The sequence below is a fragment of the Styela clava genome, chromosome 6, assembly GCF_964204865.1.
Source record: "Styela clava chromosome 6, kaStyClav1.hap1.2, whole genome shotgun sequence".
In the NCBI taxonomy this organism is placed as follows: domain Eukaryota; kingdom Metazoa; phylum Chordata; class Ascidiacea; order Stolidobranchia; family Styelidae; genus Styela; species Styela clava.
The window spans coordinates 7,510,416-7,654,594 of NC_135255.1; the positions used below are offsets into that span (position 1 = coordinate 7,510,416).

General features: G+C 34.1%; 9 protein-coding genes and 1 non-coding gene across 10 annotated transcripts; 7 read left to right on the top strand and 3 right to left on the bottom strand.

Moving 5' to 3' along the window:
- The first annotated feature begins 3,917 nt into the window (after window positions 1-3,917).
- LOC120331631 (P-selectin-like) lies at window positions 3,918-11,312 on the top strand. Its single transcript, XM_039398740.2, has 5 exons — window positions 3,918-4,641; window positions 5,232-5,317; window positions 6,377-6,463; window positions 6,927-7,041; window positions 7,630-11,312. The coding sequence occupies exons 1-5, from the start codon at window positions 4,587-4,589 to the stop codon at window positions 9,498-9,500; spliced, it is 2,214 nt and encodes a 737-aa protein (XP_039254674.2). The 5' UTR covers window positions 3,918-4,586; the 3' UTR covers window positions 9,501-11,312.
- A 3,853-nt stretch (window positions 11,313-15,165) lies between these two features.
- On the top strand, window positions 15,166-16,604 carry LOC120331820 (arylamine N-acetyltransferase, pineal gland isozyme NAT-3-like). The gene has a single exon (XM_078113622.1). The coding sequence runs from the start codon at window positions 15,689-15,691 to the stop codon at window positions 16,595-16,597; it is 909 nt and encodes a 302-aa protein (XP_077969748.1). The 5' UTR covers window positions 15,166-15,688; the 3' UTR covers window positions 16,598-16,604.
- Window positions 16,605-19,238: 2,634 nt separating this feature from the next.
- Window positions 19,239-21,887, top strand: LOC120331822 (large ribosomal subunit protein eL30). The gene is made up of 5 exons (XM_039398981.2): window positions 19,239-19,312; window positions 19,402-19,449; window positions 19,618-19,763; window positions 21,273-21,403; window positions 21,801-21,887. Exons 2-5 carry the CDS (start codon window positions 19,429-19,431, stop codon window positions 21,848-21,850), a joined length of 348 nt encoding a protein of 115 aa, XP_039254915.1. The 5' UTR covers window positions 19,239-19,312; window positions 19,402-19,428; the 3' UTR covers window positions 21,851-21,887.
- Window positions 21,888-23,212: 1,325 nt separating this feature from the next.
- LOC120331818 (protein disulfide-isomerase A6-like) lies at window positions 23,213-29,807 on the bottom strand. Its single transcript, XM_039398974.2, has 11 exons — window positions 29,628-29,807; window positions 28,803-28,999; window positions 27,007-27,133; window positions 26,587-26,687; window positions 26,372-26,505; window positions 26,030-26,144; window positions 25,595-25,732; window positions 25,348-25,441; window positions 24,914-25,059; window positions 24,424-24,612; window positions 23,213-23,751 (listed from the first exon to the last, which is right to left on the bottom strand). The coding sequence occupies exons 1-11, from the start codon at window positions 29,641-29,643 to the stop codon at window positions 23,695-23,697; spliced, it is 1,314 nt and encodes a 437-aa protein (XP_039254908.2). The 5' UTR covers window positions 29,644-29,807; the 3' UTR covers window positions 23,213-23,694.
- Window positions 29,808-34,111: 4,304 nt separating this feature from the next.
- LOC120331819 (gamma-butyrobetaine dioxygenase-like) lies at window positions 34,112-40,177 on the top strand. Its single transcript, XM_039398976.2, has 11 exons — window positions 34,112-34,954; window positions 35,391-35,472; window positions 36,236-36,357; window positions 36,605-36,818; window positions 37,431-37,506; window positions 37,590-37,634; window positions 38,080-38,204; window positions 38,409-38,610; window positions 39,320-39,442; window positions 39,678-39,785; window positions 39,930-40,177. The coding sequence occupies exons 1-11, from the start codon at window positions 34,858-34,860 to the stop codon at window positions 40,035-40,037; spliced, it is 1,302 nt and encodes a 433-aa protein (XP_039254910.2). The 5' UTR covers window positions 34,112-34,857; the 3' UTR covers window positions 40,038-40,177.
- LOC120331821 (calcyphosin-like protein) lies at window positions 40,146-43,066 on the bottom strand. The gene is made up of 4 exons (XM_039398980.2): window positions 42,848-43,066; window positions 42,422-42,614; window positions 41,496-41,613; window positions 40,146-41,333 (listed from the first exon to the last, which is right to left on the bottom strand). The coding sequence occupies exons 1-4, from the start codon at window positions 43,005-43,007 to the stop codon at window positions 41,178-41,180; spliced, it is 627 nt and encodes a 208-aa protein (XP_039254914.1). The 5' UTR covers window positions 43,008-43,066; the 3' UTR covers window positions 40,146-41,177.
- A 1,868-nt stretch (window positions 43,067-44,934) lies between these two features.
- On the top strand, window positions 44,935-45,049 carry LOC120332092 (U5 spliceosomal RNA). The gene has a single exon (XR_005568049.2). It is a non-coding gene; the product is annotated as a U5 spliceosomal RNA (small nuclear RNA).
- Window positions 45,050-46,393: 1,344 nt separating this feature from the next.
- LOC120330724 (out at first protein homolog) lies at window positions 46,394-58,583 on the top strand. Its single transcript, XM_039397627.2, has 6 exons — window positions 46,394-46,791; window positions 47,046-47,150; window positions 47,344-47,478; window positions 49,763-49,946; window positions 54,278-54,463; window positions 55,590-58,583. Exons 1-6 carry the CDS (start codon window positions 46,648-46,650, stop codon window positions 55,691-55,693), a joined length of 858 nt encoding a protein of 285 aa, XP_039253561.2. The 5' UTR covers window positions 46,394-46,647; the 3' UTR covers window positions 55,694-58,583.
- Window positions 58,584-68,295: 9,712 nt separating this feature from the next.
- On the top strand, window positions 68,296-70,909 carry LOC120331969 (uncharacterized). Its single transcript, XM_078114036.1, has 4 exons — window positions 68,296-68,387; window positions 68,462-68,698; window positions 68,775-69,026; window positions 69,767-70,909. The coding sequence occupies exons 1-4, from the start codon at window positions 68,325-68,327 to the stop codon at window positions 70,694-70,696; spliced, it is 1,482 nt and encodes a 493-aa protein (XP_077970162.1). The 5' UTR covers window positions 68,296-68,324; the 3' UTR covers window positions 70,697-70,909.
- Window positions 70,910-80,256: 9,347 nt separating this feature from the next.
- Window positions 80,257-94,580, bottom strand: LOC120331103 (A disintegrin and metalloproteinase with thrombospondin motifs 4-like). Its single transcript, XM_039398135.2, has 13 exons — window positions 93,729-94,580; window positions 93,391-93,648; window positions 93,108-93,282; window positions 88,981-89,075; window positions 88,633-88,842; window positions 87,477-87,610; window positions 87,205-87,360; window positions 86,786-87,124; window positions 86,563-86,702; window positions 83,920-84,120; window positions 83,638-83,834; window positions 83,355-83,530; window positions 80,257-80,691 (listed from the first exon to the last, which is right to left on the bottom strand). The coding sequence occupies exons 1-13, from the start codon at window positions 94,419-94,421 to the stop codon at window positions 80,328-80,330; spliced, it is 3,138 nt and encodes a 1,045-aa protein (XP_039254069.2). The 5' UTR covers window positions 94,422-94,580; the 3' UTR covers window positions 80,257-80,327.
- Window positions 94,581-144,179: the final 49,599 nt, after the last annotated feature.

The following is a 144,179-nucleotide window of genomic DNA, read 5'->3' on the forward strand; positions in this document are numbered from 1 at the left end:
AGTTACACGAAAGGACTATTTTTTCAAGGAGGAATTACTTTCACAGGTAGTTAGTGCAGGTTTGCTTCGTTATTGTAGGAGGCAGTTCGAACTTTTTAAAACTCTTTTATCTGGAATACTTTATTGTAATTTACTAGGGTTGTAAAATTCAGAATATCGAGTCGAAGCGATTCGAATCAACATCAATTCGAATTGATTCGAAGCAATTTCAGAAAAAAAAGCTTAATTGTGTTTGACTGCTTAAAATCTTAAGAAGTTTTACAAATATGTCAACATATAAACAACATCATTACATCATTCTTTAAAAACATAGCTCTGTGATGTTTCCCTGGTAATCATTGCTCTTTTTGGCGACAACGGTACTTCCGTTTGATATATAGATAAATTCTGAAGGACAATTTTAGAAGAAAATGATAACCATACTTCCGGTATTGTTGGCAAACGAAAATTTATGTAATGAAAAATTAATATGTAACTAAGTGTATCCAGTGGTGGGATCCAAATTTTTTGTCAGCCGGTTCCTTCACAAAAGTTATATATATTTTTTAGTTGGTTCTGTTACAAGCAGAGCATTGACAGTAACTAGTAATTCTAACTGGTTCGCTGATCTCATAAAATTCCGTGAGACGGTTCTATAGAACCGGTGCGAACCGGCTGAATCCCACCAGTGAGTGTATCTCTATGTAAAAAAAATTCAATTTTCTCAGACTGAATAGATCGGGTATTTGTTGCATACATAGAATGAATTTCATCTACTAGCTCATTCATTCTTTAGTTCATAAATATTATTTAATCTCAGTTATCCTGTGGTTATTCTAAATTTGGGTAAAGTTAATGATAATATGATATTATACTAAATAGAATCAGATCCGGAAATACTTGAATTCTGATTCGAAAACTAAATATTCAAAACTTACAACCCCGATTGTGAGTTCTAAGCTAACCTCCATCGTTACCATTATTCAATAATTTGCCAAGTGCCTCGAATGCACTGCAGCCATGAGCAATAAAAAATTGTTGTGATTGTTTATGATAGAATTACAATTTTATCGCAATGGAGAGGAAAGCCGAGCGCACTGTACATTACCACGATGACGAATATCAGTGATATAAAACACTTTTTCATCGTGATTTACTCTTGCAGTATATCATTCAATAGTATTTTATGAAGTAAAAGTTATTCAAACAATATGCCCATACGAATTTATACTCCATTTCTCATTTAGCATGATAGTCACTACGTCACTGAGAAGTTAATATTTTGGAACTTCTTGGGAAGTCGGGAACTATTAATAAAGTTTGTAGATTATGAGGACACATTTTTTCTCTTTGTGACGATAAAAATTTCAACAATTTGAAACTTTACGTTATCTCAAGTCTCTGTAAAAATATTCTCTAGTTTGTGAGAAGGTTAGTCAACAGTTTCAGTCACGACTCTAACGTTACGTTGGCAAATTCACTATTTCCAGACATTGTCATTCTGCGAGTTTTTTGTAGTATTGTCGTGACCAAGTTTGAATCGGTATAAAATCAAGTTATATCGTGATAGATCAGATGTACACTAGAAATTACCATTTGTACATACTACCTTTCTATAGTTCAGTAACCTACTGTTGACTCTAATTAGCTGAACATATAAATATTTTTTCAAATGTTTTAAACTTTTCATTCAATGTTTGTTAAATTATGGTTTAAACTGGTTAGCTATTCAGTTTTTGTTGCTTGCTGAAACATGAAATCAAAAGCTTAGGTAGGATTTATATTATTTCGATATTGATGTAAGATTTTTATTTACTGGGCCTTAGATTATTTATGAGTAATAATAATTTCGATTTGGCCATGTCTGGCGTTTCAGGTAATAAAATACGATATGTACAGCATGGAATTGATACTGAACAATATTGGTATGGTAGGATATTTTTGATATATTGTTAGCAGACTCCTTGGGTATATTTAGCAAATATTCTCTTAGAATGGAATTTGTTAACTTCTTGATCAAGATCAAAGTTGCTATATTTGATCTATAGTGGAGTTTGGCTTCCGGTCGCTGTCGCTCAGACACGCACGGTTAACGTTTGATCGATCGACCACGGATTGACCACCTGAACTTTGCTAAAACATTATTCCTTGATGACGATGTTGAAAGAAACATTTCAACGCCATTTTAAAAATATTTTAGTTTGGTCCATGTATTGCTTCTAGACCTTTCTTATAATTTAAGTGATACGTTTTTTATCAAATTGTTACAAAATTGAATAAAACATGAACTGATTTGATCAGAATTTAATTGAATTGTTGTAAAACAAATTGGATATCCGTTTGTACTTTTATTGAATCAGAAATCGAAAGTTTGAATTCACTAGTAATCGAAAATACACAAATCAACTTGGCATGCCTCGATTTCTCAGTGTGATAGAAATTTTATTTTAACTTTCTATCACAACTCCTGTCAGGTCAACAAGTCGAAAAATTTCGTGATCTTTAATTTTTGATATGATTTGTGATCCGACTCATTAGAATCATGAAATAAAGCAAATTGATCAATTCAGTGTTACTTTGTGTCTACCGGTAACTCAACCAATGTGCAAGTTAATTCCATATCGACCCTTTATAATGAGTTAAAAGTGAAAGGTGAAAACATTAGATTGCCAATATCTGCCAACAATGATACATATACTTTCATTTACGGAACAGAAGTATATTTCACATACTCATTCATTGATAATTTATTTTCATTTGTATTTTACTAACTCATCGTTTATAGTGCCTGCAGAATTACTACGCGGTACTCCCGTGTGTACCAGGTTAGGGTTAGGCCACGATTTTAATTCAATTTTCCTTATTTTAGTTCTATTACGAGTTCGAGGACTGTTTGTGTTAGCCAAGTGAATATACCCCCTGCTCAAATGCTTCCGTCCCTTTACACAACTTGATGTAAAGTAGGCGAACAAAATTGGTTACCTCCATATTGGTACGCATACTTCTGGAGCGCCTACTAAGCCAAATTCAGAGATCCATCGTTTTATTTATTTTTTATTTCGCAATATTTATTCAAATGGCTGCAGGCCAACTGACACCACCTGTCATCATATGTTCGAATGACCCGGATATTTAAAGATATAATTCATGGTATAAACATTTCTTGTCGTAATTAATCTTCAAAATTATTGCAAGTCCATTCCAAGTTCATATGTAATTAAAAATTCCTAATCAATGTGACAGATTATGTACGTCAATACCAAATTGTAATTTCACTCTCGAGCGGAAATATAGCATCCATACGAACTACCATCCATTAATTGTAAGTGATTGATTGGCTTTCATTGGAAAATCAAAGTACGCGTAGGTTTCTTATTTTTTAATCCTTTAGTAGCTTTTTTGTGCGAATTTCAACATCGCGAACTTGTTGTTAGCATTGTGAATAGTTCGTACCAATTTTCAAGTGAAAGATAATCTAATTGTATATAGCGCTATAATCAAACGCTGCTATTTATTCAAAATATACACAGGTATACCAACGAAACTCTAGGGGAGAAGAGACTAAAAATAAATTATTTTTGGTATCGAAGATTTTTCAATTCGGCATAGCAGTTTATTTAGCGAAAATATTAATATTACATTCAACTATTTTTTTAAATTATTTTAGCTTATTAAACATTTGACTCCTACCACAAAATTTTCATCATGATTCAGCATTGCCAGAATAATGAGTCAATTGTTGTTTATTCAAATCATCAAAAATTGACGGAGATGAAAATAATTGAACTTTAATGCTACCTCAACAAAATTGACTCTCGAATAATACAACGTACTTTAATAGGTTTAAATTAAACTTGGTATATTTATCTTGCACGAATTTAAATTTTCGTTTTATAGACCTAATTAATTTTGTTTAATTCGAGTAGTAAGCCGAAGGCTGATGGACATTTTAGAATAAATGACTAGACCGACTTAAATAGAATTTTACGAAAAACTGGTTTTCCAGCAATGTTGTCCATTTGTGGGAATATTTCGCGTAATGGAAATGTTTGAAAAGTGAACCTTGTCGTATATTTCAATTTTTTTTAAACTTTTAGTGAGAAGTGTTTTCATTTGGACCTGGTAAGCATGGCAAGAGAAGGTAATATATTCTAAAAAATGTTTCACGAGCAGTGGCATTTGAAATATTTTGTTACATTTTAAAAACTATATATTTGGTTGAGCAGTAATTTTAGCCAGTTCGCAAAAGAAGTTAATAGAACCTTGACATTTAGTGTGTTTCTCATATATTTTTATTATGATTGGATAACCGTGACTTTCGTGAACAGTAGATAGACTGTAAGCTTTCAAAACCTTTATTGTTTACGATACCGTGGATGATTATACTTGATGTAGCATCGAATACATGAGAGAGAATTAGACGGATTTTGAGGCTAAGAACTAACGAAGAAGAAATTCTTTTGTAACAATCAAAGTTGTAACTGTCATGTAGATGTAGATGAAACATGATATGCATTTTCAAAATATTTTTATAGAGGTTTTGTGGGATTATATGAATATCTTATTTTTTCATTCTAATATTATAGAATATAAGTGGATAGTAGAGCATGTATGTTTATATATTGTTTCTCGGATTACTCTTGAGTGTTGGACAGACGTTTGGTAAGAGAATGTTTATTTTACGCATGAGAAAACTCTTTTGCATCAAATAAACTCAAAGATTATCAGAAAATTGTCTTTTGTGGTTTATTTTATTTTGATAAGTTTGGGAAATTTTTGCTCGTCAATTTATTATGTAAATTGCTAAAGAATATGAATAGTTTTTTTTTGACCTCCTGAAGTATGCGCACCAAGATGGCGCACAACCTGAACTCAGGTTGTATACCAGGTTAGGGTTCAGGTTATGCGACATCTTGGTGCGCATACTTCAGGAGTACCGTTTTTTTTTTAAATTAACGTATTATGTGAGTTCGAAAATTTGTTTAGTTTTTCCCGTTGTAAATGATATTTTATTTCATCGTTTAAACAAGTTTCTTGCTCGGTTCACCTATTCGTTTCAACAAATTTCGTCTACTGAGTCTTAATTATTACTCAATATACCAAAATATTGGTGAGTGCTATGAGTCATTCTCATGTAATTTACGACATTTAAATTGAGGTTATTTAAAAACCTTCACATTTTTTCGTAAAAACTCCAAACCGCAGTATTGTACTGAAGTAATAAACAAATAAACACTTCTGATTATTTTCAGGTTTGAAATGTTGGACATGCGTGAACGCAAAATCGAATCGACAATGCAATAAGATAGGATATTGGAGAACATGCGATGCACAAGAGGTATGAACGAAGTTGAGTTCAGGTTTACTTTATTTGACCAGGAATGAATAGCAAAATTGTCCCGATTAGGAATAGTTTTCTATATTTGACAGTCAAACGTTTTGTATTTTCTGTTTCTAATATTACCAGATAGGTCAATTTAGCAATAAAAATATTCTTGTAATTAATGTGTAATTAAAACTGAAGAACGGATGACTAAATGAGTGAATTCAAAACGTGGGAATAATGATATTGCAATAAATTTTGCACCCGCCGTGCATGATGATGAAATTCATTTCATATAAAAATAACTTTAATATTAATCGCAACATCGCCCCGGGGCCGGCAATTGAGAACACGTCAAGCTGGTCGCTGTCGGATATAAATGTCGTGAAAAAAATGTAAAATATATGATGATTTTGACAAAATTTCGTGTTGCGTGTAGTTTTGTATGGGCAAATCGATGAATATGATATTGAATGACATGGAAATATAAACTATACTACGTGTTTGATTAATATGAGAAAAATGCTGCGACATGTTTGACAACTTTTGATATTTGTATCCAATGATATTCTTTTCTTCAAAATTGATTTATACCACCTGATTGAATTTTCCGGGAAATCGAACTTTGGTCGTTTCAACTGTCACGCATTAATTTGGATAAATATCTTTATTTTCAAAAGAGCACGCGAAGAGCCACCGACGATTAAAGCCATCAATCATGTTAATGCTTGGCTCTTTGTGGTAGCTATGTGATTTTGTAGAAAAAAAATAATGAACAAACATTTACTCACGGCAAAAGCTTAATACGTTCTGTTTGCTCAAAATCAGGTATCGGAACGAATGAATTGATTCAAATTGAATCACGCCTGCAAACTCAAAATCAAACTGCGCAAGTTTTTTTTTGAAGCAGGTGGCAACGTCCGTTCGCCTTTTTTTATTTTGAAAAAATACAAAGAGTAACTATGATAATCATTTACATGACATCGCTGTCTTGACTTATTGCCCTATTTATCAATTTATCATTTAAAACCGTTCATATTCAACATATTGAGATCATTGAATAACTTTATTCAGATATATTGTCACAATGAAGTTCAAGTAAGAAATGGAGTCAGAGGACGTGTCACGAAAAGATGTGCGCAGGGCCCAGCATGCAACCAGGTACCTTGGGAAATAAGTTAACTATTGTATAAATTTATGTTTATTCTGAAAAATCTTCTAGGAATAGACATATTTATATATATCAATTAACCGCTTGTAATTTAATTCATGGCATGTTAGTCGTTCTTTGATGGTTTTGGCAAACAGGATGATACGTGACAGACTACCCATTTTTTTATCTTTTAAACAGAAAACAACGTTGAAACATTCCTAAAAAGTGCATAAAAAGTCCTGGGTAATTTGGTATTCTTCAAAAAAAAAATTATCACCATTGTTCGAATTGATATTGGACATAACAGGAAAAGAAATACTGGAAGACATACAGATACTATTAATTTCATTCATATGAAAATTATATATCATGGCGAATGGACTACTGAAAAAAATCATATTGATATTTTAGTAATTATTTTTCTTATATTTGAAAATTTATTATATATATGAACAAACTTTCAATCATCAGAATGCTGAAAATGCAACAGAAACAAGGTGTAATGGGAACCCTAGAAAATCGGCAGCTTGTAGTTGTTGCTGTAATCAAGATAATTGCAATGCACCACTGTTTAGATGCGGTGGGGGTGAGTTTGCAATTTTCTTATAAGCCTAGTTTGTTGGCCTGGTACATAGCCCAGTTGAGTATTCTGCCACACTAGCTTCGTGAATTTGTAATCCTGCTTATAGAAACCACGGCCATATTTGAACCACACATTAATCTCGTGTGTTCGAATTAAATCTTTGTCTTTATTGTATGAATATTCAATCAAGTTGAATCGTGTACCACATGGCAAAATAATGATATTTTTATAAAGCCTTTTAGCCAAATACGAATCCTAAACGTATTAAAATTTTGTCGATATGTATAATCTATGATTCTATGTATATTATTTGGTTACGGATAACTAAAAAGATATAGATATTTATACCAAATTCTTCACACAACTTCAAGATCAGTCATACAATAGTTTTACAGTGTTTAACTTAATCAAACGTCGTGAGACGTGGCTCAGCATCCGTTTGTGTCCATCATGATGGTTTAGCTTACATACGAAAATTCATATATCAAAATATTCAACTATAAGATCCCCACCGATTTTCCACAAGGCCAAAATATTTCATACTGTAGAAGCTAAAGTAAAATAATTTACTGTATTCAAAAAACTTTTCAGTTGAAATGTGCAAAAAGCCTCGTTATATTCAAAACGGAGAAATATCGTGTCCGAAGAAGATTAATATAGGAACCGTATGCAAGTTGAGATGTCAAAGAGGATTCATTCCAAACAGAAATAATGTTATAAAATGCCAACATACTCCAGGAAATAAACCAGAAAGAGCGTTTACAAATCTATTGGGCTTGAAATGTATACGTAAACAACCACGATGCCCCTCGCTGAAAAACACAATTGTGCCGAGAGGCACTTTTAGTTGTAAAAACGTTCGACCACATATTAGGAAATTTATGAAAAATTTTCAAGGTACAACTTGTACTTTTAAATGCAATAGCAATGCATTTATGTCTGGAAATCCTAGTCTTGTTTGTAATGCTGGACATTGGAGTCATGGAATTCCTAGATGTATTGTAGGGAGATGTCCAGCTCCACAAAAGGAAGAACTCACCTTCAGACAATGCACCGCTGGAAACAAATTTGGAAGTATGTGTAGCTATACATGCGCAATCGGACTAAAAATAATAGGCGATTCAATTTCAGTATGTGGACCAACTACCAATGATCCTTCGAGAGGAGAATGGGACAATGGGATTCCAAAATGTAAGATTGTACAATGCCCATCTCACGTATCAGTGAGCAATGGAGAAGCGCTACTGACAAATGACAACTTTGAAGGTAGTGTTTGTATCTTCTCTTGTAAACCTGGATTTGATTTAGTAGGAACTCCATTCATTGAACTTGAAAGCGTATGTGAAGACGACGGAACAGGTGTTGGAAAATGGAGTGAGCCAGCACCTACATGTTCCCAAATTACTTGTGATCCGGTTTTCAAAGCCCCAGAAAATGGAGCTGTGTTTTGTACTGATGACAACAAGTGGGGGAGCGCTTGTACATTCAGATGCAACTCTGGGTATGATTTGGGTGACACGTACTCTAACAGCATAAGATGCTTTTGTGAAGAAGGTAGAAATAGAGATAGCATTGGAGAATGGAGTCGAAAACCTCCAACCTGTACTGCCATCAAATGCCCGTCTGTAAGAAAGGCCCCTATCAACGGTTATGTTACTTGCACAAACGCAAATTTTGCAGAAAGTGTCTGTACTTTCAGGTGCAAACCAGGCTTCGACTTGGATATGACACCAAAAAAGACTTTTACAAATCGTTGTGTTGACAGGGGATACGGAACAGCCACTGGCGAATGGGACAATTTTGAGCCTGGCTGTAGACGTAGAATATCTTGTTTACAAAAACACGAGTTTTTAGCAAATGGAAACGTGGAATGCACAAATGGTAATTTGGTGGGTAGCGCATGCAAATTTACTTGTTATAAAGGTTATCGATTGGTAGGTAGAGTATATTCAAATTGTGTCGAACTTTTGGCTGATGGAGATGATATTGCAGAGTGGACTAGCAAACCACCACGATGTGAGGCCAGTCACTGTCCATTTCAATGGTACGACAAAGATCTTGTGATGGAAGATTGCGTTGGCAGAAAGACTAATCGTAAATCGTTTCACCTTCTTGGAACAAAGTGTCATTATACTTGCAAACGTCCGGGATATTATCCAGCCATGGCTAGCAATAAATTTGTGCAAGCTAGAACTACTGTGGCCACTTGTCTCAGTTCTTTAAGTTGGAGTACAAGACCTCCGAGATGTTTTGTGAAAAAGTGCCCTCATATTCCAACACCGAAACATGGCTATGTACCGGACTGTTCAAATGCAAACAACTTCGGCTCAAGATGTGAATTTTGGTGCAAATATCCGCATAAAATATCTCATAAATCTAAATTATTATGTGTCAGCAAAGGCAGAAATGGAAGGCTGGGCAGATGGAATAAACCACCGCCAACATGCGATTCTGTGAAATAAGATTCAAGATTATTTATAGCGCATAAAGCATGGTATTTTCAAATAGGAAAAATCAGTTCCAGTCGATGGAGTAACGCGAAATCATAATTGACTAAACAGAGTGTTATCCATACACACCTGTTGGCGTAAAAAACACTGTATTAGATGGCAAATTTATGACTTTTTGTCAAAATACACTTCATTTACTTACAATTCAGACAAAGAATCACTTTGTAACAAATTTTAACCTTTTTTAACGACGAGAACTATATATAAAAGAACTTTGAAAAAAGAAAGAAAATTTCAGGTTCAGCCTTTAAACATTGGCACGTTCATATAAAGGCATGCCATAATTTTTGTGTTTGAAAACGAATTTGCAAAAAGGATACTTTATTGAGCATGATATATTTAAAGATAAATATAATATTCTTCATTGATATGCATCTACTATCTGAAAGTCTGACGACTATAATACTGAAGAGTGACTGAGAATTGAGCAATAGGCATACATGATCTCAAGGGGAGTTTCTCCAGAAAACAAACACAATGGTGATTTTTTTCTACTCAGATGCGTGGCAGTCGTTTAGTTTCCACTTACACTGGAAAGAGTAAAACGACAATCATTCAAATAGAGTTGGATCATTTGTAATTGATGTAATTAATTACAGTTTTTCATGTAATTGAGGCATTTTCATTCTGTGTAATTGTAAATGTAATTTGCTAAAATTTTTGCTCACTTACACTTTCAATTAGACCAGGAATCACCAAACCACGGTATCCTTTCATCTGGCCCGCAATAACACGAAAAAGGGCGATATATTTTTTCAAGGGGCGTTTTCCGGGAATCGCCTTCCTTTTTTATTTCGTAACATTAGCCAATCAGCAGGACGCGAAAAATTGACCTAACAATATGCCTTTCCGCATCCGTTAGGACACTCAGACAGATTTTCAGTCGTGGTTGTAAACAATACCTCATTTTGCGATTTCGAATGCTATTCGTTAGATTGCATTTTGACAAAAACCCATTTAATGTATTGGAAGAAGAAATCATAAGAATTTCCCAGGCTTGCTTCTTTAGCCAAGCATTATTTGGGACTAACAGCAACATCAGCCCCGTCAGATAGAGTTCTTTCAATTGTGGGTAACTTTTATACGGCAAGAGTAAATTTATTGGGGTCAGAAACTTTTCGTAGCCTAATTTTACATCAAGTGCAATCAAACAGTTTTTGAGCAAGAGAAACTGTGAATATGAACCAAAATGTTGTGGACAGGTTAGTGGACACAATGATCGTTTTGACCAAAACTTTTGGTATTTTGTGTTGTTGTCCTTTGACATAGTTATTATTGAAAAGTCGCATTTATCTTCGATTACTGGACCTGATGCTCTGAAATTTTCAGTGGTTGAAGATGGAATTTGTTTCTAGAAGGCTATTACTTTTATTTCTAAATTTCGTATGAAATCTGATATTTCGTCCAAGATTTCGCTGTATTATTTTATCCATAGGAACACTGGCTGTCTGGTTTGATTCTTGCTACGCTAAACTCGGAATTTTTTTGATGGTATCGGTAGCGTCAAGGGTAAGGACTGCTTCGCTCTGTGTAACGTGTTCATATATTTGAGCATTGCTTTGTTGTAATTGTAATTTTATATTTTTTGCACGGAGTAATTGTAATGTAATTGAAAAATTTAAGGGAATAATTGTAATTGAACTGAATTAATGCAATTGATCCAACTCTGCATTCAAAACATATATATATACTATTATAAGTGGGCAACTTAATTCATCAAACTCATAACTCTACCAAAGTTGCATAGAATCAGTGTGTATGACAACATGTGAGTAACACTTATGCAACATCTAGTATCAGCTACTAGTGCGTATGTTTCATTCATGTGTTTTTTGAACGGATAAACTTGCTGGCCAAGTTGGTAGGAGTACACCACCAAGTTTAATGTTTATATTTTGATAGAATATTTTCTAGAATTCGCTTCTCAATAATAAATAGTCTTCCGATTGTGTTCTAGTATTTTGCAAATGAAATCGTAATGCTACAGCTTCTCAGTTGAATCAAAAATACAAAATTTATTTACGTTTATGTTAGGTTCACTGCTTTTGACATGTTAGGTAGATCATAATACGCAATGTTGGAGAAATCCATAATAACCCAGATTCTCTGTATTATTTCTTATGGCTTGAGATATAGAAATATCGATTGAAGTAAATACTCTACTGAGAAGAAAATATTTCCTTTTCCTTCTCAATCGAGCTGTTCAAATATCTTGGAATTGTTTAACTTTACTTTTTGATACTAAAATGAAACCACTTGGTGGACAAATACGCCTTTATTTTAAAGATTCTATTTTTAAATGTTTACCCGATGCAGCCACTAGCACTAACAATAGCCTAGCAAGAACATATTCGGAAAAAAGTTGACGAGTCCAGATTTGAGAAACTGGACTTATTCGAGATTCAAATTCAAAAACGAATTTTCGGAAAGAATGTAGGCTACATTTATTTGGAGAAAGTTAGAATCAGTAGGCCTACTTGTGTCATAGTCTGATGATGTTGCTACCGTGGTTGTAGATGAATCAGAAGACTCAAAGATTCCGGATTGGTGGTTTATTGAACAGCAACTCACAATTTATAACTTAAAACAGCATAACAGATTACATCACTAAAGAACTGAAAACACGTCCGGCCGCCGGCCCAGCGACCGGAGAAAAGGGATCGAAAAACAGTTTTTTTCTCATGTGTAGTGAGTGGTCGGAGTCCAAATCCAACAAATCAGCATTAAACAAGGGTCAGCATAACTGTCAATGAATATAAATATATATACATATACACAAAATATGAACACGGACACTTTAGTCCGCGACACTTGGTATTAGGCCGCGAGCAGAGGCCCTGAAAAACGCCTAGAAAGTGAGTTTCGTAGCGCACATCAGGTAACTACCTGAAAATGATTTTAAAATGTTCCTTAAAAATTTAGTAACAAATATTGCCTTGTTCCCACTTCCAAAAGTTGCACGTTTCACGGAAAAGACGCTTTTACTACAAGAAATATGTGCTACGATCTGTCCTATATTCTCGGCAATGAACAATGACTTCTTCATGACGTAACAATTGAATCGAATCAGCTGTCAGCGAGCGGATGAATATTAGTTATTACTGCTCGACCTTGCGTTGAGTTGGGCAGCCTTTCCATAGCCCTGTTTATTAGTTAAGTTATGCTAAGACGTTGTTGAAAAATGTATAAGTAAGTTATTAAACACTTGTAGATCCCTACCACGGATATGGGCCGTGAGACGAAGCCTTGAAAACGCTCAGAAAGTGAGTTTCGTAGCGCACATCTGGTAACTAAATAAATTCTTCAGTTTTGTGTGAAAATGAACATACTGAACGCATTGGGCTACAGCTTGTTCCACAATTCTGATGCGAAATTGAATATAAGAGGTTCCCGGAAATTCAATAACCATAAGTCTACAACACATACATAAGAACTAGGCAATTCGAGAGCCCTACAGCACACTAACACAAATGTATTCCTGTAATGTTTGGCCTGACCAAAATCGGACTTCCTCAGTCAATCATAATTTATTAGGTAGGTTACGAAAAATATGGCATACATGTAACCAATAACAAAAAATACTTTAATTGTGTGACAGGAGTCGCGAGTGACCTCGAAAGCAGCGACACCAACAACGCTGATTCACATTAGCGAATAAATTTTATATAATAACCACAAGCAGTTTACAACATGAACAGCATAAAACACTACATCCATTTTATAGAAGCTATCAAACGTATTTATTTTAAAGCAATGAGGTCACAAATCAACATCGTGAGCACGAAAACACAAATAAATCAGTTATTTCTCACTTAGAAATTTACCGGAAAAGTCAAGAAAATTAAATGAATGTACAATATGTACATAACATAGTGAACAGAAATATTACAATTAGTTTTTTTTTAGTTTATGTGGTTATGTATTTGAACAAAGACAATATTATTTCTAGAAACAGGACTACGACACTAACAAATGTCCGAAAAACAAAACAAATAAATGATACTTATTAAATCAACTGCAATATCTAATTCACTTTCTTCTGAATTGTTTTCGAAATCTACTATCTCGAAAATCGACTTTTCCTCTATAAGTGTACTGTGATTTTTGCAGTCAATACAAAAACAAAAATCTGTGCAATTTAGGTTGATTTTGGCACACTTGCATAAATTATTTTTGACTATTTTTCTTACACTTGCAGTTTGCCAACTCAAGAACTGATTTGAGGGCCACATGCTTCTTCAGTGAATCATTGTTGGGTAGAAAGAGTATAATCCTTATGTTTGCCAGTGTTAAATAGACGTGCCCTGGTATCATTTACAATCTTCATATCCTCTTCATACAGTGAACAAACAAATTCCTCAGCTTTATTCATTAATGCCTCGTTAACCGCAAAAGATCTTCATAGTTGAGAAAAAATGAATTGAAAACCTCAATGAAGTCTCCAACATGAGTTTGATGGGCAGTTCCAATTGCAGGAATGTGCTAAAGTATTTCGATATGAATAGCTCATCTAAGCTGTTTGCAACTATTATAATTCTCATATACCTTCACGCTTCAAGACTTCTTGTTTAATCCATTTTATAGCACTAATAGCTGCAGGGATTAGAGCCTGCGTTAGGATTAACGCACATATTTATTGTAGTAAAAGCGTCTTTTCTGTAAAACGTGCAACTTTTGAAAGTGGGAACAAGGCAATATTTGTTACTAAATTTCTAAGAAACATTTTAAAATCATTTTCAGGTAGTTACCTTATGTGCGCTACGAAACTGAAAGATAAATGGCCTCGGCTCGCGGCCTATAAGTGTTCTACTCGAAACCACTTTTTCCGCAAAACTAGCATTTGTACAATTGCTCGCTTTTACAAACTTAATCGCCAAAATATCAAAATAGTTGGTGTTCCCAATAATTCATTCTGGCCAAATTTGGTTCTCGCAAAACTAAATCCCGACGTTAACCCGCTGCGGTTGCTGCAGAGACGTATTCCTCCAAACAATCTATTTAGATTTCATACAATAAAATACTCCTGCAGTACGAGCGCGGCAGCTCATAGTTGTGATCAGTCGCATCAACGAGTTTGGGGCAGTGGCGGAACAGCATTTTTGTTCTGTTGTATGATTAGCTAATGCTAGTATAAAAAAGTTCATGACTCAGCTTGAAGCAGGTAAAACGAATCCATTTCTCGCAAAAATGACAAAAAATACAACTATCGTAATCTGCGATAGTAGCAAACTTGACATTTTTAAAAAGTTTGATTTTGAATATATAAGTTAGGATAAAAGGATCAAGCGACAGAAGCGACTAAGGCGAATTAATGCAATGCTGAGAGATCAATGAGCATTGGACTGAGTGTCACACCGCAAATGATGTACGCCAAGTGAAGTGTATCCATAAAGACGTGCAGATGCGGTTCATTAACCAATGTTCACCCACTCAATCGGTAAATAGCCACTGGCAACATCTGACTGAAAACGCGGGCTGGCTGCGAGGATAGGTTGCGATGAAGTTCTCTCCATAATAATTAGGAGCCCCCAATTAATCAATCTCAATAAAAAGGAAATGCTAGTACAATGTTTCCGCCACATACCGGTATAAACGCAATAAAACTTAACTGTCTAACGTACTACCTAAACCAGGCGTGGTATCGGTCAGTTAAGTTGTATTAGGCCTTTGTTAGAAGTAGGCAGTTTTTAGTAGTTGGTTTCTTATTTTACTTTAATGTTTGATACAAAACGAGGCCAGACTCGAAATAGAGGTACAGTGGTGGCTAAGTATGCTTACTATGAAATTAAACGAGTGTTATATTTGCAAAAAGTTAGGGAAGGAAACCGAGCGAATGGTCACGGATTACATGCTCACTTATGCGTGATAAAGTAGCAACTGATCAAAAGGATGCGCCGGCGATAACAAAACGCGAACCGTCAATCTGCAAATGCTCTATTGACCCAGTTTTAAACGTTGATGCAATGTAAAACGTTACAGTAGTAAAAAGCAGCATGCGAGGATTCGAGACCTCGGTTGGACTAGAAATCTTTGAAACATATTTAATCTTGTATTGATAAATATTTTTAAATTACCAGACAATAGTTTATCAAGTGTCTCATTTATTCAATTGACTGGTGTTTCCAGTTTAAGAACTTAAAATGGAGGTAGAAAAACTATTTAAACGGATGAATTATTGCGGACCGATTGACCACACTAGTATTGATATTCTAAATGAGCTTTGTCTGTCATTTGTATCAACAATACCGTATGAAACCTTGGATAATTTTGCGGAGAAGAAACGAGCAACACGACCCTATGATTTGAAAGTAACTTTCAATAGAATTGTTAATGAACACAGGGGAGGTAATTGTCTTGAACTGAATATGATTTTGGAGTGGATGCTGGAGAAGCTTGGTTATAATGTCAGTAGATATATGGGCTATGGTTACGATGTTGAAAATGATTGCTTTGGACATGACCGTCATCATGTCATTTTATTAGTAACATTTGAAGATGGAATGACCTGGTTGACAGATGTAGGTTGGAACGGTGCTTCCTTTGTGTTGCCGTTGCTGATGCATGTACCTACTTTAGAGCAATCTCAACCTAGTGGCATTTACAAAGTTGCCAAGCACGACGATGGCTATTATGTAGTCGAAAAAAGATGGCAAAATCAAGTGGACGAGGAAAAACAGATTATCAAACACAATCAAAAAGCTAATGAAGCTTTGAGTCGATACCAAACCAGCAAGGATTGGATGGTAATATACGGGTTTAAATTGGAAACAAAGCCAATGGAAGAATTCGAAAAGGCCTTTGTTTTGTCACAAGAAAAGCACCCATTCACGACTTCCAACTGCCTTGCTATACTACAGGACAGATATCATAGGAGATTTATAAATGGGTATACCTATGTCAAAAAGAAATACGTTAATAGCATGATGATTCAAGTTGAGAAACGAAAATGTGAAAATAGTGAATTAATTGAAATTCTAAGGTCAGAATTCGGTATAAACCTGGGTTACAAACTCCAACCTAAAACCGATTTGCCACTCAATGTCGCATAATTAAAAATAGAAACTCTTTAAATCACATTTCACGTTCATGAATTTGGTATTAATGTTTGCGTATGTTTTTCGAACAAGCTACTGCATTAAAAGGTATCACCTCATTTTATTTTGTTAATCGTTCAAATATGTTATATATATATCGTAAACTTATCTGGGTTCTGAGAGCAGTTTGAAATACATTATTAAAAAAAAAACGCGGTAATAAATATGCTAAATCTTTCCAAGTCCAGAAGATGATACATTAAGATCCAGAAGTACTGTTTTTGCAAATGGGATTGATAAATCAACTTTTTTATCATTGGTAGTGATGAAACAATTTTTAATTAAAACAAATAAGATTTTATTAAAATAGTGCACATATAGATGCGTATTAGAAGGTATTTCCACGAGGCAATGCAGCGGATACATTCAACGAGGAAAGCATATTAATGTTTTTGTTGCCGTCGTCTATCACGCCAATTTTCATTAATATATAATTTTGATTTCACAAAACAATTGATTTCGTCTCAATTAGCTGCATAAATAGCTTCGGGTGGAGTCAGCCATATCCCGAGAAATATTTTTGTAATAAATTTAAATAAATCATTCAGTATTTGTTGTTTTGTGTTTGTATCTACAATTTTCTATAGACAAAACCATGGCTACAGGCTATATGCTTACAAGACGCCATTATTTACGCGTGTCATTAAATATTCAACGATAATGTTAATATCGAATTCTTCAGAAAACTTATTAAGTTCTAAACAGGTAACATAAACATTGAGTCAAGCATGTTCAGTGAAGTGAATCCTTCACAAAAAGTGGCTTAACTTGAAAATGAAAGATCCCCCCAGTCGCAATGGTAATTGCCAAGCGTTAGCAACAGATGAGTCTGCTATACCAATAAAGTTCTGGCGTTTTTTATTTTTTATTTTACATTCTGCCTACCGACTATATCCTACCTATATTGATTAATCTCAGAATGATGGGTGTTAGGAATCACATGATACGTCGTAATCCATGTTATTAGATTCCACAGCGCCGGAATAGCAGATACCAGGCTCTGCGGTGTGGTGCATCGTGATAAACCTTAGGAATACGCTTAAGTACGAATCCCGCGGGGATAATTATGTGCGAGAGAATTGCCGGACTCTTCGTGGTTCACGTAACCCGCTAGTCGGTTATGGCTTCCTCCAGCATCAAGTTCATGCATCTAAAAGAAATACCTGGCTAACAAATCCCATACCCAAAATATACTGGTAAACGGACCAGAGGCTTAAGGCGTATCATCGACTTTCCTTTCCTCCGGGATAAATATGTGAACGAAGAGGTAACTTTTTTGTTATGTCTTCACATAGGTCTATGGACGTGGACCTTTCTCTGAGCATCGACTTCCTTGTTTACTTCGTGGCATTGGCCAATCAGAAAGATGCAAAAAGTGACGTAACAAGGCTCCCTTTTCGCATCCGCTCAGGCAAACGAGGTAATGTTTACGACCTCGCTTGAAAATCTGTCTGAGTGAGAAAAGTGTCTGAGCGAATGCCAAAAGGGAGCATTGTTACGTCACTTTTTTCATCTTGTTGATTGGCCAATATCACGAAGTAAACAAGTAAGTCGTTGCTCGGGGAAAGGTCCATTAGTGTAGAAATAGCTGTGATAGACTAGGCTGAAACTCTTTAGCGGTACTTTTATTACAGATTGTTGTATGCGATGAATCATATTGATGGTTTGAAACATACCCCATTTTACAGACGCCAACTCGCAAAAACACTCTTAAAATAGCCCCGAAAATTTTGCAATGGTGAAGTATATGGAGAATTTTTTGGGGGTCAAAGGTCGGGGAAAGGTCCATAGCTCTCCAAATATAATATTTTTTTAAACCTACCTATCATATCAAATTATGGCTTTCGTAAATTGTCGTTCATAAATAAACATTTTGATCAGTATTTATATACATCAACGGTATCTCTGACATTTTTTAGGTAAAATAGAATGCAGAATGACTTTAATGCGCTACTTGACTACGTCTGAATTTCCATTCGGGGGAAGGGGGATTCTTCCACAAAAAGGAATTTTGCTGTTTTCGGAAGAAATTACAAAAATATTACCTATAAGAGTCTTATAAGAGCAAGACTCTTGTGAATCACTTAAGATAGTTATCTTTACTTTTGCTACAGCACCCTTGCATTATGTTCACACGGATCCGCCGGCACAAAAGCATAGAAGAGGTAGTTAGTCTCGCATAAACAAAATCATTAATACTTATAAGTTGAGTTGTTCCTTATCTTTCTTTAAATTAAATGGAAAAAAATTGGGAAATAACTTGACCCAACTTAATCTAATATGAGCAGAATCAAAAGAAACTTATCAGAAAATCAGTAGGGTAGCAATATCTTTTTTCAATTCTTTCCTTGAAAATATCTGGGAAAGGCGTATAAAATATGTCCATACCATACACACTAATAATCTTAACATAAATGAACGAATTCTCTATACTGCGCAGGCAGATGCTATTTTTACTGTAGTTTCCTCCACTAAAATTAATATATTTAAAACTAACACGACTTTGTTACAAGCAAATTTAACAAAAAAAAATTACGATACCAAAAATCAAATCCATCGAAATCCGTTTTGTTATCATAACGGAACCACAGTCAGCGTAACCTTTAACCCATGAATTTCGTGGTTCATTCTTTTCGTTGCGATTTCCTCGCGTGGTTTATTCAGTATTTAGTGAGTTCGTATTTTCCTTTTTTAACGTATTTTTCTATCATTGGTTTTATTTTATATTTCATAATTAATCATTATTACCACTATTTTAGGTGCCAGAACCACCTTGAGCTCGCAAGATGGTGGCGTCAAAGAAACAGGTACGTTCTTTATGGTTCTTCAATGACCAGCTTATGAGTTTAAATGTCTGACTGTACGGCTTAGCTTATTTCAGTATTTTGAGTTTATTGTAGACTGTTGTCCATAATATGGACAGTCTTCATTAATCACTAGTGATGCGAATCCATATCTTAAGTTCTTTTATACAGAAAAAGGCGTTGGAAAATATAAATTCAAGACTGCAACTTGTTATGAAGAGTGGAAAGTACAATCTTGGGTATAGACAGACTCTTAAAAATTTAAGACAAGGCAAAGCAAAACTAGTAATTCTTGCTTCGAACTGTCCTGCCTTAAGGTATGATATTAAGATCTTTTTTTGTAGTTGTGTATACTTCACCGGCTCCTAGACCTGTCAGTAGGGCACAGTTCTCAGATTCCAAATATTCTCAGGAATAGCGAATATATTCCTAAAATAAACTAGTTTACGACAGAAATAAGAAAAAATCGTATTAAGAATAATTTTTTACTGATTTGCCAGCTACATCCATTTGACTGGGCCATGATTCCTTTTGGTTCGTTCAGGACTAACAAATTGTTAATTTTCTAAAATCTCATCGCCCAAGGATATGCTTAAATACTAACGGCATGTAGTACTTTATGACCAAAATTGAATGAATAATATAAAAACTTAAATATTTTGTATAACGTGTATTTCCCCAGTAATTACTTTAAGTGCGAGTGTTAGCCATGAGTGAATTTTTAGAATCGTTGTGTCAGTGTGGTTTTACTGCAAAATAAATATTATCAAGTTTTCACGCAATGATACATCCCACACATGTAATTACTATTATTAAGCAACACTTCAATACCAAATCAAATTTGAAATAAACAAATCTTACTATAAAATAGAATTCGAAACTTTTAGGTTTTTGTTGAAAAATCAAGCTGAGTAAATATTCAGGCGACCCGTAGGTTGGGAAACACTGATTCAATCGATATATATTATGAAACCTCACAGAATAAGGCCAGTCTGGTTGCTTTTGTACCATGCTGGTAAAAAGTTAGAGGGAAATAAACAACTGATGATTCATAAATGTATATTATTTATTTATATAATACAGTTGGATCGCAGTGATACAAGGTTTTGACTTCACTTCTGTTGAAAGATTTGATTTGTAAATTGTTCATTAGATCAGTGGTTCTCCAACCTTTTTTTCGGTTGTTGCAAAAAATTTCTGCGGCCCATTAACTTTTCCATGCCAGGGTAAAACTATAAAAAAAAATCTTTCTCGCAATTTATACACTTTCACTTTAATAATTAGATGAGAATTACCACTCTTGCAGCGAATAAGAGCAGCAGTATTTATTGCTACTGCAATCAAAATATAGGGATATAAATGAAAATAAATTCATCAATAACTCTTGCAATTTTCAGTAGGTTTGTGGCCCACCAGAAAATGTGCCTGTGGCCCAGCAGTTAATCATGGCCCTCTGGTTGAGAGGGCAATAGATGAATAATGATAATAACATATTCCAAAGATATTTCGATTCATGCTTGTTTATGGAGAATCACACCAAGAGATGTGATTGAAAAGACACGTTGCACCAGATGTTTATACAACACTAATAATATACCTGTATATATTCGTGCCTTCGTGGTACAGACATTGTAACAAAGGCACGGTTCTTGAGTCTAGAAAAAAAAATTTCACGTGCTTATAAACTTATTACATGCCTACTTAGATGTCTAATCGTCTTCATAAAGTCGGGGCTACTTCTGAGTATACTGCTCAACCCTATTTACTTGCTGTAACCGCGTTTCATGTCAGTTATTCAGCATGACGTTCCATTCGTTTTTTTGCAGGAAATCTGAAATTGAATATTATGCTATGCTGGCCAAAACTGGAGTCCACCATTATTCAGGCAATAATATTGAGTTAGGAACAGCTTGTGGAAAATACTTCCGTGTCTGCACACTGACCATCACAGATCCAGGTATTATGGGAAATAGTGTAAAACATTGGTTAACAATTAGTTCAGCTATGCCTGTTTCATTTAATAATGTAGTAACTAGCAATTGTGCCTAATATCACTCAGAAATGTATGTCTGTGTAGAACTTTCTCATTTTGTATCCACTTCCAATATTTAAGATTTATTTTATGCTCTTCTGCTACATGTGGGTCATTCTTGATCATTGTTTGATTCATGTATATGATAGAGCAATATCAATTGCAAGGCAAGACTTCTTTTCACGTTATTAATAAATATGTGACCAGTTTTAATACTTGCATACAAATATTATTTTTTAATCTTTAAATGCAATAATGAGGCTAAGCCCATTTGATTAGGCATGTTTAGATATTCAATTCTCAAGTTTCATATTTTTTGCAGGTGACAGTGATATCATCAGAAGTATGCCGTCTGCAACTGCGGATCATTGATGTGATAAGAACTAATAAATATTATATGGTCCATAAATTTGTCTATTTCTCAGTATTTGGGCCAGGCATGAACAGAGCTTGTGACTTGATTGATGTATTCTGTTTGTGGATATATCATTTCAAACATTCTATCACATCGTAATTAGCAGTTGAGCATATTAGGTCCTTCCTTTTGGGTGCAAGTTGATCAGAATACGGGTATCAAGAATGCCTTGTGCTGCCACTACAGTTTAATGTGACCGGGAAAAAAGAACCGAAATCCAGTTAATCTTCAGTCGTTGAAATATCATTATTACAAATCACATCTCTATATGTTTCTTTTTGTACATTGATCGATGCCATCGTTTTGTATGAAATGTACTGAGCTTTTTCAGTGTTTAAAATTTACTGAGACTTAGTTGGCCAGTACTAATGTGTGTTGTGCTGAGTATCTTTTCCGCAAGATTGACAATAGATAGCTCGCCCGAAAAAATAATCAAAGAGTTTCTAGTCTCCAACTCTTCCGTTGTGGGAGTTCACCGACTTGCAACTGGCTGAGATTTAGTTTATATAAGCTGCTCCTCAAAAATTTTAGTTTCTTCCAGACCGCACGGCGACTAACCTCCCTCCTCGGCAAACTGATTAATTCTGCGCCCCCAGTTGGGGAAAGTGATGGTGGCTAAGATATATCATGCGATAAGAACGTTAGTAGATAGCTGTTGATGCATTGCCGTGATTGAGTTAAGTGATTTCTGTCATCCAAATGACTTACTCAATTATCTGCCAAGAGAGACTAAAAAAAAGGAGCAGATTCTCCACGCCGCTGCCAGATTCACATTGTAATGAGGAAGTATGAAATTCTTTAGCTTGTATAATGAATCTGTCACCAACAACCAGTTGCGTAGTGAGCGCTGTGGTGACGGGTTTTGCACTCTTTCGTACATGCCCCTATGTGCAGAATTTGGTGAACAGGCAGCAATCCGAGATGTAAAACGCGTTTACAGTGCCCAAAAGTTAGCTCCAACACAGGGACTGGTGCAATTTAAACAAATCTACATAACTTTGAAAAAAACGCCGAAAAGTTCCAGTGTTAAAGTTCTGGGGGACTTACCCAGTGCTGTTAAAACTGACCAGGAAGCAACAAATCTCACGACAATTTCTATCCTCAGCCCTCGCACAACCCATTCAGTCTGCCAGCAATCAAATGCTATATTGGGAATTCCAATGATTAGGCTATTCGAAATTCCAACCATAATTTAAATGCAATAGACTCATATCAGCAGAACCAACACAGAACATGGCATTAAGCGGCATAATATATCTATTTGTTGAAAACACAATCTTCACTTTGATGCGCAGTAGAAGACCAAGGTTCACCAGAACTCCTCCACAGTTGAGCTTTATTAAGGAGTGGAGAAACATCAAAAGTTCAACTGCATTTGTCACCTAATCATTAACTATCAATATATAACACAAATATAATGAACGAAAGTAGATTTTAAATGAATCCATGGTTGAGTAGAGCAAATGGTCCTAAAAGATCAGAACGAAATAACTAATTGCATGAAAAATGAGTTTTCAGTTTCACACATTGAAAAGCTTCAAGTTCAGCTTCCATTAAAAAAACCCAATATTAGGTATGGTAAAATACAAGTTTCCATTTTCATTAAGTTCCACCATTTATATGCTCTTAAGACAATTTAAAAAATAATGCTTCCATAGGCACCAAGGCACATTAATCTCAAAATTGAGGTTCCAGAATTGTTAAGGGTTCATTAAATATATTTCTGGTGCTAGGACGATATTTGGTCTGGTCAAATTTTTGTTCTCGTTAGACATGACCTACAGAAAAATATACGACTGCATCACAATTCATCATCCCATTTGAAATCACTAAGATCAACTTCTTCTTCTTGAGGTAACTGTAGAAAAAATCAAAACATAGTATGAACGAGAGAAGAAAATGCATCACTGAAATTACAGAGAATAAATACATATTTCTGATTTGTAACTCTGTTCAGTTCTGTTGGAAAATATATATACCGGTAAAATGACTAGAATTTTTACATTTTCGGGTCGGGACCTTTTTTTCCCAACGTATCCTTCACAAATGAAAAACACTCTTGGCAAAAAGTAAGATTAGGATTTACATATTTATCCTATGAAGGGGAAAGCTGATAAGATGGTATAATCGTATGGCAAATCACTGCCTCTCGTCCAGTTATACTGTACCAGTACATGTCGGGTATGGGATTAGTTAGTCAGTTATGTTTCAGATGCATGGCCTTGACGGTGCAGAAGCCGTAACCGACCAGCGGTTAATTGAACCGCCCTACGAAGGTGAGGAGTCCAGCAATACTCTCAAACATAATTACCCCACACAGCATTCGAACCGGCGAACCAAAGCAGGGTAAGGGTAATCAAAGGTGCAGTGGCAAGCGTATTCCTGATGTTTAGCATGATGCGGCACACCCCACAATCCTTGATCAAACATCCAAAATTACCTAGGGCTTATGCATCCCCCCCTGTAGCTTGTCAAGCCAACATAAATGAACCAACTCGCTTTAGAATCAGTGATCAGCTTTGATATATACCTGTCCATCTTTTCCGTCCCAAGGTGAACAATCCACAACGTTTGGAAGTTGAGAATCAGGTAGAGCGTGAGAATTTCTACCTGCCCTACCGTATGAAATTCCATTCAAGAAAGATTCAATGCCATCATTGTTAAAAGGTCCAGTAAGAACAGTGTAGAATTTTTTCTTGTCTACAATGACCGCCATTGCCTGTGAGAAATAAATGAAATATAACCTACACCTAATTATTATTTCACGAAAATAATTTTCTATTCAGATAAGGTGATTAGTTAAATGTTCTGGCTGATAAGACAATTCAGTATTTTTATGCCACAACAAAGCATGAATAATTGATAGTATCAGATTTGTTATTTTTTGCTGTTTTTTCAGTGTTTGGAGTCATTAAGTTGCATTAACAATGGCGCAAATGAATTTCCCTCTCTAAGCCCATATTGGATGGCAGAAACACAGTGCTGTGCTTTGAATGATTGAAAAATCTTATCATACATACAGGGAAACCAGATCCACCGATGTTCAAAGCTTTTTCCAAATCTTTTTGTTTTCCAGCTTCAGTCCACACCCATCCCCATTGCTTCTTCTTGAATTTTTCTCCCATAGTAGTCAACAATTCCAATGCTTCGTTTCTACCTTTAGCACCTAATGGAGAACATTTAACTTTTGTTTATAGTATTCCATGTCAAGAAGAATTAAATATCACATTTGCAACTGCAAGAATCCATCAAAGTCGGAATAAATTAGTTTCCCTTATCGTTTCTTAAAGCTAGCTATCGGGCAGAAAGTTAGTTGCACAGAAATAGTTTAATATCATTCACAAGTCATTTGACATAAAACAGAATACAAAAATTGGTTAAGATTAAGAAATATATTATTTTCATTATCATGAATAAAATACTTGTGCATAAAACACAACTGAATTCTACTTACCAGTATCAAGAATGTCTGCAAGAAAAGAGATAACACAAAGTTGTTTTCCAATGCAGTTATCTTCTTGCACCTTTGCGGAGATAAGTTCATCAATCTGAAATAAAATATAAATAAAGTCATTTAATACCGTCCTTTGAACAGAGAAAACATTCAATTTACTACTATAACATGGCTAATTCAAGCATGATGGAGCATGAATTGGTATTCCATATAAAAACTATTCTCCCTAAACGAGAAAAAAACTTACAGTTGGTGGCTCAACATTTTCTTCATAGAGTTCCATAGCTGCACTGAATATAGAAGAACTATCCCTTCCACCTTGAAAATCTTCAGGACTCTCTTTAGCCCCCTTACGAAACACTTTTATAGTTGGGTAGCCACGAACCTGAACATCAGAATTAAATAAACTCAAACTAAAAATGAGTAGTTTTACAAGATAGGATAGAATATAGCCATGGAGACATGTGTTTTGGACAATTGAAAAAAGGCCCCAAAAACATTTTGAAAACATGATTTTTTTATATAATAATATTGTAAATTATTTTCTATTTATTCCGCACATTGAGTAATTTTCAAATACATGATTTTAAGAAAAAAAGACTTGTAAAAAATTCATGTAAAGTTGACGCCCTGACATATGGAAGTAAACAAAAATATTGTTTATCAATATATTGGTACACACCCCATATTTATTCCCAAGTGATTGACTAACAGTAGCATCAACTGCACCCATTCGAACTGCATCTCCAACTTCATTTTTCAGTTTGTTAGCAGCAGCTTTCCACTCTGGTTCTAATCTACAGAATAATCAAGCAGTTCGAATATATGAGCATTTTCATAAATTTATCAATAGGATGTTAAAATTTGTTTATAGAATGCATATGTTAACTAAAGGCGCGGCCCCGCAGTTTCTACCAGTTATTTGTATCTGGCCATCTTGTATTAAAGTTGGAAAACCCCTGCTTCACTGTTCAGATGAGTCTCTTCTAGGAGAAGACAATAAAATAATAGAGTTTATTTTTACCGTTTGCAGTGACCACACCATGGTGCATAAAATTCAACAAGCCAAGGTTCATCACTGTCCAAAACAAGTTCTTTGAAATTATTATCATTAAGCGTGACAACTGCATTTCCACCACTTTCTTGTCTACCTTTGCCCTGCAAGAAGCATCATGAATGATTATGAAAGGCATTCATTTAAAACAAAGCTTGGTATTTTATAATAAAAATGGCACTCACTTGTTCCTGATCATCACCTGCTCCACCACTTTCTCTATCTTGGACCATTTTTCTCAAAGCTTGGAAAGCAAAGTCACTAATTTCTTTTTCACTTCTGGCACCTGCAACAAAATTTCAATGTTATGATTCAGTATTGAATATAGGATTTATGAAATTTTCTGATAGTGTGAATTTTGTATCCTGAAAACCATATTGGAGCATATGATTTATGAATAACCTATTATTATGATTTATGAATATGTAATATAAACATTATAGATAATCACGACTATTTAAATTGTTATTTCAACTATTTAATTTAAATTTTTAATTTAAAATTAAAATTTAATTGAATTTTAAATTTCAGTCAGACAGGATTTTTTACACCCCGATCTTAACCAAAAAATATGTCTTATTAAAGATATGAAATTATAACTGTACCTTGATAGTCTGTTGGTTTATTTTTATTATATCCAAAAACTTTAATAGTTGGGAAGCCTTGGATACCATATGGTCTTCCAACAGAATCATGTGCCGTCATATCTACTGCTCCTACATTCGCAACACCCTACAAAAATATTGACTATGATAGTACTACTAGCAACTAGATACTATATATATCATTAATCTAATTAAACATGCATGTATGAATCTTTCGGATACAGTGATACCTCAGTAGTTGAACCACTCGGCACTAACAATTTGGTAGTCAATCAAAAAATTTGTGTTGAAAATGCTGCCGTACTCAAACATAAACTCGGGAGCACTAACACCTGAGCCGAGTGCGCGGCCTATTGAGATTACGTTACCAGGCAGAATTTCAACCGTTCAACAAGCATCAGTTCAAGTCAGAATTATGACAGGATTAAACATGTAGAGAAACTTTTGTGATTTAGTGTTTTTTTCTTGCCTTTATTAGGCGTTGATTATAGCTCAAAAAAATAGCGATAAAGGTGTAACCTCCCCCCTTCAATCCTCTAAACATATATTCCTGCCATGTAACCGGTGCTCAAGGGTATCAATAATGATGCAAATCTTTTCATATTTTCAACTTTTTTATGTTTAATCTTAAATATGTACACATTCAAATAAATATTGTTGTTTAGGTACATGTTTTACTAATATTTTTGGTATTTTGGAATGCATAAGAACATATTAAAATAATAAACATTGTTTCTTAAGCCAAAAAAATCAATATACGAACACCAATCCTGAACGAATTATGTTCGACTACGGAGGTATCACTGTATATGCCATCTGCAAATCAGGATGCCTGACGTTTTTATTGCAAGACTTGCTCTTATGTGTCAAATAAATTCAGACTAAAGAACGGATATTAGTGAATGTCAGCATTGATCTGAACTTGAATCTCAGCTGTCCAATGACCCAATTTGTAACATATTCGATATGCCATATTTAAAAATATTATTTAGTTTTGGCCATCTCTCTGTTATAAATATCTTCCAACCTTTATGCAAGCAATCTTCCCACACCATGTCAGCTAAAAACTATTAACTATATGCCACACACTTATAATAAATTTTTTTCTCCATGATATCGCCACATATTATGCATCAATGATAAGTATGATTCGTGCAAACTATTCAAACAAACAATTAATTACTATTATCTGGGTTGAACTTTCCCAAATGAGAACAAATTCCAAAAATGAAAAACGCGGGAAAATTTATCAAAGAGTTTCTATTTTTTGAATAATTACCAACCTGGAAAAAAAAAATACCAAAACCTTCAGACCATCACCAATTTACACTAGATAGGTTTGTAGCATGACCATTCCCTACCACCACATAAATGCCAAATGTTTGTTATATATATACCATTATAAATTGAACCCTTGCTTCTGTTATGTCCGAAAGCCATGATTACAGGCACATCAGATGTGGTGACATTATATTTTCTTGCTAACTTTTTTCGCTTATATACGTTTATCGCACCCAATCTTACGGCACCCTTTAATTTGTAAAAGTTTTAAATGTATCATTTTGTCAGTGCAGATATAATTTTAATACTGTATATATTGTAGAATTGTCGCTATTCAGGGTCACATTTTCAGGCATCGGGGCCATTTTATGCCATCATGTACTTCTTTCAAAAATACATAAGAGTAACATGATTAGTAATCATTTTTCCTGAAAATTTCTCGTATCTCATTCAGGAATATATTTAGTTAGCATTGTACCAACACAAATGGCAACTCCAACACACAAAAAACATACCTTCAATGTTTTAGCTGCCTTTTTCCAAGCAGGTACCAACTGTTGACAATGTCCGCACCATGGGGCATAAAATTCAACAAGCCAAAGCTCATCGCTGTCCAAAACTTTTGATTTAAAATTTGCTGATGTCAATTCGACAACATCATCACCGCTACTGTATAGTGCACTTGTATATGAAACCAATGCCAGTAAGAAACCTGAAACAAAAATTATCATCAAGAATACAGAATAAAGTCCAGAACTGTATAAAGAAATTTAATAATAATTTCTGATAGTCACGAGCACTGCAAGCAAAAAAGTCTGTAATTGCGGTTTCAATTACATTTATTGCCACCTCTACCATCAGGCAAGCTTGGAATTGATTTGAATGACATGAAAATCTAATCCAGAAATCAAATTGCAGAACAAATTGACTAAAAATATGGGGTTTCCTGAAGCAAACGCAGTAACTGCTTAAATACCCCCAACACAAATATGGTGTGAAACAGAATGCTGTAAATGCTTAAATAACGCCAAACAAAAATGTGATGAGAAAATACAACCCAAAATTTCATTTTTTTCTAAAAAATAAAAGTCTGTCTTGCGCGAACACAATACACTAAACGCATGGGACAAACGGAAGGCGGACAACTCGACTCACAAGAGGAAAGATGAGTTGTCCACCTTTTCGACGGGGACATTTTAAGACAATACGGGTTTAATTTCGATCTTTTTACATTAAAATTTTTGTTGGGTGTTATTTCAGTATTTGAGCAGCTACAGCGTTCATTTTACATCACATTTTCGTTAGGCGTTACACCCAAAATATGTACCCTAAATACTTACCTAATGCTTTCATCATTGCTATATTTTCAGACCGTCAACACATATATGAAGAGATTATTTAAATGCAGGATTCGTTAAAACAGTAAGAAATTTGAATAGACAGATTGAAATCAGAAATTTGATCCAAGTTTAGTCAATCACTGAATTATGTTTTGATGAAATCTTCTAAGAAAATTACAAAAAAAAGGATTCTGAGGTTGCATTACATTATCATACATAAGTCAGTATGGTACGGTAAGTAATCTACATGCAGACATGCTGACATAAAATTTAACTTATGTCAATTCTTTCATTGTGTGAACTACTCTGCCATAGCAGGTACCGGTACCGTACCGGTTACCAGACTTCTATACCGTACTCAGTACGGTACCTACTATTAACAATTTCAGTCAACATAAATGACTAATGCACACATAATACGAAAGTGAATTTGGAACCACGGTACCGGTATAGTCTACCTAATCACCGACTGCTGGATTGCGACTATCCCCACAACCGCATACAGAGGCTACCCTTTTTATTGGTACGGTAATAGATCAATCTCGGTACGCTACTGGTAGACGATACTGGTAGACTAAAACATCAAAACAAAGTTGCATGAAACCTTCATTTGAAAACCACGGAAACGAATCAACGTTTTCATCTGGTGTGACGCCTGGTTGCACAACTCTGACATCATAATAAAAACTTACAATTTGGCGCAATTTAATTGGCTGTCGCAAAAGACCCCGCCCCAGGCAAGGCAATACGAGCACACGTGTCCTAAACGCTGGGACTACAAAATCTTCTCAGAAAACTTAGCTCGCGGCATTGTTCGATGTTATTTATTAGTCTTCCTGTCAAACAATGAACGACTATTTGAATCATTTAGAAGCTAGTAAAGTTGCGACAGTAATATTCAATTCGCAAAACTGGGGAACAATGTAGTGTTATAAACTTCTTCAAATAGTGATACTTCTTCAAAGGTTACAGCAATGACATTAACCAATGTCATTGTTTAATGTCATTGGTTACAGCATACCTTCTTATCTAACCGTGGGATGGGTATTTTCCCAATCATCAAATTTCCTGTGATATGGCGATTGAAACTTGCTATCATATCAGACACCAATCCTACCATGTTTAGCATAAAAGTCTCTGTTGATCGCTATACATGCCATTTGAAATTGATAGCCACTGTGTGCATTCGCAAATTTGGAAAGGTTGATCCCGTCAAATTGAATATATATAGCGGAACGAATATATATTAGATCCGTTGTCAAATATTTTTAATAAAAATCAGGTTACCTCGCCGTGCGCGTAGATATTTATATAGTGAGTGTATAGCTTACTTCACTGTTCAAGAAAGCGGTGTCTGATTTCCTTAATTTGTCTGTGGTTGGTCTCAGAAATCCTCCCCGTAAAAAATTTAAAGTGAGTTTGTTGTTAAAAATGTGCAATACAAATCGGTTCACTTTATTGTGCACATAGATATTTATCTCATATATGCTTATTTCAACCGCAACTAATGAGTCAATCAATTTTAAAGTTTTAGTAATTTAAGATGCAAGTAGTCGCTGAACGCTACCTTCTTTATCAAATTCTTTACAAGCCTCAGGAGACCAATTATATATATATATCACCAAGTTTTGCTGTCTTATTTTAATTTGTTTTAATTTACACTTCGATGAAAAATGGAAACACTTTATCCCGCCATTCGAGTCCACCTCCGTACGATCTTCCGCTGATCTTTGCAGCAACCACAGCTAAGGCTTTACCATAGTGCTGGTGCGCAAACATCGCGTCCGTCAACCATTGCTATGTTATCATTCTTGTTATTAGTTGACCAGAAGAAAGTCCTGTATAGCACCAATTCAGTACCATAATAAAAGTACCATTAACAGTACCATTTTTTAAGGTGAGTTCAACACTGAAAGGGAGGACTGTATATTATTGGATTGAAAGAGCTACCAGGAAACTGTCCACATTTTCAGTTACCATTACGGTTGTCAACCGTCCTTTATTTCAAAGGACAATCCTTTATTTGAGATTTTTGTCCTTGTCCTTTTTAAGATGATAATTGTCCTTTATTTTTTCCAACATCGTTTTGCCCGATAGTTATAGTAGGCTACTGTGTTTGATATTGTTCCGTTCCTAAATCGCCTCCGTTTATGTTTTCGAAGCTTTTATTCATTCTTTTTAATTTTGCTTTAGTCCGGCTCAAATAGCCAAAAAAATATTTATTTCAGCTTGGGACATGGCACAGTTACTTATAATATTGATTTCTTCGAGAATGCAGATGAAGGTGCGGATGGAATGTTCACTCGTTTGAAAAACACTTTGAACAATTTATAACTTGATTGGAAAAGAGTTTCTTGTTTAAGTGCTGATAACGCAAATTGCAACTTTGGAGAAAAACATTCTCTTTATACTAATGTTCGCACACTAAATGATGGTATTATTAGGGCTAACTGCAGTGCACACATTGTACACAATACATTAAAATTTGCTTTAAGAAATTTGAATGTTGACTTTGAAAATATTGTCTTGAAAATTTACAGTCATGTCTCAATGTCAGCAAAAAGACGAGAAACTCTTATAGAATTTCATATATTTGTAAAGACGGAATTTCATAAACTTCTGCGCCATGTACCTACTAGGTGGCTATCTTTGCACCCATGCATCGAATGAACCTTACTTTCTTGGAAAGCTTTAAGTTCTTATTTTTTGAGCAGACCAGCTGAATGTTCCAAACAATTACTTAAACTTCTTGTGATTGACAATGAGTCAACAGAAGTTTCTCAGCTTATTGGAATGTATAATATTCTCACAACATGTAATGGAGATATTCAAATTACCTGTTCAAGAACTGGAAAAAATAAAAATTCAACAGCATATGTTTTCATTATTCTTACTAAATTAAGAAATAGGTTAAAATCTCAATCTGAGGAAGAATTTTTTGGGCATGATGTTCACCAACTTCTTGCAAATGTGAGTGCTGCTGAAGCTCAAGAGGCAACTGAGGATTTCAGATTATTTCTCAACTCTGCAATAACGTATTTAGAAAAAAGATTTGATGAAAATTCAACATTTGGAAAATTATCTCTTTTGGATAATCTTTCCTCAAAATATTAGACACTTGTAAAGTTGTAAAGCATTTGAAGCTAAAAGACAAACCTCAGTTGAATATGGATGACCTATTTGATGACGTTGCACTCATTCAAAAATTTTTTGGCAGGTTTCACAGCAATAAACTGTTCACAGAATGCAAAACAACAAGCAGTAAATCACAATCTTGCGTGTGTTAATATTTTTAAAATAGTTTTATTTGTGCTTCCAATTTTCAGAACCTCAGCTTATTTTGAACGCATTTTAAGTGTAATGTCATCTAATTCAGTGGTTTCAACCTTTCTACCATGGCGGACCGGTAAAATTGAATAAAATGTACTCGCGGACCGGCAAAACATTCAAAGGAATGGAACATGATATAATAATATATTATATTTTTGTAATAAATGCATTGACGGGCTCTCACCATGTTTCTAGGTAAAAAGGCACACAGAAAACTTAATACAGAAAAAATACTATCAAATAATGTGCCGGCCAAAAATTGAAACGGGTGGAACATTAATAAAAAAAATAACGTAATATATTTGCGTAATAAAATGTAGTACTAGGCACTCATTATGCGCAAAAAAGACACACCGAAAACATCACAAATAAAAAACATGTAGCTACATGCCAAATCATGTACAAACACAATTAATTTTAGTGAGAATTTTGCTGCGTGTGTGTACGTATATTTATAGTGATTAGTTATCACTACACATAGATTGTTTGTAGATTGGTCTGGTTTGTGTATTGCATCCCCAGGATTGACTGACAACAATTTAGGGTAGTGATAACTAATCACTATATTTGGTGAGTTGTTCTCAAGTGGATAATTTGGTTTTAACAAGATATTTCGAATTTACGTTATTGGAATATTACTGGAAATTTTTTTTATTTTTACATGAGATGGCACCGAAAGGCTATTAAAACTTGAAATTGGGTTTTGAGAAATTGATAATTGATATAACAGGAATAATTAATTCTGTTTTTCGTGAGTTTCTCACGAATTGGGCCAATTTGGTTTAGTTTTGTAGTTACATAACAACTAATTGGCTACATATTTAGTAGTTATTGACAAAATATCGTGAAGAAGATACCGTTACCTAATAAATTAATCAAACGAATTCTGAATTCTTTTCCCAGTTTCTTTGCCAGGTGCAGCGACAGTGCCTATCTGTTCCTGGTTTTCTTCTGCATAAAAGAAATTCCAACTCTAAGACTGAAACCTTGTCGCGGTGAGTTGGCTTACAACTGATACCGGTATCAGTCGGCACAAAAAAAATTGAGTATTGACATGTGAATCACCTGCCTTCCGGGTATTGACTTCTCATCCCCATTTGTAGCATGATAATTACAGAATCAGGTAGGTAAGCTATTAGTATTATGTATATTAATGTCAACAATCTGGTAGCAGGAAATGTGAACTGGTGAAGGTTAAAGCAGGTTATATAGTGTTTCAGAAAAGACGAATCGCTTGTCAGTGTAGATAAGGAGATTTGCCTCTCTCATATAGTAATATTTAACATTGCACAGTGACTTATGTAATTGCAACTCTTGATTCTGCAGAATATATATATGTTTATTAAGTAATATGTCTGATCCAGGAACTTCGAAAGCATTTCTTGCTTCTATCGGGCAAAAAGTGTCTGGAACAAATAACGAGTTGCAAAATCATGTTATTCTTTCCTCAGAACATGCTCAGCTTCATAAGCGTTATCGCCATAAGTAAGACACCTTAAAAAAATACAAAGCAATTTTCAACCGCAAATTGCCTGTAGATGAGGTGAATAGTATTAGTGGTGTGTGGGTTGTTGGATGTTATCCCCCAGTCTCGGAAACTCAGTTTTACACTTACATACAAACATACTGATCGTGAGTTTTTATTTGATATACTGTATTTCAAAACATAGCTCATATTTTCAGGTTGTTACAGTTCGGACCCTGACAGCGAAAGAAAATCTGTATATCCGAGCTCATGTCAGAAGCTCGTACAACAATCTTGTGACCAGAGTGGGCATATTGAAAGTCAAATTTGGAATTCCTCACTTGGCATATTGTGATTGCCTTATTGGCAAATCAGGAATGTGCTCCCATGTAATTGCCATAATATACCAATTGATAAATATTAAAAAAACAGACAATGCAATTCTTGAAACTCAGGTTACAAAATACCTATGCAGTGGCACAAGCGAGGAAAAAGGACATCTGCGGCTATGCTCCCCATACAAAAAATTCAGGTTTGCCCAGTCATTTTATATTTGATACAACCATTTTCCTCACTTTTTTCAGAATCTTCAAATTACTGTTCACATGCAACTTGAGGTTTCATAAAATTGGCATGCAAACATTTCGTACAATGCATGATAAACCTGAACCAACAATAAAATGATTATGATCCATTGGTGAAATTTGATAATAATTAACTGATTTGGTGCGTGGTACTGATGCATCAATGGCGCAATATTTACACTCGTCATTCATGGCATGAGAATACGCCTTGTTTTAAGATGTATGTTATCTATTGCCCATGTTCATCCTCTCAATACAAACATGAGAGCAAATTTTGTTTATTGTAGACCTGCAGTTTCAGTAGAATTAACGATTACATGTTTCGTATTTCATAAACGCAATTTCTTAGTTCGATTTCTTGCTTTTCTGATAATCTCTGCACAGCGATGCCAGATATTAGGAATATTTCGTTAAACAAAGAAAAAACAGTTGTAGAAATACATTGGGGCGATGACCATAAAAGCAGGTTAGTAATTTACTATTTCAGTACTGCCCCTAATTCTAGCTTCTCACGTTCGTACGACTTTCACTAGTGATGAAACTTTATATGAGGTGTAACTTGCAATTAATGTCTCTCGCTTATATATTTCCTGTGTACTGATATTTTAAATTCGACTGTGATCGTATGAATTTAGCAATATGCTCTTTGTAGCTATTTTGTGAATGTATAGTAAAGACGGTTTATTGGTAGCTTGTAATACAGCTTATATGATGTGGCATAATCAGAGTGACTAATAGCCAAGTTCTTCAATAGGATTTGTCAACCTTTGTCAATCATTTTGCAAAAAATGGTTGGAAATAAAAAATTTATTACGTGGAATAATTTCAACTAATATTGGCAAATTACATTAATACTTAACATTCATTACTCATCGATTTTAATCGGTAAGTATGTTGTTAGGTATTTGTCTGTCTGTTTGTTTGTCTGTCTGTTAGATGCACGCGATATCTCACGGAAGCGAGATTGGATCTGCTGCAGATTTTGCACGTGCATTCATCATATCTCGTACCAGAAGCATATTGACTTTGGGCGAATTATGTCGTATAATTAACGAGCTATCAAATAATTAGTGATGGGACACAAGGTGTCACTATGGAGTAAGAGCGCTGTTTTGGGGATCCCCTAACTTTCGATCGATAAGTCTTCGGTCTCTGGCCGATATTCTCGTTTATTGTTTAATTCTTAACTAAGTAAAAATCGTTAAAATGACTCGAATACTGTGTTTCAGCTGGGATGCAATATTGTTGCGTTTGTACTGCCAATGCGACCGCTGCGTTGACAAAATTTGCTTAAGTTCACTCAATGAAGACACCTTTGTGCAGTCAGTTAAGCTGGATACAGCGCCAACTGGTAATCAATTTGATACTAACAAAATTAATCGTAAAACTATTTAGGTTGACAATTTCTTCAATAAAATTCATTTTCCGAAAGAATTTGATCATGACGTTTAAATTTTAACTGAAATTGCCTCATCTTCAAAATTTATTTTTCTATGCCCACAGAAATCGAGAACTCAAACATATTCAATATATAAGATATCTGCGTTTACGTAAAAATATATAATGGAGAGTATTGATATTTTATATATATATTCCAGATAATGATCTCTTGGTGGAAATTGGAAATGATATCTTCGATAAACACGTGACAAAAATTTCATTGACATGGCTCAGGCTAAACTGTTACTGTGATTTGTGTCTTAATAATGCAATTGCTGAAAGACAAACGTCTTTTGTCGATCCGCAAATTAGTTTCATACCATCTGTTGAATATAGCAGAATTGTAGACGACAGGGATGCAGGATTGTTCGAGTATGTTGTATAGTGCTACAAATTTTGCGTGCTTAAACGAAATATGTTAATTCAAATAGTTCAAATAGCACAAAATGAACCGAATTTCTCTTATATATACTTTGATTGAAAAACTTTGTTTTTAAAAGGTTTGCGAGTTTCTGATAAATTGTGTAACACAGGCATCACATGTACACTTGCAAATAGAAATTCGTCTTTGTCTTTAAAGCAGATGTTTTTTTATGTCAAGTATATATATATTTAAGTACTGGATTCATTGTTTATTGCTTCAATGCAGGGGTGTGCAACATTTTTTGTCGGTGGGCCATATAATCAACTTCTGACATCTAGGGGGACCACACAAAAAGAGATTGCGGCTATCGCTCAACCTTACAGTAATAAATGGTGAAACGGCGAAAGATTTAACGTAGCGAAAAGAGAACAAAATGTTATGTATTTTTACCCATCTGATCAACTTTTTAAACATAAACTGTGAGATTAAGATATTATGCTGGATGGGGAAAAATCTGCGTGTTGACAAGGGATCAGCGGTCCGCGACCCGCCTGTTGCACACCCCTGCTTTGATGTAACAATAAAACTACGGGCCAGGACATTCAAAAATTATTTTAAAGGGTGGCAGAACGGGTGATGAAAGTCGGATTCTGTGTGATAAAAGATACTCCAACGGTGGAAGAAACAGTTATCAAGGTAAGAAGTGTAAAACGTGTGAGAGAGAGAGAATCAAAATTGTAATTGTTCGTAATTTTGTTTATGTATTTTCACAACTCCAGGTCGCAGAAATGTTTGCTCCAGTGCACGAAACTGTAACGAATAAAGTAGGTTTTTTATTATTTATTTTTTTATTTAAACGATTTTAGAAATAATCAGAAAACAAAAACGTCATTTCACTTACTACTATTTCATAGGCATTTCACAAATAATCGAGCGGTATCAACCTAGCGTTAAACTAAAAATGCCAGGCATATTGCTTTTGAAACTGGAAAAAAAATTTACCCGAATCTTTGACGTTCAGACATTAATGGTTTTTAATAAGTAACGAATTAGTGAGAACGAAACTTTTTTTAAAGTGGAGTAGAAAGATAAATCTATTGATCAACGTATATGATGATTTCGTTTTGTGCAACAAAAGCATCAAGTACAAGTTTATCATAACTTAATATATCAAGCAATAAAAGTGCTAACATATTTTCTACCTATTTTTTATAATTTACTTTGATTATCTACATATATTTCATTCATATTATCTTCATAAACTTCCAGATGTTCAATGTTCGAATCCAACCTGGTCCACGAAACACCGCTCATACTGCACTCGGTCTCTGTTACCACCAAGATTTACCGTGGTATGAAACGGAGCCAGGAGTCCAGTTTCTGCATGCTCTGAAGTAAATTTTACGAGTATTCTTTGATTTGAATATAGAAAGGTCAAATTTCCCGTCGAACAATGGTTAAGACATGTTTCGAATAGTCACCTCCGAAGACTTACTGAGTTACTGTGCAAAACGTACTTTTGAGTAATTTTTTATCAAATTGTTTTTATGATCTCTTCAAATATTGTTCCAGGACCAAATTTATAGTTTTGTTCACAGATTTGATGAAGACATCGAAGGTGGAGAGTCTCAGTTTGTGGATCTATTTCAAGTGGCAGAAATTTTAAGAAAGGAAGATCCCGAAGCATTCAATGATCTCGCGAGAATTCCAGCAACTTATGAAACAATCGATTACATTCGAGCAAAACCTGCTCATTACGAGACACTAAAACCACATATTGAACTGGATTATTTCGGAAATGTGAGTTTCAGAAGCGAAAATAGCGTTCCATTAGCATGTCGGTTGATTTTGAGATATCGATTCATATATTAGTTGTGCTTGTAAATTAAATCGCTAAAATAAATCTAAATTTCATAAATACATTTCCTTAAAGATCTAAATTTGACACTCGACAAACAGATCAATAAAGTAGGGTCGAATTGTGGCAACAAGGCGATAATTGGGATATGGCAACATATATTAGAACTTGTGGATAATGTCAGCTTTGAATTACCGCGTTGTTGCCACATTTCGACGCCGTCGTTGTCAGTTTTTATTAATGCCGTTATTGCTTCTTTGGACAGTTACAAAATTAGCCAAGTCAGTTAAATAAACAAATAACTGGCGGCGCCCCTATAGACTTCTCTCACGTATTTTCTGGGTCAGAAAATACGATATCTATAAAATATATCAATATAGGGGTTGCTTCGCGTAAAAGTAACGTTTTATATTGTAACTTATACATATGATTGAATAGAGTAGGGTATACCTAACTACTAATCCGTTTTCTCTCATGTTGGTTGGTATACACTGTGACATGAAGAATTTTATAGCGAGAATAAATGATGCTGCATATAGTGGTTCAAAAGTCTTACACCATACTTTTTCAAGGTTTATTCACATTGGTTTGTCACATTTGGCCGGGCTTCAATCTATATATTTATATGAATTCAAAACTTTCTGGTTATAGGTTGTAGCTTTGCATTGGAATCCGGGTGTGGAAGGAACACTGCGAGCAAAGGGTGACGACGTGAAGAAATATTACAGAGGCTACAACAAACTTTTGGGAATCATAAGACGGAAAGAACTTGAGGTAGATCTGAAAAACCAGTAAAGGAAGTAGTATCAAAGCCATATAAGTTAACTAAATGTGCAATCCATGAATCAGGATACATCTTTTCCAGTGAATTTTATACTCGCATGAATCAACTCCTGGAATCCAACAATGACACTATTTAAGCAACGTTGTTGCCTTTTGTCAGCACTAATCAAAATAAGCTATATAATTTCGAATGATATATTTATGAAAAAAGTACTCTTTCTCGCAGTGGGCATTCAGAATGGATGCTGGTGACATTATTGTCTTCAACAATCATCGAATGGTACACGCAAGAAAAGCGTATTCTTCGAAAGAAAATGGACAGAGACATTTGCAGGTAAGCATTGCCGTCGTTTTTACTTATCTCGCAATGGGTAATTTAAGATCGCGATGTGCTAATTTGCGAATTTATACAATTTTCTTGACTTACGACGGGACTGAATGTTTTTAGTTACTTTTACTGTATGTTATACGTTTTCAGGGTTGCTACATCAGTTTGGACGAGTTTCGTAGTGTGTATGTTACACTTGGAGAATCGCTGAACAGAGAAGTCCCGTTGTTCAAAGTTGGCAATAAAAGCAGTTTCTAATTAATATACATAATTGTATTTTCTTAATGTATATATAAAAAATAAATTTACCTAATTTAAATCAAAGTGGATACTATATATACAGTTTTACTGTACTGTACAATATACTCTATATATATATATATATATTGTTTGTTCAATATAAATTTCGACAATAAATAAAATAATAATTGATTTCACTTTCATGCAGGAAAAAGTGCAAAATAAATATGTTGGTTTTTACAGTAAATAGACATAGACGAACATTCGAGAGTTTCTTCATAATCTAAAGCAGGGTGGTCCAAGGTTGTCGGCATCGGAGGCCACAGTATTAATTTTGAGTTGTTCGCTGACCACATTAGTCCCAGGACATTTGATTATCATTTATCATTAATCAATGTTTTCATAGCAACAAATACTTTCGTAGTTGAAAGTCACTGATTGAGATGGTCAGCTTTCCTTTAGCACTCACGTTTAACAAGCAACCCCATAAATCACTGAAGATTGATCGATTACTTAATTTAGGCAATATAGGCAAGTAGCCTACAACAGGGTAATTTCCCGACATTAATTGATATTTACTAAATTTTCTTACATATAGGCACCAACTTTGTTTTTGTGTCACTGTTCACGCTGATTAAAAAAGACAATGCGGCAGGGAGTAATTGCTATAGGCTGATATTTAGTTTTCTATACGAATATTCAAGAAAGTAAGAGATCAATTTTTGGAAGTTAAGTCATTCAAGCGTGTCGAAATTGATAACTGATTTTTAAGCCAGTTTAGGCTGACCAAACACACTTTTTTGAACCCTACCAAATTCACTGACTGTTTTAGCTATCCCTGTCACAATTAAATTCAACTACGTTTGGTGATGCGACAATGTGTAACAAGATTTTTCCGGTTATTTTTATCACGAAACAATACCAAAATGCTATTTTTTGGTTGTCACCAATTATGACCTATATATATATATATATATATCAGCAAATGTGACGCATGCCGCAGATAATAATACAGCGGGCCACATGTGGCCTGCGGGCCTGGGTTTGAACCCCCCTGATCTAAAGTTCTAATCGAATTCCGGTGAAATATACGGCACATGGCCAGTGGAACGTAGACAATAAAAGAATAAATAAATATTAAGTAATGAAGAAGTTTAATCAAAGTTTCCAAGCCTTTCTCATCATGACGTCAAAGTAGATATCGTTGTCGATAGAAGCACTCACTCCTACGTAATAATTGTAAAATTCATCATACGTTACGACACCATCCGGATCACCAGGAGTATCGAAATTTTCCAAAAATTTTGCAAATACCTAAAATGGGAATAACAATTACTTGAATATTTACGTAGATCAGAGAAAGATCATTCCCTGCTGTTATGGTTTATTAAAATATTTTTAATTAGGACTCGTTAAAAAAATGTTGGTCAGCTACTTACAGAGAACTATTGTAATGATAAGGTATTATTCACAAACCTGATCTTCCGACCATTCTCCATTTACGTATTTTGGATGATGACTTGCATCATAAACACCGTATAAGTCTTCAACCGTTACTTGTCCATCCCCAGTGCGATCGAGTTTGCGGAAAGCTCTGAATAATTTCAAGCGTTTAATATTTTGGAAAATAAACGGGAAAAGATTCATTAAATTTATCTTAATCGCGAGGGATAATTAACGATTAAATTGAAGCATTATTATTATTGATGACACACGGCCTGACGCAGGGATTCTCATCCGGAGGTACCTTCAAGGAGGATTTTTACAAACAGGAAAGCATACGACAATGGTTTAGCCCCACATTTCCCAACTGGGAAGTCCTCACTTGGGGTTTAGTGGGGATCGCCAGCGCACCTCTGATTACCTTGCGTGGGTTCGCAGGTTCGAATCCCATGCGGAATGGTTATGTGCGAGAGGATTGCTGGACTCCTTGACGCCGTAGGGTGGTTCACGTAACGGCTGGTCGGTTACGGCTTCCTCCATCAACAAGTCCATGCTCCCGACAATAAATAACTGGTTAACTATTCTTATACCCGACACGGACTAGTGACCGGTCAAGAGGCCGTGATTCGCCATATATTATGGGCTTTCCTCTCCCCGAGGATAAATATGTAAGTCCTCTCCTTACTATGATACTTACTTGTGCTCACATAATCACATTAAAATCCGGAGTGCCACTTGCGCACAACACTAGTTAAGGATCATCCGAAGATTGAAAAAATAACTTAGTTTATATGCGTAGTGAGGGAGAAACAAAGAGTTCAAAAACAGACAAAGGGATAAATTCAACGAAAAAGGTTGCGAACCAGTGAAGGACATTGCTCCTTTTCTCCAGTTCACCTACAGCACGCTGGAATGGGCATACTATACGCAATTAATTGATTACATATTTGACCACATACCTCTGGATCAAATTCTTTCTTGCCTTTGATAGTGACGGGCGCAGTTTTACGATAAATTCATCGAAATCAATCGCCCCAGAATGATCTCTGTCAAATGAGTCGAATAAATCTGTGATTTCATCTTTTTCCAAGTCAACACCATAATCTCTCATTCCCTTTTTGAATTCTTTAATATCTATTCGTCTATTGTGATCTGAAATATAATTTACATTAGCATCTCTTTTGATTGAACTTTTACTCACAGAATAAAAAACATCATAAAAAACGTATTCATAAACAGCTATTTAAAGCGCCATTGTTTATTTGTTTTTAATATTTAATTCTGTTATAGCTATCAGGGTATTCAATTCAAACCTGGCAACGACAATTGCAGTTGCTAAACCACCAATATATTTTCGCGGTAAATTAGACATTCAAGTAGCTTACCATCATCGATGATTTTAAAAATACGTCCAAGTCCTTTGATACCACTTGAACCTCTTGCGAGACATTGCAGCCTGAGTCTTTCTATGGGATCAGTCGCACTTTGTAAGCGATGATTTGCTTTCTTCGCCATTTCATTATCGTGTCGAGCTGTACCAGCCATCTCTGTGTTTATTCGACACAATAGGTCAATTACCTTATATGTTTATACTGTTGAATGAAACTGAACAACATTTGTTTAAATCGTTTTTCATTTAAAAGCTTTTATTATAGAGATTAGTGAATTATATCATATAGCAGATCGGTATCGGCTTTGTGGAAGGATAGAGCACATAATTTCATTTATGTATCTATAAATTGAAACTAGTCAAAATTCCTGTGCTCATCTCAATTGCACATGTCTGTATAATTTCAATCCCTCGAGAGACGCAATAAAAATGTAGCTCCAAATGCTCGTTCTTCTATAGATTTGCCTTATATTATGGAGTATGGACCGCGTATTAGAGCATTTGGTGTATTCGAAACAATAATGCGCTTTTACTATTGGTATTTACTTTCACAATTATCCACCAAACGGATTTCCTACTAACTTCTGTATACAAAAGACTTGACCACTGAGGGTAGTCGCCAGTTATAAATACCAGTTGATTGCCATATACGTAACAATCCCGTTTTTGAACTACCATTGACAAGAGACGAAGACTGACTATGTTTAAACTGCTAAATCATTTGTATGCATATTGTCTATAACCACTTACTCAATAACAAACCATAACCACGCACTTCTCGTTCTTTTATACACCTAATGAAGCAATATGGAATGTAAAATCGTTTACATCAAAAATGTTGGCTCACACAAAAACACGTTACTTTTTTACAAACTCTTACGCTCAAGCATTTGCGATCGCATAAGTGGGCAGAAGTGCTTACCAAAGTATCTCGTGCCACATTCATAATGACAAAGAAAAAATCCAAGCTGAAATTTGATACTTTTCTTTTAATACATCTCGCCTATTCCAATTTGGATCGAATCTCAAATGTGCCCTTTGATGAAACTTTACAAAGTCGTCTAAAATTCAAATATCAGAAATCGCTCTTAACCTCATGCTTTTGAAAATTTTCGAGTATAAATCCTCTAATTTCATATCTTCATAAAGTATTTAAAGCAGCATTTCACATCTGAAAGTAATTTCTTGATCTTCTATCCAGCTCATCGCATCGGAGTTACTGCGTTACTAATATGGCCACTGATTTATGGCTGACCACTCCCATTTAGCTAAGGAAGACTTGCGACAACTTACTGCTGGCAATAAAATAGTGCTCAAGAATTTATTACATAGAAACACTAATATTTGCTTGAATCAATAATAATGGCCGGGCATGACATATATATATATATGGTGTATTTATAAGGCGTCAACCGTCCAAACGAGAACTGTATCCATACTGCGTAACCTTGACAAAAAAAAATGTTGATAACCGTAATTAATACACGAACGGGTATGGTATGGAACGCGTCATATTCGTACAATATTCGCTTATGATTGGCAAGAAAAAAGGTTTAATTGCGTTGTATAATTGTTGTCTTCTCTTATTGGTATATAAAGTTGATGCACTTGCCCTGTAAATTACAAATTGTATGCCTCAAGAAAGTACCTTAATTACTTTGTACAGCACAGGGTACCCTAAGTCCTAAGATACTATGCAACAATTCGAAAACTAATACAATCGCAGACTGTGATTTGTTCTGTCGCTGTTCCTGAAACAAATTTAAAGGTAGCTTACTTTTTTTCCTTTCATGTCTGAATGCTATAACAAAACCGGTAAATTGGTACACACACTGCATCCGTTTGCGCATCGATGTTCAAAAGTCGGTTTACAAATAAATTATTCAAATTCTCTGTTTTGATGCGGAGAATTTATATCCAGTCTAATCAACGCGAAAGTACGTTGCAAAGTGCCGTCACCGGACATACGACAAAAAGAGCGGCCATTTACTAATTTTGCTTACACCATGGTCGTTAGACTCGTTACCACAAATGGTAGCATAAATATTTAGTTAATATTCTAGAACTGATCTCGATTCTTTAACACTCTGGTTTCTCCTCATTACACGAACAAATCTTTCGCCTTTTACTAAAAATTTCCGTGGGGAGGAGCGCTCAATGAGTCTTCACTTATTTTTTTGCCCGGCCGAGCTCGGGTTTTCACTAATAAATTCGCTTCGATTATCGTAGGAAGCATTATTCAGGTAGGGGTTTTTGTCAAGCGAACATGGACCGGATTAATGTTCCCTCGAAGAAAATTTTACACTGAGCAAATGTTTGTTTCAGTGAGCAAGAATATTTTGAGGCTGAATTAGCACAATCCTAAAGACTGTACAAACTTTGTGAAATATTATTATGGCATTATGGAGCATCCAGAGAAATCAAGGTACAGTTTTTGGACTTAACAGACACGTGTGTGACATAATAACGAACGGTGGTGAGCAAAATACACGTGAAACATTGACGAACCACACTTTGAAACGCGAGGCTGCAAGAGCGCGGGATTGAGATTTCATTACGCAAGTGGTTTGGGGTTACTGCACAATGCGCACCTTGAAGAAAGCCTTGAACCGGACCTCTGTAGTAAAATCGATAAACTTCTTGACAGCAACTCGGGATAGATAGGATTTTTTAACAAGCGTTTGGAATTGGGAAGCAAATCGGTTGTCATTCGTACTATATATAATTGTCACCTGTCCGCAAAAATGATCTTGTACTGAACTGGTCACTGTCGCATAAGATTGAATACTGTTCTCAAAACCAAACCCGATTATCTAACAAGTGGTGTATACATTCTTATCTTAAACGAACAGCAAAATAAATGCGGAATTCAAAGCAATCTGATGTAGCTGCAGAAGAGTATTCAGGACTGCAAAAACTTGATAATAATGGACGTTATTAGGTATAATCTACGCAAAGCTGAAAAAGTGTCTCAAATTTAATCACACGGCTGGTATTTTACAACGACTAACATAGCCTACATCAGGGGTGGGCAACCTTTTTCGGCTCGCGTGCCAAAATCGGCTAAATTTAGCGACAGAATTCTTCCGCGTGCCGACCAATATTAAAAACAATGCTTTGCTACTGTCAAAGAAAAAAACTTTTTTACATGTACAGACAGATCCACTATTCGGTAAAATATCAGTCCGGCAAATAGATTTTATTACTTTTCTTATTAGTCTATATTCAGTTAGTCTGTTCTATATTAGTGAGACTTCTGCTGCTGCAATACCGCTGATAGACAATTTTGGCACGCGTGCCAGGGGTTGCCCACCCCTGGCCTACATGGTATTTGACATACACGGTATTTGTTAATCAGTGGGACAAAAAGACTCACAAGGATCGCACTGCAGATGGAATCGCTAGAAGGAGGTAACGAATCAATCAATATGCTACGTGCGTAGTAGAAAAAAAAGTTGAACCTTATTGAACTCTTGACTTGTTTGTTATTCTTTCGATGGCGCCGGCGTGCGAACGATCGCGATGTTTTCGCTGGTAAGTCATATAGAGATGACTTCCACAGCGAAAGTGTACATTCACTGTCGTTTGTTGTATACCCGTAACGGTTAATTATTATGTGCGGTAGACTATCAGTCAAACAGAATATTTTAACATTATCGGTTAATCTATTAATTGTGTTTGTTTATTAATCTTGAGGTTTATTGTAGGATATGATAAAACAGTAAAACGATCTCTAGATCTTGTAACACACTAACATGAGGCTTTGTCGACCAACATCGTGGGCAATTTTTTGACATGGTTTTCGGTAGAGTTTTCGTTTGTCCATTAATGCTGGGTCTTACTCTTCTCCTGCTAAGCAGTGAAGTTTTGGTGGCAAAAGCAAATGTTCGTAATGGGGATGTTTTTCTTGAAATTAAGGCAAGATTGGACAAGAATACAGTAAGTCACAAACACTTCTGCTGTTATGATTTTGTTAAATTTCACTTTATTTCGCTTAAAGCTTTAAAGTCTAAAAAATTGTAAGTCCTGAAGTCAGTACTGCAGTGAAGACTTTTAAAACTTTCAGACTTTGTTAATTTTATGTCACGGGTGATAAAATATAGTTAAAGAATCTAACTATTAGCGTGTTCTTTTTGAATAGGCAAATACTACAGTACGGTACTAGTAGTACTAACTTTACATATTTTTTCTAGACAGTTAGAGAATCATTCTTCACAAATGTTCAGGACAATTCCGTCATTATGCATTTTCAGCTTCATAATGGAATGATTTGTTACCTCGCTTATGATTTTTCTAATGTAAGTAAAGTGCTGTACTGTATCAGCTTATATTATTTATTTATATAAAATTTCAGTTCTATTCAAGTAATCAACAAGATTGAAATTTCTCATATAAAATATGTTGTAATCAATACCTAGTTCATGGTGTTTTACTATTTTAATTGGCTTCTACATTGTATTCTTTGCTGCAACTTATTCTTTTTTGTTACAGGAAATCAAAATCTTCAAAGTTGATGTTCTTGGTGAACCAGAGTTGGGACAAAAACAATATCAATCATTATGTTTTGTAACAAAGTTGCATAAAAATGACATCATTGCATCTGATTCTATGGCGAAGTTACGTCAGGTATGTAGATCTAATTATTTTTTTTTTTTCTGATCAAATAGGCCTAACTTCTCTAGCCTTGAAGCAACTGTCTGCAAACTACGGTACGCAAGCCAATTGCGGCCTGCAAAAAAATTTTTTGTGGCTCTCAAAATTCCTTCATTTCCATGCATCAAAACTGAAATGTTCATAATATTGTTGATTATAGGCGTTAATTGATGCGCCCCGCATGCTACCAGAAATGTGTTTATTTGGCCCAGTAATACATAAAGTTTGCCAAACACTGTCTCAACGGCTATATATCCCAATTGATATTGGGAAAATATCATGATTTATTTTCTTGTGTCAAGCAGTTAAAAAGAATTGTATGGCACCCCCTTAGGTATTGACTTCAGGAAGCTAACTTTTCAGTGACATTGTTACATTTTTATCAATATTAAATTAAAAGCGGTAAATTTTGTGTATTTATTATTCTTTAGGCATGGTAAAAAATTTAATGAATTGTTTTGGTTATAAGGAATAAACAAACAATTTTCTTTTTAAAAAAATGTTATTGTACTTCCTGTATTCCTAATTGTCCAAACGATTATTTTATATTCTGATATTTTGGCTACAAATTAACTTGCATTACACCTATTGATGACAGAAGGTATAATTATCTTTTATACGGGTGGACTTATTATATTAGAGTATTTTAACATCATTCATATGTGACTCCATTTCTGGCTTGTATCTCAGATTTATTTTCAGAAAAAACCCACTATTAAATTACATGCTCTGATAGTTTTATATGAGTTTTCAATTTCCTGTGTTTTGTATTTGAATGTATGAAATTTGATTATTCGTCTATAGACTTTTAACAACCATAAAATCGACAATGCGTATTAACAATAAATCTTCCATATTTTCCATTTGATCTCGGGTTTTTATGTATAGGATAATAGGTATTAATGAAAAATTTATTTATGCGGTGTGCGTGACATTTTTCAAATTGAATGGATTACTTAGCCAAATGGGGAATACAACATAACTAACTGTGTGCTTTATCATAAAGACATATTTGATCATGTGTTATTTCTTCATATAGTGTTTGTTTGTGGTAGGTGGGTTATGGAATGAATAAACTTTCTTGATCGCCAGAATGTTTTAACTTCACCAGTACCATACTGGTGTTTAAAAAAAGGGAACATAATTACTAAATATCAAAATCAGTAATGTTAAGAGTATTCAGAATATATTTTATGATATGTAATTGTTACCAGTTATTCTTATGTTCCCAATTGATCATACATTGGACCACGGTTTTATTGAAAGCATGTTTTTATCTAGTAAACAAAGTTTCTATGAGTCATACATCACTTCCGAACATTTTCTCTATAGTGCTAATAATTTCGAGAAATTATTCATCTTGTTTTCGAGGTCTTTTATTTTTTTCTAACATATTCTGAATCTTAATTGTTTCTATGATAAGTTTATTACGCAACTCTTGTCTATTTTTGTTTATTTATCGATTTGTTACTTAATTTACATATTGAATACCGAAGATGGTATTAAATCATTGAATTTATTATCTTACCGCAGTGTTTATGAGTTATTGCGGTTAAAAGGCATTGCCATGGATTTTCAATATTAAAAATTGAATTGAAATTATGTTTTTTATATTTACAAGTCTAGGTAAACATCTGTAGACTTTAGGACAAAATTTTTTTCAAGTTTTTTTTTATTGTAGAAATATTTTAGGGCATATTTTTAATAAACTTTCTCTACCTTGGTAATATTACTTCTCATTTTATATTGGATGGCTATAACTAATAACTAGGTACTTATTATATGTGTACTTTTAACATATAAACAAGTCATTATAAGGTTACAGTAGCCACCTGTCAGTTTATAGATAATCCATTAATTGGCACTTGTGAGATGATCTGTTCTGGTTCATCAAGATTTGATATGGCAATATCTGGTTCATCTACTTTCCGAGTAGTTATCATTGTAAATAATGAATACTATATTTATATATATATTTGTGCCTCAAAGCACCCTAGTATGCAACTTTACTCGCAAATTAAATGAGGGAATGATAAAGACGATTTTATTATGTTCTTAATTTTTTATGTTGATAATTTACTGATTGAATGAGAAGGAATTTTTCAAATTTTTTGGGTTTTTGGATAGGACTTTCATATTCATCCCACGAAGTGGTAAACCATTGCTCTGCTTAATTTTAAAAATTTAATTTTTGTTTTCTTGGTATCCATTTATTATTTATAGTATTTCAAGAATTTTTACTTTTGCTTTTTGACAGAAATCATCAGGCTCTATCCAAGAAGCGAATGACGTTTTGAAACCTCAGGAATTTTTGACTGACATCCAACTAATTAAAATGGGAAATACACAGAATATTTTGGGAGAAAAATTTCAACGACTGTGTTCTGGCCCTGAATCAATTGTTCATGCAAAAGAATCAGAATTGTACTCTCTTGCAAAAGGTATGGTAGGTACATTGCTGGTATCAAGTTTCTGTAGGGGTAACAGTGTACTTTAACCTCTATTGCTGAATCATGTTTACCGCAAATACCTATCCATTCAAATGGGATTATCAGGTTTATGGTAATAATAGGAATGGATTTTCAATTTCCTCAAATCGATGTATAGTAATTTTTTGTAAAGTGCATGTTGGGAAATGGTAGGCAAATGTGTTTGGTTATACGAGGATGCCCAAAAACGAAGAGATTATTCCAATCTATTTGAAATTAATTGTATACCATATTTCAAATTTTTATAAATTCTAATAGTTTCTAATGATGAATTATTATCTTGAGCAATTGAACTCTCAGGGTATGGTCATAGAGGCCTTCAATAAATTGAACCAATGAAATACCTATTCATCTTAATTTCCTGCATTTTACAATTTAACTCGTTCGATATACATCAACTTCTGCTTTTTTTTGTTGAACAATTTTGAATATATTTGATATTCCATATTCAAAAATAATATTTCGGATAGAGTTCCATATTATTCAAATTTAGTCTTCTGTCCCGGGGGTATTCTAGACAAGTGTATTACGCAAACCAAAAACAGACAGCAAGCTATTTGAACTTCTAAAGAATCAAGATTTCTTTATAATAGATAGCCTTTTTGTACTGTATTGAATGCTAGTTTTTATTTATCTCAATTTTCTGGGTAACATTTGAGCTGGGAATTTCATCGTGTCAATTCAATTTTGCAAGCTTGGCTAGCTATTCGAGCATGTGAAAATAGAGCTGGATTATTGTTGTTTATCCCTAAATTGATTTTGGATGGGTCTTGCAAGCATAGCTTCATCAGTTCATAAGCATGTTCAATTTGATTGTATATTACTGGTATATAAGTTCTTTTTCTGTACATATATACATTTTATATGTTTGGTTCAAGTATAAACTTTTCTACTTCAATGATTTTCAATTAAAAAAACACAATGCTCTTATTTTTTTCTTATTTGCTGACCATATTCATGGCATAGGAAGCTCAAAGTTAGGAAATAAAGAGGGCGATACCAACCTTTGTCATGATTGGCGAATATTTTTAGGAACAATTTATAATATAATTTCCAAGTCACGAATCTGGTTTATGTGATCATGCTAGGGATGTGAGGGAGAAAATTGGGCTATTGGTGTGGTTTATTGAATTGGCTTATTTCTGCCATAAAATTGCTACTGTTCAATTTAATCATGTCATTGTTGGGTCAATGATTTGATTTCATGGGTTATTTCATGCTCGGCTGGACAATTTAAACTGTAGTAAATCCATTCATGGCGTCTTAGTGGATTTTAATAGAATATTCTATGTCTGGACTAAAATATAAATAAAAAAGAAAGTAGACAATCAGCATTACCAAAAGATTTTTTCCTCAAATTCAAAAATTAGAAATTATATTTTGGTATTGCTAACTTTCAAAATATAAATATATAGGGTTAGAATCAAAATATTCTTTTTTTCAATTTTCAACTGTTAAGATGAGAACATCCATAGGTTTTATAGGTTTTCATCATTTTTAAAACTAACGTGTTTTCAAGAGTTTTACAGCACATGTGGATTTAAAAGTAGTAGTCTAATCCCCTTTTAACCTCTTTATTTTGAATGGTGGTGCCAATTTTCTCAAATTTAAATATACTGTGTCTACCAGGGAGTCATATTTATTATATCCTGTGTGATCTTTGAGAAAATTGATGGCTTGATTTGGTATCATCTAACTACAGAATGCCTTTAGGCAATTGCTATTAGTCTTACACTAGTGTATTAATGTCATTTTGATGATAGTCCTATTTCCTGTCTATGTTTTTAGCGATGAATTTTAAATTTCAATTTTAAAAATGGAAGCCTGGTTAAATAATGGCGTACATTGTGATATGGGGTTGTACTTGTGACTGATTCTAAAATTTTGCTGGAGTGTCGAGAAAATTTTCAACTTGCGATATTTTGAAATGATTCAATAACAAAAGAATAGAATGGGTACATCATTGTGTATTTGTATTATGTAATATAAAATATTGTATCATTGTGCTACATTTGTTATGGAATATATCTCTGCATATTGTCTAATTGACAATCAATCTTGATCAAATTTGATTTGATAGAAAATAGTCTCATCCATCATTTCTTCTTGTGGCATTAAGGTGAATGATAAATCGAGCAATAAAAACATCTTGAATGTGGTAAAGTAAACCTGGAAAGATTCTGGTTTGAATAATATTCCATGTCTGATTTATATGTAATTCAAGTATAATCGAATTTGATCCATAAGAGTTTTTCCTATGCTGGAATATCGCCAACGTTACTTATTGTTTAAATAATCTCAATTTGACGTTTTGTCAGGATTGTGTTTGTATATACAAGATTTAGTTTTTAAAAGCCTCAATTCTGTGTGTGGGATATTTTCTTAGTGCTAATACACACATAGGGCGTGAAATTCCGGAGTATTATTGTGGCTGACCGAGGATATGCGGTGTAAAACTAAACCATCCAGTACTAAAGGCACTTAAATAACCTTTGTTTACTTATGCTTTTCATTCACAACTCTTTTTTAAAAGATTTTTGAACCAGGTATATAAATGCCTTCTTCACCTCTTATCGCAGTAACGCATCGATAAGAGAATACTATGTCATTGAATATTGAGTTTTGATGGCATTGTTTTTACATATTTGACTGAAAAATATTTTCATCTGTGAAAGTGTTTTTTTCTCCCAATTCAAAACGATAAAGAACAGGTTTTGTATAACCCATCTTAATCAGGTTGGTAGAAATCGGTTACAATATGCCAAATGAAAAATTTCATTTTGTATAACCATAATATGGATTACGGAGTGTCTTGTATGGGGCTGTGCCCTAGAACATTTCAATATAAATCTAATTTCTCATATTCAAAATTCTTTACTCTTGTAGTGTGCGTACCAGGTTAGGGTTAGGCCATAATTTTATTCCGATTTTCCTTATTTTAGTCATATTACGAGTTCGAGGACTGTCTGTGTTAGCCAAGTGATTATACACAACTTGATGTAAAGTAGGCGAACAAAATTAGTTACTTCCATATTGGTACACACACTTCTGGAGTGCCCTAAATTCTCTTGTATAGTTTCAAGTGTATTTTGTATCGTACATTCCATTCAGATATTTCTATCAGCAATTATTTTTGCTTGCCTGTGAATCGTTGAGAATTTGAGCACTCTACTGAGACCACCCCAGTGTTTTTTAAGTAATTAATAACTTTGTTTTGAAGAATGTGTCACCCTGGTAAATAGGAGGAATTGCTTCCGTCAAGTGTTTGTAAATATCATGGCGAAGGAGTATATAAGTGCACGTTTTATGGTTTCAATTTAACACTTAGACCAAACAATAGGCATTCTTTTTTAAAAAATAGGAGTTGATAGTGTATTTGTCATCTTGTGGTAATTTTTTTTACATACTTCGCTAGCCTTTTTCATCGTATAAAATGTTTGTGTTCATTTAACCATAATACCAATTTTCCAGTATATCCTTTTTTCTATGCCGACAAACATTATCCTAAAACAGAACACTGAAGTATAGTTGGAGATTTAACGTTGCAGTATGTGAGTGCGCTAAATAAAATTAATCGAATCAATCGACAGAAACTAGCTTCCAAATAAAATAGTATATTTCTGTGAAGTCCGTTAAAACATTTTTGAATGGTCTTTATCACTATCCCCAAATTTTGATTTAATTCATTTCATCTGGTAAATTTCAAATTATATCTCTTATAATGTGGAAGGATTCCCGTTTTTACTTTACTGTCAGTCTGATATGAGATAATCAAACCCCTTCTGATAAGTCAGATTTGTGCCCACGAGTTGCAGCAGTTATTTATTTGAGTCATACAATGTCGTAAACATCCTGAAGTACAAATTTCTTGAACAAATATTGTTTTAATACATATATTTATATACTGGATAATTCCATATTGGCCGCAAACCAGGGTATCTGATAATTACATGTGTATATCTTGTTTTGCTTCATATTATCTACAACATCAATGAAAATAAAATTTATCACATACATGTTAAACATGTCTGAATGTTGAACTTACAGCAATTACTATTCTAATAATTTGTCTTAAGCTAAATAGCAATTTTCAAAACCTAACCAAGTGAAATATTAAATTCCTTTTTGCCAATTTGAACAAATTCAGAATATTCCGAATTTAAAAAGCAATTGAAGAGGAAATCTTAGATTGGTAACCTATTATTATATAATATAGAGTTCTGCAATAATGTATCATCGTAAAAAAATTTGCAATTATGATACATTTTCTACTTCTATTACAGGAAATTCAGAAACCTTTGCAATTTTAAAAAGTCGTATACGCAAACCAGAATCAGGAGAATCGTTGGCAGAATGTTCATTCAAAACAAAAACCTCATCTAAGTATCTTCCATGCAAATGTAAGATTCCTTTCACTATCCCATGGTATCCGTGTCTGGTCAAATACTGCCCATCGAAGAATTCTCAAGGTGCGTATTTTCTTTAACAATGATTATAAAGCTGTGGATATAGGTAGAGCTAGGCGTTTTCGAAACATCGATGTTTATCATTATTTTTATCTCAAGAAGAGGAAGTCCCTTGCACCCTATGTAATGGCTGGGCTCATTTGCTATGTTATCTGATGCCATAGTTTTTTATTCTGTGAAAATGTGATACCTTGACGAATTTTAGTTTGCATTCACTATGATGCTGTAATATTCCATTTCTAAAGTTTAAACAGCGCTGTTTCGATATATCAGTGTTGCGAAACGCCCAGCCCTAGATATTAGGTCACCTTTCACTCATAGTTATGAGACATATTACATTCAACATTACACATACTTTTTTGCATAAAATATGGAAATCACATGCAATTTGAAAACATATTTTTCATATTAATGCCTTAAAATTAGAACTATTCTGGTACCTTTTAAAAATTGTGACCTTCACAAAATCAGTGGCACTCAAAGCCGCTCATACTGAAAGAGTGAATATACCTAATGTTCACCATTTCTGATTGGATGCACCACTGATGAAAAAAATGCTATATATGTTACTGTGTGTGTACTGTGAATATGGTTTACTGGCTGGAATGGTGATAGATCTGTTTTTCTATGTCATTGGTTGTTTTTGTTTGCTCGATTTTTTTCACTCGATTCCATGACTCACTGTTAGATTCAAATTCCAGTCATCAATCATTGAGTCATCTGAATCGATTTCATTTTTGATTTTCAAATTGAAATCATCCCAAATCATTATGATGCAAAAACTAATGCTGAGCTAATCTTGATTTTTGGATAGTATTTTACCAAATATATTTTCAATTGTGTCCTCCTTTATTGGCAAGATTGCCAATTAAAAATGTTCAAATGGTTTTATTTCTGTGACTATGCAAATATTCTCCACTTTTATTTTAAGCTTCTCAAATTATTATTATCCATCTATAAATTTGCGGCTTTATCATGGAGATAGTTATGTTATCACAATTATTGGAATCGCAATGGGACTTCATTTTTGGCTTCATTTTTTTAAATATCGGATATTTTATATGTTTTATTGTCGCAATCTTGTAATGGATTATTTTTTCATAATTTAACAAAAGGAATTTTTATTCAGGAAACTCTGTAACAACTCGTTGTGGAATCAAGTCATGTCGGATAACACACAATCTTGGTTATATTGCGAACCATCCATTATATTGTCATTGGGGTGTGACATGACGTCTGTTTACCTGATGATATCATCAATTCAATGACCACTGATATGATCTGACCATTTCTTCACTGATGGTAGGACATGTATTTCAAACCCATTTGCTTTTGTCAAGCCTAACCTCCATCTTTGAAAATTGTTATAGTGCAATTTGTATTTTTCCCAAGTGCTGCTTTTTGTTTATATTTTATTTTGAATATGATTATTTCCTTTTTTGATTCTTGACAATTGGGTATTCTCAAGTTATTATGGAACTTTTTTTTTCATTGCTAGTATTCTGTAGAAAAAATTTGCTTTGAGTATGTGCCATGTTTTTCTGTGCTTTTTCAGCCAACTTTTTCTGTATTCTATTCTGTAACTTGTCTAATTTTTCAATGTAAAAATGATGAAACATTCTCTGATTGGTTATGCAGAAACATGGTTGTAAGCCCTGTAAAATATAAGATGCAATTTCTAATACATTGCTCTTGTTTTGTGCAAGACAAATTTGGATAAGATTTTTGTCATAGCCTAATTCAGTAACTGAATATATCCTATTAAAATGAAAGCTCTGTCAATTAGTGCTATGTAGAATAATTCTCCACTGTTTTGTTGTTGCAGTATTTAAGCATTTTTCATACCATTTTGGTGGATGAATCCTACAATACAGGAAACATGGAAAAATGATCGAACAAAACCATTTATATTTTTTTCTGTTTAAAAATTTGTTTTTCAAGTGCCAAAGTTCTCTTCAAGACGAATCTTAATTTTTGACTTGAATGTCACTGATGTTATTATAATACCTAGCATAGAACAGGATGAACACAATAATTCATAAAATACACAGACTTGCTTCGCCACACAATCCATCAAAACCTATTTTTGAAACATTGTTTTATCTATTGCATCAAATTCAATTGATCCCATCTTTTTGTGGTAAATTTTTGTATGACTCGAGCATATGTCAGATTTTTTCTTGGTTTAAACCAGGGGTGTGCAACAGGCGGCGGCCTGCAGGTCACAACCCGGCCCGCCAATCCATTTAGTGTGGCCCTCATCAATGCTCAGATTTTTCCCCATCAAGCATAAATTCCTAATCCAACAGTTTATGTTTAAAAGGGCGCTCACATGGATAAAAATACAAAATATTTTTTTGTGCTTGATCTTTCACCGTTTTGCCTGGTGCTTTCATTACTGTAAGGCTAAGCAATAGCCTTCTCCTCCCTTTGGTTGTCGCTATTGTATTTCGCTTGGGTGCTCAAGGAGTATGCGCACCAAGATGTCGCACAACCTGAATCCTAACCGGTACACACACACTATGTTCAGGTTATGCGCCATCTTGGTGCGCATACTTCTGGAGATCCTTCCCTTGTTTTAAATATTATATTGTGGCTGCTTGGCACTTCCCAGCCACCAGCTTCCTGAAGCAGCTCAGCAGCCTATTTTGCTAGTTTCACAACGGCACTATTTTTTTGTTAATTTCAGGGCTACCAAAATGTAGGCAGCTAAGAAATGAAATTTTTTGTGTGGCCCAGCTAGATGTTTGAAGTATTGTTGCACACCCTTGATTTGAACCCACAGTACATATTGGCATTATCTGAGATCTTAAGTAGAACCATCATCTGCCAGATTGATTGTCTGTATCATAACCTCAACAGCTATATTTTCATCTTATTATCTAACAAGGTTTCCTCAGAAGTGTTTTCTTTGCATTGTGCAGTTTGTTTCATTTATTTCTTTTCATTTTCGTATTTCAGTTGAGTTTTTCTGATCATGTCGTACTATCCGTCCAGTAATTACAGTTTTGAATGAATGTTACCAACACCAAAATGAATGTTTAGTTTAAGTTATCCACATTCAATACATTGACCCAGAGTTATGAGTTGATTATTGTGCAATGGACATTATCTATAGTGTGAAATTAAATTACAGAATTTTGACCTAAATCATGTTCTTCTTGCGCTTCAAAAAAACTTTCATATAAAGTTGATGAAAAAGTTTTTTTCAAATTGGTTATCCTTTTTGTGGGCATCTTCTATAAATCGACCAGTCTTGTGGGCAGCATTCATGGGAAATCTGATGCTGTGAACGGCTCTTTTAAATCCTGATGTATAATATATAATGCCATGTTTGCTGCAAAGTTTTTCGATCAATATTGGGTGGAACATTTTTTTAGAACATTCCTAACCGCTTTTCTTCCGTGGCCCATTTTTGCTGAACAAAAATTCTGTAGTCCATTAACTTTTTATGCAAGGGAAAAACTACAAAAAAACTGTCCGCAAAGATAGACACTTTCACTTTACTAATTAGAATGAAAATTACCCCTCTGTAGTAAAAGACATCATCATTCATTGGCACTACAATCGAAATTTAACTATAGAGACACAAATGAAACTGAATTTATCAATAACTTTAGCAATTTTTAACAAGTTTGTGGTCCACTTGGAAGTGTCGCTGTGGCCTAGCAGGGGCCATGGCTCAACCAGTGGTTTAGAAACACTTGGAAAAGGTTCATTCTTCATTAATGAAATGTAAATGGATTATTTGTCTGCCATTTAACTGTGTGATGGTCAGCATCAGGGTTTTATGGAAGGAACATTTAAAGTCATGTTTGTACTTTCAAATTACCAGTTACCACCCATGATTTTGAGTCATTGTCAAAAAGGCATTGATCAACACAGATTAGTTTGTAGTCTAGCTTTTTCTTAGCACAAGAGCTTAATTTAAAATTTGAACCTCAAAACTTCACAGTCCTCAATATTATAATACTCCAGATATTTTGTTATGGTGCTGGAATGAATTTACTCATACGCTCATTTTTTATGTTTTTGATACCTCAGGTTATTGTATGATGTACATAGTTTTTGTATTTATCATTTCTTTCACATTGTATTCGACATTAAAGTATCTGCCAGGAAATGTTATGCGTTTTTCTACTCCAGGTTGCCTCATGCTCGGTGCTGGTGTCATTTTTGTGGCAAAAAAAAACTGTTCGAAATTTTTGGTAGTGCAATAACGGCTGCCATAAAACTCGTCTGTAAAAATAATTATAGCTTTCCAGTGACGGTGAAATTTGAGATGGGTTAGTCCAGGTCTTTCTTGCAAAGGGACGCACTGGGAAAAGTACTTAATTGGTTTCCTTCTCTCGTTCAGTCATTTTTCTAACTGATTCAATAATTTTTTTAAAGTGGTCGAATCATCCGTAGTACTACTACTACTACTGATTACATCCGTCTGGAGCTAAATCAGACAACGCTCGACTCTGGCTGGCTTCGTCGCCACGGGGACCTTATCTTCGCGGTTTTCTGGCCGGCAATCGCTTCTTTTTCTCAAACAGTCGTTTTTCCTAACCTTTATATCGGTGTGTTCTCGGTCTGTCTGTATCATTTAATTCCTTTTGACACTTCCTATTTTTAGTCCGGCAGAATCGGGCCTTAACATTGTTTTGGGACATTCGTTACTCTCGTGTGCGTATACCAGGTTAGGGTTAGGCCATAATTTTATTCCGATTTTCCGTATTTTAGTCATATTATGAGTTCGAGGACTGTCTGTGTTAGCCAAGTGATTATACACAACTTAGACCAAACAATGTGCATTCTTTTTTGAAAAATAGGAGTTGATAGTGTATTTGTCATCGTGTGGTAATTTTTTTTTACATACTTCGCTAGTTTTTTTTATTGTTTAGATATACTGTCGATGACATAAATAATGATACCCAGGAGGGTGTGGAGTAGAGATGTACCGATAACACTTTTGTCGCCGATACCGATTCGATACCAGCTAAAAAGGCCGATACCGATACGCCGATACTATAAAAAGGCCGATATTCCGATACCGATACTATGTAATTATTACTTAATTAGGTGTGCTGTGCATGGCAGACGGGTTAAAACAATGGTCATTGAGCGTTGTTCATAGTACACATTATTTCAGATCGAAAAAAAGAGATATATATATCACATATTATGAAATTGATGTTTGGTATCCAGATGCTTTAACTAATTAAGATGCATTGTACAGTGATGCTAGTAATCTCCGTGTTCAATTAGAAAACTCATAAGCCGGGATGTCCAATTCGAATTTAATGTTAATATCGCGACCTTCGAATATCGTTATTCGTGATTAAAAGAATATCGAATATCGCCCAGACATTCTAGCGCCGCCGTCCTACGTTCAAACTAAAAGCATTCTACAAATATTTTATTTTGTGGTTAATCGTAATCGTCGCCGCAGTAAATCAAAATCAACATGATAGAATATCAATCAGCACCGGCAAGAAGAAGGCCTACCTATAACCGTCGAGGATGTTTTTTTACTTTACTATTTTATAATATTTTACAATTGCTATCATATATTTTGAGACAGTCTAAGCCAGGGGTCACCAACCTTTTCGGAGCCGTGGGCTACTTTCTGGGTACAGATTGAGCCGAGGGCTACCAGTTCAATTCACACTTCCAAAAAAGTCAAATTGCTCGATTAAGCTTCAATAATTGGTAATTACTGGTATTTAGTCAGGTAAAAACACTGATAAACTTTAGAATACTTCAGAAAATCAAACGATTATCACAACGTAGCAAATAAATCACTATCCAAGGAACTTCCATTTTCAAGCTGATTGTTTTGAAAAATGTTGATTCACAAAGATAGCTCGAACCAAACACTGGTCTCGTAAAATAGGATCGCTGTTTGATTTAAAAGGCGAGCTTGTTCTGCCTTTACTGCGCTGATAGATAGTGACAAGATGTGAAATATCTCTCCGCTTTGTCGTTACTTATAATCGCCCCGCAAATTAGACATACGTAAGGTGGTAAAGGGAAATCCATCCCCCACTCATCGTGAAAATGGTGGGTTTTCTTTCGTTTTTCTGTCATTTTTCTTCCAAATCAATATATATATATCTGTATTATTGCTGCTCCACAAATCAACGGACAACAAAAAACGCAGGTTCGTCGGAGGTGACATCTGTTTGATGTCATAATTGAGAGAGTATTGAATGACCCGTCACATTACTGAGGTCTAATACTAATCAGGATGATCGTTACAATAATAACTAGAGCTGCGTGCAGCTTTAACAGGCTTCCCGCGTAAAAAAAACTGAAGACGCGTTATCATTGTTATGAATTTCAACCCAATACCATGTATCAATTTTGTGAAATCGCAAAAAAACTGAAGACGCGTTTTGCTCACTGGAGCGTGAAAGCGTGGTCAGTCATGCATAAAATTTGCAAATTATGATGGGGGACTTATTATCTGCATGTGATGTAAATTTTAAGTCTCTAAGTAGTGTCGTTCTCGAGGAGAAGATGAAAATGTAAAATCCTATATTGCTCACTGGAGTGTATCGCCGAGGTCACTCATGCGTATCCTTGACATATTGTATCCGGAACATGTCCATTAATCATTGTTATGAATTTCAACCCAATACCATGTATCAATTTTGAGAAATTGCAAAAAAACTGAAAACGCGTTTTGCTCACTGGAGCGTGAAAGCATGGTCAGTCATGCATAAAATTTGCAATTTATGATGGGGGACTTATTATCTGCATGTGATGTAAATTTCAAGTCTCTAAGTAGTGTCGTTCTCGAGAAGAAGATGAAAATGTAAAATCCTATATTGATCACTGGAGCGTATCACCGACGTCACTCATGCGTATCCTTGACATATCGTATCCGGAACATGTCCATTAATCATTGTTATGAATTTCAACCCAATAGCATGTATCATTTTTGAGAAATCGCAAAAAATCTGAAAACGCATTTTGCTCACTGGAGCGTGAAAGCATGGTCAGTCATGCATAAAATTTGCATTTTATTGCTAGCTGAGAACTTCTGCACATTTGAGGTGAATTTCAAGTTTGTAGGACCAATTTGAAAAAAAAAAAAAAAATAATAATAATAATAACTAGAGCTGCGTGCAGCTTTAACAGGCTTCCCGCGTAAAAAAAACTGAAGACGCGTTTTGCTCACTGGAGCGTGAAAGCGTGGTCAGTCATGCATAAAATTTGCAATTTAAGATGGGGGACTTATTATCTGCATGTGATGTAAATTTCAAGTCTCTAAGTAGTGTCGTTCTCGAGAAGAAGAGGAAAATGTAAAATCCTATATTGCTCACTGGAGCGTATCGCCGTGGTCACTCATGCGTATCCTTGACATATCGTATCCGGAACATGTCCATTAATCATTGTTATGAATTTCAACCCAATAGCATGTATCAATTTTAAGGAATCGCAAAAAAACTGAAGACGCGTTTTGCTCACTGGAGCATGAAAGCATGGTCAGTCATGCATAAAATTTGCGAACTATGATGGGGGACTTATTATCTGCATGTGATGTAAATTTCAAGTCTCTAAGTAGTGTCGTTCTCGAGAAGAAGATGAAAATGTAAAATCCTATATTGCTCACTGGAGCGTATCGCCGAGGTCACTCATGCGTATCCTTGACATATTGTATCCGGAACATGTCCATTAATCATTGTTATGAATTTCAACCCAATACCATGTATCAATTTTAAGAAATTGCAAAAAAACTGAAAACGCGTTTTACTCACTGGAGCGTGAAAGCGTGGTCAGTCATGCACAAAATTTGCATTTTATTGCTAGCTGTGAACTTCTGCACATTTGAGGTGAATTTCAAGTTTGTAGGACCAATTTGAAAAAAAAAATAATAATAATAAATAAATAATAATAATAAAACACAGGAATACAATAGGTTCCCTGCTGACAAGCAGCGGGAAGCCTAATAATAATAATAAATAATAACTAGAGCTGCGTGCAGCTTTAACAGGCTTCCCGCGTAAAAAAAAACTGAAGACGCGTTTTGCTCACTGGAGCGTGAAAGCGTGGTCAGTCATGCATAAAATTCGCAATTTATGATGGGGGACTTATTATCTGCATGTGATGTAAATTTCAAGTCTCCAAGTAGTGTCGTTCTCGAGAAGAAGATGAAAATGTAAAATCCTATATTGCTTACTGGAGCGTCTCGCCGAGGTCACTCATGCGTGTCCTTGACATATCGTATCCGGAACATGTCCATTAATCATTGTTATAAATTTCAACCCAATAGCATGTATTAATTTTGAGAAATCGCAAAAAAACTGAAAACGCGTTTTGTTCACTGGAGCGTGAAAGCGTGGTCACTCATGCATAAAATTTGCAATTTATGATGGGGGACTTATTATCTGCATGTGATGTAAATTTCAAGTCTCTAAGTAGTGTCGTTCTCGAGAAGAAGATGAAAATGTAAAATCCTATATTGATCACTGGAGCGTATCGCCCGAGGCCACTCATGCGTATCTTTGACATATCGTATCCGGAACATGTCCATTAATCATTGTTATGAATTTCAACCCAATAGCATGTATCAATTTTGAGAAATCGCAAAAAAACTGAAAACGCGTTTTGCTCACTGGAGCGTGAAAGCATGGACAGTCATGCATAAAATTTGCATTTTATTGCTAGCTGAGAACTTCTGCACATTTGAGGTGAATTTCAAGTTTGTAGGACCAATTTGAAAAAAAAAATAATAATAATAATAAAACACAGGAATACAATAGGTTTCCTGCTGACAAGCAGCGGGAAGCCTAAAAACACAGGAATACAATAGGTTCCCTGCTGACAAGCAGCGGGAAGCCTAATTAACATAGTGTCAGTTCCCACATACAGACATAAGTGCGATTTATACAAGAATAGTAGGACAAAAATGAATTGATGTAGCTTACGTATAAGCGCCGTTATTAGGCTTCCCGCTGCTTGTCAGCAGGGAACCTATTGTATTCCTGTGTTTTATTATTAGGCTTCCCGCTGCTTGTCAGCAGGGAACCTATTGTATTCCTGTGTTTTATTATTATTATTATTATTATTATTTTTTTTTCAAATTGGTCCTACAACCTTGAAATTCACCTCAAATGTGCAGAAGTTCTCAGCTAGCAATAAAATGCAAATTTTATGCATGACTGACCATGCTTTCACGCTCCAGTGAGCAAAACGCGTTTTCAGTTTTTTTGCGATTTCTCAAAATTGATACATGCTATTGGGTTGAAATTCATAACAATGATTAATGGACATGTTCCGGATACGATATGTCAAGGATACGCATGAGTGACCTCGGCGATACGCTCCAGTGATCAATATAGGATTTTACATTTTCATCTTCTTCTCGAGAACGACACTACTGAGAGACTTGAAATTTACATCACATGCAGATAATAAGTCCCCCAGCATAAATTGCAAATTTTATGCATGAGTGACCACGCTTTCACGCTCCAGTGAACAAAACGCGTTTTCAGTTTTTTTGCGATTTCTCAAAATTGATACATGCTATTGGGTTGAAATTCATAACAATGATTAATGGACATGTTCCGGATACGATATGTCAAGGACACGCATGAGTGACCTCGGCGATACGCTCCCGTGAGCAATATAGGATTTTACATTTTCAACTTCTTCTTGAGAACGACACTACTTAGAGACTTGAAATTTACATCACATGCAGATAACAAGTCCCCCATCATAAATTGCGAATTTTATGCATGACTGACCACGCTTTCACGCTCCAGTGAGCAAAACGCGTCTTCAGTTTTTTTTACGCGGGAAGCCTGTTAAAGCTGCACGCAGCTCTAGTTATTATTTATTATTATTATTTTTTTTTCAAATTGGTCCTACAAACTTGAAATTCACCTCAAATGTGCAGAAGTTCTCAGCTAGCAATAAAATGCAAATTTTATGCATGACTGACCACGCTTTCACGCTCAAGTGAGCAAAACGCGTATTCAGTTTTTTGCGATTCCTCAAAATTGATACATGGTATTGGGTTGAAATTCATAACAATGATTAATGGACATGTTCCGGATACAATATGTCAAGGATACGCATGAGTGATCTCGGCGATACGCTCCAGTGAGCAATATAGGATTTTACATTTTCATCTTCTTCTCGAGAACGACAATACTTAGAGACTTGAAATTTACATCACATGCAGACAATAAGTCCCCCATCATAGTTTGCAAATTTTATGCATGACTGACCACGCTTTCACGCTCCAGTGAGCAAAACGCGTTTTCAGTTTTTTTGCGATTTCTTAAAATTGATACTTGCTATTGGGTTGAAATTCATAACAATGATTAATGGACATGTTCCGGATACGACATGTCAAGGATACGCATGAGTGACCTCGGCGATACTCTCCAGTGAGCAATATAGGATTTCACATTTTCATCTTCTTCTCGAGAACGACACTACTTAGAGACTTGAAATTTACATCACATGCAGATAATAAGTCCCCCATCGTAAACTGCAAATTTTATGCATGACTGACCACGCTTTCACGCTCCAGTGAACAAAACGCGTCTTCAGTTTTTTTTACGCGGGAAGCCTGTTAAAGCTGCACGCAGCTCTAGTTATGTTTATTTTGGAACAGACATGCGGGCGACTTATGTGGTCTTCACCGGCGACTTGGTGCCCGCGGGCAACGGGTTGGTGACCCCTGGTCTAAGCGGTCATGTCAATATATATATCTATGAAGAAATTGTGTAGTTAAACAAAATTAAAATTCAAACCTGCGTAAAGGGATAATTGTGTCGGAATTTAGTTTATCGATGTCGACGGACTAAATGACACTCGTACTTGAAGACAAACAGTCACAATTTATAGCCGTGCCAAAAGTGCATGTGCTGTTAAAAAAGGACTCCAATTCCACTGTATGATTTAAAACTGGGCGCCTAGTTGCTTTCTGTTATGTGCTGTGTTGACATATTTTTTCATAATTACTATGTAATATCGAAAATGTCAATATAAAAATTTGGCAGCGAAAAGAGCCAACTTAGTTGAGCTAGTTTGGCTGGTAAATAGCTAAAATCAGGTGAATCCTATTCCCTCGCGGGGGTGGGGACATGTATGGCTCATAGCTCACGATCTCTCCAGAAATAAATTAAAAATTAGGATTCCAACTTATCTTTTAAATTTTAAAACATCCTGGACGATATCAAAAAGAAAAATATATTGGAAATATCGGCATCTGATCGATACCGATACATGGCCGATACCGAAAAAATGGCCGATATTGCCGATACCGATACATCTCTAGTGTGTAGTATACAATGTTGAGCAATTTTTTTCAGTGGATTTTAAGTATTCGTATCAAGATGACGCACATCCTGAACCATAACCTGGTACCCATACAATTTAAGGTTGTGCGCCATCTTGGTACGAATACTCCGGGAGCACCTTTCTGTTAAAAACAATTATTTCATAACTACATGGGTTAGTTTTGAATACATAGTAACATCGAATCTTCTTACAATGTTGTAAATTCAATTTTGGTAGAATAAATGGTAGGTTATTTCACTAATATAAGCCAAGATCCATCGTCAGCATCTAGCCGCTTTCTTTTGCGATCTTCAAACTACATTTGTGTTGCTGCGGGCATTTCGTTTTCCTGCTTAAAGTTTTGGGACTTGGGATATATTTTATTAGTTGAAATGGATTGGAATATTCGACCTCGTCTTTTACTCCGAACGGCCATGTAAAACCATCCGCTCGTATCTAACGATGTGTAACGTGTTTTATTTTGGAAGAACCGGAACCTTTCAGGTGCAGCATCGACTTTGGCAAATTACTATATACTTGTTGAGATGGAAGGTATGCGTATGCGAAACCGAGATGTGCACCTGTTATGCCAACATAGTTGAGTCAAAAACATTTTGATCACTAGTGCATCACATACATTTTCCTGCGTGCTTCGGTTGTACGTAGTAACGCGCACATTTTTGCGCACATGTATCAAATTCCACTTGTTTATTGAGCTATAGTTTTTTGACGAGCTTTTGTGTATGATTTCATTTCATAGAATTTGTATGCTGTTCTAAAGAATACTAGTTTCAGCTTTTTCATTTATTCAAACCGCGTGTTAGAAGTGAGTTTTCGTTTTGTAATATTGCGTGTTGCTTTCAGCTGGTTTATTTATATCCATCACTGGACATCCTTAAATCGGTGATGCCAGTAAATCTTTAATACAAAAAGATCGGTAGCATCTTCAATAAAAACACCGGAACCCACTTAAATGACAGCTGGGGGATGGATACTCATATTATCTGCTCCATCGCGTGCCTCTTACCACTTTACATGAGTGCCAATTGGTATCTGAGCTCGGCCAGAGACAAAAAGTTTCGGACTGCGGTTGGCGTGACGAAATGTTTTGAAATATATATTCTACAATAAAATTATTTGATTGCATATAACTGAAAGTTACGCCGTACATGTTTTTTCCCATTGCACTATTTCTTTACTGATATTCGATAATATGACGCTTATCTGACATAGTTTTTCAAGTGTTTGGCTGCATAAATTCTACATTTCTGAAGTCTTGAATATTAAATTCTATATTGCAGAATATAGATCAAGAACATCATAGCAAAACAAATATATATACAAGATTTCTAGTCAACTATCCTGAGGTTAGCCGTTAACAAAACAATTGCTGTCCTGAATACCCGCATAAAAGCAGTACAAAAGTTAACGTGATTTGTACTATTAGCGTAAAATGCACGGTCGACGTTTATTTTAGCATGTGAAACGTACACAGCAACAGTTTCGCCGAAAGCACGGGCCACGATTGTACGAGTGCATCCTTTCAATCCAATTTTTGATTAATACAATTAAACTACAACTCCGAAGAAGGCAAACTGATGATTGACTTATTTGATTCGAACTTAAATTTCGGAATGACGACCAAAAACGAATAGCATTCAAAATCGCAAAAACGAGGTATTGTTTGAAACCACAACTGAAAATCTGTCCAAGTGAAAAATGTGTCTGAGCGGATTCGAAAGAGTATATTTTTACGTCACTTTCTGCATCTTGCTGATTGGGCATGGCCAATGTTACGAAATGAACAAGGAAGTCGATGATCGGGAAAACATCACTTGGAAAGAAATTCGCCATTTTTTCGTGTCATTGCGGGCCCGATCTGACCCGCGAGCCTTTGGTGACCCCACGTCTACACAGTACTTTCGGATCTTTTGTGCGCAGCCGCCACCCCTATTGCAAAAATGTGCGATTTGACAAAACACCCCCGCCATGTTTTGAATAACAAATTAGTAATTATCCAGTTGGGTTGAAGATTTTTTTCAAAATCTGGAATTTCCAGCGCAATCTGCATTGCTAATTTTTTTAAGCGTTGGCAGGAGTGTTTTGTGGCGGTTGCTTTGTACAAAAGATCCATACTTTTTTCTGGAACAGTATGGTTTTTCAAGTAGAATCCTCTAAGAACAAGTAGAACAAGGTCGCGGCAACTCTTTTAGGACACGAAGTAGAACTGTTAAATTTGCAACAGAACACTTTTATTTCTTTTCTGCGCAAGTTCTAATTTTTTGTATGGATGGATGCTATATTTTCGTTCTCCAATTCGCTCCCAAGATAGAATTTTTTTTCAATTCGGTTTCGTGTGTAGATTTGTCAATTGGCCTCTTTTCCAGTTATGTTCGCGTAAATATATCTCCGAAACATTTCTAATTAGCGGTAACGCTGCAACATATTGTGTGTCAATAGGACAATTTAATTGTTTTGTGACGTCACAATATTTACAAAATTTGCTATTTTATAAGAAGAATTGAAATTAAGATAAACTATTATTTAGCCTGAATCTTCCCAGATTATCGGTTATAATATGGATCATTCGATCAACATACCTTCTAAGCGATTTGTAATCACGAGGACAAGATCAGAGAAGGTATGTTTATATCGGATAAAGGTAGAAATAACCAAGTTCATAAGTTAAATAAGTTGCGTGTATTTTTATTGCAGATTTCTTTCTATTGGTATGCTTTGAATTTGTTTGTCTGCATTCTGTTTGGATGCATCTTGCTGATTTGGGGAATTCTTGCTCATCTCGCAGAGTCTGGCGTGTTTGATCGTGGAGAATTCTCTGGAATAATCAAGCGTGCTGATATCGTTGCGTACCTGCCCACTGTTGGTACTAGTTTCGGCGACGTTTCGTCGAAATTCCTTGTTGCTTTCGAAATTATATTGGAGATAATCTTGGTAAATATCAGTAATTTATATTGTGGTTTATTAACGATTTTTCACTTATAACCTAAAACCCTGGTTTACAAACCAGGTCATCGGATTGTATGGGGCGATTTGCGTTCATCGTCAAAGGAGCAGTATCGATGATTTTCCTGACAAAGAACTGAACGCATCAGTGTGTTTTATCCATATTTTGAGAATCGCTATAGTAATATGCCTTGCCATAGGCGGAATGTTATACTTTGTGGATTCACCACTAAGAAGCCACATGTCGTCTCTGATGTCATCCGCAATACCCGGGGTTGAGGAGACATTGGATCGAAATATTATGAATGTATATCAGGTTGGTTTCAAAATATGTGAAAGTTGTAAATACAAGAAATGTTGGAAAATCACCATTAGGAACATCGCGACTGTGCACTGCATGCGGTTAGATTGACTGGTTAGATATTTCCATGCTCAACGTTTAAATCTATACCTTCTGTAACGGTTTCGATTGTGAATACAATTTTACGATAAACATCATACATTGGAATACGGATTATATTAATAACGATTCAGCAAGCCAGTATAAACGATTTTTCCCCACAACGATGTCGCGACTAACGAACACGACAATTTTACACATAAATATCAAATTCTTTTATTCCGCCTGAAAACCAGTCTTTGCGCCCCAAATGCTCATTTATACAAAATTGGTTGTCATCCCGACAACAGTGTTCTGTATCTGAGACTACCTACTACAATGTCAACAATATAATCATCACCGAAGCCGGAAAACTTAATTGGAACTGACTTTGGAAGAAGAGCTCAGTAACATTGACATGATTGAAACTGTTAATAAATTTTTTTTTTGTGGGCAGAAATATTTAAGATTAAAACCTATTATAATTAGTTTGTTTGTATATCCATTTATTTGTAAATATTGTGTAATATGTTAGCATAGAATTTTGTATTCGAATGGATTAATGGCGCAAGACCACAGATGTTATAAGCAACATAACACATATTAACAACAACAACACCATTTTATACAAAAATAAATGTTGTTATATGACTCAAATTAAAATACCTTTATTTTAGAGTACATTTCAATGCTGCGGCCATGACTCTCGCAAAGATTGGATCCAGGTCGACAACGATACTGGTATTGTTCGCGATTGGACTCCGCAATCCTGTTGCATTGATAGATCGGATTGTAGGCCTACTTTACCTTCTGAGACCATCTTTACTGATGCTGCAACATTTGCTATTTTGGAAACTACGAAAAGTCCTGTGCTAGATACCTCAATACCATTCGTAGTTGAAAATGGTGAATTGATCAATTTCAATAAAACTTTTAACAGAGGATGCGATGAGGCCATTCAGTCATGGCTAATTATCCATGGTTTATTGCTATTAACCTTCACTTTCGTTTTACTTCTGCTCCATATAGCATGGATGGTTTGGCGTAGAAATGCCAAGCTTCCGTATCTTTTTCGTGGATGCTGTGAATCATATAGAAAAAATCGAGTTCAACCAATTTGCCTCAAAGTAAACGAAAGTTCAACGGATTCAAATATCAGTTTAGTTTTTTTTGAGGATGGAGTCAAGAACGGCAATAGCAGCAGCAATGAGACCATAAGTCCTAACAATATTCCTAGTTCAGAGAACAACCATGTAATTGTTAAAATACCGGAATTGCCATCAATGTCACGAGTGCAACTCGAAAGTACAATGTTTACCCCAATAGACAATCCTCTTCCAGCAATAGGTACCATAAACGAAAATAAAACCAGGCCTCAAACTTCGAGAAGGAGGCCCCACCCAAAAATAGGCCTGTTTTTGAGAAACGTGTCTCTCAAAGATTACTTCGGAAACAGCGGCGTAAATTTACGTGATGAGACCAGGTTAAGACCTCCTACACCTGCTAAGATGCCACTCCAGGCCAAAAAAGTTCATAAGGATATAGTCATCACCTTTGAAGCTCCCGAACTAGATTTCCCGAAACCTGTTCCTACTACAGACCCATGAACAACAACTGTGCTAACAGTGCAAGCTTTAAAAGCCAAACGAGATAACGATGACAAACTTTCCATCATTAGCTTGGAGAGTTTTGATGGATGATGACGGATTATCACGCCTCGCTGTCCTGTGTACCACTTCTTGTTGAGTACGGGAGTAGAAATTTTACCCTAACTTTTATTGCTTCTTATTTTGAAAATAAAAACGGACACAAAATGCAAATATGTGCTTATTGATAACTTATCTGCGTATACAGTCACTCATTCGTGGACTATAGGGATTAGAAGTATCGGTATGTTTGCCAAATCGCCATTTTAAATAGTTGATGAACATACAAAACTTCTGAGCCTCCAACCCACTGGGTCATTCCGCTTCATTTAAAGGTAACGTTAACGTTAATATAGTAGGCCAAGCTGCGACTCCCCGCCAAAAACGTCTGAATATCTTTCAATAAGAAACCTCTTTTACAATGAGTTTTATTCAAATTTTGCCTGAAGAGAACTGCCGCGGTGTCAATACTGAATATCTGTTTAGGTCAACGCGCAGACGAAGTGCTTGCTGAACGTCGCTGAAAACGCTTGATGTTGTCCATGTTCATGAAATTAGAAATGAACTACATTCATGGCTCGATCTGATCCAGCCTGTGTGATATCATAATTGGAACAGTATTGAATGATCCGTAACGTTTGTAAGGTTCCATCTAGATAAGATCGATCGTTACAATAATTATTATATTGCCATTTCCAGTTCTCAAGTATGATTAAAACGAGAATACCGAAAAGTTTTGCGACGCCCTAGCAAAATTGAAACGACGCACTTGAGCGTCGCGACGCCCAGTTTGAGAACCACGGTTAGGTAATGTTTTGTTTCTTTAAATGTTTTTCTACAGAATCTAAAAAGTTTTTGCCCATATGCCAATATCACTTAAAATTCTCTGAAACAAATAAACCAAGATGTTACTTATTTTCATATACAGTATTTTATGGTTTTTAGGATTGTTGTAGTTGCATATGTAGTTTAGGTTCCAGAATATGGACAACAGCGAGAAAAGAATGAATTATACACCGAAGAATTTTCTATTAAACCAACTGCACTATCACAATTTGAGAAATGCCAGGAGATAATGGTTGGATTAGGATTGAAACAAGGTAATTTTTATACTATGGTTCTTAAATTAAATAATGAAATGTATATGTAAAGCCTATTTACTCAGATTTTATTTATTTTCGCCAGTGAATGTATCATCACAAAAATATAGCTATTTTATCTTATAATTAAATGCATAATTATATTCTATTTCTTCCTTTTTTTAAATGAACAATTTGTTCTACGGTCGTCTTCCTACAAATCGTAAGATATCGATGGATGCTTCTGCAGGGCGTGGTTCATAGTGAAATGCACGAATAATTTCTGTATAAAAACCTTGGTTATCTATTTATTGGATAATTCAGATTAGATTGGCTTTGTGATTTCTAAATACTCTAATTTAACGTTACTGACTGCCGGCCTGAATGTTGGTGTACACTGATCTTGATAAAACATAACTGCTTAATTTTGTGCTTATATTATAGAATAGGATAGGTTTGATATTAACCAAACGAAGAAGAGAAAATCTATACAAATTATATCATAGCATAACCTCACTTAAAATTCTGATGAACATTTGATAGAAAACTTCATATATATTTGCTTCTTAGAGCCCCTGTAAAAAAATTTTTTTTTTGAATAATAAAACAAATATTTAACAATACGTAAAAATTTATACATTTTGTAAATATAGACTGTATTACTCTGTGCTTATTTTGTTGCATAAAATATCCATTCATAGTGTACGAGCATTGTACGATCACGCTTAAATATGGGCATCCGAAGTTTGCTTACCGGGGATCAATTATTAAATTTACAGTTAATATAGATTTTCCGTTTGCCATTTTATATTATCAATCAAGTCTAGAATCAGCGAAATGTGGCATTCAATTAAAAAATGATATTTAATACACATGCTAATGTAAAATAACAGCGATTGCTCAATAGTGCATATGGAGCCGCTAGGTATCGCCAGTGAGTTGGTAAAGTCAAAGCCCAAAAATATACCTGAAGTGAGATGACAAAGTTAGAAGTCAGAAGTGTACGTACGTATTAATCGTTTTGCTAAGTACTGTTCTGGGTTTCTCAGAAAGCAATGGACCATCGATATCAATTTTACGTACGTGCGTGAACATTGAACGTGCTAGAAAGCAATTGTTTTTATTATTTTTTAATTTCGCCGGAATCGGATGTGATTCGACAATTTTGCGGTATATATTGTTTAAATATATACAAGAACATTTTATTCCATCACGCTAAACAGCATTCGTCACAATTGCCATCGATGCTTTCAGCAAACTAGGTGCTCAGATGAAGTCTGATTGTTCCGCTAATGATAATATAATAATAATAATGATATGAACTTTTTTCACTTTTTCTATTCGGTAATATCACAGATCATAAATATTGAGTAGAAATAATACATAGTGAAATATTGCAGGTTCATATAAAATTGCATTTCAAAAGCCATTACCATTTCTTCCATTTTCTTCATCAGGCCAATTGAGTAAATTATTTTTGCGGTTTTAAGTTAATTATCATATCACTTTGATTGCTTCGCCGTACCAGACGTTATGTCTATTACCGAACTGAAAATAGCCATTGATAGAGTGTTTAATTCAAATTATATCTACTTCGCACGACATAAGTACACTTGTGTAAATTTCGTGAATATGTAGTTGAATTCAGTAGTAATTTATGAGCCTTCAGGGAGAGGCTACTTTCGCGTTAAAAGCACTTTAAACACTGCAAAATAAAGATTTTATTTTCGATCTGTATAATTGAAAATAAAGCTATTTATACTCATAGGTTTGGATTGCTTTCTGCATTTATATATCTGTAATTTTAAAGTGAACTTATATGGATGATAACTAATTAAACTAGATAGATGGGTTGAAAATTGAAGTCATTTAGAACAATTTGATATTTTTAATGACGACCGAATTGCTAATCAAAAGAAATTGCATATAAGAGAGGTGGGTCGGTCAGCCATTCAACTATTTTAATATGAACGTTGCTGATGAACACAGTGGTGTCGATCGCATTATACCTATTCTGTTGATTACCATAATATAAATATTGGACGTAACCAATTTTAAACATACTATGAAATTTGAATTCAGTTTGTCTTTGATATACTTTCACTGCATATTCATAATTGGGTAATTCATTTCAATCCCTTTACACAACTTGCTGTAAAATAAGCGAACAAAATTAGTTACCTTTATATTGGTACACACACTTCTGGAGCGCCCAGAATTGTATCCCCAATTATTATTTCGTAGTTATCACACATCATTGAACACTTACAGTTTTCATTCGATTAATGATTCATTCAATGGTTGCACTTTTCGCTGTCTTGCAAATTTCCGGGAGTTCGTCTAATGGTTGTTTCGTAGTTCTGTGCCAATTCTGTCCAGACGATTTTATCTAGAGTGGAAATTCATTTTTTGCCCTTCAAGTCAGATTAGGTAGGAGATATCACTCCATACAACTTGAGAGCCATAAACCTAATTATCAGGCGCCGCCACAATAGTGGGAAGTGCATTTGGCGCCATGCCTTTTATTGGGGCAACATGGGTAGGCGTGATTGCCGAACTCTCACAATATCAATTTCGGCATTTATTTTTACCTATGTCAACTCGCAAGTAATCATGTCACCAACATCTAAGCTCGGAAATATCGCTACAAAGTCATCTTGTTCTTATAGGGTGCGCTAGTGGGTTTCCAAGATATAATTAATTAAAAATCGATGGGACTGAAAGTCGGATTTATTTGGTTGAACAAGAACAAACAAATAATCACTAGTATCATTACGTCGGCAATATTTGTTGTTGTTGGATATTTGGACAGTCTAAGCGATACATGGAATTGAAAATAAAAGTTTCCCCTCCAAGTAGTGCCACGGGGTTCATTTGCCAAGTAACTTCAGTAAAGCAAAGGTAAAGTAAAGTTCTGTTTAATAATTGAGAGCAGTGTAAAATCGCTAAGTTCAAGTTTTTGGCACTTATGTTTAAACGAGTTTAACATTGTTTGTACTACGTTATTGGCCAGTGCTAATAGCCTATTTGAGTTCAACGAACCATGAAATTGCCAAAGCCGTTCGAACACTGCGTAAATGTTAAGTCTCGTTTTTGTTGCAGTGGACAAATGGAATTCTATCAGATACTGAGAGCGCGAGTGCAAACTACTTCACTGTGATATTTTGAGTAGATGGGATTAAATCCTCATTTTTCAAAGTCTTATTTCTCCGGACCATATTCCCACATTTCTTAAAATACAGCATCATTTCATGTCGCGCTTCAGTTCAAAATTATACGCTGGAGAGCGATTAGCGATAACACGGAACCTGTAAAGGACCTGATGAAATTTCTTATCTGTGTGCTTTTCTTTGAAAATAAGCATTTGATATTTTACATTGTACAATCGTACAACAATTAAATCACCTTAATAAGTAATATCTTTATCAGCACTAGGCAAAACAATTTTGTCGCTGTGTTTACTTCAAACTATTAATATCACGACATACCGAACGACATAATATACTCGAATTTGTCGTTAGTCGAGTGTAATTCGGTTTAATCTATGTATCTTGCAAATTCCTAACATTTTTATTTGGGTAACGCACCCAGACTGTATCAGTAGTTAGGTCTCAAGTGTCGCATTAACCCAAACAAATTTCCCCATTAGTAACCTTCAGAGAGGTTTAGTAAATCCTTATGGCTCATCGGGAGCAAGAATGTGGGGGCACTCACAGAGATCAATCAAGTATAATATCGTTTAGAAAAAAAAGTTCAATGCTTTCACTAGCGTACCATGTTTGCAAATCTATCCCAGATTCTAATATGGCCAATACTTTAAACTATGTTGTCAATCGACTTTTGCAAACCTGTCAATATTGCAGGGCGTGTTTGGGTATGCAACTCTATTTTCCGAAACTCAATATTTGCTCAATAACACGACGGAGACAAATTGGTCTTAGGTAGAATGACCCTTGGAACGAAAGTGAAATGTAATTTCAAAATACAACTTACTAATGGATATGGCATCAACTACACCCTTCTTTTAGGTCCCCTGAATGCTGATTTACGATCTTGAATATTTCCTCGTTGAAAATTGGAGTGCTATTTTATGCAACTAACATTTGTTGTTCTTCTCAGACCTGAAAATTTACGACGGTGCACGAAAAGAGATTACCTCTGTAAGATTGATTTTTAGCTGATATATTTGATTTGTAATTTGAAAATGGAAACACGAGTGGCATTTCCTTAATTGCATTCTTATCGTCGTGAACATGTTTGCACTTACCTGCATTAGGCACGTAGTTTACTCAAAATTGCTTCACTGTATTATGGCATCAAATTACTGTGAAGGTATGGGAAAACTTTGCTCCTGTCGTTGGAAGGAAATGAAACATTAGTTTTGGCGATACTTGCGAAAAACTTGCATTGTTGTATGCGCCCGAGAATAACTGTTCAAATTACTTGGTGTAGAAAAATACCACAAGGGCTTCACAGTGTTCTATAATTTGTTTCCTAGAAAACTCGCAAAGTTTTGAAAATACATCAGGTATTTTTGAAAAAAAAAATAGGTACTCGCTAAAAGCATGTTAACGACATGGGCGTAACTACCCCGACAAGTGTTTTCCCTCACTAGATACACAAAATAGTGTCGTGTACTAACATTGGCATTGGCGCCATGTTTGAATGTTGTTAGCAACAAATTACATTGTTTTGAAATGTTCATTTAGGTCTACCACAGCGAACATTAACATAACCTATGTGCTAAAATACATCGATCAGTACCAAAACGGAACGATCTAAAATAATACAAGACTGGAATGTTAAAGCGATGACCTTGTATGTGCATATATTCAAACTTCCAAAAGTACGAAATTGTCTCTGAACTAGCCTATACCATGCTATCAGTTTTTAAAGAAGGCGAGTAGATTATAATTAGAGTAGGTACGACAAAACTTCTGTGCCAAAGGCGGTTTCCTGGTACAATTTTTCTATTACTTGGAGCGATGCTGCCGACACAAATCTCTCGACGTGCCTTGATTTTCCTCTCCACCATGGTTCGATTTTTAGGGTTTACATTATTACCGATACATTCGTTCACCTCTATAGTCGAAATGCAAAGAATACTTTCAAAAATATATTATCGTCAAAACCTGGTAACTCTGTTTTTTTTTTCAAAAATTATATACAATTCGCTCGCTTCCCCTTCGTTACTGATGCTTGAAAAAGTTCTCAAGCTGAGATTGTAGAGGCCTCGTCGCGATACTTCACTAGGCATTTCATATCATTACTGAGAAGTTGTTTTGTTTACTACGTGCGCATTGTGAACATGGATATCGCTGCGTACTGAACACAAGCTGTTATCTTTCGTTTTATTACACAATTTCATTGGGTAATAACTCGAAAATATCTTTATGATTTACATCATTCGCCTCAGTAATTGATTCGACAGATAAATAACATGCGAATGAAGCTCAAACAACTTGTTTTTACCGTCGCATGACGTCACAACTGCATAGATGAGATAACGATTAGTCATGTATTTGCAAAGCTACATATGTGTACATGTAATAAGGCTTCTTCTTCGTCAAGCTAGATAAGTGCATTTGGTTCAATATGCTTGAAGAAACTACGTGAAACTAAACTGAACAAATGAAACTGTCCCACAAACAGTAGAATATTCACATATAATTCTAAGGCTGTGAACATCATACTCTTTTGCTGTTAGATTTTAATATGAAAGCTGCAATACTGCTACCCTTATTTATTGATAATAACCATAAAAAACGGTCGATGATGAGTCGTAAAACGTGAGGAATAGTATTTGAAGAACTAATAATGAAAAGAAAGTGAAAAGCAATCGATTGTTTCAGAGTTATTTAGTACTATTGTATATATATATATATATATATTTACATACCATATTTTGAAGAACCATATGTTTTTTATTTCCAATCTTATTTTAAAATTTTATTTAACGTATTTTATATATATATATAAGTCGGGTATCATAAAATTTGTTTGAAATCGTAAGAAAATTATAAATGTCTTATCATGATTTTGTAAAGGTTAGTCGGTAATTTGTAGTATTTTCTCCTTGTCGTTAAATGCTTTTGTGCAAGAACATTTGCGTCAAGATTAACCCCAAAACTTGACATTCAACCCGTCAATTATAGGCGTTACACCACATTCTTCAACAAACAATGGCTGAACAGGTATTTTGTTACACAGATATCTTGCGAACATATACATTTTAATAAATGAAATGTTCCGAATATATGAATTTATGATGAAAAAGCATGACTCGTTGAAAATGGTCATTACCAACTTGAAAAATCTTTTTTCAGAATTTCGGCTGAAACTCGTAAAATTCTTATTTTTGTTGTAAATATGTAGTAGGTAAGTTCAATTCTAATGATTTCCATTGGTGTTAAGGGTGAGTTGCTAAGCACATATAAGAGCCAGCTCGGTGGAATTAAAACTGCTTTGTAATTCGCATAAAACTAAATTACTCATGTGGTAATATTCCCGGTGTGTTTTTCTGCAACATTTGTTAATGTCTAATTGGTGTGGTCAAGGCGCGAAATTGTCTTGTTGCAAAAACCCCATAGATCCGGATAACAGAGATTCGAGTTTTCTGTTAGAAACAACCACCTGCAGTGTTTTGTATATACATGTTTAGACAATAGCTTGTGCAAATTAATATTGTTTTATCAAAGTAATAAAAGGTTGATAAAACTAAAATAGTAACACAGTTTCATTTTTCTTACGTTTTCCTCCTGGTTCAGATTAGTTTACTCCATTTCGTAGTGGGTGGGTGATGGGTTTGGTTTGAACAAAAATGACCATTATATTCTGATATACGATATCCTGTGTCCAGCTCTAGCAACCATTCAAAGATTAACGTAATCTCCCTTGGCTTGGTCTGGATTTACTAAGCAATCATGGCAATAAATATAATCCGGATCGTTTAAGCTAATCGTGCGAATAAGAGTAAATTTTATCAAATAAAGAACCGCCAACCCTTCCTAGATTTTTTTATTCAAAATTCCGATGCCTTCAAACATCCACTATAGTTAATATTATTTATTCTATTTATCACACATTTAAACCCTGTACATGGATATACAAAGCAGCTACTCATATACAAATGGCTTTACTATGCATAGAGAATCGTAATCTATGCAGTTCGGGCTGATTTACGCAATTTATTACATTCTTCTCGAAGGGGTAGACATGGGGACTAGAAGCCACATTTTGTACGGCAAGGCCAGCATAGTTAGGTTCCGTGTATTAGCCACATGTCATCTTGCTCAGGACGGGGAGTGGTTTCATGTTCAATGAAAATAAGACGGGAACAGTTACAAACACATGTAACATCATAGTTTGCGATTATGTTAGTGTTATCTGGATATTGAGCGATAAGACCATGACTGAATACAAGTAGACGACGTTCAATGGTATTTCTATTTTCACACAGCTAAATTTCTGTCGGTGGCTCCCTGGCTATACTGTATATACAACTTTAACCCCAACTTATTTAATAAATGTTATAGTTCTGTCTAATTTGCGTAAAACTGACGTTTACTCAAATATTTTCTGTATTTTTCGATTTATTTTGTGACAAATTCTTTTAAAAATATAATAAATAATAAATATTAAAAAAGATGAAACGTAAAATGTAGAAAATAACAGATAAATGTAACAAAAATAGGAAACACTACGTTGTTTGCAAGTGCTATAAACAAAGCACCTTTTTATGAGGCACTTGTAAGGTAATATGTATTCTTAAATTTCAAGTTTAATTATTTCCGATTATTTTCTTTAATTGTGTAAAACAATAGTAATTACTCAAAACCCTTTTCTTAGAAAAGTAGCATGTAAACGCAAACTGCCAATAGTTTCTAAATCATCATATAAAATCATAAAATAATATTTCTATTAGATTTCTTCGATACAAATGTAATCATTAATAGTGAAAGTAAAAAGAGAAAAATATAAACAAAATGAAACACACAGTGGTTTATTCTTCAAGTAAAAAAGTTCATCGATTCATTGTTTGAATTCAACTAAAAATTCTGAAGTATGATGCAAAATAATTATTTGTCACCTAATGTTTGATGAGAAACTATGACAGTCAATCTATGATAAGACACAGAGGCAAGAATATTCGAACGCATTATGTTAATTTAGATGTTCTTGAGGTATGATGTCTTGTCACTCTTGTGCAAACACGCCATTTGCCAATATTTAAAATTTGTGCTGTAGTAGAATTTTATTATTCCATATTATTCGACTTTGGTTTTATGAAGTAGTTATTTTTGTGAATATATCGGGTAAGATATTCTGTTCCGTCTAAAAGACATGGTTAGATAGATCGGAAATAACTGAGCTCGAACTTTGAACTCAGTATTGTATGTTCATTTGGACATCAATTGTCTTTCTCGCCCTCACGATGATCCGTTGCTCTCCGATCAATAATATATGATCACTGAATCTATTCACAGCAATAGTTGCTATTTACGTTTTGTTTTTCAATGACACTCCGACAGCGAACATCCGTGTCTTGTTGGAGGCTTCTTTCCTTTGCATTCTCCTTCGCCAAGAAGTCGTCCGTGTTGACTACGACAAATTACGTTACGGTATTTAATTCCTTTGCCACAAGATCGTGAACAAGCGCCCCATCGTCCTTCTATCCAATGTGGTTGTCCGACTTCTCGATCGCTATATCGTCGATCAACTACCATCGGACCGGATGGAGAATTTCTTTCTGTTTTAGTAATACCACCGGATGGCGTATTATCAGGTAAACCGCTTCGTCTAGTTGTTGTTGTTGTTGTTGTCGAACAGGAGGCCACGCACGGAAGACGATCGTAAGGTTTTACTCTGGATTCACATCTGCAAAAAAGGAATGTATTAAATACTTTGTATGATGTGGTACAGTGAAAACAAACAAAATAAAAAATTATTCGTATAATCCCCAATTGCGATGCTCTGTCGATAACACTCTTGATACGCGTCATCCGCAGTATGTCAAACTCGACATGATATACAAGCGACTTTCCTTATATGGGGACAAAACACAACATATTTTGACGTTTCACGTCATCCGATTGGCATGAAAATACAAACTATCGGCGTTTACCGCAGGCACGCTGTTTTGAAATCAGCTAAAATAACCGAAAATAAATTTATAAGGCACCGACAAGCGCTGTTTACGATAAATTCCGAATTATATTAAATTAGTATTGAACGCATAGTTTGTATTTAGTCTGAAAATTTTGTTATCGATTTATACTAAAATCACCTAAATGCATTTGGAAAGATAAACTATTTACAACTTCAAACGTTTCACGTGATTCTTTAGGTCTACTATTTCTCCAGGAATGATAGTAAGTCCGTAACCAAAACAAACATGTTTTTATTGAATTTCCTATAAAACCATCGAATCGAACTCAATCAGGCTATGCTCTTGTTTACTTTAGAACAACATCACATGGCCATCTATGGGATGCGTTTCAGACGATATATCAGTTGAAGTAATCTTGTCGTCAAAATATTTTTTCACCATTATTCATTTTTCAAATATATATCTGACGATGTTTTGACACGTCTTTTCTTAGATCAGGGAACATGAAATTTAATCAAGAAGTGCGGAAATATGTTGTATGGCGGGGTCTAAAGTTGATTTCGTTACATGCTTTTGTAGTCTACAAAACACGTCACAGCTGAACGCCCTTTGTACTATGTTTGCGTCGGCTGTTACACAATATATACCTTTATATATTTGTAACTTGACTCTCAAATAATATTTAAGAACTACAATGCAGGGATATTTAAAATTGGATGAAAACATACACATCGGCTCTATGCGTATCTGTCGCTTGGAGCATACAGGAAATAAACAGCTGAAGCTTTTCAAACTTTTAAAATTTTTTCCTAGTTCAATGAATCTTTACATTGTTTAGTAAATTAATGGTTCTTACATTTTATAATATTGTATTCCATTGAGAATTTTTCAATAGGATATTAGATACTATAGATGTATTGAAAATAATATGTTACAGCGATAATTGTTTTCGCCAAAGGAAACGTGATCGTAACTGTTCATGTACCTAACCTGGCATGCGATTGTAAAGCGATTTAAAAGCACATCATTAACACAGATCTTGCATGATTGGAATGCAGTAAAATGTTCGGATTTTCAGACGGATGTTCTTCAATACAACTACTTATCGTAAAGAGAAACTCGCACTTCTGGTAATCACAGGCTGTGCACTTGGATTTCCGCTACCATTGTTAGCGTCTTGACCACGGAAACTAATTCCATTCAACCCAACTATGAATACATCAAAATGTAAAAACTCGATACATTTTTCCTTAAGGAAACTCGTTGTTATATTTCAAACTACTGGCGCTTAAAGGGTCGAGCACTTTCGCGACTGGTGATTTAAATCCATGACGCAATTGCGGTTCGCGAAATATTGAAAAGAGCGCCTTTACAGAGACATTTGCATTTCCTAAACGTTTTATGATAATTTCACTAGATAAAATACTTCGGTGTTGTTCATTATAAGAATACATAACCCGGGGCTATCCATGTTGAACTTTATTAAAAAAAAAAATGAAATAAAGCGACAAAACATTGTATTTTTGCAGGCTTCCATACAGAGCTTTTCGAACGCAATAAATTGTATCCGCCTTATATATATTCGTTATCTTATTATATTAACATTGGCAATTATTGAATGGAAAATTTTTTCGCCGAAAAACAACAGGTTAACTTCCCGAAGTCTTCCATCTTCAAAGCGAAGGCGATCATATTAGACATTACATTTTCTTCCTGGAACGCTAATTCTAACCGGGATATTACTTTTAAAAATTGCCTCTAATTATTCACTATCCTTTGCGTTTTAGGTGACGACTCAGCCATGGTGTTCTTAAACCGATCAGTACATTTTAGAAGAAAATTAGCTTTTTGAACGCTCGGCGAACACAATGAACGCTTTGTGTTGCCAACGTTAACCCGTGTCGCACATTCACCAGCCAATTTATTCAGGCGTGGCCGTTGCCGCGAGCAGAATGTCAATATGTAGCGCCCACAACCACAGTCTTATAGCCAGTATGGCCTTACGCAAAATTGTAGATGATTGGTGCATTGGTACGATACGAGATTTTATCGAACCTAAATTTCATTTTTTCAAACGTTCGGAAATAATATCGTTATCGATTTTAAAGATATATTTAATATTGTTTGCACATCATCTTCCGGTTGACCACCCGACGAGCACAATACGATATTGTTACTCATAGCGATATTTTGAAGTTTATGCAACAATCGGTTGTAAACTATCGTCCATTCACATAAACTCGGGATTATATCCAAGGTCGCAGGATTGTAAGACAAATTACACCACATCAACAGCTTATAGATCAATAGATGGTATGAAGGCTAGTGTGTCTGATAAAATTTCGTTTCGAATTTTATATTATCGTCAGCACTTGGCGATGTAATGCGGATAATTAAATAAGAATAAATGTACAAAAAAACATCATCTTACCCAATAGCAGAGTATAATTTGTTGTTTCTACAAGTAACTCGTCTTGTCTTCCATCCCGACCCACATGTTCCCTTCTTTGGTCTGCATTTTGACCATCTTCCAGTTACCCATGATAATTTTTCGGGTTTTGAATATTTATCGTCAACAGGTTTTTTGATGCCATTTGTACGAGAAGGCTGTTGAATAAAAACATGGTTAGATATTGTGGCACTGACAATCGTATTATAAAAATCGTGTTGCTAGCGCGTCATCCACAACATAAAAAAACTACGTTCTAACTTACCGTTTTGGTTTTGCGTGAGCGTCCAGTGGATTTTGGCTTAGACTTGTAGTAACTGTATTTGATTCTTGGAGGTAGAATTTTTCCTTTTGTTCCAACTCCCAGGGAAAGAACTTGGATTTGGATATCGCCAATTAGATTACCGGTAATGAGAATTTTTTCCATCACTGTTCCGACTCCACTATATCGTATTGTGGTACCTACAATTGAAAAATGAATTTTAATAATGGACAATTCGCCAAAATTCCATAAAAAAGTACTATCGGGGAAAAACAAATTGCTTACCATTTATGCTGATGTCTTTTTGATAAGTTGAAAGGGTGAGACCTCCGTTCAACAGATAGCGACCAGTCCAGTCTTTGATCGCGAGGTAGTTTCCGTCATGTACCTTGTTTCTGTATCCTCTTTGAACGATTTCAACGGTTGCCGCGCCCGATGGGATGGTAACAACGTCATTATATCCGTATTGTCGTTTCTTGTAGTAACCTAAAAACAAAACATTCGTTTACTAATTACTGAATTATCAATAAACCAGAAAATCACGACGAACAAATGTGGCGTGAGCCTGTTTATTAATAAAAATGTTTTTCATCTTCTAATATCAGCGAGTGGGCATGTAGTCTCCATAAGGAGTGAAACAATTTATTTTCGAAACAGGAAATTGAAAGCGACGTTGTTAATATTCATGGAATGAAACGATTGAGAAATCCTATATTGGATATATGATATTGAATTCCAAATCAAAATATCTCAATACATTTCCATTATGATATGTTATATCACGGCTCGTCGTCTATTTTAAGATGGTAATGCTAACCTTTATGTGATATGTATGGACTAGAAAGCGTGACCTTTGCTATAAAAAGAAGTGCAAACCGGTACATTTTGTATAAATATGGAATGGTTTAAAATACATAATTTGCATCCGCAAAAGATCCTTTCTGGTTGTAATTTAATTTACTAAAAATCGTGTACGCTTTCTGCAACGAATATTTGCAAATTTTTGCTAGATTTAGTTACGCATGACGTCTTATATGGCTTCCGCACTCGAAAAGGCAGCATCAAAGACCCCGCGGAGAATTATTATCAAAACAATTTACGATAAATCAAGAACAAAAACAACGAGAAATACTCGACTTCAACCTCGGTAATTACAGAGTCCTTTAGCGCATCCAGAGGGTAAATATTGTTTAGAGCAAAATAAGAGACTCAAGTGTAGGAATGCTGCAGCCGCAAGATTATTAAAGGTTACAATGTTGATGTTCAGGGTCTTTTGTTTCTTTATTGGTTAAGGTTGGGAAGGGCTCGTATATCGGTACCCGGTACCTAGAGAGGTATTAGCAATTAAGAGACTGATGTAATATTGCAGGAATGTGTACAAAATTTTATACCGAAAAACGTCTAAATTAAGTATCATATTTTACCCAAAGTAGACAAACGCACGATTTTCAATTATTTTTATATGTATTTGTTTTAAAAACGGTGGGATAACGGTGTGTGCATACACAAACCATTTATCAATCGTCAGTTGCCTTTAGTTGATGACATGAGCATCAACCTAAACGTTTAGGTGACGCATTTCTACCGCGACCTTGGTTCGAAGGAATTTTTTCAAGGGTTTGTGAGTAAAATTGATATCGGAAAGAATTTTATGAATTTCATTTTTGAGGCCCATAGCACGAAATAGTATGTTTGGATAAATAAACTTACTACTTAAAAAATATGGAACAATATATCTAGGATATATATATTTATTTGAGTTACATAACAGGTTGAACGGTCTATCAGCGCTCACCACTGGGATTTAATGAAACAGTATACTAAGTAAAGAGTACTTATCTTTACTTTTTCTAAAAATAGTGTTTTTGCACACACAGATTTGCAGGAATTTGTTCTTACATACTATATTGCAGTATTATCCCTTAAGGATTTAGTTTCTGAGCCATGAAATCCGCATTGGAGCCACACTGCTCCCAGGGAACATGTAGTTACAGGGGTTCAATGAGATATATGGAGGTTATTTCATAATTTATCAAAATAACTTAAATTTATTTGAGTATAAATGTATCGTTCACTTGAAATTAAAGTGCTTGGCAAGAAGAGTGCGTCAATAAACAAACATGACAATATCGCTGGTATTTCGATTAAGAAACAACTCGCATTTGCGGTTTGTTGGTAGTATAAATTTCTTATACCGTGATCATGTTTCGACGAAGATCGCATGATAGGAACCTAATACAGTAGTCAAGCTAAACTGTAGTGACTAAACTATCGTTTACAGGAGTTGATAGATGGATTGACTACACCCTCGAATCATTATGCATTCTAATATGTCTTGTCGTTCATCTTAGGTCGTGGGGTTGAATTTGAGTCGCGCGCAAGATGCCATATAAGGAACTGGGTCATAACCCGTAAAATAAGGGAGCGATGCCGTTGCAATCAAAACGTTTGGTCTCATGGAAAAGTGATATCTTACGATTTTTGCTAAATCGTTTGCGACACATCACACGGATCAGTGTAGGTCAAATTTACTAGTAATTTTGCACTTTGCAAGACAAAAGATGCGAAGCCGAACTTCGTGAGAGTTTAGGTTTTAGTACTCAATTGATACACGGCACTTCTAAAATCACGGCGCATCGAAATAACCAAAAACAACTTGTCTGGTGAGTCTTTGGGGGGCTTGTGGTGTTGAAATGGTCATTTGACCCCACACTGCAATCACACACTTAAAACTTTGTTGTATAAACATCACACATGATAGTTTCAGTGAGACATGAGCGATGAGTGACTTCCCTGAATGGACGCTTGATTTGCTTACCCTCTGACGTAAATCGTAGTATACCCAACACGCGCACAGGTACATTTCATGTAATCCCACCAAGTTATTCCCAATACCGCAAACTAGCAGGTGACTTCTCACGGTCTTACCTTTCACTCTCTTGCAATGCTTGTTCCCACCGCCACAAACTCCACATCTGTCGAATTTCGTTTTGGATCCCAATACACCATCACATCCAGCCTTCATGCATACACCTTGCACACAAATGTCAGTGGTATTTGGTCCGCACCTTAAGAATAAATGAACATGGTTATAAAATGTTAAAGTTTTATAACGCATTTTATTTCATTTTCAATAATTTTATTTGCTTACCTAGTTCCATCAATGACTTTATTTCCAAGAATCACATACACGCCTGTTTGAACAGACTGACAGTTGAGTTTACATCTGTCGTTTCCGTTAACATCGGAATATTTTGGAATCCATTTGGTGGCTGTTTTGACTCCAAGGTGTGGAAATGTTTGTCCGTTGTAAGCTGCACACTGTTCGCTTCTGAAATCAGAAGGTCCAGATGAAGAGCGTGATTCGGGGCATCCATCGGTGTTGCAGCTGCGAAAACGAAGTCGAGCTCCAATGCAGTATTTACCGCCGTTTTCAGGTGCCGGATTATTGCATTCTCGACTTGACATCTGCACACCACCACCACAAGATCTGGAAAAAAAAATTAAGAATTATTGATTTGCCATTTTTAATGAGTACTAGCACTTTATTTAATCAATATTTTGACTCACCGTGAACACGATCCGAATGTTCCCCATTGACCCCAATTTCCGTCTTTCGGCATGCGCAGTTGTTCAACTTTAACACATTTTCCTTGGAAGCAATGAAGCCCTCTTCCACATGAAGTTCCATCGGCACGTGGAAAATGACGTGTGTGACATTGATGACTAGAAATAAAAACAGTTATGTTAGTCCATGTATATCTACAAATCATGTATCAATCAAATTTTAATGTATGTCTATGTCTAATTGTTAGGATAAAATTAAGGTTAGAAATACTTACGCTCCACCAGGCGTGTGGCACCAGAGGCGACCGCATTCTTGCATAAAAGGACATTCGACTGCTCCTTTTCCGAATGACATGGCACATTGAGCATTGACGTCGTACATTTCGCCTGGTAGTTTTCCAGGATAGACCTAACAATAAAAAGAAAAACTTAATTGCTAATCAACAGAAGAGTGCTAAATTTTGGTCACCATTGTTTAAAAGTGAATATTCCAAAAAGCCGTGTTTTGAATGCAGCAACGCACAAAATCTAGAAGTATTTAAATAAAAGAACAAAGAGTTACGATAGTTTGCAGTTTAACAAGCTCATATGTACAGACTACATGTCTGTAAACTGTAATGTAACTTTACTGAAGGCGGTGTAATATCTTCTGCGCAAACAACATGAGGTCGGTGCGGTTTGAAAACGCTCTGGCAGTATATTTTAAGGTTATCTTGCATTAAAATAGACACGAGGTGAGTGACCTCAAGCCTCTAAGAGAGTCTTCATGTGGTTTGGAATTTATATGGTCCTCACTTGGCTTACTTAATTACTATGCCTGAGGTTAATTTCTAAACGGATGTGTGTATATTATTAATACAAATGATGCCGGTTAGCTTGTCAAACAAATTTCAAGGGCTAACAGCTGATTTACCGTAAAGATGGCCGCAACGTTTACAAGGAAGTAAGGAGGCCCTTGTGCATTAGCATATCATTGATTATGGGTGTTTATTTACAAACAGTTGGCAATTGAAATGCGTTCACGTACAAATTTTCTACTTAATTCTAATTTCTAGGGATTTTAGATTGCTACTTTGTGAGGGGAAATAGGTTAAAACATCAGATCTTATAATATAATGGCTCAGCCAATCTGTTAGCTTTATTTGCTTATGTGTTTGACAGACATGATAACGATATTGAGCTTATCATGTTGAACAAAATTGCGGTTTATTAGATATTGCGAAACACTCTGCAATGTCGCATACGTTTTTCGGTTAGGAGTCGTCACATAAACATAATCAGACGTACTGTCTGGTAGATTGCAGCCACACAATAGATTTAATATTAGCAATAACTAGAAATTGTTAGCTTGTCAAACAACGTATTTATATCCAGACGTAAATCGGGTCAAATATAATTGGTAGAGATTTTTCATAATGTTCTCGAATTTACCTTGGTATCTCTGGGTCTGTCAAGCAAACACGATCCTCTTCCGCTTTCCAAGAAGTCCGTGATCGCTTCTTTTGAGCAAAGACTCCAGGGTTCGTCGCTATCCACGCGGTTCATTGTAGAACTCATGATATGCGTGTTGGGATTGATGTGACCAAAGTTGGCACGACACAGTCTGTTGTCGTCATGCATCATGTTGAGAACATGGCCGATCTGAAAATTAATTCACCTGTTCAAATTTCTGGACAAAATTTTTCTTAATTGTGTTATAGGAAATCCTGATGTTTTTACTATTCATTTCAATTGCTATGTACTAATTCCAAGTGTTGGAAGTGAAAAATCATAACGTACCTCGTGTGCTACTGTGTATGCCGCGGAAAGTCCATCGTCTTCAACCACGGCACAACTATGTTTGCTTGAGCACATTGCTCCCACGTCAGCCATACCTGAAAATATAAAATATAAAATTTACTCAGGTGAAACATAAAAAAATATAGCGATATACCCAAAATTGTGATGACGAGTTAAAAAATTGTAACTTTATTTAGCTATGTGACGTAATGTTTGTCACTGGTATCTCGACAAAACATCTTATTGTCAGGACGCACTTGAAATTCGCCGTCGACGGATGTGCTCGGTGCGTCATGCCCTTTTCCTGTTTGTTGTTGATAGTAATTTTTTACCTAAGATATTAGTATTATTTAAGAACCATTGTATTTGAACAATGAACAAATAGTGTTCTTTGGTTGAAATTCTTCGCCCTAACGATATGCAAAATGTCTTATCAAAAGGAGGAATAGTCTAGCTAATATTGTTGCCAATGCGAATTAGGCGACCGAAATATTTTTGTCGTACCAGCTGACGAAAAAAATGAAACCGTTGCAGTTAATATATCATAAAAACACGACGTTGAGTTGATTCGCAGTTCATGCGTGCCCCAGGGTATCCTAATGACAAAAGTAACTTTTTATCGCGCACGCACTCATGACAACTTTGTGATAAAATTTGACATATAGCACCACCTTGGATCTTCATCAAAGACAGATTTCAAATTAATGTCGCCCGAGTAAATGATGATTGCTTTAACATGATAAGATATATTTTCAAACTTGAAACAGTAAAATAAAATTCTTTTAAATATTGTATCAAAAACGTTATGCAGTTGAATTTAATATTTTGTTTCCGGCTTGGTTTAACATTTTGGGCAAGTAATCACGTTTATCCAATTAATCATGTAATTTGACGTTATGTTTTTTTTTCTGATAAACTCATGCACTTCGACAGCACAAGTGTGTATTCCTTATGAGCGTGACGGCTCTTAGGCAAATACCCCTTTAGTCGTCAATTTGATTACACCTTACACTTAACGTTGCTAAAAATCGACTCGAAGTTCGGTGTTGCTTTACATTCGGCATAATATGCGACCATTCTATATGGCAGACTAAAATACAATCGGCGCGGGTCACTTGTCTTCCATGGGTGGCCTGTTGTTTTTGGCAAATGCATTTCCCATGAAGAAGGGAATAAAAATTGACGAAAAAGAACACGAGTTGCTTTAAAACCACTGAAGTGGACATGGACAGCTGACTAGTGGCAGTATTTTTTTTGGTGTGATCATACAGGATTTATCATGACGATGTTTAGTTTACTGGTCACGGTTTTGATAAATGGGCTCAAGAATTGTCACAAAATATATTCAAAACACTGAATACAATTATAACATCTGGAATCTGGAGTTACTACGAGATTCACTATTACAGCTAGTTGATCATCACAAAACTCAAAAGATTTTGACAGCAGCTTAAAATTTCAAAATAAAGACTTGCGTGCGAGAATTTGATATCACAAACGATACCATATGTATGACTAGATCGTTTTATGGAAAATATCGGTAATTCGATCCACTAATTTTCTTCGATCGATATTTTCCCTCTAGGGACAAGTGTTCTAAAAATAGCTTATCGCGACAATTGCCGAGATGGCAGATTTGAGAGATATTCAAAACGTAAAAATAATTTTAGAATATCGAGAGAGTAGTTATTTTTATCCTCGTTGCTACTTTGTAGTTGTCATTTTTTGACACACATTACGTAATTGTCTTCAAATAGTGATTGAATATGACAATAGCATTAGAATACGAAGGCGTTTATCATTTTGAACGACGTTGAGGTTAATCATATACAAAACAACAACCGGTGTTTATAATATCCTGACTTATATCTTAAATAACCTTTACTTTCTAAGTTAACTCAAGTTGTTATGTACACTTTACACGCATTAGTGATCTTATGAAATCGTTATAAAGGGTTAACCGTAAAAGATAAGATTCGCCGCCATTAAATATGATTCATATTTTTGAAAACTTGAATTTGATTGACTCAAATGGCGGAATCGCCATATCTCGCAAATAAGTTTAGAACGAATGCAACAGTAAAATTAAACAGACTGTCAGTTTTTGAGATGCAAAAGTAAATACTCCCTTATCGACTGGATAGAGTAAAAAGATTAAATTTCAATTTTGGTTAGTGATTTATATCTATCCATTTATTTGTCATTTTGAGCTGAGGAATTGAATTCTTAATCACAAATATATATTCTATACCGAGGAATATCAGCCATCCCAATTGATCATATATTTGACGAATTTATTTGCGCATCTAACTATTTGGACATGCCTTCAATCGGCGTGAGATTATCACACTTCGACATCTACGATAAGTCATCAATCTAAATATTTTTCTCGTTTAATATCGAGATAATTTTAATATATTAGAAATATCACAATACTATTGCAAAGGGGGTCTGTCTCCCGAGGATTAAAGAAGGTCGAGCATAATTGTAGGGCAAATATAGTGCAAAGATATTGGTACAAGTCTGCAGCCAAGTAATCAAATACATATTGTGTTCTCTCCGAGCTTTATATAATTCTGGAACGCTGTCGAAGTAGTTTGTGTGAAGTAAATTTTATTATAAATATCTTTAAACGATGCGATTTTGTACGTTGTCATAACTATTAATATTCTTTTATAAATTGCTATCTTGCTCAATTCATTTATGAGACCACTTGATTTTGTACCATCTTCGAAGAATCATAAGTGGCATTGATTGGACGACTACAAAGATTTTATATTGACGCGTAAATAGTGATATAATATTTACTTACGCCCTTTAACCGCGTCGAGATTGAATTTAGTTCTATTAAATAGCAGTTGGTTGACTTGCGCTCTTTTATCCAGTACTTAGTGGATGTGACCTATTTTAACTTAGAATCAAAATCCAAAGCTCCTATACTTATAAACTTTAATTTGTACTTTTTTTCTATCAGGACTTTGACATCAATGCCAGGAATTTCTTAATGAATGGAAATATTTTTGTTTGCAATACGTATGTATTCTAGGCTTTCTTGTTGGCAATACTCGGTCAAAGTTTTCATACTTTCAACCATATTGTATAACAAAACATTTAACCACAAAGAAAGTGAACTGAAACATCGCGGCTGTTTATGACTGCCATCCTGACGTGACTCCCACCGTGAAAGTTTTTACACTTGATAATCTAAGCAGAAAAACTTTGTTTGCGAAGCAACTGCTTGAAATTTTGCTTCGTTCCACTGCAATGAACTTATGAATCATTCGTGGTTGGCCTTTGTGAATTTTTGTGACCCTGTGCGCCATTTTGAAAAATTAATTACCGTAGATGAAAATGAGACAATCCGCGTAAAAATGTATGTCTGGCAAGGAACTTGATGTTTGAAAGAGCCATTGTTTTAATGGAATAGTTTACAATAACCAAGAGGAAAGATGTTACTTTTATCGCAAGACGGATAAATATATAAATAATTTTTTTATTAACAAGTTACATTCAGCTTAGAGAGCATTGAATGCTTTAAAAGATATCAGACGACCCTATGCGCTTAAAGGGTATAGCAGTGAGACCTCACGCGCAAAGCGTGCCCACGAGGGCTTATTATTACAATAATACTGCAATAATATATGTAAAGGTAACGTAGATTCACTGAGGAAATATGCGGATGAAACTGATAAGCATGGAATATGTTGACATTACACTGTTTTTACAACTGAACTTATCATATACCTCGGGGCAATGAGACAGGAAATTGAATTTATAATCGAATTTATCATCAAATTGTATGCTCTTTTGGCAGAAAATTATCCTAGATTATGCTAAATTGATGTTATATTAAGGGCTAAATTCTTGGAAAATGTCGACTTTGGGTCAGTATTGATGCGAGATACCACCTAACCCAAACGCTCAAGATAATGCCATGAATATAATACGCACAATGGTAATCTTCTTGTTGTTACTAATCTACTTGGCGCCGGAACAAGAAGAAGATAACGATCTGGAAATGACTGGTAACATTTACATAATATCTCGCCATTCAATTTTGCATTTCCAATATCAATTAACCTAACATTACGTAATGTATTTAGCGTTGCTTTTAATAAATTTCTCACCTAGAGTATCACAAGTGTCTCCGCAAAGGTCTTTACGAGTAAGTAAGACTGCAAGATCGAAGTGATTCGGATCGTCATCATCAGGTGTGTTGTGACGACTTTGCCAGTTGCAGAAATCTCGCAAAGTTTTCGCGGCATTCGTTGAAACAGGGAGGTCATTTCCAGCTTGCATAATCTGAAGGGGAAATATGCAATTCATATTCTTTGCTACTACTTTCTATACATGACAAAGATGCGTTCGTTAATATTTGATATACAAAAAGAACTTAAAACACACACACACCTTGACTACACTGATTGTTACTGCATTCCCCAGACTTGGATGTGCAAAAACTCGATTTGCCACCATCATGATAGTAAGAATGTAATGTTCAAGGTCATCGCCATGGTGATCTGACATTGCTTTGTCGGCAACTACCATTGTTTCAATAAAGTGCTGTTTGGAGCTGAATCCTCTCTTCTGTCTCGACAAAATTTCTTCTTTTTCCATAACAGTTGGCTCGGCTTTGTTGATTTCGATGACCGATCTTTTGCTGCGAATCTAATAAAGAGAAATTATAATTTTTAATTGGGGCATCATCTCCAGTATATATGCCAGGGATTTCATTTTATATAACTTACGTGTCTCACGAATTGGTCTACTGAGCTCATAAATGTTCGTGTGTATTTCTGGTGATTTCGTTGATCATTCACACCACACGCTTTCGCATCTGCTGATCTTGTTCTTCTGTTTCTGATGCTTCGCCTGTGAATACTGTGTTCTATAACTTCTCCGGTTTTGGATTTTTGTTGATCATTTGGTTCTATGAGGTAATCAAAATCTTCAGTACGGATTGCACCAGTTAATCCATCACATATACTAACAGTAACTTGTGAGCTGGGTTGATCCAATACTTTTCCTTTGTAAAAGCATCCGTGAACTCTTGATCCCTTTCTCGGTGCCTGACCGGAAGTAGAATTGTGGAAAGAATAAGTTGTTGTGTAAGCAGGAGATATTAAATCTTCATCTTGAAGAAGTTCAATAATCATTTCGCTACCAAATGCTTTAATTTTGTAATGTGGATTCTTAAATTCCTCATCTTGGTGCTCCTTCGAAGTATCGTCGTTTTTTGTACGAAAATGAATTTTTCCACTATGTGTTTCCTTGTCGCCTCGTAACCGGACGGGCGTCGTGACGTCACTTACTGTCATGATGTTTTCGGGGTGGGCGCGTACTTCAACTTTATCATATTGTGCATGTGACGAAACCAGCGCCAAGTTGAAGAAAAGGGAAACGCACAAAAGTCCAATGAATTCTCTAAATGAACGATTCATGCTGTATTTGTGTTTGTCGTTAAATAATTAAATAAATAAGAGTCAGAATCAACATAAATTGATGATTTTCCGTGTGTTATTCTTTGACAATAGGTTCTGTATCATCTCAAAATATATATTTTGTAGGAGTATACTATAATAGTATAAATAACTGTAAAATGAACAATGGCACGGTGAAGGTGGCGATAAAAATATCTTTGCAGTGCTTTGAAGTGCTCTTGTAAAAACAAAGCATTCGGAACGGTTTTGTCTTAGATAAACACGCCATGGCACCGCCATGGTTTACAAAAAGCTTTCAACTAAAGAGTACTCAAGTCACACACGTCCTGACCTTGGCTTATTGGAATACTATTCTTCCGGTAACGAGTAGATACATCAAAAGAAAAGAGTCTTTTCATTACCGAAATAATGTAACAAAATTAGAATTTCGAGTACTTTTGCGGTAAATGTCTGGCGAACGCCATGAGGCGCATTACGTCACCGAGCGCCCTTTACCCTCAAAGTTCTTTATATTTTTACGGATCTGCTTATTGACACAGATAATTCTATTGTGCTGCTCCGCCGATTTGGCAAAGCCATTTTATCGCATCTAATAGTCATGAAAAGGAGCGGAAGTAGGGTCCAGGTGCCATGCTTACATTTCAGAACTACCGTCGCTTTCTTAGCTGACCACTAAAAGATACAATACAATGCCATTCATAGCAGAGTATTGGGCATCGTAATGAATATTTCTCAAGTTTTATTCGGCATTGTTCGTAACGCGGAGCGTCATTTCGGCGTCTTCAAAGCGTAGGGTGAGGGCCTACAACGAAAGGGATGGACCTAACATAAAAAAGTTTTTATTTTCTAAAGGACTGGAACATTGTTAATAAAAAGTGGAAACCAATACTAGACAATCAATCAACGTCAACAAAGTCTAACGATGTATCGACACTGTTACGCAATTAGTAAAATACAAATTTTTCAATGTTAACCGACAAGTTATTTACGTTCCAATAAAACTATACAAAAGTAACCAATCATTTATATATACTGGTACTTTGAAATGTGTAAAACTGTAGCAAGATTAAATACCTTTAATTTCAACTAATATTACTATAATTTTTTAAGTGATATTTGATCCTGCAAGCGGCAGCGACAATCGAATCCTTCGATTCGAACATCATTTCTGGCTAACGGGGGATCGTTTAAACATGACAAGATTCCATTCAAACGACGTGGTGGACATTGACATAATATAAGAATAAATCATTTTAAACAATTGAATTTTACACAATACAATATAAATATACGTTTATTATAATAATATATACCTAATGATACCGTAAGAAGAAATGAAAAAAAGAGAAAGCCGTAGACAGATTACAACAATTTGACTCGATCGTTTTGAAACTCGAAACCTGTAACAAAGCCACTTTAGATCGAATAAACATACGGGGACCGTGTTATACACGTCTCGGGAGATGGAAGACTGTTTTCCAAACTGCTAAAATATCGGGGTCGGATTTCAAAGCATCCATTGCGCTCTGACGGGTTGTTTGTTCGGGCTGAGATCCCAAACTTCACCACCCAAGTCGAACTCTGATCACGACTATATGCTGCAATAAATTTTCAAAACGACAATATATTTTTCAATTTAATTTAAAAAAAATTTGGGCTGTAACTTGGTTCAGCATATTTTAAATAAGTAAATTTGCGTTCGTCTCACGTTATTATCTTTCGTCTAAGAACATACAATTTGTCTTTGTTCCTAATCACTGTCGTGACTACGATTGAAAGCATTCAATATGCTCAGCCTATTATACAATTTTGAAAGCAGTGAGATGCGTAATCCGTATGATTAACTTCTATTGTGTATTGTAGGACAAAGATCTCAATCGTTTCAAAGCCATAAATCTGAGAACTTTTTTCTTTTTTAAATACTTCACCTCGTTTACAATGAAATCGAGTGACAAATCGTCCTCTTAATTGACAATGAGCTATTTAATTAACTATTTGAGAAATGTAATTGTGCTGAGCCTGAAATAAATTGTTCACTCGTGAGTAGCAGTATGCAACTTTGCCCTAACTATGGCTTTCTAAATAATTGGAATGTTCAACTCATGAAATCGATTGTTGTTTGATAAACAACTACCTTCCGGACAAACGACCGGAGGCAGCGAGCCGTTTTTACCGTGATATATTTACAAAAATCCGGTCTAACTCCAGGATACGCTCCGCTGAGGTAATACTGTAATATATAAAAAGATTTAAAAATATAGCGAGAAATCGATAATTGGGTGAGATAGCATTTTAACGAGAACCCCCTTTTTGAAATTCCTTATTTATGCAGCGAGAAATTATGACCGCTCCCAAAATAAATGCTTTTTATCAACATTTTTAACTATCTGGTTGCTTTATCCCGCGGCAAGAAAATGACGTAATGGTTCAGGCGAAACAAGACTAAATCTCTCACTGTGCGGCAATGTGAGGCTCATTCAGTCGACTCTAATCTAAAGCTTTTTTGCAGGTTATTTTCGTATCGGATTCACGTTATATAAGATATTTTTTGTATTTTCAAACAGCTGACTTTAACATGGTCACGCTCTGTATTTCACTCAGCTTCTGGCGGAACGAGTATTACAAGGGTAAGAAGAAAATAAGTACATGAAAAACACCGCCACGTTCAGCATGCGGAACCCAATTAAGTATATCCCCCTTTTGTCTAAAAAAAGTCAAAAATGGAACAACAATGTTGCACGTCGTTAAAGTTCTTTTCCGACAAAGATATGCCGCTAGTAACATATACGCCCACTTGTCGATACCTTGTGCTTTAAGGTTAAATTGTCAACGCATAGGCACACATATCATTTAAAAATTACATTTAGAAATATTTCATACACCCTAAATATGTTCGTTACTGAAATTATATTTGTAAATTTACGTTTTGTCATGCTTCATTATGCTACATAAAAGTCTAATCATCTTTTGTTGTGCAAAAAACGCGGAATCATTGCTTTGATGCGGTAAGTAATTAAGAGAAACCATTCAAGATTATGAAATATGAAAGCTACTTACCGACGTTCATACCAAATCAAACCAATTTGCTCATCACCGAAAACACGATGTTTGCCACTGCAAATGGCGTTTGAGGATTGTTTGAACTTCCCATAGAATATATATTGTAGTGTATCCACATATACCTTTTACATGCATTCCCTTACAAATCTCAATAACCTTAAGACATTATTTGCTTTAACTAATCGAACACGTATGCGATAATTTGGCTGAGATGGGAATTCGATGTTAGGCGACAAATAGCGAGTTTCTACCTTCGTATTAAATCTTGCCATTTCCCAAAGAATAAATATTTGCGTAATACGATCGTGAACAAGGTGTGCGTAGGCGATGAAATACGCATCTCGCTGAATAATCCTATATTGAAGTATAAGGAAAATACACAAAAAATTAACTTCAGATAAACGTATGCCTGAATACAGAAATATTACCATCACTTGCGAGACTTCAATTTACAAGTAAGTATAAAGTCGCACAATAGTTCAACTCAAGACAATCAAATCATTATGTAAGTAACTCAATTTGAACCCTAAACTTTACCGTTTGAATACATTCTGTCATCCTCAATCTGCTAATGTAATACTTCTACCAATATTAATATTATATGGCGAACCCCGCTTGAGAGCAAACACTACTGGTTCTAAAATAGATACCGCGCCGTCATCTCCACTTTTACAAAGAGGCTCAGACGTCTTCACCACGACGGTGCTGCGACTACGAATGGTATTTAGGAGCGGCTCTCCCATTTATATATGCTGCTCGATTTCGTTCGTTACTCTCATTTTATAGAGCGATCTTTTCAGCGGCAGTGAATTTTTTTCGTCGAAGAAATCTACTTCCTTAGAATCAAGTAATTTTTTGGCCACGAAATCGTTCATTTGGTAAAGTGATCAGTCAAATAAATACATTTTCAAAAAAGGTATTTCACTTTTTTACTTTGAATGGATATCATTTTACACCTTTGACGTGAATTGTGGCTTCTGGGATGGGAACAGACGATTTGTATGTAGTATTAGGTATTGGTTTGCTATATATCTTTTGCAAATATATAAAACCTTCAGCATATACCTGGATTGTTCGGATATTGCACTAATGGTGTGAACAATCAAATCCATAGACGCCAATGAGGATATATTATAGCGGCTCCATCACGTACGAGTATCTGTTGGTTTCCCACAAACTTTTATTATGTGTGTAGACTCAATACAGCAAATAAAAAGCAATATTAGGTTGTATTCTCGGCGCACAGTCGATCGTCTATTCAAATTCAGCTGTTATGGTGTGTTCTCATCGTGTGTATCAGACTATGATTCGCATTTTGTCTAATTCTAAATCATCCTGTTTGGGCGTATTGTGGTTGACGACACTGAGTGTCTCCCAAGAGCCGACTACATATTGTCTCTCAAATATTCACGAAAAAGGCGCGAGTTAGACATAGGTCTGGGCTGGGAAAAATACGAAACTCGAGAAATGGTGAGGTACAAGACCTCGCTCAGATGCGTCAACGGCCAAAACCAGTTATTCTGATCTTAGTAAGGTTGAATTAAAAGGTTGATATGTGTGACTCGGATTAACATCGATATGTGAGAAATCTTTCATCAGTTTACAGTTTCGATGCCAATAGTTCAGAATATTAACGAGTCATATATTTTGGCCAAGTGTCATTCTAACACCTTCCCATCGCAAAAATATGAAATTTTACAAATATACTGGTATTATCCCGTAATTGCAATTAAACTATTTTCTTTAACAACACAAATTTGCAATTTCTTGATTTCATAATGTCAAATATATTGTACTTTCACAAAACCATATTTTTGTACGATAAAAATAACACAACAGTTACTTCATTCTTCGCTCAGTACCCAGTTAATACAATACAACACATCTCTACATAAAATACCTAATACTCCCACTTTTCTAATTTGACTTTTTCTTACTTGTCGTTCTGCAAATCACAGATTAATAAACTTGTTGTCACGTAAACCAAATTTTAGACTAATAGAAAATCACATTCGTGATCTTTCTTTACCTCAGTCGAAAATTTAATTATGAGGCGATACAAACTTTGACTCTTCTGTAGGATTACATAAAGGTACAATTTTATTGAAAAGCAGTATAATTTTTTTTTAATTCGTGTAAACTAACACTTAAAGAAGATCATTATAAGTCATCAGATCTCGCCGATCGTTTTTAATTTAATTCTCGGAAGTTGGGATTAACTTAAACTAGATCTTGGCAAAAATTTAAAAAACAGATTCAAGCAACCTTGGTCAGACCACTGATTTAATCACTTGCTTAGCTTTTGCTTGATATATCAACTGTTCACACCTGTCCCTAGATTGAAAATAGAAATATAAGTGAATTAATCGGAGATTCCACTTAAATTAAATGATTTTTATGAAAATATTATAAAATGAGACTGACGATAATTATTGTTTTTTACCACCAGATTTCTTGACGCATTAACATTAGAAAGGTGTGACATTAAAAGAAAAATTAGATTTGACATCTGACATTAAAACTTTCGGATCATAACAAAAAACTTATTGCCTTTTTTAAACTGAACAATATTATGTTTTTCTGGAGTTTTTTGTTACTAGTATGTTAAAAAAAACTATTTTGAAAAAAAAATTGAGCCGATCAACTATATTTAATGGCAATTTATTTGTTATTATATATATTTATTCAATAAAAAGCGTTGATAAATGATCTTGTTACACGAACGATTCATTTCCGACGGGAATTAGTTCCGCAAGTTAAATTCCATTATCATAAGCGTTGAAAAGTACAAAATATGGCAAGCGGTATTTACCGGAACAGATCGGTTATTTCTGGTTGATTATATGCCTTTTTAACATTAAATAAACGATATACAAGTTTTTGATAAAATTTAAGGTTTGTTATGGTGAATCAAAGCATTTCCAGCCGATATTTATGTTTAAATCTGATTCCTATATGTATTGTTGAACTGACTGTTTGTGGTCGACGGAAAACATTCAAGAATAAATTGAAATTGCGTTTTTTAATATTGAATATCATAAATATTTAATTTTGTCAGAAAATGTTTAATATCAATCGAAACCAAATCATTCTGAGAATCATTATTTGTAAATTAACATGAAAATGATTATATTTGTTTATTTAAACTGTTCAATTAAAAAGACCAAAAATTAAAAATTAGTTTCTCCAGCCTAAAAACTAAAACATAGACTTTCTATTCCGTTTAAGGGTGATAATTGTTAGATAATTTGTAATTTAACAATTGTTTTGTTCGGAAGCAAGTAAAGTACATAATTTTGAGTTCGAAAATGATAGTCAAATCATAGAATTTAATTGCTGCTTTTTCGAGCAGTTACAAGTAGCAACGACACTCTTTAGCTTGCAATTAAAAGAATAAATATTAATTAAAACGCCTACATTTGAAAACGCTGTAAGGTCAACTAATATGTAATTGTTTAAAATAGAAATTTTGTAATCTTTTTAGCCGATTTTGCTTAATTTTGCCAAGCTTCGCACATAACGTTATTTTTGGGTTTGTGATTAAAACGGTATAATTCCATCTGATTAACTTTGATTATCTCACGTAGATTATGGAATGGAAGTTTTAATTTTTGTATAGTTTTTTGCGATGTTATAGAATTATAAAAAAGGAACCAACGATTTTTATATTGATGTACGTGTGTTATTGGCATGCATTAAAATTATTTTGACTAATTATCTGAATTCCAACCATCATACCATGTATTTTGAAAGTTGAGTATTGTGTATAGACGAGTCAGATCATATCGATAGATTTTTACAAACGTTATTACTATGGAAGATAGTTTTTTGTTGAAATCATTTAACTGAAAAGACATACATAGAAATATAAATTTTCATACATAGCTTAATTAAACAACAACAAAAAATCAGCGACTCGTGGCCGTGCGAATAAACTTAATTACATGTTTATTTTGAGTCATAAACTCTACATGACAAATATTTTTCAGCATCAAGCAACCGTGCTGAATGTATCTTTCTCATAGATCAATTAACATACTTTTAACATTATGTTTTGTTGTTTCAGACTGTTTGCACCTGCTTGTCATTTGATCTTACTTTTTATACAGTGTTTTGAGAAGCGGCCATCATGATTTATAAACAATAAATTTGAAAATCGACAAATTTACTCTTCAAATTCGACACTGCATTTTATTCCCAGTTGATATGGTATTTGCAAAAATTATAACCGCCAATATGAGAATTCGAGTCACTCCCAGACATACTTATGACCTATCAAACAATGGAAGTATAAAGATAAAATGAATTCGAAAGTTCTACGACACGTTTTATTTTCGGGTTTTCGTGTCAAAATCACTAAACCTATGTTATGATCCAAGGCATAGCAAATCATATATACCACTTGCAACACTCGGTAACTTTTCGAATTTTGTAGACAAAACCAATTAGATTTGGGGTGAATATATGAGGTTGTATGAGTCAATGTGAAATGCAACTTTCACATACTTCGTGTCGTATGATTCAACACCCAATACTTTTGTTTTTGCAAACCCTGCAAAACCACTCTTCCAATTGATCGTGACGCCGCACGTGTATAAGTCACATTCATTTCAATTTTAGTCATGAAAGCACGTTGAAAAAAAACTTGGCACTCCTATCTCAAATATTATTGTATTCTGTCAACATAATATAAGTTAAGAAAAGTTTATATGCTAACCTCTTTTCATAGTCATCCTACACCGTATATCATCATTGATTTTTACAAAGTGTTTCTGAAATTTTTGTGATTTTTCATGAAAATATGAATATAAGTCAAACTTTATACAACCCCAGGTTATGTAAATTGTGGGCAATCGAGAACGGCCTGGCCCCTTTACATCATTGCACAAATTTGACAACAAATCATATTACCCAAAACTAGCATGAACACTGCTCTTTTATACCAAATCAATGATAAGTTGCCACTGCGAGGAATGTTTGGTAATATTGCAACTCGACCGTGGGAAGTTGGTTTAATCCGTTTTGAAGAGTTGCCAGATCTAGAAATCAATCCAACCTTTGACTGTTGTAAATGTATCTTGGCAGAGTGTTCTATTAACACACCTGCTGGAACTTGACCATGATAAACTTTGGCAAAAGGTAGATCAAATTGCTTTGTTATTGTATTTTATTTATGATCTTTGTATCAACTGTATCACAGATGAAAATTAATCGTACACGCTGCTTCCATGTGTGCAAAGCAATTTTTTAAAGCGAGTCAAATACATCGCAACAACAGTCTAACTAATTTAACAGTAGCAGCATAGAATAGAGGGTCAGTCTGAATTATTTTTATTTTTTCAAAAACGAACAAGTATTTTTTCTGCCTTTACTCCTGAAAAACCCCCAAAGTAGAAGTCACTATTACATATGGATTTATGTTTATCGGTAACTCTGAAAATCATTCCCAAATTGTTTCACGAGTTTTTTTATTTGGATCACTCGAAAATTACGAGTGTTTGATAAATTCCAATTTCCTATTTATTGAAAATTATAAAAGTCCAAATTTTCTCCGAAAACATATTACTAGCCTGTATTCGACCAGACTGGTTTGTTTTGCACGTATAGGGAGTTTCATATGTAACAGTCTCCTGTTTCTGACGAATGTTGTAAATCTGTCATCAGTTTTTGGTATTATAACCGAAGGATAAGTAATACGAAGCAATAAACAGACAGAGTTTTTTTAGTAGTTGGAAGAAACTTTTGTTACACTGCCTTTTATTGTACATTGTTAGGAAATAACTATTCTTTTAAAGCAAATTGATTCGGATATAAACGTTCATTCATTGAATGTGAACTACAGATAGTCCATCTTATGAAGAGTTTCCACTTTGAAATAGGCAAATTTACAATATTTTGTAATCGGATTAATATATTTTTTTAATATTCTGGGTTATTGCAAAATGAACTCGGTTAATTTTCCCATCAACCAGGCGCCAATGAAAGCTTTGTACATTTTACAATGCTCCATTTTCATTGAGATGGTCGCCCAGTTTGACTCCCTTTCTATGTGGGTTTCGGAACAATTGTGATTCAATGTGACCATTGTTCGAAACTTGTTCATAAAACTTCAATAAAAGTAAATAACAACTGTAACCTTCGCACTTAATGATTGTAATTGTCTGTAACCTTGGATTTTGATAGTATACTTTTTTTCCGGATGTTGCACACATCAAAGAAAGTTATTGTTACTCGACCGGAAATTGATTTGTTGTATTCTCCCGACACTGTTCAAGCGCGCCCCGGTGCAATATAGATTAAGCTTAAATGTTACTTAACACTTGTCTCTGTTTTGTGAAAATCAAGCTCGACTAAGCTTGATTTTTGCATGAACAATTTATTTTATCATTTTTAGCTTGTCGTTTATACATGTATATGCAATGAACGATATCTTGAATACATAGCTTAAAATGAGGCACAACCTTTTAATATATGCAACAACTATTGAACCAAAATACCATATTGGACACGTTGTGTGCGATCAAATCTAGTCGATTATTCAACTAAATTGATGGGACTAGACTTTTCAATAAAGCCAAAGGCAATGTTCTTCCCCAAATTAACTATCTATATCACCGGTGGGCAAAGTTTTGTGCGACGGCCTTATTGCAAAGAGCCGTATTGAGAAAAGTAATCAAGTTTTTCGAATGACCATAATTATGATACAGTCACCTTACGTTAAAATTTAATACGTAAAATATAAACTATACAAAATAAATACGTGAAATAGAAAGCAAAGTACGCGAACATTGCGTTGCAAAATATATCTACAGACGCCCCCAATAATAAATACAGTAAGATCGTTTGAGAGTCATTGCAATTTAATATTCTATGATTTATATTTCGTCCAGATGTTCATTTTTGTTGCAACGTAAATCTTGTCTCAATGAAGCATTCTTAATTTGTTTTATCTCAGCATCGTAAACAAATGTTGTCTTATTTTCCGAAAATGATGGAGTAAACAAATCATAAATATCAAATCAATGTTGATTTCATACGTCGCTTAGTTGCAATCGTGAAACCATAAAGATTATTGTGGTATCTAAGCAAGACATTACCACGCATTCATGTGAATTGTAATTCGTGATAGTGTTTCAGTTAGTTGCCACAACATATTCAGTAAATAAAAACGGCAAACAAAATGATGGATCTGCAAATGGATGCTATTTACATTTTCGTCTATATTGCGTTGAAGCTACTGATTTTTTGGTATCGCAAGGCGCCATTCTTAATAATAACCTTACTATAAATGAAGTGAGCACGCACTTTAAGCGCGTCAGAATCTCCAAGTCTCACGAGTTTAGATATAGGGTTCAAGCACAATACCAACTACCGCACTGAGGGTGTATCAAATTGGCAAAAAATGAATTGATTCCGGTCGTTTCGAACATAGCATTTCTACACGCGTTAGTGCGTAATTGTGTGAATATATTTTTCAAATTAATATTTGAATCACCCCATCTTATAAAACAAGCAACTGGAAGCCTGTTTTGTGTATTTAACCAAGGTAACATGTCACTTGCGTGCTAGTTCGTTAACTAAATTTGAAATAGAGGTGAACAATAATAACGAATGAGCATTTTTATCGTGTATATACCAGTATTGTAACAAAATTTGGTAAACTGTAGGAACCTGGTGAAGCCTATGAATCATTGGGTCGCACCACTAAACAGAACAATGTTTCAACAGGATAAGACTGGATAAATCACAATGTATTTCGTTGCAAATATGCGATAAAACTAACCATAGGAATGCAAATCAAACAAGTTCAGCAACAAGGAAAATACACAAACACGCTACAATCATTTTGCAAAATGATTAGCTTGGAAATACCATAATTTGAGCCTAGCAAACCCATACCATGTATGATTCCGTTATAAAAACTAGCACCATATACCCCTCTCACGCATAGGGTCTCTATGATATAGTGTGATACTACGTAAAGAATTTCCAGCCAATTGTAAGTTACCACAATTAGCGATGTTCATCATTTTGAAGGCGCTTGAAAACTCTTTAAACGCAGATGATTATTTGCAAAGCAAATAATCCTGTTAATTAGAGATCATTTGATGGTCCAAATAGGCGATAAACAGATTTTGCTACTCATAAAGTCAGTTCAATGCCCATTATGTATTGTTTCGAATAAAACGTTTGTTATTACAACGACTAATTTAACAAATTTCACAAGTTTTTTGTTTCCTAACTGCAAATATGTCAGATTTGGCTTGATTTTTTACTACATTTTTTATTAAATATTCGCCCCGAAAGTTATACAACTGAGAAGAATAGACTTAAACTCGCGGCGAGGTGTGGTCAAAAAAATACACAGAATTACTGCAAAACTTTGGTAGACGTTCCAGCTGTTTTCACTTACGAGGAATAGTGGGCTTATAAGGTATAATATTGCGCGCTTTCAGGTCGTTTGCTTCGGCAACCTCCCACGCCTATTATCTTGGCAATCCTATACATAATATTATTCCGCCTACTTTTAATCTAAGATTAGTTTTAACAGTAAATCTGACGATTTAGTAATACTTTATCTGCAGAATTAAATAGATTTGTCAAGATTTTGTGAAATTTTTGAATATTGAACGGATTATATTCACTTGTAATGAGTATAATCCGTTCAATATTTAAAAATAAATCTTCAGAATCTGTAATTCGGGGCTTGCTCAAGTTTTTCAACTGACTTATAATGTTTTTTTAAATCTTTGATTTCGTAAAGGCTTGCCTTTTTATGCTTTCAGTTGAAAGTCAAAATATGTAATATATCGTATGTTATACGATCTGATATGGTCTCTATATCTTGAAAACTGATGTTCGGCCAAACGCCATAACTATGATTTTTATCCCAGGCCTTGGTTAGATTGTTCCAATAATCATATATGTTCTAAATAATTTTAAGACCTTTTTTTTGAAATCACAGTTTAATATACTGAAAACTTTCCATTATCACGATTATGTAAGTATTAAAGCAACAATTTACCAGCCGTCTTGTCTGGTTTAAGTCTGCATCAGACATTAAAGACTTTGTATATATACACAAACTATCACATCTCGTTTGATCAAGGAGTGCCAAGGGAATGCATGCTCAAAACAAGTTTGCTTGCCTACGCATTTTTGTAGAGATTTGATATTACATATTTCTGAAGACATAGAACCTAATACTATATACGTTCTTCTGGGCCACAAAAAACTGTTGAATGATTTTACTGATCTGTGAAATCAAAACCATATTCGATGGATATTGTCTGCAACAGTGTTTTTTATTGATAATAATAATTATGGCTACCGTATACCTGTTTATTGTAAAGTGAACTGAACATACTCGAAATAAATAGTCTTCAACGCGATAGTTTCGATACCATCGTTGAAATTACATTTTGGGTAATATAAAATATTTGACACAAATATCTATAGCGTAATCGCATTTGCATTGTTTTTTTTGAACTGATATAATTTATGGAATTTCTATCACCATTGCCAAGAACTGAATGATTTTGTTTCTTTGTCATTTGAAGATTTCTGTTAATATATTGTATCATATTTGATAGCATCAGTGTATTATTTTGTAAACTACAAAATCAAATAGCACATTGTAATTGAACTAACTAGACGTTGGCATGATATAGTAATTACATCTGCCCAGTTCGACGATAAAAATCGCTTTTCATAGTGCGTCATAAAAAAACATTTTACATATAAATTCCAGTTTCTATTTTTACATCGATAGGTGAATATGATAACCTTAACTCTTTGAACTCTGAATCCCCAGAACGATGCTACTCTCTCACCCTGACCTCCCACGGCGTCGCATCGATTCGACGCGTTAAAAAATTGTAATATCCCTAACTTTAAATCAAAATAACTTCTAAACCATTAGATATCAGATGGTCTGTAATATATCATATAAAAGCTTATCTAGTCTTTTATTTTTAACTGGCATTATTTTTCACGAGATGTTTTGATGAGATGTGTAAGCCTATTTGTAGCCCCATCTACTATTTTTTGTATTTTGGTAATATTTAATACATTTTTTAGAAATGTATCATCAATATAAGTACATATTTGAAAAGTATACAAAATTACCTTTCGGAGAATATACGTATGACATTCTTAACATACGCATAACACATTTTATTGCAGAATTTGTACTATCGATTCAAATGGTTTGCGAACAAAATTTATCAACTATTTGACGCCAAGTTTGCGTAAGGACGCAAAGGGCGACGACGACATTGTCGTGATAACGTTCATGCGACGTATCGTGCGTAACTCTTTGCGTGAGGTATATTGCGCAATTGCACATCTGGTCGTTCACAGCTTGAGGGCAGATTGTGGCTTCATTGCATTAGTATCATATCCTCGGCCGCAGATAAAACCCTTTCAGACGAATTTTGATCGAACATAGTAAAATTGCTAGAATATAAAGGCCATTTTATATACGTTTACTATTTGGATATGGGACGAAAATGAATGGCCAAAACGAAATATTTGATCCTCATGAATTTATGAGGTTCCGCCGGAAACATCAAGGCTAATTATTCACCGTTGGATATCATGAAGATTGAATAAAAAAAAAACTGATAACGGGTACACGGAAGACATGGTGGCACCAGTAGCTCACCTGGTCAGTGTTTTACATTTTGCAGCCTCATTAGATTTTCGAAATTACTGCATATACGCTACATTCCTGATATCGCTATATTTACAATGGATTTTAAACGAAAGCTTTGTCCAGATGAAATATTGGATAGTATTCATCTATCGGAAGAAGAAAATATGGCACAATAAAACTCAGCAATAGCGCTAAACAATGCATCCATCGATATGTTCCATCATTCTGTTTTTAAAAATCCTTATTTTGGCTATTCGTATTTTTCATATCTTTATGCAATTAAAACGGCAATAACACTGCGTATTGTGTGTTTTAGTCGAACCGATGTAATGCGTAAATTTCCCCGTGTATCGTTTACAAGTCGTAAGTCGCTTCACGAGTACGAACTTAAGTAAATGACGTTACGAGCATGCGAGGAAAAGTGTTTCTCGTATGAAACGTAAACGTGCTACGTGCCAACGTAATTGCTTAACGTCGCTGCGTAACGGCGTAAATGTGTTAGGTCGTTATTTACGTCACCTTGACGTCGCCTCGATCTTGCGACAAACGAAATCACGAATAAAAATGCTTCTAAAATTTGAATGGTGCAACATAAGTTCAATCTAATGGTATCACTGGAAAGCTATCTTCAAATTCTACAAATTTTGTTGATAATGTACTAGGTTTAATCGAAAACAAATTTAAGTTTTGTCAATTAGATTTGAGCAATTTTCAGAAGTTTTTTATGCTTTTTAATTTTGCCAATTTTCATAAGATGATCACAATATTTTATCTCAATTTTAAAATTATACTTAGTCCTGTAGATTATCTTTCACACGATGTAAAACTTGTCTAAATATAATAAATGGTTCGCGAGATATGAGGTTTCAAAGCTGCATACCTCTTACGGGATGCGAAAGCCGCTAAACCGGCTTTCAGCGTCAGAAGACTTTCTCGGGAAAGCCGGTTTAGCGGCTTTCAGGGTTCAAAGAGTTAATGATATTACAGTACTTTGTCATCGTCAATTATTATTTACTATAGTTAAACTTGGATAAAATGGTACGAATATCTTCAGTGTTTGATTACAAGATAATGACCAGCAATTTACGACTTTTTTGTCATGTTTATTATGCTTGCAAATTTATATCGGAAAAGCTTGAACGAAATCGTATACAAATATTTATTTGACAGAGCCATGCTTGTGTCATACATTAGCTCAATTTGAGATTTACATTTTTTTCCCCATTTTATAAGTCTAAAATTTTATAATATGTGCTTGCGGATGGATACTCATATGCTTCATTAGTAATTAATTACATTTTGTGTATATTTCCTTCTTTTTTGGTAATTTTTTTGTGGTTAGCATTGTTTGTCTAAACTCAAAATGCAAGCTTAAGTAGCAATGCAGTCCGAAGGATAAAACCGCCTTTCCCACGCGGTATGAACCTTTGCACCGGAACCGCATATCACTATATTGATGTATTCCAGATTTGGGTGGGGCATATAAAACGTCCGGTGATGACGTCATACGGAAATTTACATCAAATCAACGAGCAAAACATATTGTTAGTCTTTTATACAAAAAATACAATTTTACATATGTGGTACATAGATAATAATAACTTCGAAGAACGATTTCTTCTTAACTCTGGCATGATGAAGTATAGTTTTCGAATAAACTTAACCGGAACGCTTTATACATTTTAACGCACGAACTTATCGTGGAAAACGCGCCTTATTTTTGGCTCGTTTTAGCCCTGTGTCAATCGTCAAGACATTCCTATAGCGCCGAATAGGCACGATGTCTTTTGATGTCCCAATGTTATGATAAGGCGTGACCGTATACCGTAGGGTTTAGATTGATGGCCGAATATTTTTCTGATATACTCAGTTGACATTTATTTTGCGTCCTCGAGAGTATTGAGTTAGACATATTAAAATGTTGTCTTATGCCACCAAAGCCAAAGACAAGGACATGGTCACATGGCAATGATTTTCTCTATATCACACATTCATCACTAAAATATGTTTAATTAACGATCCCTATTGCATTGCGGAATTAAAGACTTGCAGCCTGTCATCAAAAGATTTCCAGGCAACTATTCTAATTGTTTATACCAACAACCATGAGATCGACTTTGGCGACTTATTTCAGCAGTCTAATATTATGCAATCTGTGAAATGTTTGGCGGCTTGAAGTTCAATAAAATATACCGGTCACGACGAAGTTTAAATTAGTTAGGCATGATGAAAGAAGGGTGAATTGGAATATGTGTCTTACGTAAACCTCGCCTTCCATTTATAGCATTCAACCTTTAGAATTTCCCAGTGGACCTCGTTATTATAAAACTGCGGTTATAGCAGGAATTACATGGATTATAGAATGTATGACTCGTGGATAAGCAATGTTATTATTTTATAATTTATCGACTTACTGGTATGCTTCGAATGCTGTTCTAGATTTGGCATGACAAGTTAAATACAGTCAAATACCATATAGATTTTCTTCATACGCACCACAGCGACAGTCGTAATCTAATAACAGATATCCCTAATGTCACGTTATCCGCAAATCTTAGACTCCTTTTCTCAATTCACATTCAGATTTTAAAACAAATACAATTGTTGACATATTAAGTTCTTTTTGTATTTAAACAAAAAATCACAACTAATTGATTAACTTAAACATTCCGTATTGTATGACTTATCCTTTTTATGGCCGACATTAATTTATGGCACTGGTATCCAACGTCACTTCTTTACAGGATTCGTTAAGTTTTACGTCAGCAATAGTTTTATGCTTTCGCATTCTGGGGAGAACTGTCAGCGGACGACTTCAACACAACGTCATAGAAATTCCAGCTTTTAAACAATCATATATCGTTTATTATTGGTCGAATTACTCTCAAATAAACGGAATAATCACAAAAGACCACTACGGCGTACAATCGTCATGTCCGTGAATAAAATGCGTAATCGAGGTGGATGTTTACTCTTCACGAATTTCGTCTACAAGCTTTGTTGAAACTGGACGTTTTTACAAACATGATCATTCATACAAATGTGAGTATGGGTATTCTATGAACCATGCTTCTTAAAGCATTTCAAATTTTGGCAAGCTATGCTGATCTCGTCAAATATTTAACCACTTCCACCTGATGAAACTATACAGATGTCAGACGACCCTACCTACGTGAAATTGAATGCTTTCGAATCTCATTGTATTTTGAGACTTTTTGTGTTATACGTCACTCCCAAATCGACAATTGATTGTACATTGCTTGGTTCGCATACTGCATATTTTGAATGATTTTCAGCGTACAAGCGCGGTACGAAATCGCATTCAGTTTTTATTCTTCGGACTGTTATGAGGTCCGATTATTTTAGTAAATGCATGAGTGAGCGGAAACTCAAATCTAACGGTAGAAACAAAATTATTGATTAGAGCTGAATTCTATTCCATATTAGCCTATTTTGTGTTTTTTGTTTTGTTTTTGTGAAAAGCACGTCTACTTTGAATACAAACTGCTCGTATATTGAGGTAAATTTAACTTTTTTTTATCAAAACAGGTGTTGGTCTGTAATATACAAATTGTTTGTAGTAGGAAGCGCAAAACATCACAGTTAAACAAAAGCAGTTCAGAGAAAAATCCTGACTCAAAATTATAAAAATTGTTTTGAACATATTACGGTTAACCAGAGTTTTAAGAGTATGTAGTAAAGTCTAAGAACGCATTGACGTGATAACAGATTTGTAACGAGTAAATAACTATTGAGTATACATTAATATAAATATTTGTTGGATTATCTGAAGTGGATTATATCAATGAACTCAAATGACATCAAATTCAATCGCTGTGGTAAAAGTTGCTCCAATTTGACGACTAATGTATAGGATTTTATGGAACATTTTATATCACTAATACTAAAAGTTATCATTGCATATATTAAGTATGCTGTCGCGTCACTGTACAGGTTCCTAATTACTGACCGGTAATGTATTACGAGTTACCGTCAACGGGGCAACAAGACATACAACCTGACTGAAAATTTTTCCCAAAGTCAGATGAATTCTCGGGTTTAAAACTCAGAGAAACAACTTCAATAAGAGGATTCCTCCAAATTATTAGTTTCACATGCTTCTGCTGCAAAAGGCGCAACGTGAAGATATACGTAAAATAGACTATTGTTATATATATCGTGTGGGTTTGTGTTTTTATTTTATTTTTGTAAGTAAATATTAAGATAGTAAAGTAATTCAAAATGCAAGTAACATAATAAATTGTTATTCATATTTTTCTATGACGAGTGATAATTATTTGTAAAAAGATTATAACATCAAATGATTAATCAGCTACATTTTCGTAATGAGTGACATTGACTTTCACAACAAGTTAGGGGATTTTTCGGAACATGTATCAGAAGTTACCAATATACGTATGACTTGTTTCTCCTTTTGTTAAATGCTGCCACCGTATACACAATCTTTCATTCTTGTTTTTCACAAGATAAAAGTTTTTTGCATTGTTTATGCCATACGTCATCATATTATTGTTCGATCGATTTAGTCATCCATCACTTTTATGACAAATCGTGCAACTAATTCGTTTAGTGAAGATCGCATTAAATGAAAAGAGAATACATCTAAATGTGTTGTTTATTTCAAATAGGTTTAAGTCCGCTTTCAAGCAAGCAAGCCAGAGATTAAAATTAGAGCTTAATGTCAATTCCGGGCGTTTCGACTCTACTCGATTTTTTGATAATATTTGTCCGTTGAAATAATCAGTTCAAGCAAAACGTAAGCCCATCTACTAATTATCTACCAATATCATTTCCCCACGGAGACAAAAGTTTTAAAGTATATTTGATCTCTCTGACAAAATTTAATGGAAATCAGTCACCATAACAGGGATCTTATGGATTATATATCGAGTTCATTCGAATGAATGATGTACTTGCATGGATTTGCCAAGTCTGCTGCATGGTTACAATCTCGGTTTTCAAAATAATTTTGAACTTGGCAGCAAAAGTCAAGTGAAACGCGTAACTGCACGCGGGGAACTACTACTTCGCAATTATTGTCAAGTGCATGATAATTTTCTTCAAGTTTACTCCAATTAATTTGTCATTTTCGTGAGAAATCCTAATGAGGCAACAAACTTGCATAAAAACATGTTTCGGTAGCCATCAAAGTACTTGTGACTATTTACAAAAAACGCGAGTCAACTAGTATTTTGTGTACTTGAATATGTATACTGGACTGGAGTTTTGGTTGAAACGTTGGAATATTTGAAAAACCCCTACTTGTTTTTGAATAATGTCATCATCGTAAAATGTGAAAAATACGCTATGACACATTGTCAAAAAATACTTGTTGTTACGGTTTGATATTATATTGTGCAATTCAATTATATGTGATATATGATAATGATTCATTTTACTGCAATTTTTTAATTGGCGAAAATAAAGTGGATGAATTCTGGATCGTCAAAAAAACGGCGATGATTGTGAAGTTCAAGAACTCTAAATCAAAAAAAAAAAAAATTTCCAAAATTGATACATAGGCCAAACACACAATAGGTTCTACGTCACGGGTCACATATTAAATCAAGACCATTGAGAGCATACAAGTTTAAATGGTTAAACTACATGACGTTTGTGCTCCAGCAATATTATTCGGGTCGTAAAATTGTTCTTGAGGGTTGGATTCTCACTTTTGTGTATTTTTTACCTTCCAAATGATAATTCTCCTTTGCCCATTATACAGTACATTATAACATAAATACCAATTTTTCTTGTATTTTTTTAAGAATCGTGTTTGTTTGTTGCTCTTGAAGAATGTTCTAATTACCGATTCAGACATATTGTGACTGCAAACGATATGCAGTCGAAGATGGGCGGGTGTTCTTCATATAATATTCCTTATAGACCGTCACAATCATTGTATATCGCCGTGATCTTTTTTTTACCGATTAGGCCTGCAAAAAGTATTCTCTTAAGTTGTAATGTACACTTGAGTTGATTCTATTGATGGCACATTTAAATGAGAATGAACAAATTCTCGAATCGGATAATTACAGGTAGTAGTAATGTGAAACATATAAAAAGTATCGGGTAACAATAATAGGATTTTGCCTATGAAATATAGCAAAAATTATTCAATATTGAGAGCGATCATGCAATTTAAACTCAATATATATCGTTTACCCTGCGTGGTGACGCATTTTTAGTTTCAACGAGCGAACCACGCCTTATTATCCAGATATCGACACTTATTTAGTTATATGATGAAAGAGAGAAATTTTCTTCGTATCACTGTTTCTTCTAAATGCCTTAAAAACAACAATGTTTCGGATATGTCTTCAAATGTCATATCCAACTATTTGGATGACGTAATTTGTATACTCAGTATATCACTACTGAACATATGAAAAGAGGATTAGCGATTTTCTCTAATGTTATGAAAGTTACTATTATATCACTTGAGTAGACTGTTTGTCTAAATCAGCCAAAATCTCCGACGAGACAGAGTAAGTGTCTAATGGCGACTTGAGACTCAATTATAATAATTACAATATTAAACGCTAAGTGAGGCGAAATGCAAATTGCACTAAAACGTTGATTATTTTCCTATTTACTCATTGTAAAAGTATTTACGTCCACAAGTCGCGATTTTACTATTTACCGTTGGTTTTTAGGTAAAGTTTAGTAAATATATTTTATGAATTTTGCTAGAAATTGTAAGTAATTCAACAAATCGTTATATGTGCATTGCTATTGGAAATTCATTCCAGGTTTGAGTTTCCAATGCCTCCGCATACTTCTCCTTGGTTAGAATGTGTACCGTAAACCGAGTTTCTATAGTTTAATTAAAGTAACGTTACCACAAAATATACAAATCATTATCAACAAAGCGCAACATATATATAGAATGATACATGAAGCATAATATGCTTATATATCATATTATGATATCGCCCGGCGGAATAATCCAAGGATTATACTTCATTTGTTAGTTTTTATTCCAATTGAAACGTTCAGACCTAGCGATACAACACAAAGTGGGCGAAACGTCTTTTAACAACAACTTGATGTCGACTTGTCAGCCTTGATACATTATTCTCTTTTCATATATTGACCTCGAAATAATTCGATCTGGGGTCAGGCGTTCTGATGATTACATCTTAAATATTTGTTGTTTTGTGCTCTAAGTGGACTTTTGTTCTGGCGCAAAAAGAATTATGATCAATAGGTTTGCATGGAATGTGACGGGGACTGTAACATAAAATGGTTCTTAGAATCACCACAATTCATCCACATACTAATGAAGAAAGTTTGAATCGAAATAACGGAGAGTTTTGGAAATTTTGACAAAAAGGAACATAAAGACTATTTTCACAATTGTTACAATTATGGCAATTTAAATTTTATCCCTTCGTGAGGTTCTAACTCTAGAAGTCTTTTTCACAGTAAATTATGGAATATGGTTTAGGCGTGATCCACACGTTGATATCTTCAAGTAGACATGACAAGTTTCATCGCCTTTGTCAACATTCGCAAATACAGATTTTATTGAAATTGTCTTATACCGAAGGCACGTGATTCCCCTATATTCAACGGAAGTGAAAATATGAAACATTTTCACACATTGCTAATCCTCAATTTATTGTTACGGTTAACCATATTGTTTCAAATACTATTTTCTTTTCATTTGTGCGGTCATGACGACATCGTGAAATAGAAACGTCGTATTGAGAAAACATGAATCATTTAATCTAATGTTCCGGTCAAAAAAGTAGAGTAATGGTTTGAATGATTAGATATTTTTATATAATTTATCAAATTTATACTCTGTTAGTCACTGAACCATGGAAAGTTTTGCAAAATTACATACATTACGTACTGAAATTTCATTGCATTATAGCTATTGGAACGGAAAGCCCTAAAAGCACGTTTGGTATGCGAATCAAACGCTTCAATCTTGGCACCAACATTATTCTTTCAAATCTCTGTAAAGTTGAATTAAATTTCATTGTGACTCAATATAGCATAAATTTTATTTGATATGTTCATATGTATTCGAATACGCCCGACTGCGTCTTAACGCTCGGTCCAACAATCTTCAGAAATTTGTCATGTTGGCAATTTGTAGTTTGCATTTTGCAAGATGATAAAGATAATCGCCCAAGCGGTTAAATAACAATTTTTTATGTGAGCTTCATACATCCACGTCTTCCTGTGTTGGCGACTTAGTTAAATCCCAGCAGCTAATAATAGATCAATGCAACCGCGGAGTATTTCTCATCGATAATAAGATCAAAAACAATTTGGTTGTATCCTTGAAGCTATTGGTAACTATTAAGGTATGGGCATTGAATAAAGGATGTGCGTCTGAATAATATCTGAAATAATATTTATGAAAAAAGAATTTTCATCAAAATTGCATGAATTTTTCTAATTTATCTTAACATACTTCGTCTTGTTTACCAGGCCAGATTACAAGTAGATTACTACTAGACCACGACAGCGCTAGATCATAACAAGCCGATAATTAGACGAAATTTTCTCCCGTGCTTCAATTTGGTTTAAAATTTACTTCAAAGTTAATCATTTTATTTAACCCTTTGACCTTCACTATGCAGCTACTGGGCGTTTTTGTTATTGTTGATTGACAAGTTTAAGAAAATTGCCTCTGAAAAATTAATGTTTGTAAATAAAGCTAATGAGAAAATGTTTGGTCAATAGATGGATGAGGAAAATAAGCTGGATAACAAATTTGGACAATTTGGTCCCTAACTAAAAAGTGGAGATTTCAATTAAAAGTACAGAAAGCGAATATTTTTAATTAGAATTAATTGTGGAAGGAACCTCAAGTTTTCTATATCCGGTAACCGGTAGTAACAGCTTAACTGCGGACGAAGTGGTTTACCGTTCAAATTCTTCAAGGATTTTCTTTCGTTGTACTACAAATATTGATTATTTTTAGGCTCGAACGCCCAAAGTAGTATACAACAACTTTTGTCCGCATACAGTATATAGAAAAGATGTTTAGAACTTAACTGAATATTAACTTTAGTTTGAAAGCACACACGCTCTTTATTTAGACTTTGGATGCTATATCGCGCCATGAAATAAAAATAAAGAGTGGGACGATTTCGACTTGAAAAATGAACACTCTTGCAACTATGCTATGTAAGTAAGAATTGCGAGTAAATGAAATGAACATTAAATATGAAACTTTATATATTTGTTTAATGTGTGAAACTGTGATTTCGTAAATTAAAAGCAGTGATTTATTATCAACACTACTTAATTAAATATATTAACCTGTCATCTTAAATACAACCTCATGCTGGTGAGACTTGGCCCATTGCAGCAGTTGATGCAATAAACAATAATATATAAAATTGTTTTTATTTGTTTTGATGTGTGATACCGATCATTTTTTAATTTGAAAGCAGTATCATTGAATACTGGTTTTCAACAATACCGAAATTTTTGTAACACCCATTGTTTTTTTTTAATACAAAGTCATGCTAGTAATTGCCTTGAAGACATTCACAAAGCATTTGTAAAATTTCAAAACGTGTTCAATCTATAAGATCATTCTTAACAAGAATATTAGAACAGCTCGAAACAATCGTTTAAGGTATTTAGGGATTACTGTCAAATACTTGTTTGTGCACCCCGTGTGGTATCAAACATGTTGCAGGCAAGTCAAATTAACGGGGTTTGGGATTATGGGGTCTATTTTTGTCGTTCGTGGATTGACTTAACGTACATGTAAATAACCTTTTCTTTGTGTTTCATTCCATAATATTCTAATTTATACAAATATGAATTTTTCAGCTTTCATTTGTCGTTTCATGACGTCATTCAGTGTGCAAATTTTACGTTTGTGGTTGAAAGACTGCAGTTAGTGCTTATCTTCTTGTGGGTGGCGAATAAAATTTGAGTAATTTGAGGGTATTCGAACAGCAGTAAAGAGAACAGCTTTACTTCAACGGATTCGAATGAAAATCAGAGCAACTAGAAATTACAAACGAGAAATTCTGCGATATTCCAATGGATGTCACGAAATTAGGGATGAAGCAAATGCCCTCTATACAGAACAAGAAAAATGTCGACCAGATCTTCAGTGTGATCTGAGTTTCGTATTTTTTATAGTAAATAAATGTTCTTGATCCTGATAGTGAGTGACATCTGAAAACACAATTCATGTACTGGCCATTTATTTATTCATTCACACCTGCAATAGCCAGTGGCGATCATTCTTGGACATTCAACATTATTTTTGCATGAATTTTATTCGGGCCCGAAGCTTCTTCCGGAATTTGCTTTTGTTGATCCAACAAGTCTACACACAGCAAGTCAACGGAAACAAAACAACAGCTAAACTTACAGGGCGGTCAGTTTAGCTGACTTTATGTTTTCATTAAATTACTGTCCAGCTCACTTCATGGTGACTTGCGATATTACATTGTGACCCATGTCCATAATTTACAACACTTTTAATACCCCCTATCAAAACAAGGCATTGTCAAGATGTGGAATTTGTCAACTAAAATTTGGTTCAAATATTCAGTTTATTCTGCGGATATGTAAACTATCATTATTTTAAAAAGTCACCGATAGCCGAAACGAATACGTCATTCCCGCAATTGAAATTTGTTGTTGATTTTCAAGTCTGTTTGTTTGTTTAGTTTTTGTGCCCCAATTCCTATAAGCTTTACGTGATTGTTTAAAAATAAAGATATCATTGAAAGAAATTCATTATGACACGTCACTCATTACTAACCTGGTTTTCTGATAATGTCCGTATAAACTACAAGATAACACAACGCCAGCAGTGAACTTTTCAATAGAATTGGTAATATATTACTTTTTGATTAACCTCAAACTATTAAAAATCGTTTTAAATGTATAACTGTGCATCTTTTATATTCCTATTATAGTGAACTGTTCAATGACCTTCATTGAACTTTATTCCAACTTCCAGTGGGTCAAAGTTGATCATTTTGAAATCTCTGATTTAAATTAATTCTACATTACTATTTTGAAAAGCTTGTATATTTTCAGTGATTCAAAACAGACAAATAAAATGATTGCGCAATGTCCGGTTTAAGCAGTAAATTGTAAACAACAAAATAAACGAGCAAAAAGCAATATTGAAACTGTAAACTATAAAATAGTACTGCAGGTGGTATCAGATTGATTAATCTTAAGAACTATAGACTTTGATTAATGACTACACGAGTTGTGGTATTTATATAAACGCTACCAAAATTTTGTTTCATTGTTTTATCTTTAACCAACATAGGCCATGCCTTCAACTGCATGCGGATAGCCTGATATATTCATGTTCCATCCATCCATCGCAGTTTTTTGGAATGATTCCATGATGACGTGAGGTTTTGTCACTAAAATTAAACCGCTTATTACCCAGAAGCACCGGTGTAATTTATGTGTAAAAATAAACATAGGCCATGTTCATTTGCAGCTGTACTTGCCCGTGCGTTTCAGACAATGATGTCTATGTTGAGAGCAAGAAGCGAGATTGTTACATCCCCAGTGTCATGAACGCCCGGAAGTAACACTTCGTATACGCACTCTAGTACCATTTGTGGCAACGAGTTCAGATTCATCACAGTCGATTTGGAAATACAATCAATACGATGATATGTTTTGATTTATTGTTTGTGACACAGTTATCCTAATTTTGTTACTCTAAAAACTGGGCGTAATTTAACGAAACATCCAAACTTTAGATCACGATGACAGTCTCTTTCGTGGGTGTCGTACCATAGGATGGTAATGAATACTGAATACAATGAAAAATATAAATCACGTCATGTCTCTCAAATTAGCATTTGATAGTTTCTATCAGGTATAATCCAATTTTTTAAGGTTTGTTTTTCATTGTTTATTTATACAGAGCTGAATTATTAATTTCTCCTTGGGATTTTCTTGACACTAATGGACATCTAATGACATAACAAATTCAAACAATGAATGCAAACAATATTTATGCTTGAAAACTTTGTAAATTATATTATTTTAATACTAAATCTAGATGTACTTTTGTCGGGGAAAGATGTTATTTTTGAACACCATTGTTCAGTTTGTGACATAAAATACCATCTTTTTATTGAAAGTCATTATTGGTTGCAATAGTTGGAATTATAAGGGTTTCTTATAGAACAGCAGTAATTATTGCTATCTTGTAATCTTGCTTGTCCAACATGTCATAAATTACATTTTGATTCATTCAAATTAGAATTCTTGAGAAATATTCAACAATTATTTATTTTTATAAAAGATAGTAAGTTAAACTCTCAAACCGTATTCATGTAATCATAATTTATTGAAAGTAAATAAATAATCGGTGACCACAATAATTTCTTCCTCTCTTCTTTGGTTTGGGATTATTTATTTTTTAATATATACATTATTTACCTACACAACGGTACTTTTTATTAAGCAATCACTGTGGCTAAAATTTGAATAGCAAATTGTGGCAATTATGGTTGGAAATGGCCCAATACCAGTTTTCCATTCTCATCACGAAAAACCACTCCTCCGTCAAAGGACACTTCAATATTCCCTCAAGATTAGAATTACTTCCCAAAAAGTCTTTCTGAATGATACTCGAAGACACAATTGCAAACAAGATGAATCTCAACAAGAGGCTTAGGGGGCGGGTTCTCTTTGACAAATCACGGTAAGTAAACACTTTAAAAGTCGTTCCTGAATCGAAATCTCAGCGTCCGTCCCCCATGACGTCATCAGCCCGCTCAGTATCCTACTCGAGTCGTGATCTGGGCTTGTGATAAGAATATTATTCGATATTAATAAAGTAATCGGTCTTTCATGAAATTTATTATGTCATTTCGAGTGCCTTTTTGTACGTCGAACGTTAAAATAGAATGGGTTAATAATCATTAATAAAAGTGATTTATCGTTTTTTAACATTTGTAATAACCAAAAATGAAAAGTATTGTCTCGAATTCCTTTTATATAGCATTGTCATTGTTAAGTTTTGATTCAATTCCGCTTCGTCTTACGTCACTTAAACAGTAAATTTGGCTGCCTGTCTTAAATGAGAATAAAATTTCCTCATGGTCTATTAGCATTAAACATAAACGAAGTGGGCGTATATGCAATGTTATTTTTGATAATATTAAATTGGACGCGGCCCAAAGACACACAATGAATCAATTAATCTTTTACAGTTATTTTTATCACCACCACAAAGATTACGAGTGAGATAAACTTTTATATAGCATATAATCAATTAAATAGGAGAATCGAATATAAAATAAGATATTTTATACCGAAAGTAGATCGTGTAGGTTTAATTTTATCATGCAATATATGGAGAAAATTATATTGAATGTGGGAGGATCACGCCCCAAAACAAAGAGTGGGAGTTTCAAGTTCTTATACGTGAGGAGTGGAATTATACGTAACGACCCAGAGAAAGAATATCTACAATAGACAGTAAACATTAAAGATTCGTGCTTCAAAAAAGAGACAATCATTACTTTGTTTATCGTATTTTAAACCAGTAACAAACGTGGTTACGAAATTACGCCATAATTGAAACAATGCCACGCGTAGAAACTGTAATTATAAGGACGAAATATATTTTTCGTCAATTTCAGGCAATGTCTGACTATTTGAACCTTACTTGGTAAGAACAGTCCACTTCAGTCACTTCACTTCAGAGAATATTCATCTCACCAAAAGTTGTATCGTGGCTCTCATCTCACTATCTACTTATTCAAACAAAGATCGTATTTGAAATGATAAAGATAATTGGTGTAACTTTGTTTGCTACTTTCTGAGTATGATGTTTGATAGCTTTTTGAAACTGAAACTGATTGTAACAAATATTTATTGAAACGACGTTTATTGAAAGTAAATCCTTATAAATTTTATAGAAAATATTTTATGATTAGGTAGTAAGAGGGTGTGGTTAATAAGTTTGACAAATTTATATTTTGTCGTCAATGATTTTTCAGGAAATTAATTTTAACTTTGCACTACGTGTTAAACGTGAAACGAGTCACCACTCATCAGCAATGGCATATTTTTATTTCGAATTACTAAACTAGTTTCTTCCTTTGCTCATTTTTTTCCTATTTTTGATTTTAAAGTTTCGTCAGTAGTAGATAGCGTGATTGATAAAGTTATGTTGTCTGTCTGTGCCCGCCCTCTGTCCGTGCGACCGGCAACCGCATCGGTTGATAAGTTTGTCCGCATCTAACACGTATTTTGTTAAAACCATAAGATATAGAAAACGTGGGATGTGGTGCGAATATTATATAAAACCATACCTATAACATATATTATTCAATTTTTGCGATAACCATCGCTGCCGTGAGCTATTGCATTCATTTCCTCTATTTCGTTCGTTATTTCTGAATATAGAAATTTATCTTTTGTTTCGGTATAAACATTCAAGTTTTGGTGATGTTGCTAACAAAGCGCTATCTTAAAATATATAAATTCTATTTTTGCCTGTTCTCAAATAGCAATTGCTAATTTTGGATCTATTTTCTAAATTGAATTGCAATATCAGCTCAATATATGCTCTGCAAAGATGACTTTTATTTCTGCAAATGTCTTTTTTTTGTTTTGACATCAAGATATGTATTAAACAAGTGAAACCACATGTGGTAGTGCTGAATTGTCTATTGCTCAATGGTCTTTAATCGCCCGAATGCAGCCCCGATTGCAGCTTGCACAAAATTAGTTTCAACGCAAATATACTAAAATGATATTTTATCACCCTTCAATTAAGAAAAATTCTAATAACGTACAGATCAAATGGAGCAGAGTTCAGTACGTGAAAATTGTCCTACGTCAAAGTAATAACCAATGGTGTTTATTATACAACTTACTCAAAAACGTGTGAATCTTTGTGATTATTTAAATGACGAAAGAAAAATCCTCATGAGAAAAAGCTTTCTTTTTTGTTTGGTACGTATCATATGCTTGTCTTCGAAATCTTTATTTCACAGATTCCTTGAATTTAAAGACACATAAGATAATTTTTTCCTATTTAAAACCGATTTTATACTGCGCGTAACACAAGACAATATTTGAGAAAAATTCGAAAAACATGTCGTCAATTTTACTGGCAATATGAGTGTTAATGGGGTGCAATGGAGATTTAAATATTTTTTCAACTGATTACGTATTTCGTACTCAAATTTCATTGTGGTAAATTTCCCACAAATGTGCGTTCACGAAAACTATCAATTTCAGTTTACAGTTATTATGCTTCGCCACCAAGGTTGTTTATGTTTACGATTTTGCGCAAATTGTGGCTATCATGGCACACGATTCGTCAATCATCAGCTATATTCCTTTGCATTCTGCTGCTTTTTTGATCACTGTGAATCTTCCCCATTCAAACTTGCCTGACTGACTTAATAAACAAACCTGGAGCTTTACTTAACTTTCTGAGTGAAAATTGTATAAGTTAATAAGAACTGAGAATATGAACATGATTGCTTTTTTACTCAGGGAACGGTCATCAAAATAAATATTTTAAATTACCAGTGTTATTTCAATTATAGGATTACATTGGCAATGTTATGTATACGAAAAATGATACTGCAATATTTTGTTCAATATAGTTTTGACGTGCACGGGATTCTAGATTAAAATTCAGCGACTCAGAATGAGGTAGCATGCATTGCATTCCACCTTGGAAATATTCATTTTAAACAAATAGCAAGCCTACGTGATTGCAAATAAATTTGTAACGTAAATACTAATTAATTTGCTAACAAATGTGTCGTCCAGCGTTTACCTCAATCTGTATCACAAGGCAATTGCGACAGATTCTCTGACATCATTATTCATTCCCATAAAAACAAATAATATTCATATGCTGAAATATGTATAATTCGAACCATTTGTGGTTCACGCAAATTGTGCTTGTTTCGAATATTGCATTGTATAGCATTTTAACAACATTGTATTTCAAAAATACAAAACCCATTTGCTTCTCAACTTACATCTCTCTTATGAAAATTAATAAAAGAATGCCAAATATTTTCAACAATATTGCTAAAAACATGGTCTGTATCACAGTTAATTTACATTTCAAAAACCAACGGTGTCACATTACAGAAAAAAATACCACATTGTTCATAAAATTGCAAAATATATGGATTGCCTGTGAATTTGATTTATGAATTTTGTTGCCATAAACAAGTTCAAATGGTTTTAACCATATGCCTAAATAAACATTTTTAAGTAAAATACTTGTGGTTAGTACTGAAAATATGAACCTGGGACTGACCATAACTCGACAGCTATGTTAAACTAAATATTAGTATCAGACATATGCACTTATTTGGAAATCGGCAATCCGTCTGCCAGATAACGTTTCTTTTCGCAATTGAAATATTTCAATATTCTTTTCATTTTATCAATTTTAAATATTTGAAATTCACATGTTGTAGCACGAAATGTCGAACGTTTTCAAATGCATTTGATCTATTGCTTTTAACATCATGATTATGAGTGCATTATGTTTCGGCACATTCCGAGATGCGTTTTTAAACGAAACAGAAAATAGGTAGGGAATAGTATTTGTTTGTAAACGCCAAATTGAATTTGTCTTTTTTGTATTTTTAATGTAAATTAATATTTTTCTACCCAAAAATTGTCTTCAATAGTTTATTATAATTTCAATTTTTTTTAATAGAATATTAATCTTGGAAATCTTTGTTATTTACAATTCAAGATCACTACTCCATCCAAAGCGTAAAAATATGATTCATTTGTATCGATCTTTAGTTTTCAAAATGAAAATCTTGTTTGAATTAAAACATTATAATCCTCCAAATATAGTAGTCTTTCCAATTTATTTTATATTCCACAACTCTACTTTTGACAAATTCATAGAAGCAAATAAGGATTAATTTTAAGAAAAACTGTCTAAACGACAGATTGAATGTGATGAAACCACAATGAATTCTATATTGTTTGATGCTTGGCTGTGACAAGCAATAAAAATAAAAAGTACATGTAATATTTATTTGCACTTTTATTTTATTCAGTTTTTCTTGATATATATATTTATATACCATTCAATACTGATAAAATATAGTAAGTACACTTTGTATTGCACCTACTACCATTGTACTAAAATCCCACATAAACCCCACAATTTTATTTCATTGTTCGCAGGTGTTCTATTGATAACTATACTAAATCTTTGTCAAATATATTTAGCTTTATTTGTGGACGGAATAAATCCGTTTGCGTGATAGTATTGAAATAGTTCTAGGTTATAAGATATATTAAATACATGAAACAAATAAAAACCGACAAAAGTTTTTATAGCTAAAGTAATTCAATCTATAAATGATCTTGCGATAGATAAGGTATTTCTCACACACAAATCACTATTTATGATCCAAAATTTTGACAGGTTTTGAAGATTCGCATTAAAATAACATAGCAATCTATGGTTTACAAATATTTTCGATTTCCACTTCCATATTTTTAACGATTTCTAGGGATATTTCGATTGCTTTATAAAGAGAATGCAAGGCTTTAAATTAAAGCTTACCTATTATTCCGATAATATTTGTCAAACGATTTGTCCTTATTTGGAAATGGCTGTGGCATATGCCTGACAAAATATAAAGATTGACAATATTCAAGCATTTGTAAAGGATGATTTTACCTAACCTAACGTTAAAAATTGCGCTTGTATACATGTGTGATGAAAATCGCCAATTCATATCTAGCCAGCCATCGGCGGACACATTTTTCTTGTCAATAACAATACTTAATAGACGTAGAAACAAATGCTAGAGCTCAGACACATACCGTTATGCCAATTCGGTTAAATGCCGGTTTCGAATCTATAGACATTTAGTAATGGACACTAGGTTTAGCAAAACAAATTGATGTCTAAAAAATATTATGAAAAATATTTCTCAATATTCCAGTGTCTATATAAGGCTGTTTGCAACGTAAATACATTAAGTGAATTTTAGTAAACATCCATTTATGGTTTGGATTCATAATTGAATAATAATTGAAAAGTTTTCCGCTATTACTTGAAATATCTAACAAGAATTGGTTAAAATTGACTGTGATACTATGCGTAATGTTCATATTTGATCATAAATTATTTTATATTTGTATATGTTACGATTATTTAAAGGAAAAATTTGTTTAATTTAACGCGTAAATGTCAATAATGAATGAAAAACAAAATAAAAAAATTGATGTTTTTTTTCATTTTCAACAGTAAATTTGATGTTTTGAACTTGGTCCAAAAACGGAATCAAACATATTTTGCGTAGGTACTTGAGCCTTTCGTTGAAAGGATTATCTTATCTGTATCTTGTTCGCAGTCGTATTATATTTTTTATTGCTTCAGAAGATTGATATTTCTGGAGATAGCCCATTTAATGACTATTTCACGTTCCTTTCAATACCACATTTATCACACCCCACAGTTCCTGGTAAAATAAATCTGTTGTTAAGTTTTGTTATTACTGCTTGTATTTTTTTTCATTTGAAACGACATTTCCGATTCGTAACCAAATACTTGCTACTTGACTCAAATGGGAATTTTAGGTTCGAGTTTTTGGGAGTGTAAAATTTCAAGCATTGGTGTAAATTCATTAGTTATGTCACTGAGCAAGTCTAAATCCAGTTATACGTTCGTCCTGGAAGCACATCTCGGTAAAAATATTTTTTGATAATATTCTTATGTCAATTACATGACATTGAAATTAGTTGCAATTTCCCAGTTAAAGTAATGTTTTGAATTAATTTTTGCTTTGAGTGCTAGTTTTAAAATTCCAAAATATTACAGCAAAATACAAGTGCAGATTACTTAATAAAGATATATTTTATATTTCACATAAATATCGTACTTCATTTGCAAAATTTAGGTTTCGAATATATAGACTGTGAGTGAGACGAACAGAGACTGTGAGTGAGACGAACAGGAATGCTATGGAGAATGGAGGAGGATATTTAAAAATCGCTATGATCACAATTGTCTCTGTATCAATACTATAAAATTTTCTCCCAATTAGGGGAATATACCTCACTTTATTCTGTAGTTTTAAAACGTATTTCCTTATCGTGATCCTAAGTAAAAAATGCTCAAATATGTGGAAGGAGCGACTAAGAGAGAAAATTCCTAGTTCCCTAAATTACCGGTAAAGATGGACGAGAGGTCAAACGGAAGTGACAAATCTGTTATCTTTTTATTTTCATTGAACGTTACTCTTGTTACTTTTCTACTTTTTGAAAATCTTCAAATTCGCATTAAAATAACATAATAATCCATGATATACAAATATTTTCGATCTCTACCATATTTTTGATGATTTGTAGTGATATTTCAATTACGTTATAGAGTGACTGTTAGGCTTTAAGGCTTACCTATTATTCAGACAATTTTTGCCAAAAGATTTGTGCTTATTTGGAAATGGCTGTGGCATATTCTTGTCAAAATATAAAGATTGACAATATTCAAGCATCTGTGAAGGATGATTTTATCTAACAACGTTAAAAATTACGCTTGTATACATGTTTGGCGAAAATTGTCAATTCATACCTAGCCAGCCATCGGCAATCACATTTTTCTTGTCAATAACAATACCTATTAGCCGTAGAAACGAATACTAGAACTCAGACACATATTGTTATGCCAATTCGTTTAAATGCCGGTTTCGAATCTATAGACATTTAGTGAAAGACACTGGAATTAGCAAAACAAATTGATGTATATAAAAAATATTATGAAAACTATTTCTCAGTATTCCAATGTCTTTATATGGCTATTAAGAATATATGGTTATGTTCAACGCGTAAAATATCAATAATAAATACAAATATATTTTTAAAAATGGATGTTTTTTTTTAATTTATCGGCGGATTATTACATGGTCTTTGTAAAAATATATACCTATAAAAATACATAATATGACTGAATTTACTTTGCTTGGCATATCACTGTTCGTTGTGAATTGTGAATCTCGTTTTGATTCAAGTTGTGTAATTATTTCTGGACTTCTGGTTACAGATATTACGGTAATTTTTATAGACGGCATGCGTTTCATTCTACAAATTCCTCAATTCAACAGTAGTTTCAATGTTTTGAGTCCAATAACGGACTCAAAAATATTCTGCGTGAGTAATTGAACCTCTCAAAAAAGGGATTATGTTATTTGTATATTGTTATCAGTCAGATTATCTAAAGATATTGAGAAAATGTCTTTCTTTTTTCAAAAAATTGAGATTTCTGGGTTTGGCCCATTTAATAAGTATTTCCCGTTTTTCTTCATTATACCTAATTTATCACACCCCTCTGTTCCCGGTAAATATATCTGTTATTACGTTTTGTTATTACTGCTTGTATCGTTGCATTCGGAACGACATTTCCGATTCTTTACAAGATACTTGCTTAATGACTCGAAGGGAAATTTTAGATTTGTTTTTTTTCTTCAATTTAAATTTGTTAATTTGAGGGGTGTGAAATTTTCAAGCAATGGTTCAAATTCATTAGTTGGGTCAATGAGCAAGTCTAAATTCAGTCATACTTTCATCTTGAAAGGACTTGCCGCAAAAATGAAAAGTCGTTTCATGTAAATTACGTGGCAATAGAATTGGTAGCAATTTCCTCGTTTCCCAGTTAAAGAAATGTTTTCAATTAAATTTTGCTTTGAGCGTTGATTTTAAATCCAAAAATATTACAGTAAAGACGCGCAGATTACTTGATAGGGATATGTTATATAATTCGGACAAATATCGGTTTAAATTTTGCAAAATTTAGGTTTCGAATATGTAGACAGTGAGTGACGCATACAGGAATGCCATGGAAAATTGGGAGAGGATATTTTAAAATCGCTATGATCACAATTTTGTCTGTATCGATACTGAAAATGTTCTCTAATTAAGGCTAACTAATATATCCTATCTTATTTTATAGTTTTGAAACGTACTAATTCCTCACCGTAATCCCAAGTATAAAAATGCTCAAATATTTGGGAGGAGCGACTAAGAGAGAAAAAAAGTCTAGTTTCCAAAGATTAAAGAAAAGGACAAAGATTGTGACAAACTGTTATCTTTTCATCTTTATTGTACGTTACTCTTGTCGATGAGGAATTTACTTTATTTATACTAATTTGTTAAAACAACTTATATTATCATTTTTCTAACTCCTATATAATGTAAGTAGGATTGCACACGTAAAACTATTTTCGTCATTGATTCCTAGCTCCAGTTTAATAGATAATTTATCACATACCCTGGTTCTTGGAAAAATTGAACGGTTTAGTGATATTGATATGAATACTGTTATGGCTTCATTAGTTAAGGCATCCCAAACATTAGCAAGATACGTTGAAATGAAGTACTTGGGGTTTTAGTATCAGCATCAATACGGAAACTTTTTACGCAATTAAAATTCTCAAGCAATCATTTATTGTGATGATTAGGAGTATGTATTTTTATTTAGTCATACTTTTACTCCTATTGCATTTTTATAATACTGAGAAAGACTACTCGAGTTATATTCAAAAAACAGAATGAGAGATTGGAATGTTTTGCAATTTCGGGTTTATAACTTGAAAAATGACGTCAAATAAATTTTTATTTCAGAACTCAATTTCGAAATTCAAAAATTTTTCATGCTACAACAAATAAATTTTTCTTAATAAGGGTATATTTTGTATCCAGACACATATCGTCATGCCTATTTGCAAAATACCAGTTTCGAATGCATAGACAGTGAGTGCGAAATAAAGGAATGTGCAAAATATGAGTGAGAAACTAAAAGAAATTTCCATGAGTATAAATAAAAATTTCATTTTATTAAATTTATTTCCGTTCACCGATGTAGACTATTTTATTATATATATTTTGGTGTAAATGTATGTGACGTAGGAAATATATTACTCTCTTCAATTTAGACAAAATTTTTCTCAGCTGAGAAAATTTTGAAGAGTAAAATAATAAAAACATGTTATCCGATAATCAATCAGAAGAATCTAATCAGAATATTGACTTACTCTAATATCTTCCGTCCCAATGTAATTTGTCACCACATTTCTCAATATAAAACAATGACGAAGGTGCTTGACTGCCTGTGCAGAGCGGCCGACTAAATATTAGTACCAAGAATTCTAGTTCCCAAAAAGTAACCCCTCAAGATGGGTGAGAGTGGGCGGATGTAACGAATTTGTTCTACTTCCGTCCACTTTTCTTCACCTTGATAACAAAATTGCCACGAAGAAAGTATGGGATGAATATTCATTTTAGTTTGATATTACGCTAGTTCAACCTTATTTCCTTCTTCTCTAACTAGTTATACTTTTCCGCTCTTTTTCTGGAAAATACGTTGTCTTGTTGATCACAATCGATATAGTTGTAGTACAGAAAAGTCATTAGTAACTACTTTTTAAAATAGTTCGATAAAACGTTGTTTTCTCAAATCACTGCCATTCACTAACGATTACAATGATTTTACGCTATTGTGTACTTCCCAAAACCTTTTAGGCAGTATTTGGCTGCTTTTCAGAAATGCCGTATTTTTGCTGCTGAATCTTCATTAGAGATAATCATTATGCTGTAATTTCTCTGTGAAAATTTATAGACTTGAAATAAATATTTAAAAAAGTCAAGTCTCTTCACTTCTATAAGTAAATTTTCTAAATAGATGTCGGAACATTCAGTTGAGTTCTTTTTCTTTTATTACTATTGATATTTAACGACTTGATTTACAATTCAATTTTTTTTTTTCATTTTTTTTTTGAAATCCGGCAAAGTATACAATGATTATACCAAATCTGCTAAATAATTCAAATAAATATCAGCGTTGATTTCACTTATTAGGAATTTACTAAAATGTATTTGGTTTTTGCTTTAAAGTTTTCTGAACTTTTTTTATTGCAATTCATAAAAATCTGATAGCTTTTATTTAACAAGTTATACAACTTTAAAAATATATTAGAAAAGGAATAAGAACCTCGATTCAAGAATAAATTTTCACGACGCAAAAAGGTGAAGGTCACTTCTAAATATAGATGCGCAACCACGTGCGTGACTGGAGCAAAATATTGAAATAGTAAATAAATACATTCACAGTTGGTAAGCCCTGTTGAGGGGTCGATACATATAACAAAGTTCAAATAATGATAATAGAATCGCCTCGTTACAAAAAGCATCAGCCCCAATACATATTCAACTAATTTGTAAATTTCAAAAATAAATTTCAAGAATAATTTGTGTATAATCGTGATATTTAATAGATGCGTACAGATTGATTATAGTATCCATGACATTGAAACAAAATTCTGAACTGTGTTATTTTGCGGAAGAATCTCGTTATTTACATAACATTAGTGCATTGCTGGCCATACCGCGTAAAATTAATGAAATCCGACTTTGTTTACATGTAAACTTTTCCATTATTATGCCTTATATAAATTGTACAGTAAGCAGTATTACTTATACATATATAAATTGACTACGTCAAAACGGCTGAAATGTATATGCTCACTTTTATTCGGTCGAGCAACTTTGGTGTTGCTAACATAAGACTGTGACATAAGATTTGATGTAAAAGATTGCTAGCAAATTTGCTAGCAAAACAATTCGACTATAGATATAATTATTGGTGTTTGTCTTTATGACTTACGTTGCATGTCTGTAGTTTTGATTTTGTCGTAAAAGTTTTTTTTGCACATATTTTTTTGTATTTTAAATAAATTGCTATCAGACGTTTTAGATATTTAGACATGATCCCTCGAATAAATGTGACCACAAGAGTGAAAGGTGACACAATTACATATTCCAATTTTAATCTCAAGTCAAGCATCCAAAAATATGCCGTTATGTGGTAGTAATTGTTACTCAATTAGGGCCGGTTTTGTTTGAATTGAGCTCAGGTCAATTCTAATAATGCAGTAACGCCAGTCACAATTAATCAATAGTAACAATAACTTTGCACATTTTCTCTCAATGTATTTTTGTTGTATTTAAAAAATAAACAATCTGTAGCATGCTCAAAATTAAATCATTGAAAATAAAGTGAAAATGAAATACAGAACGATATATATTGTCAGACCTCAACAAAATGAAATGACATCACTCTCTAAATTCATGAGTTTTTTCATGGGAAATGTATAATGACATCATTCATTCACTCCAACAAGATAATTATTACGTAATTTCACACCTTCGGCTTTTGTGCGCACGGATTATACAACTTACGCATATACCATCACAAAATTTCCTCTCGCGTTGATTGAGGGATATAAAACGCCACCCAAATTGGGTGATCTAGATAAACGACATAAGGAGTCATCGAACTGATGATAGGAACAAAAGATAAGTTTTGCACATCTATTTTGGTTTTTCTTCGATCCATACGTGGTTATTTTAAAACCCATACCTTTCACCATATGACGTCATATAGCGAACCCGTGATCCTCAATCATACAAGGGTACTTGAGCTGTGTCCTGATGCGATGAGCAACCTTAGCTTGACAAACGATCTTTGTTCTTGAAGGGCTTTTGCTCATATTTATTGTTTGTTTTTTCTTTCGAGTATACTTGAAGATGACCCGGGAAATCTGATCCTCATTGTGTTTAATGTGGCGGAAGGTGTTTGTTGTTTTTCTTTGTTATTGATTGGTTCCTTAGGTTTTTAAAATGGCTCTTGAATTTCCATATTATTGTGGAACATTGCGGCCATACTTGATGAAGTGTGCGTTATGTGACTGAAAGTAGATACATAAAAAGCAACTCGTGGTTTTGACGCATTGTACTTGACTTCAATTAATTCAATGTCGGCTTCACTAGATGTTTCACGATTCTCTGTCTTAATTAAATTAGTTCCTTGTGGCGCTGTTTTGTTGAAACTGGTTCAAATGTTGTGGTTGTTGTTTAATAGCAAATTCCCAAGAGTTATTACTTGCGGATCAAATCCGTTATCCAAAACTTGTGATGATTCTTTTTGATAATATGATTCATGTAATTTATCAGTTAGAGGTCAAAATTGAACCACCCCTTTGCCAATAAAGACATATGAATGGATTTATTTTGTGCCAAAAGTGTAATTCTCAGTTACAATATAATAAAGATGATTAAATAATATACCCAGGAAATGGCCCAAGAATCTCAATAAGAAATGTTAATATAATTCCCAAACAACAAAAATTATGTTTAAAGCGGAAATATGCGGGTGAGGTCACTAACCTATATAATAGTTTTTCTCACTTTCAAAGCCCACTTACCACAACTGTGTACACTTATTACAGTAGTGGATGATTTCACTTATGTGTACTTGCTAAATTATGTAAAGTGAATCATCATGTTCAAGAAACACGATGTCTTACTATGGTTACCCATTTACAATAATCCCATTCACAATAAATTTTAAACGCTTGCCTGTTTTCGAAAACTTTGATAGATGGAAAAATCTTTAAGTATACACAGTATTCCCTTTACGGTTGTTTTTGAGCAAATAAATGGTTAAATCACTTTGAATATCACAGATGGTCAAACAAAAAAGGCTTATTTTGGGTTTATTTTATAGCAAGGCAATTAAATGATACAAGGCTGCTGTACACTGATTTTTTCAATTTGCAAACGAATTCAATCATGACAGCGCATTTATGAAAAGCTTCTTATCTGACAATGCAACATACTGTTGCTTTCAAATGCCATTTGTGTTGATCATTTTAAAAATATATATAAACTGAAATGAATCGTCAGAAAGTCTTTCTAACTAAATCATTTAAATATTTATTCACAATAACAGAGATATGTTTCGATCCTGTGAATAAAATTGACACTTTATTCTTTAAAACAATTTTTACCATACTCAGCACGAATTTTATTGCACAATTCAGAACGTCAATGAAGTATGAATTATAGTATTTTTTGAGACCACCCGTATTTTACAACCTTTCACCTCATTAAACAGTCAGACTGCTGGTGACGTTGATAATAATTTTTCTATGTGGTGAACTGCAAACTGGGTGCATTACTATCATATTGTAAGATACAAATGCAAAGATACATTTGTGGTAATCTATCAAAATTAAGCAAACAGAGTAAGATCAAGCAGGTTTGCCGAAAAGAGTTCCAAGCGATTGAATAATGCGCCTGCATTTCATTTTTAGGTCATTTGTTAGTTGCGAATTTAAGTACCGGAAAAAGAAAGTGGAAATAAATGATTATCGATCTCAGTATAATTAATTATAGGAGAAAGTATAATTGCAGCAGCAGATTTGCATGGTGTTGCTGCAAAAAAAAAAACGTCTCCAAAAATTTGCATTGTAATTATGCTGTATCGATATTTAAGGTTGAAGAGAAAAAAGTTATTATGTAACGATCAAGTCATTTGCCATTTTAAAATTTGTCATAAGTTGAGTTAAATTTCCTAGTTTGCAAAAGTTCAAATTTATAACAAAAGAATCGTTGTTTAAAGACATAGAATAACATAAATACGAGTGACTTTAAATGTTAACTTCATGCTTTGTTTTCCCAATGAAATCCGATTTTACTGGATTTATATCCATAATTGAGGTTTTGAAAATAAGCACAACTCAATGTTTGCTGTGTTGTTGAAGAACCTTTCTCCGATGTCAATTTTTAACTCTTTGATGACTTGTCATGTACAAGGAAAATATTTATTGCCATGAAACACCTTGAAAAGTTGAAACGCTTGAACACATATCAAAAAAATTTGTTGATTTCACAGCAGTGTCATTTTGTGAAATAGATTCCAGCAAATGTCTTTTCCAATTTCATGAACTTATTTTTTGCAATCTGTATTTGGCACCAGTCCGACACAGAAACATTATAGAAAAATATTTGTTTGCCCAGATAAAACCATCGTCGGACATTTATGCTAGTAATTCAGAGTTATTTGTATAATATCGCAGTGTTATTATTACACATTCCATATTAACACGTATGTTTGCAAATCGGTGTCATTTTGAACTCCGGAACTCCGGATTTGCTTTTGATCATTTATTGGTTGCGTATGCGTTACTCTGTTGCAATATGAATATTTACGTATTCTAAAAACTAAAATACGGATTGTTTTGATCATGTGTAGATGAAACTAGGTTTACAAAAAAAGATATCGACATAATATGAGAGCAAAAAGAACACAAAAGTAAGCAAGACTCAATCGATCTGTTTATGACCAATATATTTAGTGAAGTATGATGAAGATTTAGAAGTATAGTGAAGATGAAGAGTATGCAACACCAAATATGTGTTTCAAGTGCAATAATATTGGCCTGCACTTAAACGAAACTGTTCAATTACAGTGGATACAATATCCATTTTAGTGATATTACATATAGTTTATAATGGCTTATCTATACTTTTGTCCAGCTATAATCTACAATGTTTAAAACGGTTTGGGAAAATTGTAACAAGAATATACAAAGAAACTTTGATAATTTCGGTTATTCAGAAATTGAATCTATATTGCTAATTTACTTTTAAAAATCAAAATATTTACCTCAAAAACATTGCAGCCCAATCTACACAAAAACGAAAATTTACATTTTTTATGAAACGAATTTATATTTAATCTAACAAATCCGCCATAAAAATGCCTAAGTGTCCAGTCAGCACTTCAATATATGTCGTATTAGTTTTTCTTCCGGTATAACGGTATAAATGATTACAGTAATTTGAACTACATACATATCATCATTACCACATATTAGCTTGATATCAGATAGCAAACACGGTTTTGCCCTTGATAGGATCGCGGTATATACCTTCTGTTTGTACAACGACTTACTTAAATTAAATCAAAAATGAAACAATGATGTATTTCATACCAACGTCGTCCTGTCGCAAATGATTAGATTTTCATTAATTAATGTCTCGAGAGCATGTAGGGATACACCCATCGTAGCAATGTGCAAGGTTTCATTGCCGTTATTTGAACCCGATTTGGCTTAGTGCTAAAGTTACGTTACCATAAGTTAGTGAATTCATTTCATTTTCGGGTTCAGGTTTGGATAATTTTATGAGCAAGCAGTGATAATGACCACATAAATGTTCAACGTCTGGTGCAATATTTCAAAATTTAATGTCAAATTCGAATGATTTTTTATCCGAAAAATCTGAAATGTTGTCCTTTAACGTTATAAGATATTTGTGGAACCTCTGATTTTTACTTGTTTATTATATGTTACCTCGTATCATCATGACATATTATATTAATATGCATTTGTATCTGTGACGATTGTTTATTCGTTTTTGTTTATCGCGTTATTTAAAGCAAATAATTCAAACTATTTTTCATTTCATTGTGAGCAAGAAAGGCGAGTGTTTTCGTTATGATGAACAGAACAAATTACATATTTTCATTTGTCAATCAGGATCATGCGTTACACACAATTTCCAATTCACCATGAAATTTAAAATTCTTGCACTGATCTCTATCGCACTGAAAAAATAACATTTTGTAACTTGAAAATGAAAAATATTATTCATTTGTTGAAATATATGAGAACAAAGGTGTTGAATGAATTGGGGATTTATCTTTGAATAGTTTTGTGGATTAAAATAGATTCTTTCAACTTATATTCTTCATATCTATTGATGGAAAAATGGAAGTAACAAATTGATGAAAACCAGTTACATTTACAATTCGCAATGTGTATAATATTCAAGCTACGTCCATAGTTTTTCAAGATAACTAAGACTCGCTCGGATTTATATAATATTAGTCATACTTGGGTGAAAGAAAATGAAGATAGTGCCTTGGAATTGTCCACGAATTTTGTCAAGATTCAGATCCAAGGTAGCTTTGAATTCAATACCGCGAATGTAAAAAACATAAACGCAAATGCCGTAAATGAAACTATATAATTTGATCAAATAAATATATGTAAATACTTAAATTTAATTTTCCCATATAAATCAGATAAAATGGATTGTTTCAAATAGAACTTTTATCATCAATTTTAAAATTGTAAGACGATCCCGTCCCCTAGAAATATTTTATCATACATTTTAATCAACTTTGAAGACAAAAGAAACATAAAATTACGACAGGAGAATTTTTCAAAACATGATATCTTGATTTGCTTTGAAAATAATACCTTAGAAGATATTTCTCAATGTTAATCAAATCTGGCCGAGCTAAGATATTCAAACTTGCCGTCCAGTTATTGCATGTGATAAGGTATGATTAACGACTCTTTGCAAAACAAACAAGTAAAACAACAGGTTGTATAAAATGTAAATAAATAAAACCTGGGTGGTTTGCTTTGATAAAATAACACATTTTCTTTTGATTTCACGACGAAAGAGTAACTAACTTTATACCTCAAATTTGAAAAACTGTAAAATATGTTTTGACTGAACGGACTATGTTATTTTTAACGATTGGTTCTGGTTGTCAATGTCCCCAATTATTTACGATAAAATCAAAATACAGTGTTGCAAAATTGGTCGTTTGGTCAATGCTGCAATTCTAAATAAGATAGGCTAAACAGTTACGCCCATGTTTGAAAGAATTCACATTGGACTAAGTGTAAATCAAATAACACATGAAGCCAGACTACAAGATTGGCAGCACTTTCTTTCATGGACAATTTAGGTTTGCCAATTTTCTATACGATTCGTTTGCTTTCCATCCATGTTACAAATACTATCTAACTGAACTTTGATTAGCGTGTTGTCGTGTCAGCAAGTAGGAAATCTAGAACGCCTGCAACCAGCTCATTCCCCTCACTTTGGCTGAAACAAATATATTTTAACTAATAATCCTATAATTTTTCCCAAATGAATTGTCATGTGAATATTGTGAATGTTTCAAAAGGAATACTGATTAACATTATTCTCACTCGATCCAGTTTAAAGGATGAAATGATACCCTATTACAGGACCAACCAGGTATTAAAATATAGTTGTCTATGTAAGAAATGTTTCCTCATTTTGATTATGGGCACTAGGTTGTGTTATAGAAAAGTCTTTTGCAATATCTATTTTCCGTAGTCATATAATCTTGCGATAATCATTTAATTTTATAAGCGCAGTGGATTCATAAATGGGTGTAAATGTACTGATTTCGTATCTAAAATTTCATACTAATATTTAATTACATGTATTATTCCATTCTTTATAACACACGAGTCCCAACTATATATTTATTGGCTGTCTATTCCGACCAATAATCTGGCATCCGTGAATTCTCCCACAAACCGCTCTCTACTTTCTGTGTTTTTGGTGAGCGCACCTTTGTAATTAAGCTCTGAGAATTTGGTATTTGTAAGTTTATTTTGCATGTTTGTTTTACTCATTCAGTTCATATTTGGTTGTATTATTTGGTGGTCATATAGAAATAGATTAAATTGTGGGTAACTGTCGGAAATAACTGACTCACTGATGTCCATTACTACAGCAATAAAGTCAAAGCAACAAAGGTTGGATGGTCTATTTGGGAACGGGATTTTTAGATATCTCTGGTGTTACCCACACGTTGAATCACACAATATTACTTCATATCATAGTTAGGTGATAGCACCAGTCATTATCTACAGTCTGCAATGCTCTTGGGGTTATCACATAACCTACCCATGATATCAATTATTAGTAATTTTTTTTGTCAACTTTTGAATGAGAAAGTGTCTTGAAGACTATGCTTCCTCTCACTCAACACGTATAACATGATTCACGAAGCACCTGCCTTTTCCTCACACTACAAAACGGACATGTGGTAATTCACACAAAAATATTTTGATTTTAACCGTTTCAACCCATAAGTTGTTTATTCGCTATCATATCGCATACTGTGTTGAGTCTTTGCAGTTGATCACTTATTGGAACGAAATTGTTGCAACATTTATGCGGATCTAAGAGAATTATCTCGAAACAATATGTTATGAACTGTGCTGGGGATTGATATTAAACAAACGTGACCGGGAAGCTGAATCTGTTTGTCTGGTATTCTTTGATCATGTAAATATTTTCCATTAGATAATAGGTTATCTAGTTCATAATAAAAATATCATTAATATTTTTGTTAGAGTTATGATTTTATATATATAGTCTAAATTACGAGTTCATGTTTAAACACGCAATGATAATTTTACACATGCGAAATAAAAGTATATTTTAATTTATGAAATAAGAAATTTACCAGTATAACAAGTCTTGCAATTTCGGTGCAATGTGATTGAAGGAGAGCTTGAGAGAGAGAGAGATGTCATATAGCATTCAAATTTCATATTCTTTCATGAGACCAAGTAAGTTCTGCCCCGCATTTTTAGTTAAACAGCATCATTACTAACTACACAATATGTAATATCAACGGTAATGAAAGCATTTTCCGCACATTTTTTCTACAAAATCTCAATACGTGATCAAATCCACTTCTGTAAATAATTTTTGTTATTCGTTTTCGATTTTTGTCGGGGCCTAGCATGCTCCAGTGAAATTTTAATCAACTTTGACACAGAGCTGCTAACCTCACGAACATCTGGTTTTAGATAATGTCGATATGATTTCGTTAACACCGTGTTTGATAACAATGTGTGGCTTCTGGACAATATACTGTTTGTTGTTACTTGGTAATATGGTAACATATATGCTTTGACACCTGTGGTTTCAAAATTTCACAGGCATTTTTTTATATTTCATGACGTCAGAATCGAGATGATTATTAGTTTATTATCATCAAGATTTCAATCACAGAAATATGAAAAATTTTGTTTTCTCTCATCATGATATGTTTGCTGAAGTCACGCCGAACTGAGACAGGAGTCTCTAATTTTATGTAGTCACTAATTACATGCACACGAACATTCCATTTGATTGCTTTCAGTTGAGCTGATAAAAATTATAATTTATTACTAAATTCTAACAGAATCATCAAATGTTGTCAGCAATCTTGGAAGACAAGTGAAATTGTAGCACATATTCGCATGGTGGGTGGGTCTTCTCTTTTTGTAATTAGTCACGCATCTGACGTACATTGCTTCCATATTCGACTCAGACACAGGTGTCTCGACGAAACCGTAGTACAATTATACAGTAGAGGACCACACTCGCCAACGCACGTGGGGAAACAAAGAAGAGCAGTTGGTCATCTCGATAATTAATAGGCGGTATAATTCCAATTTCTCTTCATAAAAATTGTTGCTAATTTTATTTCGTTTTTTTATTTTATTTTTCTCATTATCATTCAATGACGTGTTTCGCGTCACACTTCGCAAGATTATGTCATAATTGAGTCAAAATTACTCCATTTCTTTTGTCATCTGTGATGAACCTAATAATTTTGGTTTAAATGCTTAAATTTGGTATAATTTGTTATTACTGCTATTGTTTGCAACAATTATGCGTAGTTATGTTAATAATTGTCATACATTAAATTATAGTTCAATTGCCAGTAGGTAAATGACATATTATTTAGTTATTAAGGCTTTATTCCTAGTGATTTATAATTGAGAAATATGGTCGTTTTGGCATAAAAACAAAACGGTAATAGAATTCCCTCGTTTCTTCAATTAGTGGTTTTGATAGTCAATAGTTGGTGAATGTGTATGTGACTTTCAAGTATTTGCCAAATTGTTACAACCATTTTTATAACAATATACTGCATTGAGAACCTAAAAGTAAGTTGAAGTACATGTGGTGCATATTCTTATCATTTTTGAATAAAAAAGATTACTATTGTACTATTACTATTACTATCAACTATTTTTTACAAGTTACAATTACCAGAAAATATATTTCATGTGCTGAATTTTTACAGTGTATACGTAAAAGTAACGACACACTTGTAAATGTATATTGCCAATTTTGCATTACTTATTAAACTATAATTTGTTTTAATAGCATAATTTTATTTGAGCTTTTTTTTTTAAAATCCGATGTTTTTTTATCATTTTTTCATTTCGAAACCATTTTCCCACAAATAGCGTAATACCAGTGTGGAGTTTCTGAACACACGCAGTTTTAAAGCCGCTACAGGTGAATACATTTGGACAAGGTATATATTAGCGACAAAAATTGACAATTTAATTATTTAATGAGTTCTTAATTTTGTGTTAATGTTCAGGTATCACGTTGTAATCTACTATATTAGTGGGTGTATCTAGCAAAACGTCAAAAGTGGTATCACGTTAACAAATAATCGGATTAAATAAAAAGAAGACAATACGGTGTAGTCTGAGTATAATACCACCGATGAACGTACCAATCACAATAGGTTACATCATAAACGTCTTAGTGGATCCTTGTTCCGAACAAACCTGCATTTTAAAATGTCAAACTGTCAAAAAAGTTTGCTTCAATATTTAATCATTGTTTTGTTTGTCATGTGCCTGTTCGTAGATCGCAGTACAGAAAGGGTCTGGAGAATCCTAAAATATTACTGTGAAAATACTACTATAAAGAAAAAAAGAATTCTGACAATAATGCTGATCAATTCTTACATCTGTTAACTTTATCACTTCAAGTAGCAATATCGTATACCTCATTTGTGATGAACAGCATCCTTCATTTTGAATAAAAAGACGCTGCTTTTTGTGTTGTGAAAAATGTACACATATCAAAAACAGTTGAAATGGTGATACAAGGTAGAACGTCTCAGACATTCTTTAGTGCACTTCAATAGAGTTGATTGGTATCCGTTATAAACTAGTTCAAGAACTTGTTTTTATACTGTCATAATGTGACCAAGGTATAACAATGTCAAATCGTTAGAATTTACGAAACTATTTATGAACAACAATGACGTAAAAACTTATCAGATTAAATTTATATTTGCCGCAGCCACGCCTCTATAGGTTATCAAAGGGTAAAGTTTATTATTCTATTTTTTGCCTAGTTTGAATCAATTACATTTTTGAGGCAAATTGTTCATCTTATGCCAATTTGTAGTGCCGGTGTGTGGCTTTTTGATCCCACAATTTCAAAATGCTCAATTTTTTTTTAGATAAGATATTCGCAAACAAATATTTTACGCTTTTGGACAAATTCTAGTTGAAAAACAGCAAACTCTCTTTTAATACTGTTGAGATATTTTATTGCAATATAAGCACAAAAAGTACACATCATAGAATGCTGCAACCATTCTTATGAAACGTGTGCGGTTCCTTTTATTTTCTTATATTTATTGATTTTATCCAATGTAAAAATTGCACTCAACATTACTCGATTTCTATTGATTTTTCGCGTGTTCCATCAAACAGATAATGCTCGCTACCTTCTACGTTCAATGTTAGTCTTAATTTATATTGGCAAGAATTGACAACAGGTATGTTATAATTGTTGTCGGCATATTCAGCACGTAAATTTTTGATAAAATTTTCTGATAAAGGACGGAACACTGTTTATCGGATTTTACTTCAGTCAAATTTTGTCAAAACAAAACGACGTATTTGCAAATATACCAAACAGAGTCCAGTTTCTCAAAAGTCACGTGCTTTTTATAGTATTATTTATTCTAATATTTTTTATAGGTTTATTTATTTCGAAACGTCTAAATTCATGCGATATATTGTAAGGCAGCATCATATATTTATATTTTGCTTAAAATAATATTGAAAAAAATTCGATGAGGATTGTGGAATCAACAGCAATTCAGCAAATCTCAAGAAAATATCTGCCAAGTATCGGCGCGTATACTCATTTGTAGTCTTCAGTAGATTCTACTCGTCTTATAGAATTTTTAGTTTCAGTGATAACAATAATTGCCTCTCCTGGCATCATTTGTTTACCTCTCTCGTACTTCCTTATATGACTCTTAAAATTTCAGCAGCGCTTCCAACACCACCCCAATGTTTAATTTAAAATATAATTTGACAAAAACATTCGAATACACTGCGAGTATAATCATTTCTCGTAGACATTAAATGGGTTGGCTGCTAAAAATGCATAGAGACATGACATAAAAAAGTTAACTTAAAGAATGAAGACATACAGTCATACTCGGTATGCAACGAAAATTCATACTCTGTCTGTAGCAGTTGTTGATACAAGATTTTGATCTTCCCGCTAATTTGATTATACATTTCTCCAATCTATGTCGTCATAATGTTTAATAGTTTCAGTCAATTTCTTTTGCTTTGATTTAGTTACTCACTTTCCCGCACGGTTTCCCATAGTGTGAGACAGGCGCTGAGTCGTACATGAAGGGTTTACCTGAAGTGCTAATATTTTGGAAATATTCGTCCCATGTTGAGGCCGGCACAATGTTAAAAAAATTGTAAGCTCAAGTTTTTGCAAGAATCTTATGGCTCGTTATATTGAGTTCTTTCAGATTCATGGTTCCACCATTTGCCTATATTGAAATTGTATTGAAACCCATAGATCAAGATATCATTGAAAGTAATTCATAAGACTATGTTACTAAAATTGTATTTCATAATTTTTCTACGTGCGTTACCTTGCGTCACAACGTCTCGAAACAAACTTTTTGTCAGTATCGTCGGCGGTGAGTTACGTTCTGCTGTTTCTCGTTTCTCCTGGAAAGCGTGATTGCTATTTTGGGTGATTTTACGAAAAAAAATTAGACAGATTAGTAATATATAATTAGTTAGTTTGTTAAGGAAAGTATATGACGGCATGTTAACCCAAGGGAAAATCCGCGAATGTCTGAATTGGGAACACGTTGAAATTCTGACTAAGAACTGTTATTCACTTTAATTTATATTTACCCCATTATTCTCACGTTGCAGAAATAAATTTCTTCGTTGATAGTTTTGGCTTAGTACGCAATGGTAGGCTATATTTACTTTGCTATACTCCACTGGCGATAAACATCTGCTTCGTATACAACAAGTTTAAATGTAGATATATACATATAAAATTACTTTGGTCATAATGTAGGTGTTTCACATTGAACTTATTTTGTCACTTTTCTCAAAACGTTGTATGATATTTAGAAAATCAAATGTTACAGAAGACGAAAATTCAGTTTGATTACAAATAGTTTTTAAATTTAATTTTTGGTCATTTTCAAATTTATCTTCTGGGTCACATAAACTTTCAACAAAAAATTTCGATATCTA

What these genes read in the sequence shown, in the direction of transcription:
- LOC120331631 (XM_039398740.2), top strand. Translation starts at nt 4,587, where the DNA reads ATGTATGTTTATATATTGTTTCTCGGATTACTCTTGAGTGTTGGACAG. An exon ending in AGGGCCCAGCATGCAACCAG is followed by an intron (nt 6,464 to 6,926) that starts GTACCTTGGGAA and finishes TTCAATCATCAG; the next exon opens with AATGCTGAAAATGCAACAGA. An exon ending in ACTGTTTAGATGCGGTGGGG is followed by an intron (nt 7,042 to 7,629) that starts GTGAGTTTGCAA and finishes AAAACTTTTCAG; the next exon opens with TTGAAATGTGCAAAAAGCCT.
- LOC120331820 (XM_078113622.1), top strand. Translation starts at nt 15,689, where the DNA reads ATGGAGGTAGAAAAACTATTTAAACGGATGAATTATTGCGGACCGATT.
- LOC120331822 (XM_039398981.2), top strand. Translation starts at nt 19,429, where the DNA reads ATGGTGGCGTCAAAGAAACAG. An exon ending in TGGTGGCGTCAAAGAAACAG is followed by an intron (nt 19,450 to 19,617) that starts GTACGTTCTTTA and finishes TCTTTTATACAG; the next exon opens with AAAAAGGCGTTGGAAAATAT. An exon ending in ACTGACCATCACAGATCCAG is followed by an intron (nt 21,404 to 21,800) that starts GTATTATGGGAA and finishes TATTTTTTGCAG; the next exon opens with GTGACAGTGATATCATCAGA.
- LOC120331818 (XM_039398974.2), bottom strand. An exon ending in CAGGTGATGATCAGGAACAA is followed by an intron (nt 26,506 to 26,586) that starts GTGAGTGCCATT and finishes TGCTTCTTGCAG; the next exon opens with GGCAAAGGTAGACAAGAAAG. An exon ending in TGCAGACATTCTTGATACTG is followed by an intron (nt 25,060 to 25,347) that starts GTAAGTAGAATT and finishes GTTCTCCATTAG; the next exon opens with GTGCTAAAGGTAGAAACGAA.
- LOC120331819 (XM_039398976.2), top strand. Translation starts at nt 34,858, where the DNA reads ATGCAATTCTTGAAACTCAGGTTACAAAATACCTATGCAGTGGCACAA. An exon ending in CAGTTTCTGCATGCTCTGAA is followed by an intron (nt 38,205 to 38,408) that starts GTAAATTTTACG and finishes TTTTGTTCACAG; the next exon opens with ATTTGATGAAGACATCGAAG. An exon ending in AACTGGATTATTTCGGAAAT is followed by an intron (nt 38,611 to 39,319) that starts GTGAGTTTCAGA and finishes TTCTGGTTATAG; the next exon opens with GTTGTAGCTTTGCATTGGAA.
- LOC120331821 (XM_039398980.2), bottom strand. Translation starts at nt 43,007, where the DNA reads ATGGCTGGTACAGCTCGACACGATAATGAAATGGCGAAGAAAGCAAAT. An exon ending in AGAAAGAATTTGATCCAGAG is followed by an intron (nt 41,614 to 42,421) that starts GTATGTGGTCAA and finishes GAAATTATTCAG; the next exon opens with AGCTTTCCGCAAACTCGATC. An exon ending in GAGAATGGTCGGAAGATCAG is followed by an intron (nt 41,334 to 41,495) that starts GTTTGTGAATAA and finishes TTCCCATTTTAG; the next exon opens with GTATTTGCAAAATTTTTGGA.
- LOC120330724 (XM_039397627.2), top strand. Translation starts at nt 46,648, where the DNA reads ATGGTTTTCGGTAGAGTTTTCGTTTGTCCATTAATGCTGGGTCTTACT. An exon ending in CTATGGCGAAGTTACGTCAG is followed by an intron (nt 47,479 to 49,762) that starts GTATGTAGATCT and finishes GCTTTTTGACAG; the next exon opens with AAATCATCAGGCTCTATCCA. An exon ending in CCCATCGAAGAATTCTCAAG is followed by an intron (nt 54,464 to 55,589) that starts GTGCGTATTTTC and finishes ATTTTTATTCAG; the next exon opens with GAAACTCTGTAACAACTCGT.
- LOC120331969 (XM_078114036.1), top strand. Translation starts at nt 68,325, where the DNA reads ATGGATCATTCGATCAACATACCTTCTAAGCGATTTGTAATCACGAGG. An exon ending in CGAGGACAAGATCAGAGAAG is followed by an intron (nt 68,388 to 68,461) that starts GTATGTTTATAT and finishes TTTTTATTGCAG; the next exon opens with ATTTCTTTCTATTGGTATGC. An exon ending in ATATTATGAATGTATATCAG is followed by an intron (nt 69,027 to 69,766) that starts GTTGGTTTCAAA and finishes CCTTTATTTTAG; the next exon opens with AGTACATTTCAATGCTGCGG.
- LOC120331103 (XM_039398135.2), bottom strand. Translation starts at nt 94,421, where the DNA reads ATGAATCGTTCATTTAGAGAATTCATTGGACTTTTGTGCGTTTCCCTT. An exon ending in TGCCACACGCCTGGTGGAGC is followed by an intron (nt 87,361 to 87,476) that starts GTAAGTATTTCT and finishes TTTTATTTCTAG; the next exon opens with TCATCAATGTCACACACGTC. An exon ending in GCTCACGCAAAACCAAAACG is followed by an intron (nt 83,531 to 83,637) that starts GTAAGTTAGAAC and finishes TTTATTCAACAG; the next exon opens with CCTTCTCGTACAAATGGCAT.